The sequence below is a fragment of the Eptesicus fuscus genome, chromosome 13 (assembly GCF_027574615.1).
Source record: "Eptesicus fuscus isolate TK198812 chromosome 13, DD_ASM_mEF_20220401, whole genome shotgun sequence".
NCBI lineage: Eukaryota > Metazoa > Chordata > Mammalia > Chiroptera > Vespertilionidae > Eptesicus > Eptesicus fuscus.
This window is the reverse complement of record NC_072485.1, coordinates 17277857-17422035: the sequence shown is the minus strand read 5'-3', so window position 1 is coordinate 17422035 and position 144179 is coordinate 17277857. Positions and strand designations below refer to the sequence as shown.

At 40.8% G+C, this 144179-nt stretch overlaps 1 protein-coding gene across 2 annotated transcripts; it reads right to left on the bottom strand.

Annotated features, from left to right (window-relative positions):
- Positions 1-35454: 35454 nt before the first annotated feature.
- Positions 35455-141118, bottom strand: TRPC6 (transient receptor potential cation channel subfamily C member 6). 2 transcript variants are annotated; one of them, XM_028157008.2, is made up of 14 exons: positions 140949-141118; positions 82343-83117; positions 72802-72987; positions 70415-70579; positions 63811-64027; positions 60112-60345; positions 57374-57638; positions 55537-55732; positions 54354-54557; positions 52406-52480; positions 42971-42975; positions 38038-38098; positions 36319-36394; positions 35455-35776 (listed from the first exon to the last, which is right to left on the bottom strand). In XM_028157008.2, exons 1-14 carry the CDS (start codon positions 141116-141118, stop codon positions 35625-35627), a joined length of 2781 nt encoding a protein of 926 aa, XP_028012809.2. In that variant the 3' UTR covers positions 35455-35624. The 2 variants fall into 2 exon arrangements, with proteins under 2 accessions (XP_028012809.2, XP_008147418.2); XM_008149196.3 differs by lacking the exon at positions 42971-42975 and having other exon boundaries at positions 38038-38121.
- Between the last annotated feature and the right edge of the window lie 3061 nt (positions 141119-144179).

Here is a 144179-nt window from a genome sequence, read left to right as displayed (position 1 = left end):
TTCTCCCAGATTACCCCCAATCCCCTTAGATTTCCTTTAAATGCACCAAGCTTTTCTTCCTCTGTGGCTCCTCCACCTGGGTTGCTCTTTCTTTAGCCCTTTGTATGACTTGTTCTTTTTAGGCTGAAATCTCCTTTTTTCCTGATTGCCCCATTTAGAAAATGTCTCCCGCTTATTTTCTTTCTCAGCCCCCTTTTAATTATTTAAATGCCTTGAAGGAAATGATTCTAGGTTCTAATATTGTCTTGTTTATTCTCTGACCTCCTCTCACTAGAAGGTGACTACCTGTATGACAGGCTGTGTCTGGTTTATTTTTGTTTCTGTCACACCTATCACATGATGGAGTTTCTGCAAGCACAGAAAATGTGCTGGCTTCACAGAGTTAGGTGGTGTAGTCCTAAGCTCCGGAAGGGGCCAGACTACCACTAGGGTGTGGGAGGCTGAGAGCATGGTTGGTAGACTTCCCTGACAAAGGGCAGGGCATCCCACCACAGCATGAGGTGGAGGGAAGCTGGAAGCAGGAGGAGCCAGCCAGCATTGTCCTTGGGAAGGAGCTTCATCTCTTTGCCACCACCAGCACATTTGTTGGGGCTCCAGAATTTTGCACTCTGTGAAGTGAGAAACTGCAGTCTGAAAAATAGAAGAAAAGGTGGTTTGTTGATCCGATGCTATCTACTGAGTATTATGTCCGGGAGGAAAAACAAACAAACAAAAACAACCAAGAAAGTTTGTCCAGCCTGTGTCGAACCTGAAATTTTAAGAATTTCTATCTAAAGACTGCAATCTCCTTGAAGGAAGCCACTCTACCTCATTCATCTCTATAACATAAAGCCAGGGATCGGGGTGGTGGTGGTTGGGGGGCGAGAGGGGTGATCCACTGTTTAAAAAATACTAACTGCTCCTACATACTAAGTGCTATTACTAAATTAACTAAATATTAAAAGTAACTAAATGCTAATTCTTCCCTCCAGCATGAGAAGGCTGCCAAAAATACGTTGGAGTATTCCAGCTAACCCAAGAAAGAAGATACTGGTTAAAGTGGGGTATAACTGACACGACTATTCCTAAGGCAATAGCCATTTCTAGCTCCCTATTTTCCTTTCTTCTTCAGGCTCTCTGACATTGAAATTGAATAATTTGGGGGAACTAAAATGGAGTCAGGGGACCCGGGAACAATTTACTAAATGCTCCCTACATAGGAAGCCCAGAGCTACAGGCGTTCCCTTGAGTATGTTGTCAGAATTACATGAAATCATCTATGATGCAGTTATTGTTTTACTGTTACATAGAGGAACACAGTGAGATGCAGTGCCTATAGTCACAGACCTAGAAAGTGGCAAGGCTGAAATTTGAAAGGAAGCCAGCGATTTTGATTTAGAAACAATCTCTATTTCCATTACAAGACACTTTGAATAAAACAATCTGAGAAACAGAAAAAAAATCGCTATAAAGCTGGTAGAACCCTGGGACTCCCCTCTATAAGGACTTCTCTTTTAAAAGGGAAAGTCAGCCGAAACCGGTTTGGCTCAGTGGATAGAGCATCGGCCTGCAGACTCAAGGGTCCCAGGTTCGATTCCGGTCAAGGGCATGTACCTTGGTGGCGGGCACATCCCCAGTAGGGGGTGTGCAAGAGGCAGCTGATCGATGTTGCTAACTCTCTATCCCTCTCTCTTCCTCTCTGTAAAAAAAGCAATAAAATATATTAAAAAAATAAATAAATAAAATAAAAGGGAAAGTCAGTAAGGAAGTTATGTTTAGACCAAGGAAGTGCTCGCAGGAGAATCTCAGGCACTGTAATAACTGCACTGGTCACTTTTGGAGGGGCCGCTCTCTCTGTGCCTATGAAATGGCACTCAATGTGATCTTAACATTGGCCTTCACCATTGCTTTTCAAGCATTCTTGTTTTAAATCTTATTTCCCTTGGGCATTGGCCATGTGATATTTCCAGTGCAGAGTGGTTTCGAAGAATCACAGCAGCATTCAAAGCACATTAGTATCCACTTTCTTGAAATAATATGAAATAGCATTAGTTTAAGTTCTCTCTGCAAATACAGGCCTTGACGAGAGCTCCCGATTTGCTTTTGCTGAAAAACTGCCCGTGAGAAACAGGCCAGGTGTTGCTCCCACCTTTGTTGTTTCCTCTGCAAGAATCAGAGTGACAAACTGACCGTGAATCCGGGCTGCCGAAGCCTGTGTCGAGGTGTTTTGTCTAAAACTCAGCTCGACCACAAAATAACATGTGACCGAAATCGAAGCACAAAGCTAGAAGACACACTCTTAAGTTCTGTTATGAAAAGCATCTCTTGGAACCCACTCCACGGCATCACCATAAACTCGACACTGCAGCACAAGCACATCCTGTCCTCACAGTAATAATGTATCTGCAAACCTGAGTATTTTCCCTTCCACGTCCCTTACCTCTCTGGTTTCCACAAAAGTCTTCTTTTGGGAAGTGTTGCCACATATCGTTTAAATGAGTGAAGAAACTGAGGCAAGGAAAAGTGAAGTAACAGCTAAATTCCAGAAGGTGGACTGGTATGAACCTTGGTAGCCTGGAGCCGGAGAACCTACGGGGACAGAACACAGACACTGAAATCAGACAGAGCTCCGTTTTCATCATGCCTCCATCACGTGGTAGTTCTCAGACACTGGGCAAGTCTCTTCACTGCTTTATGCTTTGGTTAAAATAGGGATAATAGTTACACCTATTTTAAAAGATTATGTGAAAATTAAAAAGACATTATCGAAGGAGTTGTTGTATTGCTAGTCTGACTCTGGGTTTTCATTCTTTCCAGTTCGTTGCAACTGTGAGCGAACAGTCCTGCAGCAGTAATCCTGCTGCTGGCAAGATAACATCTGGCCATCTCCAGGGTGCCCGGTGAAGACATCTGTATTGTCACAACAGAAAACATTACCAGAAACAGCACTGTTTCTCTCCAAAATGACATCTTAAATGAGAATGGTATTTGGTTCTTTCTTTAAGCTTAGATCAGAGTGAATACAGCTTCTAGCAGATGACTATAAAAGCAAGGTATTCGATTCTTACTGACTGTGAAGGAAGATATACGTCTTAAGCATGCCAAGCTCCCATACATATCACAGCTCTTCAAATACCCTTTTCAAAGGGGCACATTTTCAAGCACAGACAACTGTGGTCCCTGTTCAGACAGAAAAAAAGGAACCAGGCTTCTGTATGAGGGCTTCCAGGAGAAGCAAGAAGTCACACGCCGGGGGCGGGCAGATAGCAGGGACCAGGTGGAGGTGGTGTCTGGCAGTGGTGGGACTTGGAAGAGGGCGAGCTGGCAGAAGGTCCCTGAGGCAGCCACAGGGTAGGAAGCAGGAGACATTTGTGTAAGGCATCTGCATCTAGGCCAGCGGGGGGAAGGCTGGCCAAAGGCGGGTGGCGAGTCAAAACCTGAACTTGTGCAGGAGTGAGGAGCTGCCTTTTAGCCTGTGCATAGCTCCTATCTCAAATATGATCTTAAATGCTTCTCAGACTCAGAAAAGTCCCAGGGCGGTAATGTTTCCAGGATTCTGTGTGGGCTGCTTCTACAACCAGGAAAAAAATGCAGCAGGCTTGCCAAGAGAGGAGCTGCCCTGTCTGAAAGCGAGGGAGAAGAGTTGCTTTTTCTCTCTTTCTCCCACAGCAGGCGCAAGTACGCCCAAGGCCGTGGAGACCTGCTCTGCAGGACAGCGTGACCTCTCCTGTCCACGCCTGGGCCAGGAAATGGGCAGAATCTGCCACTTCAGCTGTATAGCCAGTTTGAAAAATTATTTCACATTCAGGTTTCTAGAAAAATTCCACATTGCACACTTGTAGATATTTTAAAATCTCTCCTTGTTTTAGATTTGATCAATGCAAACATTTGGAGATGAGAGAGATTTTTGAAAGATGAAATTTAAAGGACAGTATTTCTTTATTTAACAATTCACTATCTTCTTCAATGACTTGTCCACAAGCATAGGTTTAACTACTCTCCCTAATTCCCTTTTCATATCAAAGTCAAAACTAAAGATGGCTAAAGCATTCTAGAAAATATAATACATTTAGGTTCGTGTACACTTTGTCAAATGTTGAATTGGGTAATAATGAAGCTCCACTTACGTCAAAATAAATTTTAATAAGGCAGTGCCTAAATTAAGATTTGACCAAAGAAAACAATTCCACTAAAAATAGTTAAGGCTATCATCCTATTTGTTCTAAATGGTATCACAAGATAAAGAAGTGAGAGAATCCACGCACTAAAAACAGGCCATTTTATGCTTTCCTTCCGCGTTGCCAGAAAACTTCTGTGTTGATATAAATAATATAACCCTTCCTTTGGAAATTGTTCTAAAGATGCAGTCACTTAAGGTCTTATTTCCAAGAGGAAACTTAGAAAGTGTTCGTCATGTGGTAACACAGCCATCTGATGGCAGACATGAGCTGTAATGAAATGCTGACATTACTAACAGGAATCTCTTCCCCACTGTACGCAGGGGTCCACCCAGGCACACTGATGGACGTGCTGTGATTTCTGCATGGGCCGTGTGTAGCGACTGGATACTGGAGAAAAGATTCAGAGGATGGAAACTAGAAATATTGGAATATGAACACTACCACAAAAGCAGCTGAACATGCTAAAAGCATTGCTTGTGCTGCCAGTTCGTTTTTCGCAAATGTACACATCCTTCCAAAGACATCCTACATCAGCCTGCAGATTCCACAAGTGTTTCCCAAGAGCCATATGGGACCAGAACTATACCAGATATTCTTACTTATTTCACCACATGTAATTCCCACCACAAATGTTTAGAGTTAGCTTTATTCCCATTGTCACCCACCCAAGGATTGGGCTCTGGCTCTCTCTCACTCTCACTTCTGAGTCTTGTGCATGTCTGTTGACCTGTCTTAGACAGGGTTGGTTTTGTTTTCTTTATTTTGTTTTCCTTACTACTTTGTACCATAAAATCCCAGGCAGACATAAGCAATGGTTCTCAACCTGGGATGATTTTACCCCATAGGGGACATTGGCAATGTCTGGAGACTTTTTTTTTTAATCTTTTTATTGATTTCAGAGAGAGAAAAGGAGAGGGAGAGAGGGAATCATTGATCAGCTGCCTCCTGCATGCCCCCTACTGGGGATGGAGCCCACAACCTGGGCATATGTCCTGACTGGGAATCCAACCATGACCTCCTGGTTCATAGCTTGACTCTCAACCACGGAGCCATGCCAGCCAGGCTGGAGACATTTTTGATTGTCACAACCAGAGGGTGCTATTGATGTTTAGTGGGCGAGGCCAAGGATGCTACTAAACAACCTATAAACTGGCCAGGTGGCTCAGTTGGTTGGAGCATCCTCTCATAGTACACCATAAGGTTGCAGGTTCAATTCCCAGTCAGGGTACATACCTAGATTGCAGTTTTGATTTTCGGTCGGGGTGCTATAGGAGGAAACTGATTGATGTTTCTCTCACATTGATCTCTCTCTTTCTCTCCCCGTTCTTCTCTCTCTACAATCAATAAAAAAACGTATCCTAGCCCTAGCTGGTTTGTCTCAGTGGGTAGAGCGTTGGCCTGCGAACTGAAGGGTCCTAGGTTCGATTCCAGTCAAGGGCACATGCCCTGGGTTGCAGGCTTGATCCCCAGTAGGGGGCATGCAGGAGGCAGCCAATCAATGACTCTCTCTCATCATTGATGTTTCTATCTCTCTCCCTCTCCCTTCCTCTCTGAAATCAATAAAAATATATATTTTTTAAAAAACACATATCCTAGGGTAAGGATTAAAAAAAAAAGAATTATCCAGCCCAAAATGTTTATGGTGCTGAGATTGAGAAACCCTAGACAAAAATGAAGAAATTAAGTGGCTAAATCATAAAAGAGTAAGCTTTAAATTGGCAGTAGCTCATGATAAAAACAACAGAGGCATGTTTAAACTGTATATCTCTCTCAATTCACCCCATTCTTCTGACAACCCAAAGATATTGGTGGGGGGAGGGGGGAGCAGTGAACACTGAGTTCCATTTATTCAAAATTTATTAAACATTGCTTGTGTGCCAAATACTATCCATGAGGACATAAAAATAAATAATACATGGTTGCTGTCCTTAGGAAGTTCAAATTCGAATGAAGGGAAGCTGACTAAAAATCCAGTCATTTTTATGTATTGTGTAAGTGCCCTGACAGTGGACTGCTCACAGGGAAGGTCAAGGAACCCTGGCTGGGCAGCAGACAAGGCTTTCAGTTACAAACATTAGAAAACAACAACAAAGTTTATGAATTTTGAGTACAATTTGAGATTTTATTGTATCCTGGTAGAATCTCAGTCTATGCTTCCATTATGCACTTTCTAATATGCTTTTAAAACCCCAGAAATCATTTCAAATTCATTCATATGGGCTTATGCTTTTACCCAGCATGGGCACGCTAACAGATGTTTTCTACTGACTTTGTGAATAGGATCAGCCATCTGAGGTAATAGCCTTTTTCTGTGGAAAATGGCCATCCCCATGTCACCCACCCCATGCAAGTTCTTAGAATTCGGATAATGCACTCACCTCAGTCCTTCTCAATGAAAACTCAAGAGTTGTGGTCTGTTTATTCAAGCCTCTTTATTTCCTTGGCCATTTTTACATTTAGATAATTTTTATAACCTTTACTGTCTAAGTAGTAACACCCAGAAAATAAATCAGCATCTCTACATTGTTATTTGAGAATCAACACAGGGTGAGGGGAAAGTAGGTTTACAATTGTGAGTGTGGGAAACATGTAGTTTATTCTTGTATTATTAATTATCAGTTATTATATTATTTTCCATACGAACAACTGTAAACCTCCTTTTGCCCCACCCTGTATGTGTTGCATGAAATAATGAACAGTTCACCGAATATCTATTATACAAGAAATGTTATGCTAGGTAGTGGGGCTATGAAGAAAATTAAGTGCAAGAGATAAGTGAAGAAATGAATATACGAAGTTTGCTGTGGCCCTGGCCAGGTAGCACAATTGGTTAGAGCATCATCCCACAATGCCAAGGTTATAGGTTCAATTCCTGGTCAGGGTACATAAGAAACAATCAATGAATGCATAAATAAGTGAAACAACAAATCTCTCTCTCTCTCTCTCTCTCTCTCTCTCTCTCTCTCTCTCTCTCTCTCTCTCTCTCTCACTTTCCTCTGTCTCTCAAATCAATAATTTTTTAAAAAAAAGTTTGCTGTGTGCAATCCCAACCCTTCCCTTCATCCACTCAATCACCAGTCATGTTGATTTTGCTTAATGCCTTTTAAATCTGTGCACATCTCTTTAATTTCACTGCCACTACCCAAGTCAAAGCCACCAACATCCTTCTTTTGTGTCTTGCAATAACTTTAACTGTCTGCCAACATGAATGGTCATTTCACTCCTCCACTTAAAACCCTTTAATGGCTATGTAGGCCTTTTATGAGGAACTCACTCTTTAAAAACCTAAACAGATCAATGACTACAAGAAATAAAAAACTTATTAAAATAACCTATTTATTTTATTTAATTTTGGTCAATTTTCCTGGAATGTTTCATGGGCATTAACCATCAGTCTGATGAAAAGGTCTATACTGTTAAGAGATTTTAAATCATCTTGGTGAAGAGGAGCTATACTAGTTGTAAGGTTATGAGGGAATTGCAAAAATCATTGCTGCATCAGAGGATTATTCAAGGTTTAAAATTTGTGGGTAGAACAATCTCAGTTGGGACCAAATTCTGCCACATAACCATGGGAGTGGTTAATGATAGACAAGATGATGAGAAGATACTATGGTTAGATGTGTGAGCCTCAAACGGTAATGGAATTATAGCATGAAATGATCATTGGAGAATTAAGAGGATGCTGGCTACACCTCTGACCTCTTATATACAGTGTAAGAGAATAAGCAGTGCTTGTAAAAGAGGCCTTCAGAGAAAGTTGCCATGATTTAGTTAGATCAAAGAGGTTTAGGGAAATTTCTTTTAAAACAGTGAGTATATAATTAGGATTGACCCTGTATTTCTGTTTATCCAGGACAAACCCAGTCCAAAGTGTCCTAGCTTGGAAGAAAAATATGGTCACCCTAGAAAAAATAGATATTGTTTTAAAAATCCACATGGAATCATAAAGGATTCAATATAAATATTGGGGAAGGGCGAAAAATGGAAGTAATGATCAAGGGGTAGGAGCTACAGAATGGGTTGGTTATAAAAACGTTCCCTTGTCTCCAACTTCAAAGAGGAAATTAAAGCCAGCAGATGCTAATTTTTTAAATACTCTCCCATCAGAACCACACAGTCATGTAATCCACACTTGTATTCTTCCTTTTCCTTGCCCATTAAATAAAGAGGCATCACCTTCTGACTAAGGATAGCTCTCCATCTGTATTCCTGTTTGTCCTCTTATTTCCACAGGTAACTTACTTTCTACTTTATTCATCTCTCACATTTCAACTTGTGTATCATTAGCATTTAAACATACTTAAATTTCTCCTATCTTAAAAATAATAACCTCTCTTCAAAATAATAATCTTCCAGGTACTATCTTGTGGTTTCCTACACTTATTATCACTACTTCTTCACTTTCCATTCACTCATCAACCCTCTGTAATCTGGTCCCAGCTTCTTCAGCTCCATTGAAACTATAATCTTAAAGATCATCAATGCGTTCCTCTTTGGCTAAATCTAAAGTCACTTGTACGTTCAAATGTTATGTGATCATATACTGACAGTGTCATATACCACTCCTTTCCCATCTTGAAACCATCTCTTCTTTTAGGAACAGCATATTCCCTGTGTCCTTCCTAATTCTCTCAAACTCCTCATTAGAGTTTCATTTGCAGCTTCTTTTTCATTGTCTACCTTTTCAATATTGGCATTCGTCGGGGGTTCTGTCCAGGTACCTTTAGCTTTCTCACTCCTCTTGGTTATTCTTATTCATGCTCAATGTTTTAATTGAAGTCTCTATCCCACCCAATCCTGCTCTTCCCTCCTGAAGTCTATCAGTATAGATAGCTGGTAACTGAACATCGCCTTTCAAGTGACTTTCCCACAAATACTTCAAGTCAGCATGTTTACAACTAAAATCATTACCTTTTCCTCAAACGTGCCGTTCCCCGTGTTCCTCATCTAGGTAAATGGCACTGCCATCTCACAGGTGCTCAAACTGGAAACACTGAAGTTATTGCACTTCCCCTCTCCCCAATCACATTAATTTAATTCACATTTCAAAATGCATCTACTTATTTCTATTGAAACTACTGCACTTACAACCCATTTTCCATAGTGTACCAAATGAACAGACTCCCTAAATGTGAATATGATCGAACTACCCTCTTCTTTAAAAGAGTTCAATGTCGCCCTGACTTGTGTGTGTCAGTTGGGTGAAGTGTTGTTCGGTACACCAAAAGGTGGTGGGTTTGATTCCTGGTCAGAACACATACCTAGAATGCAGGTTCAATACTCAATGTTTCTTCTCTCTCTCTCTCTCTCTCATCAAGCATGTCCTCAAGTGAGGATAATAAATAAATCTATACTAATAAAAGGGTAATATGCTAATTAGACCGGGAGACCTTTCGAACGAAGACATGGTGGCGGGGCCGAGGCAGAGGAGGTTAGGGGCAATCAGGCCAGGAGGGGAGGGCAGTTGGGGATAATCAGGCTGTTGGGGGGGCAGTTGAGGGTGAGCAGGCCAGCAGGGGGGGGGGCAGTTGGGGGCGAGTAGGCTGGCAGGGGGGGGCAGGTGGGGGTTATCAGGTCGGCAGGGGGGGAAGTTGGGGGGGATCAGGCTGGCAGTTGGGGTGAACAGGCTGGTGGTAGGACAGTTGGGGACAATCAGGCCTGCAGGGGGGGCAGTTGGGGACAAGCAGGTTGGCAGGCAGAGTGGTTAGGGGCAATCAGGCAGGCAGACAGGTGAGCAGTTAAGAGCCAGCGGTCCTGGATTGCGAGAGGGATCAGGCCTAAACCAGTAGTCAAGGAGTCCCGGATTGGAGAGGTGCAGGCTGGGCTGCACCAGGTCACTAGTAAATAAATAAATCTCTATATATAAAAGCTTAAGCAACCATCCGACCATTCGACCAGTAGCTATGATGCGCACTGACCACCAGGGGGCAGGTGCTCAATGCAGGAGCTGCCTAGCTGCGGTGACTCAGCAGCTGCGGTTCTTGGGTGACGCACCCAGATCCAGAGAGGAGGAAGCACGATTCCAGGATGCATCACCTGAGAACCACCCTCTCACAATTTGAGACCCCTCTCGGGATGTCTGAGAGCCGGTTTTGGCCCAATCTCTGCAGGCCAGGCCAGGGGGCCCCACCTGCTGGAGGGATCTCTGCTTACTCCGCAGACACCCTTCGAGCCCTGTTGCTGCCCCAGGTGCAGCTGGCCAGGGAGGGACCGAGAGAGGTTGGCTCCAGGGCATGTCTGGCCTGGCTCGCCCAGTCCCACCCCGCCAGCCACCTTCTAATTAATTTTCTTTCAAAGTGCATGTATCCATGCACTGGGTCTCAAATAAAAAAAATAATAAATACATTAATTAATTAATTAATTTCAATATCACCTCATTGTCCTGAGAAAAACTTCAAATTCTTATAACTAGTTCTTGAATTGTTTTAATTTGATGGGGTATAACCTTGAAATGGTTTTAATTTTCTCCATTCACTGCTGGTAGTCCATTTTGACTCTCTCTTTCCTGCTGGAAGTAGGATTCTTCATGACATATTGGGCAGATTCTTTAACATTCAGGTCATTTTTGTCTATTAAAAGCCTATTGAGTTTAAAAGTTCAGTCTCCTCAGAGAAGCATCGAACAAATGGTCAAACTTCAGAGGGAAGACAGGGTGGGGTGGGGGAGGGGGAGAGAGATCAACCAAAGGACTTGTATGCATGCATATACTAGTAAGTATAACCAATGGACACAGACACAAGGCGGGTGAGGGCCATATGCTTGGGGGTGGGGGTGGCCAGGGAGAGGTCAATGGGCAGAAAAGAAGACATATGTAATACTCTACGTAATACTTTAAACAATAAAGAATTTTAAAAAATAAATAAACTGATTAATAGAACCAGATGCATGGAAACATGGAACAGACTGATAGATCTCAAAGAGAAAGAAAGAGAAAGGCGGGGGGGGGGGGGGCGGAGATGCAGGAAGAGATTCACCAAAGAACTGATATGGATTTATGAAATACCCATGGACACAGTAGTGTGGTGAAGGTCACAGTGGGGTGGGATCTGGGTGGAGGAGTATAATGGGGGGAAAAAGAGGGGGACCTCTGCAATACTCTCAACAATAAAGATTTTTTTAAAGACCAATAAAAAATTAAATTTAGCCAAAACTGGTTTGGCTCAGTGGATAGAGCGTCGGCCTGCGAACTCAAGGGACCCAGGTTCGATTCCGGTCAAGGGCATGTACCTTGGTTGCGGGCACATCCCCAGTAGGGGGTGTGCAAGAGGCAGCTGATTGATGTTTCTCTCTCATCGATGTTTCTAACTCTCTATCCCTCTCTCTTCCTCTCTGTAAAAAATCAATAAAATATATATTTTTAAAAATTAAATTTAAAAAAAAAATCAATAAATATTTTTTACCAAAAAAACTTCAGTCTCCTACTAGGGATGAATCTAACCTCCTCCTGGGTTTTTCTTGCTAGTCGGTGGGTGGAGCCTCTTCCTTGCCCTGTCAGCTCGGGTTGGAGAAGAAGCATGATCTGCCTCCGAGAAAAGTACTCTCTTCGGAGCAATACCAAAGCAGAATAAAAGTGGGCAGCATTTGCCCTTCCCTAACCTGGGCTGGTGGCTATCACAGTCCTCTCTCTGCTGGCTATTGCTACTTCTCTGGCTAACTCTGAATAAGCCGTTTTTCATATTCTGGCTTCCATGTTGCCTTTGGATGTTCACTTTGACAGAGCAGAGGCACTGCTCCATCCTTCTGTTTTGAAGTCCTGCGTCTTTTTCCACTTTATCCTACATTCCCTGTGTGCCTCTTGGTTCCCTCCCATCAGTTATTTGGAGAGTCATTGGCAGGAACCAGTCATAGGGGTAATTTGTTGTTTATAGAATAGGCCTCTTCAAGGTGTACACAGACTTCTCCAGAAAGCCACTTCAATGTCAGGCAGGTCTTAAGGACAGCTACACAGGACCAGAGAGGATGTGATGCCATGAAAATGTGCCACTCAGATCTCCTGCTGTGGGGAAGATAATTGACTAGTGGCAACAGCTGCTGCATGCTAGGACCACGCTTCCCATGGGTTCCTCCCAGCTAACAGATGAGCATGGTCAGAGAACTGAACAGGACTATTCCTACAAAACGTGTCTCCTTTAATAGGTGGCTTTGCTTGAGAACTTCCAATTGGCTGAAATTCTCTTAGAACTGTGTGCAGTCTGAGACTCTTACAACTCAATTCCATCTACTTCTCTTTTATTTGTGATTTTGTGTGTGTATGTGTGTGTGCCTTCTCTTTTTCTTGATCAGTCTGGTTAAAGGCTCATCAATCTTGTTTATCTTTTCAAAGAACCAGCTCTTGTTTTCATCGATCTTTTGCATGTTTTTAGTCTATATGTCATTATAATCTTTATTAATTCCTTCCTTCTACTTAGTGTGGGCTTTGTTTGTTGTTATTTTCTAGTTCTTTTAGGTATAAGATTAGATTGTTTATTTGAGACTTTTTTGCTTCTTGAGGTAGGCCTGTATTTTTTTTTTTTTTTTTTTGCTTTCATTTAATTTGCCAGTCTGACCTCTACAGAAAGAAGATGGATCTTGGAAATAGAGTGCAGAGTGCCAGAAGCTCAGCTGAGTGGCAGACCTCATTACACTGATCCATTACAACAATGACATCAGGCTGCTCCGCAGGACAAGAAAGAGGCAGCTAGTAAGTGGAGACACATGCAATTCAGAGGGTGGGAGATAAACCCTGTGAAGATTCAGGGACCTGCCACTGCAGTGACATTTCTAAGAGACCAGGGGTATACTGAAATATCCCTCCCAAAGCACAAGACAAACTGCGTCTTGCTGCTCCTACCACAGAGAAGGCAGCACGGAGCTCGATAGGTCTTTTGGGATCTAGAGGCAATGCATTCCACCCATAGGAGTGCTGATTCTGCCCAGGTGCCAGCTGACATGCAGACTACCAGCCTTGAGAGACGCTTAGAGCCATACGTCCAGGCTACCGTGCAAACAACCATGCGTGCCCATCAGGCAACACAGTCTATCCGACTCTGTGGGTCATACAATCCAGCCAGTGGTAGGACAATGGTACATTTTGAAGCTTGTGGTAAACCCAGTGGGAGAATTGCAATTCAGACCCTTGGTATTCTGGAGCAAGGTTATGGCTTGTACAGCAGAGAATTCATTCCACAGCTTTTGAGAATCAACTCCCGAATGGAACACTTGACCATGGGACACCAAATGACCACACAGCCCAAATCTCCCCTTATGACTTGGGCCTACCAGAGCCACCAATAGCAGAGTTGGACAGGACACACTTGTGTAAGGCTGTGCCACTCAAGAACAGCGGGGCTAACCTGCAGGCCCATTCTTGTGAGAAACGGGACTCCTTTAACAGGCAACTTCGGCTGGAATGCTGCCCATTGGCCTGGCTGGAACCTTGCTTAGGGCTGTCCTGCAGTTTCCTGTGGGCCAGTGGTCGGCAAACTGCGGCTCGCAAGCCACATGCAGCTCTTTGGCCCCTTGAGTGTGGCTCTTTCACAAAATATCACAGCCTGGGCGAGTCTATTTTGAAGAAGTGGCATTAGAAGAAGTTTAAGTTAAAAAATTTGGCTCTCAAAAGAAATTTCAATCGTTGTACTGTTGATATTTGGCTCTGTTGACTAATGAGTTTGCTGACCACTGCTGTGGGCAGAATCTCTTCCCACCCAGGGGTCCTTCTTCCCCCTTTCCCTCAAGGATGCTAGTCTCTGCCCACTTTCTCAGCTCCCCCTTCCTTTTACCCTTACAGGCATTTCCTCCAATGAATCTCTTGAGCAACTAAGCCCATCTGAAGTCCGTTTTTTAGAGGGTCCAAACTAACACAGAGGAGCCTTTTGGTGTTAGTTTATCAGGGAAAAAGCCAGAAAGAGTAAGAAACTCCGTAAGGACTTGTTTTTCTGGAAGATTTCCCCCGCTGGATATTTTCACCGAATCTCGGTAAACACTTCAAGTAATGAGTTGTTTGTCCCCAAGCTACCCCTATACTCTCAGACTCAGAACTCTATTTCCCAAGGCTATTCCCCTCCACAGCAGTCTTATAAATTATAACTCTGACTAAGGCAGGGATTGAAGAATGTAAGCTCCAATTCAGGCCTCCCAGGCCAGAGGGCTCTCATTTTATCCTCAGGCCTCCCATTCCAAATCAGCTTTAATTGGTGATCATTAAAACAAAAGCTGATCTTAGTCTTGTGTGGTCTCTCCCTTCCTCTTTCCCTCCCTCCCTTACTTTTATTCTTAATAGTGTTGTAGGTGGCCCATTAGGGAGCCACAAGGCCTGCGCCCACAGATGGCCACACTAGGCGAATGATTGTGTGGTTCTGATAAGGTTTCAGGATCCATCCTGCCCGGGGCTTTTGTGATCTGACAGGAAGAGCCCACTTAGGGTTTGATGGACACATCTGGAGGTGAGAGCAGCGCTGTGCCAGTCATCTTCCATTTGAGCCAAAATTAGCAATGACTTCCACCAAGTACACCCTCACTTGTAAGCAAGGAATCACCTGGCCAGTAGGGACTGCCTTCATCGCAGCAATCCCTGACTCTCTTAAGAGCAACGTTTTATGCAAATATTCTATAGCCCCCTTCTCACCCAGGAGTAGTTGTATGTGTTAATTTGCTGTGCCTTTTCCAAAATATGTACTGTTGAACACTAATGCCTTGAGATAGTAACAATTGTTCTGCAAAAAATGGTTCCATGGGGTTCAGATAATTAAACAAGGAAGCCATTAGACTGAAGTGGTTCTAATGCCATAGGGGACTAAATAAGCAAACCAAAATCCAAGCCTGTAAATGCCTCAAGATTAAGAAATAGAAACCTAAGGACAGCCAATCACAAACAGCCAGCTAGGATTTAAGCTGGCTTATAGCCAATCAGATAATTCCTCCTTTATTCTTTCTCACTTTGTCTAGTTAAGTCTTTCCCCTGGCTCCTGTTAGAGTGCTCCTTAACCACTTGAGTTTCTCAGTGCCTGATTCAAATTGATTTTTGCTCAAATAAACTCAACATTTTTAATATGCCTCAGTTTATCTTTTAACAATGGTTAAATTTTTTAAAATGCTGGACTAAAGAAATTATGTAATGGAATACAAAAAAACCCCACCATTTTGACTTCAGGTCTTCTCATTGTCTTTAAGATGACAAAGAGCATTGTGTATCGTCAAGAGGAAGACAGAGTATATAACATTCGCCAAGATTATTTGCCACAAAACTCACTGAATCTGCCCTGATTTCTGCAGGGTAACTTCCCACAAGTAATGCTTCAGGGACTGGCATTTGGGAATGTAAGCTGAGTGGTGAAGAGAATGGAAGGTGCCGTCTCCTGTCTAAGGAGTCTCAGCTGGAATAAGGCTGGTCCCTGTCCATGGAGCTTCCTGCAGCAGAGCCAGCAAGATTGGGAACAGCCTGATTGCAAAGCCTTGGATGCTTCTCTGGCAACAGATGTGTTTAACTGAATCCCTGTCTTCGACCTTACACATTGCCAGCTCCAGTCTGGGCGGGTGGACAGTTCATTATTTTAGTTCCATTTTTTCCAGATACAATTGGGTCCCATCAAAACACAAAACTCATGGTGGTTGAGAAAAACAGGTCACAGTTTGAATTTATTTGGCAATGGTGGGTAACAGATTATGGCCCTGAATATTCCCTTTGGTAACATTAAAACTTCCAAGCTTTTGCTAAATAAGCTGTGTGACACGCTGTAACAGCCAAGAGTCCAGACTGCCCTTCTGCTGGAGGGCCTCCTACGCGGTGGTTTGTATACAAACCTACTTACTGCACATCATAACGGCTGCGGCTGCGTGGCAAACCTCCGCCAGGATGCATCTACATTCGGAAGCTTCCTGGGGTGTGCTGCTGTCTAAACGTAACCTGGGTTGCTTGTGAGTGAACAGCTTCGCCAGCTCCTCTCTGGAGCTGGGGGCTCATTTTCACATAGATCAGTGGCGACCCTTTAATACAGTTCCTCATGCTGTGGTGACCCCCAACCATAAAATTATTTTCGTCGCTACTTCATAACTGTAATTTTGCTACTGTTAATGAATCGTAATGTAAATATCTGTGTTTTCCGATGGTCTTAGGCGACCCTGCTAGTGGTTCTCAACGTGTCGCAGCCCACAGGTTGAGAACTGCTGCTGTAGAGCCTAAGACCATCGGAAAGCACAGATATTTACATTACGATTCATAAGAGTAGCAAAATTACAGTTATGAAGTAGCGACGAAAATAATTTTATGGTTGGGGGTCACCACAACATGAGGAACTGTATTAAAGGGTCGTGGCATTACAAAGGTTGAGAACCACTGACATAGATGATCATGAAGGTCCAAGGAGGGAAGGCAGACTGAAACAAATGGAAAGACTTAAGTGCTTGGCTGATACTCAAAGCGAATTCCAGGGATCTAGGCTCTGGAAGGAGTACCCTTGCAGGAGCATGTGTTGTTGGGTTTCTTACAGGGTTGAGGCCCAGTCTGACAGTTGGACATAATTCCATTTTTAAATACTCCATGTCCAGCCTGGGAGTACTGGCTTCCGGGGACTGTCCAGGATTGTATAGGGAACTGCTGCCACACCGTGGAATAGTCACTGGTTACGTGCAATTTCTTTTACTTCAATATTTTTTGTGTTTGCGTATTTATCACTTGCTTCTTTTCACTAGGATCTGAGAGTATGGATTTATCCCACACATAGGAGATTTTTCCAGACACACGAATTTGTTTTCCACCTTCTGTTGCTTATTGTGCATCGGTGCCCCAAAGTGAACTACCTTGTCTCTCCTATAGCGATAGGACATCGCAACTTTCCTCTTTGCCATTTTTCTTTCTGTCATGGTCTTGATAAAGTTTGGGACCCATGCAACGGAGGCCGCCCCCATGGTCCGGCCCATGTCGCAAATCTACACCTAAATCTGCCGGGATTTTTGAGAAATGCCTCGGTGTCAAGGAAACATAACAAACACCAGTCGCAATCCCACATCTCGGCTGTGGTTAGCTCACCTTGCCCTGGAAAACAGGACCTGCTGGCCTTATAAGGAAACCGCGGCCTCCTAGCCAACCCTGCCCTGCTTCTGCTCTGCTTCTAAGGCTTCCAGAACTTGCTCTTGCCTCAGTCCCTCAGGAGGAATGCTCCGCTGCTTCTCAGCACTGCACTCCCCCAACCGCTGGATTCTTTTCCCTTGAATAATGGACATCAAGCTCATTACTAAATTGTTTTAGTTTTGTCATTTGACAGCTTACGGGAGGAGGCAGGCGGGCAGGGACCGGGCCTATAAACCAGCGCCGGTGGAAGGTGCAGTTAAGAGAGGGTCAGGGGAAATGAGGACAGAATTAATGAGCGTGTAAACAACAACTGGACGATGTCAGGAAATCTTGTGCGTTGGACCATCTGAAGGGCCCCATTTAATCACTCCCTTATCTGTACAGCATCTTGTGGCTTTCGTGCGCTCGCCTGGTGGGTTAACTATGTGGACCTTTGACAATGGCCTTTTCCTAAGGGAAATGTTGGCACTTCTGGCACAAGATAAGAATGCTGCATATTTTCCAGGATCTTTTTTTTTTTTTTTTTTTTTAATGTCTAAAGGAAATAAAATGAAAATCACAAACAATTTGGTGGGAGGAAAAAAAGAATGAAGTAAAATGAAGTTGGGTGCACAGACCTTACTGGTACCCTTGGGGGGCAGGGGGGAAGCAGCTGCAAGGGGGGGCTGTCAAAGCTGGGAGGTTATACCTTGGTGAGGGGTGGGGCGCGCCAGGGGCATACTGGAAGGAGCCTACACCGAGTAGATGAGACGGTCCTTTCACCCGTCAGCTATTTTCTAACCAATTTACAGGAGGGGAAAATCTGAATTATGTGCTGGAAAGCCATTTGCATTTCTTAGAGATTGCTGTTCACATTTCCACAAACTGAGAGGTTTCCTACAATTCTCCGTAGTCTACAGTAATATAATAAATTGTTTCCTTATCTGCATCTTGTAGCTTAGTGCATAGATCTACTATCACGATTGCCACCCTATCTGATTACTTGTCTGCCTGCCGTATTAACGAATCCTGGAGGCTCAGCCAGCACGCACATTTATCTCACTTCCTCGGTGCCTAGCACACTGCCAGGCACTTAATAACGGCTCAGTGATGTTTGTTAGACTTCATTGAACTGAAGGTGGCCACAGTGGGAATGGAGAGGGGAAAGACAGAGGTGTAAAACCTACTTTCTTTTTATACTCAGAGGAAATTAATGACACAGTTCTTAGAATCTTGGTTTTCCCACCTGCAGCCAGGAACCCGCTAACTCCAGTTATGTTTCTGCAGATGTGCAAGCATTAACCACACATCCCACCTCCTTCCTAGCCCAGCCTGAAAACCGAGGCTCTGTCTCCATAGTTCACAGCCTGAGCTAGCCAATCTGAGGCTGTATCGGCTCCCAGCTGCTCCCTGTCCTCGTCCGGCAGAAAAATAGATACATGACCTATAGCTGTCGCAAATTACAGTGCTCAAGCTAACCGAAGAGTACAAACTGTTCTTCCTTTCCTCAACAGTCAATCAACCTCGATGTGAAAAACGCATTAGGGCTTCTTTGCTGTGTTCCCTTTGCCTCTCTCTTCCGCTCATCGCATCCCTGCGAGAAGGCCTCTCGGCCTCACTGCTTCTTTTTCTAAGTTAATTGATGTTGGGGATAGCCACTGCTACTGATGGGAGGTGATTACACACACAAGCAGATTTTGTTATTAATCGCTCCCCGTTAAAAGGCTTTATGCTCAATTTCCCATGGCTTGGTTTCACCCATTACTCCTAATTAGAGCCAGTTCCTACTCCTCAACTCATCAGGTGTCTATAAAGCATCTCAGTGCAGGGCTGTGTCTGTAACCACAGGCAACAAAAGGACAAATCCAAATGTCATCTATGCTTGATCTTCAACATGATCACTACGGATGCACACAAGTGGGACAGCTCAAGACCATGGCAGGAGGGGTAGCTCCGGAAGGTGGTGGTGACTTATTAACTCTTGAGGGTATTTAAGCCGAGATTTCACTCACTCATCCGCTCACTCATTCATTCATCCTACCAGTCGTTGTTAAGTGCTCACTGTAGACAGAAATCCCTATCTTGTCCACTGCCTGACTCCCACATCTAGTAAGGTGGCTGGGTGAGAATTATGAACTGGTGGTAGTGGTGGCAGTGGTTGGCAGTTTGGATTAGAGCTCATTCTATGTCAAAGTTTAAACTCTCTGACAAAACCAGAAAAGAACTGATTATTCACACACTAATCCTCTCTGTCTAAAAAAGAAAATTAAACCTATTCCAATAAAGCCATCATGAGCTATTGTTTTCCCTCCTGGATCTTATTTATTCATTTTTATATATTTTCTAGTGAGAGAAAAAAAAATCCTTCAAAGACAGTTTTAAAGGTATCAAATTACCTGTATCCATAGATCCCTATTTTCTTAGATGTAAATTTCCTTACAGACCCCCCCCTGAATTTAATGGAAAGCTGATTCAGGGGCTTTATGTCCTCAGAAATTTGGGAACCTCTCTCCTGGACCTTTCTCTTCCTTTGGGCAAGCCGGGCATTACCAAACTACAGAGAGGGGAAATGGCACCCCCTTGTGGCTGATTTTGTCAAGATCCTTTTTGCTGCTGTCCTTGCCTGGTACACGGAAAGACTGTTTGTTCTTTACCCAACTTCACCGCAGATCATCGACAGGAGCAACTTGACCGGAGGATGATTACTTCAGCACTCTTCTTCTTGGAGATAGTGTCTTCTTTCACTATTATGTACTTGCACACATAAAAAGCTGGCCTTGGCATTGACAAAAAAAGAAAAAAATAGATTAGAATCCTGGTCTCAAGCAAGAATAATGGTTACGTTAAACCTCAATATGGGGACTGCTGTCAGGATTTAAATAAGCAAATGTGTTAAGAAAGCTCAGGAAGCACACAGAAAAATCGCACATTAAACAAGTGTTCTCCCGGGGACTGCTCACCTACGTTTTTCTTCCTCTGGGTAACAGAAATTCAACTTTAATAGTCAAATGGCATCCAAATATGAACACTAGAGGCCTGGTGCATGAAATTCAGGCATGGGGGGTGGGGGGGGGGGGCGGGACCCCTGTGGGATCAGGCCTAAAACGGCAGTCAGACATCCATCTTGCAATCAGGACTGCTGGCTCCTATCCACTCGCCTGCCTGCCTGCCTGATTGCCCCTAACCACTCTGCCTGCCTGTCTGATGCCCCTAAATGCTCGCCTGCCTGCCTGATTGCCCCTAACCACTCTGCCTGCCTGTCTGATTCCCCTAAATGCTCGCCTGCCTGCCTGATTGCCCCTAACCACCTCTGCCTCGGCCCCCGCACCCAGGACTCAGGCTTCCTTCCTCCGGCTGGCCACAGGCACCCTGGACCTGGCCTTCCCTCCATCCAGCCGGCTGCAGGCACCCGGGATCACAGGCAGCTTCCCCTGGGCTGGGCCCTGGCTTTGCCAGCAAAGACATCCCAAAGACGTGCAATCTATCTGGTCTAATTAGCATATCACCCTTTTATTAGTATAGATAATCAGAAGACACAGTGATTCTTAACAAATATTTTAGTTATTTTTATGAAGTATCGAGTAATTAAACACAACTTGCTCTACACACTTATGAGAACCTTCTGTGTATATCTTGGATCAATGGTAGAGCTCAGGTTCCAAATTCTTTCTACTAAGGAGCTGGGGCTTGTTTTAACCCCTGTGATAAGAAAATGGAGGAGAATTCAAATTGGATCATCAGGAAAAGTAAGCATCTAGTCTGAACAGGCTATTCTTTGTATATTAGTTTCCTGTCTTGGCTCTCTCTGTGTCCTGGGCTTCTGCAGGCTCTGCCGTCACAGCCTCCCCGAGGAACCAGTGTTCTCCGTGTGCGGTGACAGTGTGCAGGGTGACAACTGAAGTGGGAGTTCGAATTCTTTCTGAGGAGCACTGTGACATCCTGTGCAACACCATTAAACAGGTGCCAACCACCCCCACCCACACAGGAGGCCACAGCTATGCGAATTAAAGGCATTTTAACTCCAACACCTGCACTCTTTCCACTTCGCGGTAGCTTTCAAACAGACCTGTGTTAAATCCCTGACTCTACCACATAGTAGCTGTATGGCTTTGGGCAAATCATTTGATCTAATAGAGACCTAGAGACATTTATGCATTGAAGAGATGATCACTATTGGTCATTAATATTACTGTCTTGTATAAGAAATAAAGATTTTTAAATAATAAGAAATTTAAATAATAAAGTTTAAAAATTATCATTAAAAATCTTTTTAATCTTAGATGTATTTTATGTTATAATTGAACACCGTTACTTGCAAAATCCAACATCACAGCACAGCCTCATTCATTGTTGGAGAAGATCATGTGATGTAAAAACTTGTGCTTGGCCGTAATGGCATTCACTCTTCAGACAACCTCCAGGGCCCTGTCTCAAATGCCATGGTTATGAGCCGAGTTAGCAGCGTCTACCAGTGCCCGCATAAAAGCCATCAGGTCAGCCCATGTCAGAGTGCTCCGGCCTCCCAAGCCTCTGGGCAGGCTGCTCCTGATGCTGGAACACATGCTGCTCCTGGGACCCAGCCAGCCAACGCGAGAAATGCATGCAGAGCCCCTTCTCCGCCACAGGGTGGCACTAGACAGTGACTGGGGGCTGGGGGCTCATAATGGGCCAGGCATGCTTCAGAGTTACAAAGTGCTTTTCCTTTGCCCTGAAATGCTGGCTCCAGTCAGAATTTGAAGAAGAAAAAATACGAGATTTTTTGTTTCTTCTTCTTTTTTTTTAATCAATTCTCTGTTTGGCTTATAATTACTAAGGGAAGCACTATGCTGCTTTTATTGTCATGATAGAAACGGGCAGAGAGGAGGGCACAGGATCATCCCATTAATCACCAGGCACTTTGGTATCTGTCACAAACGTGAAGCTGTGCCAGTTTCAGGACAGGTTAGGGGCAAAATAGTCCATTTCCAGAGAATTGTGGGAAAAGGATGGAGGAAAGAGGAGAAAGAAAGATTCAGCTAGAAGCTTACAGGAATGAGGCAGAGTGGAGGGAGTGTAGCTATGACCAGAGAAATTATAAATGGGTGTGATTGATCCAGTTCTGTTCCTGCAGAGAGGTCAAGAGCAAAGGTTTGCAGAGAACATGACCTTGCGGGTCTTTGACCAGATGTTCTGATGCTCCCAACAATTGCGCAGCAAACTGCCATGCAGGGGATGGCGGTAAGGCTAAGATCGGAAAGAAAGGGCTCAGCTGCGGGGAAATGAGGAGAAGAAGCAGGCCACTGCAGAACAGTCTTGCTTCCACTAACCTCAAGATCCTGCTATGAGGTCCAGCCAGTGTGGCTCAGTGGTTGAGTGTCGACCTATGAACTAGGAGGTCGAAGTTCAATTCCTGGTCAGGGCACAGCCCCGGGTTGCAGGCTCCATCCCCAGGAAGGGTCCTGCAGGAGGCAGCCGTCAATGCTTCTCTCTCATCATTGATATTTCTCTCTCGCGCTCGCTCCCTCTCCCTTTCTCTCTGAAATCAATAAGAACATTTAAGAAAGGATCCTGCTATGACTTCCAGTTTTTGTTTTTGTTTTATATATTTTTATTGATTTTTTACAGAGAGGAAAGGAGGGGGATAGAGAGCTAGAAACATCAATGAGAGAGAAACATCGATCAGCTGCCTCCTGCACGCCCCCCACCGGGGATGTGCCCGCAACCAAGGCACATGCCCTTGACCGGAATCGAACCTGGGACCTTTCAGTCCGCAGGCCAATGCTCTGTCCACTGAGCCAAACCGGTTTCGGCATGACTTCCAGTTTTACTCCGAGTAAAAGCCGCAGCCTTCCGTTGCCTTCAAGGCCCTCCACCACAGGCCCAGCGCTGGCTTCCTGTCTGATCTCCTCTCCTCTTGCTCTCCCCCGCCCTCCCCCTGTCCCAAGCCCACTCTCCTCCTCTTCTCCTCAAGCACACCAGACATGCTCCCTCCTCAGCGTCTTTGTACTCAGGCTCGCCCTGCCTAGAACATTCTCCCCACACATCTGCTTAGCCCCCTCCCTCACCTCCATAAGGGCTTTTTTTTTTTTTTCTTTCTGTGAGGCCTTTTCTGACCACTCTATTTGAAATTGCACCTCCCTCGCCTCTTTATTTTCATTCGTAGCACATTTCACCTTCTGACACACCACTTGCTTATTTGGCTTAGTCTGCTTTCCCTTCCTGGTGCAAGGCCCAGGAGGAGGCAGGCGTCCCTGTGCTCATCGCCCACACAGAGCCCAGCACAACTGGGCCCTCGGTGCAGATTTGTTGTACAACAATGTGTTGTGTTGGGCTTGTGTTCTCAGCACCATCTCTGTGGGCATAGAAGCTCCAGGAGCTGATCAGTCCTGAACACAAGGGCTCACACATTAAGGCTGAGGTTCTAGTCTAGCCGGCTTTCGGAGTGCCAATGCGTCTAAGACTTAGCAATAGAATCTTTCCTATCTGTGGGGTGGTCACCCAACTGACTTTGAGGAATAGCATAATATTGGGAGCACAGTGACTAGGCCCTCCCACCAGGACCTAAGGGTGTAAGAAAATAAAGGCCAGCATGAGGCTCTGGCCCCATGAGAGAGCAGCCAAACGTTGAAGGCAACATATATGTGGAGTTTGAAGGCAAAGTTTGGGATGCTGATTTCCCAAGGGCTATGGACAAGATTTGGGGTATAAGTATCTTGATGTAGCTCTAGACCACTCCCCAACCCCCTGGCAAAAGTCAGCCCACACCTCAGCCTGGTCTTTATTGGCCCAGATGCACATCCTGGGGCTTGTTCTGAGATTATCTGCAGGCATGGATGGCCTCTCAAAATTGGGTTAGGTGTCTGGGCGGACAAGAGGTGAAAGATGTCTGAGGAACCCAATTCGTGACAGAGATGCTCAACTGTAAGACCCCCAAAGGCCAAGTGCTTCTTGTACATGTTCTCACGGATCCTCAGTTGACCGCATGAGAGAGGGATTTTGAACAGCTGAGGAAAATGGGCTACAGAAAGGGTCAACGTTGCTCCAAGCTCAAACGGGAGGAAGCAAGTGGCAGTGTGTGGGGCCTCCTCCAGGCCTGTCTCTGAGGCCTTCTACGTGCATTTGTCTGAGCCACGTGGCCACGTGATGTCAGCACCAGCAGACTGGGCCCTCCGGCCTGGCTCCTTGCAGGCCCTGTCATCAGCCTGCCTGGACTGGGTCAGTGCGACCTCCCAGGTCCAGTTAGAACACCGTGTGGTTTGACCAGCAGCCAGGCATAATGGGAACAGAAGGAGCCCATTTTAATGTATAGCATGATGATTATAGTTAACAATGCTGCATTGTATATTTGAAAATTGCTAAGGGAAGACTTTAAAAGTTCCCATAAGAAATAAAAAACTGTTACTATATATGGTGACAGAGGTTAATTAGACTTATTGTGCGATCATTTCACAATATATACAAATATGGAATCGTTATGTTCTACACCTGAAGCTAATATAATGTCATTTGTCAATTATATCACCATTTTTAAAAGAGAATGAAGGAGGAATAAGGAGTGGAAAAAGCTAAAGTGGGCAAAGGACCCACAGAATATCCCTTTCCAGGAAACCAGTCAAAGGCTGGGTTGCTATTTGCTCTCTTCCCATTAGTTGTAAATGAGATTTTGGTAGAGGATATACCAAAATATGACTAGGTCATAATAGTCTTAATGATTCCTAGCTCAGGACAACCCTTAAGGGGTAGAACTCCACCACTGGAATTCCATCACTGGGTTTGGATGCCCTGCTCTGTGGAGCAACTTAAAAAAAATTTTTTTTTATTAATTTCAGAGAGGAAGGGAGAAATAGAAACACCAATGATGAGAGAGAATCCATTGATCGGCTGCCTCCTGCATGCACCCCCACTGGGGATCAAGCCCACAACTGGGGCATGTGCCCCAACAGGTATCAAACCATGACCTCCTGGTTCATAGCTCAATGTTCAACCACTGAGTCACACGGGCCATGCTGTGGAGCAACTTTGTAACGCTTTAGAGACATCACTTTTGCACCTCACCTTAGTCTCAGGATGTTCCGTGAACAGGGAGGATGACTCCCCTTCTCTCATGATGGAAGGGACCCAGGGAACAGAGACAAAGGCTGCTTCCCGCTGCCTCTTTCTTCCCAGATATTCTGATGATGCTATGTCACCCAGGCTGACCTCGTCTCATCTCTAACCTGTCTTCCAGTGAGGCTAAAAAGTGATACTCCGATGACGGGGACCAAAATAAAGTCCCCACAAAGTGAAAAAAGGAGCAAAAATCAAGCAAATCTGTGTGCTCCTTCTGTCCATCTGTAGGTAGATCCTAAGGTAGCCAGACAGGGATAGCTTCTGCAAGTGTTAGAGATCCCTGCCCTTCGCGAGGTCTCAATGCTGACTGAGCCCGGAGAAGGCTCCTGAGACGCCCCTGTCAGAGGGGTTTGGCCGGCGAGACTGGAAATGGTTCCCCTGGGGAGTTTCTCTGCCTGAGACCGGTCCCGTTTTTTCTTCTCCTGGGTCGTGGCTGCAAGCCCTACTGAGGTAGCAAGTGGCATCAAACACAGAATGCATCCAACAAATGTATTCATTCAGCAAATATTTTTTTGAGCATTCAGTATGTTCTGGGAACTCTGAAAATGCAAGTGAAATAAATCTCTAGGGCCTCTAGTGGTCGGCAAACTCATTAGTCAACAGAGCCAAATATCAACAGTACAACGATTGAAGTTTCTTTTGAGAGCCAAATTTTTTAAACTTAAACTTCTTCTAAAGCCACTTCTTCAAAATAGATTCGCCCAGGCCATGGTATTTTGTGGAAGAGCCACACTCAAGGGGCCAAAGAGCTGCATGTGGTTCGCGAGCCGCAGTTTGCCGACCACGGCTCTAGGCTATGGGTCTCCATGGGTCATGCAAAATCTTTTTTTGGTGGTGAACAGAACTTGAAGATTGTGAAATAGGCCATATAAGGAAAAATTAGTCATTGGTGCTCCTTGATGCATTTTATGAAGGCTGTCCTTGGCTCTTGCCGTCTATCTATTATATTTCTCCTGTGCCTACGCCAGGACTCTGCTATGGTGTTCTTGGTTATAAGGAAGCCTAGTTGAATGGCTCCATATTCTGGATGTTTTCTTAGACGCATCTCATCCAAAGCTAGCAATTCTGGGTCTCATTATTTAGAGGTCCAGATAAATCCATTCAAGTTAATATTCATAACTGGTTACTATATCGCCCTTTATTAAAATTACATTTTAAAGCAGCATATTATACCTCCACTTAAAGAAATGGCAACTGGTAAGCACTTGCAGGGCCTAGCTGCCTCACGAGGCATGTTGGTCCAGGATGTATGTGTAACTCCCAGCGCCTATCATTGAATGGAGTGAGCAGCCTCCTGTGGAGACAGCCCGGTTTCTGGAGGGTACAGACATCACCTGGTTTAACCCCTAGCATCCCAGATCCTGATTGATTTTAAGAGGATCCCACCCATCTCCTCAGCAGGCTCTAAAACAGTTACTATTTCTCAAATTGTCTCTGAAATGTTATTGGAAAACCAAATGGCATTTTTGACATTCTGATGCAGTCTGTGGTTACCATGAGCACTTGTCCTGGGTTGGCACTGCACTCAGAGTGTGTGGCATCTGCGGACGCCAGCAACCCCTCCACAGCGTGTCCCTCCCTGAGGTCAGCGTGCTTTTGCTTCTAAGTGCCTGCGTCGGCTGCTCTCTCTGGAGAGTGCCCTTGGGCTGCTGGAGCCTTTTCTGAAAGGGCCGGGGCGGTTAACCTTGCCCCGGGGCAGCCCTTAGCCAAGGACCGATGGGCAGTGGGCATGAAGGTCCAGCTCAGGGGCAGAACTTCAGAATTCCTCGGCAGGACCAGGTTGAAGTTACCCTTAGCAAGATTTTGCCCGAATGACACAGTTTGTTGGCATTCTCTTCCCTGTTCTGCTTCCCCTAGCTCTTTATCTGTTTTTTCCTGGGCCTGGGAGCACTTGCTTCATACTCACCTCATTCCAGGTCTCCTTCTGAGGAACTTTATTTATTTATTTTTAAACTAGAGGTCTGATGCATGAAATTCATGCAAGAGTAGGCCTTCCTTCCCCCGGCTGCCGGCACAGGCTTCCCTCTGGCACCCAGGCTTCCCTTGCAGCCCCAGCTTTGTCAGGAAGGAGGTCCGGTCTAATTATCATACTACGCTTTTATTATTATAGATAATTATTTTTTAAAAATATATTTTTATTTATTTCAGAGAAGAAGGGAGAGGGAGAAAGAGACAGAAACATCATGATGAGAGAGGATCATTGATTGGCTGCCTCTTGCACGACCCTTACTGGGGACGGAGCCTGAAACCCAGGCATGTGCCCTGACTGGGAATCAAACTGTGACTTCCTAGTTCATAGGTTGATGCTCAAGCACTGAGCCACACCAGCTGGGCATGAGGAACTTTATTTAAGACAGTGCCATGAAGCCCTACCCAGTCTGGCTTAGTGGATAGAGCATAGGCCTGCAGACTGAAGGGTCGTGGGTTCAATTCGGGTCAAGGGCATGTACTTCAGTTGCAGGCTCGATCCCCAGCCCAGGTCAGGGTGTGTGGGGGAGGTAACCAATCAATGTGTCTCTTCACATTGATATTTCTTTCTCTGTCTCTCCCCTCCTTCCCACTGTCTCTAAAAATCAATGGAAATAATATCCTCAGGTGAGGATGAACAGAAACAAACAAAACAAACAAGAAGACAGTGACATGAAGACAAGCTGCCTGCCACATTGTTGTCGGGGTCGGAGGTGGGGAGTAACAATGCTTCAGCAGGTTTCTCCAAATGCATGTTACTTCCAACCAGAAGCCTCTCTGACCTGAAATACATGTGCACCCAGCCCCACTTTGGTGCTCCTTCTGGGGCTTTTACAGCACTGACAGGCTACATGACTAACTCCTGTGTCTGGCTGAAAGCTCTTTGAGGGTAGGAACTGTGTTCTGATTGTAGTTGCATTTTAAGAGAATGATTGAATAAATCCTGTACTGCTCGGCAGCCATAAAGTCCCAAGAGCTCCCTTGGGCATGGAGATGCATAAAAGCCATTGGGATGAAAGTCACATGGACTACTGCTCTTATAAAGCACAGGTCTGAGCACTGCATTAACTTTCTGATAATCCACTTGATATGACTATTTTTGCAATTTTGATGACATGTTGTAAAATACCAGCAGGCTGCAGGCCTGGTCTCTGCGTGGTGGAGGAATGAGATGATGCAGATTGTCTCCTTGGTTGCAGCCAGTTAAAGTCTGGATTCTTTCCCTAACACTGGGCGTGAGTGAATCGCTGGAAGAAATCTTTTCTTTCCCACAATGTCACAACCTCAGCACTCCGGTGCTTAGGGGAGAGAGTTTGCAAAAAATATTTTCTGATTCTGTGACACAGTAAATGCTTTTATCAACCACAACCAACATTTCAGGACTTCTGAGTTGTCCTGAGGGATGGTCATTCAAAAGGCTATCGAGTGCCTTAACTGCTCCTCTCACAAAAGCCTCTCTGAGCTCTTAAGTCAGAAGTCATTGGTTTAAGAGAGAAAAGCTTATACGCATCTCGGGGTCAAACCCAACTGAGTTGGGGATTTATGACGAAAGGGAATTAGGTCTCAGAATGGACAGCATCAGGAAGAAGCAACACACTGGACAGTCTGCCTGTGTCTTCCTCATTAATGAGGCTAAATGAACTCCTGCCACCAGCCAAGGGGTTAACTGTCCTATTAGCCAATCATGAAAGATGGCTGATCATGTCTGTGAGGAAACTTGATAGGCTAGACTCGATATTGAATTAATAAAGAAAAACTGGCATGTGGTTAATTCATTACTTACTTTAACTTCTTGAGTCAAAGGATAAATTTCTTATTAAACAAAAGTATGGCCCGCCAGTGTGGCTCCATGGTTGAGCATCAACCTATGAACCAGGAGGTCACAGTTTGGCTCCTGGTCAGGGCACATGCTCAATCCCCCCGGGAGGGGGCGTGCAGCTGATCAATGATTCTCTCTCATCTTTGATGTTTCTCTGTCTCCCTTCCTCTCTGAAATCAATAAAAATATATTTTTTAAAAGTATGAAATGAATGAGTCAAGTTACTCACCCTCTAAAACATCAATTAGAAACTACCCAGTGACTAGGCAGTACCCAAACTTTCTTACACAGGTTTGGTACATCCTCTAAAAAAATAAGATAAAAACCACAAATTGTAGCAGGCAAATTAACCTAACAAGTTAGTCCAGACTTCACTTGCCCCCTTGTGGATGTTGAAGAATCTCTTCTCAAGCATTGGATAGCTATCTGGAGCGACTAAATGAAAACAGGCCTTATGGACCCAGCTTGTCTGAATTAGGTCTGTGGCTTATAAATCAACGACTTATATTCTGTTTCTAGTACTGCTACTGGCATTGAAATAACTACAATAGGTATTAAATACAAATTTTATGAGTGGGGTCTAATATAGTCCCTGCCCCAAATCATCTTATGATACAATTATAAAGTGATATAAGAATATTACAATCAAAAGTAATAAATGTCTTGAAAATTTCCCAAATAGCATTCAAAGGTGATTCATTTTCTTCAAGGATGATGGCAAGTATATGGCCCAAGAAGCAACTTTCCATGTCTGTGGCAAGCATTGTTAATTGTCTCAATGTCATTCTGTCCCACTGACCCTTTGAGGACCCTGGAATCCTTCTTAAAACAGTGTTCCAAACACTATGTATCAATTAACCAGAGAAACACGAGTTGAAACCCAAATCTCACTATATTTTATGAGGTTAAGACAGAGCGGAAAAGGGAATTTGAGAGTCACATTCTTTCTCTACAATTGCTAACATTCGTTGGATGCTGACATATACTGAGCACTATTTTCTGACCCTAAGGTGTATTAACTCATTTCATCCTCACAAAAACTCTACATTGGAGATGATGCTGGTTTTTTACCTGTAGAATAATGAGGCATAGAAAGTTAAGAAACTTAGTGAAGATTGTGCAGCTGATAATTGCTAGAGCTTGAATTCAAGCCCACATGTTCTGGCTCCAGATTCTAGACTGCTAGGCTTTAAAGAACTTGGCAGAAGAGGTAGATACTATACAGAGACTAGAAAGAAGTTGAAATCATTAAAATTAAAAAAGAAAGGACAAGTGAAAAAAGAAACAAAAAATATATATTTGCAGCATAATGTTTTCCCCTGGGATTATAACAATGCTTTGAAGAATATCTTTGCTTTTATATATTTTTAACATGTATATATTATATATTCTACATCCTGACAAACTATATATGTATATATTTGTGTATATGTTCTTTTACATGTCAACAGATAGTAGCAGCAATATGACATTAACATTTTTTGAAATACAAGGCAACACTAAAATTTGACCTTTTCCAATGATTCTCAGGGATAGTCCATTTTCCGAGAGAGAGTGGAGGGTAAATGTCAGATGGCTGACTCACAGCATACTGGAAAGGTTAACACGAAAGCACAGCACTACCCATCGCTTCTCAGGATGAGACACGATGATACCTGAACTGACTTTGGTCTGAGATTGTTCTTATGGTGACATGAAAGTCTATTTTCATGGACAATGATCGGGACAAAATGCAGGGCAGTGAAGCGCAAGACTCACTTCCTGAATGTCATCACCAAGGTTTTCTCGAATGATTTAGGAAAGCAAAATTCACGCTGTCCTGAGCCTGTGCTAGAGGACATGACTGTCTGTCCACCCATCACACACTGTTCCGACAGTTCATCAGTGGGAAAAGCCTATGCTTACAGCATGGATACTGGAAGCAGAAGAAAGGATAAATTCTTAGAGTCTATACATACCAATTTTTCTCTGATTTTTACTGCAATGCCCTAGATAACATTATACTTGGGGAATACTATGACTATTATGAATATACTAGAGGCCCGATGCACGAAGATTCGTGCAAGAATAGGTCTTCCTTCCCCTGACTGCCGGCACCACCTTCGCTCTGGCTGAAGCCGCCTTTCCGCCTCTCGCTTTGTTGTGTCAATTTGCATATTCCCTCCTTATTGGCTATAGGCACCACCATCTTTGTTGCGGAGTTACCGTCAATTTGCACATTCCAACTTTATTAGATAGGACTAGAGGCCCAGTGCATGAAAATTCATGCACTGGAAAGGGGGGGTGGTCCCTCAGCCTGGCCTGCCCCCTCTCACAGTCCGGGAACCCTCAGGGGCAGGAGGTGATCCAGTGATCAGGGGAAGGCGATGCCCCCATCACACCTCTGCTGCTGCCACTGTCGGCAGCGCAAGCCTCGGCCCGCCCTGATTACCTGAACCTTGGGCAGCCCTGGGTAGCTGGGCGACTGAGGGGACTGGGGGACTCTGGAGGCAGGTGCTCCGAGTGGCCAGACCCACCTCAGGGTGGGCCTGGCTGTTTCACACCTGCTGTCCTGGGGAGGCTGAGGGGACTGGGCGCCACCATCTTTGTGAGGGTATGATAGTCAATTAGCATATTCCCTCTTTATTACATAGGATGACCTCTTGAGTAGGTATAATACCCCTTACCATTGAACAATGTGGCAACTCAATACATCATTTTCATAAAGTATGAAAACCATGAATCACCATCCCTATAATTCACTTAACTGCATAAATTGATTATCCATCAAATGATACTAATATGAGAACAAAACTATCCCATAGCTGGTCAGTTTCTCTAGCTATTTACTCGGTTGTATAAACATCCCTGCAAAAACTTATTCCAAATGAAAGCATTTTGTGACTTCTGAATAGGTGTTATCATCAAATTCCTCTGGGAAAATGTTTTAAAAAGTGTCTTCAGAAAGTTTTATGGCTGTTGCTGTAAATACAGAATAAAGAAGAAAAATCAAGCAGTCATTCTAATGACTCAAGGAAAAAAATAACATTTTCCTGGTCTTTCAGAGAATTCACGGTATATCTCTCACCTCAGCCAGTCACATACAATAGTAAGGACTCAGATTATGAGTCAATGTTTTGTATGATAACAGATGTTTAACTGAATCTTCAACTACCATCCACGGTAGGATGCTGGACTCCACTCTTCCCAACCTTTGATGAATCTGCTCACTGGGAAATCTAATTGGATGTTTCCTGAGTATAACACACAGTCTGGGTCAGGAATTCGTATACTTTTCTGCTCCTCTGGCGATTCAGTCTGCACACTCTACACCAAAGGGTAGAGACTCTAACGACAGCATCGGAATTCATATCAAGCACCATTCAACCGAGCGGCAGGGACAGCCGGTGTGACTCTCATAAACCCCCCTGGAACTTGATGACACAGGAAGGTTTCAGAGCAGAGAAGGAGGCTGTGTCTGCCTGTCAGAGTCAGAGCAGATGGGGACCATCCTTCGAATGTGGCATGTGGAGGATCATCTCTTCCATGTCCTGAAGCTTGTCTGTCAGTCTCTGTGGTTGGCAAATACTATCATACAGACCCTGCATTTTAATGGAATGGATGGTTTGCTTTTACTATTTACATGGTGATAAAATTATTTCCTACTGGAATAAGCTTGGATGGGTGGGATAGACTTCCCAAATAGTTGATCTGTTCTCCTCAATGAGTCACAGTCATTGAACACACACACACACACACACACTCTCTCTCTCTCTCTGAAAAGCTTCCGAGTGTCCCACTCAGGCCTAACTCTTGGCCTGGCTCACACTATCTCCACCCACTCACTGTACATCTTCATTTTCATTCTTCTTTTTTTTTTTTTTTTATAACTACAATCCTTTTGAAGCCAAATCTTCTCTTTCCCCAAAGCCTGGATTAATGCTTTTATCTGTCTCTGGGCTGGGTATGTAATGGAACTTGGGGTTTTCAGGTACAGCCCATGTGTCCTCACCCAGGGATTAAAATGTAAGTGTCACAATGAGACAACCACACTCCATTATAGTCAGCCAAGACCCCAGGTAAGTGTGAGGTGTCTGCTGCGAGGTAGGCTTGGGTTTTGTTCCTGGTGTGACACTCTTGTGTGAGTTACTTAACCTCTAAAAATCTCAGTTTTCTCAATTTATGGAGGTAAATAGAATTTACCTCATTCGGTTGTTGTAAGCATGGAGTTAGATTAAATCATGTATGGAAAGCATTTACCACAATAACTGGGCCAGGGTAGCTGCTCAGTCAACATTTCTTGCAGTTGTATTAACTCTCATTTCTTTACTTGGTGGCGAGTTCATTGAGGTCAGACACTGATTTTCTATTCCTTTCAATCCCTGGAAAAAGTTTTAAGCAGACAAGGTTCTGGTAATTCATTTTATATGCCTAGAAAAAATCATATCAAATTTGTGTTACTTCTCAGTTTCAGACCAATGAGAATGGCAGAGAGTGAAACTAGGCATCGAGGTACAAACACAGGGTGGCTTTGCTCACTGGTGGTGGGTCTGCCCTGAGGAGGGGCCATGGCGTGCCCACCAGAAGGCAGCTGGGTAGTCAGTGCCAGGCAGCATGCTCCATCCTGACAGCCAAACCTCCAGAAAAGCACGTCTGAGAGGAGAAATACGAAAGAAAGACAGCAGTTTGCATACCTACATCTCCGCTTCCTAATCACTTTATTTCCAAAGGTTGAGCTGGCTGCCATGTGAATACAGGATATAAAACTGGGGGTCTTGAGACATATGAGGGACAGTTGTGTTCATGACGATCCATTGACACTGTGCCTTCAGTTAAGCTCTCTAAAACCTTTCCTAAAATATGGTGGGGTGCTCTATTCATCTTGCAATGAAAGAGAAATGAGAAGAGGTGCCAATCCAGCTGCCCTCTGAAGAAAATCTGCTGACTCCGGGCACGGAGACCCATCTCGCGCATGCACAACACAAGCTTTGTGGATGGATTATTTTAATTAGCTGATAATGCATTTGGTATGAGGTTGATTTTTTGCAACTTCTGATTCCAATATTGTCACGAAACATTTGAAAACAGACCTTTCCTGTGTCAGTAAATAACTTAATAAATAATACCCACAAATACAAAACCACTGAATACAAGATTGCAGCTATATTTTCTGCTGGTTACATAAAAGTCCTTTGATTTAAATTCCGTCAAATTTGGGGCGGAACAGATTTTCTGTGACATTTTAGTTTTAAAATGAAGTTGCATTTTTGCATTTGAAGCCCTTCCTTATTGAGTTTAAAGCTGCACTTTCAGCGAATGCCCAGCATCATCTAAATATTGACAGCCTTTGCGAAGTTGAATGGATGACCCTTCAGTTCTCTTTTCCTTGTTTTAGCTGCTGCCTCACATCACCCGTCAGTAAAAACCTTCTGGTGAATGCTCACGAATGCAAACTTCTGTGTCATATATTTTGAGAGGAGGGTAGAACATAATGACAATAAGAGATAAGTATTTGCAAGTTCCTTCAGCACTTTTTTTTTTCTTTCTATTTGATGCCAAATCTGGGAATTCCCCTGCAAAGGCCCTCAGAAATGGCCCAAAATTGTGTTATAACTGGACTAAATGACCACAATTGCTTAGTCACAACAAAAAATGATAATGTAAAGAGCTTTAGAGGGTTTATATCGACTGCAAAAGAAAATAGGGTGAGCATTTCCTACACACACACACACACACACACACACACACACTCACACACACACACACCCCTGAGGCATGTTTCTTGGGTTCAGTGGAGGAAGTACTTTTTCACTGGTAAATATAATGTTTTCAAAGAGATGAATCAAAAAGTACAGGAAAGATTTAACCCCATTTTGCACAGACATTATCAATCTTATTCTGTAGGGGCTAAGCAGGACAGGTGATTAAACAGCATTCTCTAATGGTCACAGATGGTTTTTCCTTTAGATTACAGGGGATCCGCAGAGCAGGCCAGGAGGTGCCTGAAACCACCATCAGGGGAAATGCCTCTGCCAGTTGCGATGATCCCCGGGCAGACACTATGCAGCAATCACACCATCACAAGTTACACCCAAGAAAGCAGTTTAGCGGAGACCAGTTTGGCTCAGTGGATAGAGCATCAGCCTGCGGACTGAAAGGTCCCAGGTTCGATTCCGGTCAAGGGCACGTACCTTGGTTGCAGGCACATCCCCAGTAGGAGGTGTGCAGGAGGCAACTGATCGATGTTTCTCTCGCATCGATGTTTCTAGCTCTCTATCCCTCTCCCTTCCTCTCTGTAAAAAATCAATAAAATATATTAAAAAAAGAAAAAAAAAGCAGTTTATAAAACAAGCACCAAACGACTGGCAGAATTCCCACCGTAATCTGCACTCTTTAGCCCGAATGGTGACATTTACCCATGAAAAATATTAAATGATCGGGAACTAGATGACAGCAGGACCCAAGTTATCTTTGAACATTTTCTTGTTTAAAAGGTGGTCACATTGGCACTTAAAAAAATAAATCAGAAAATAATATGGTTTCAAGTGGACAAATAAATATGGATTTTAGGGAAGTCTTTGCATTATCTCTTGCTTTCCTCTTGCTTTGGTTCCAATGGTAATTTCTCCCCAAGTTTTCTAATAAGTTCTGCTAGATCTTCTGAATTCTGAGTTTTTTCTTCCAGGAGTTCATAGCGGAGACTTGAGATGTCCTGTTTAATTTCCTTCAGTTCCCCTTTGAAAAAAAAACAGAAAACACAAGAGTGACAAGTGTACTGTCACTACGTAATGCAGAGTAACTAGCAACTCTGGGGTTGAGTGAAATCAGTCTCCACTCCGGGCACATCTGTATGTTGAATCCTTCTGAAGGAAGTAACTTCCTAACCAGCGACTTCCTAACCTTTCTATTTTGTCAGCTACATATTTCAGGTAATGAAAAGATTATAGAAAAAAAAAATCATAGCAACATTATAATTTACTGTACTCTGCGAGTAAATTAAAGGAAAACACTGGTGGCAAGTGTTTTGGGGTTTGGGAGAAACAGCCCCTCACCTTTCCTAACCAGTTCCTCCTTCCTCCAAGCCCCCCATAAAAACAATCCTTACTTACCTAACTAGCGGCATCTGCCCTGAACTGCGCAGAAACAGCCTGCTGCCTGAGACCTTACTGGTATCAACAAATGGTGAGAACCCGTATTCTCTTCTTGAAGCTCACTCTTCCCAGGCCCTTCCCTCCTGCCCTCCCTCGGCTCTGCATCAAGCCCACATCCTGGCTCACCTTCATTCACTTCGTCACTTTCCTTATCGATCTGGGCTTTCAGAACATATCTTTTAATGAGCCTCTTCATTATTTTCTAGAAAGAGAAAAAAAAAATCCATCCCAGTTTTATGTTGATGACAAATCTCTCATTTGGAATCAATTTGAGTCATTGTCTCTTTACCAAGCACTTTAGAAGTGATTGCTATCAAAGATGAAGATGATTTACCTGCCAGAGAAAGCATACATCCCCTGAATTAATGACTCAAAAATTAATTCTGCAGAAAAGAGCAAGTTCCGAACAAACATCTAGTCCTTGATTCATTGCTTGTATTTTATTTGAAAAGTATTAGGGCAAGACACAGCCTTTCAGTGGACAGATTAAAGGTATGCAGCATTGCATTGCAGGTGGAAATGGAAAATTAAGCAAATTGGGGAAAACTCATATGTTTTTTCCCCCCCCTTACCAAAAGACATAGCCAGCTCTGATTTTGTGCTTTCTAATTTATGAATGGCCAGTTTCAATGTAATAGTTCCTCCAGTACCAGGGCTTATTCCATAAGGATGTGTGTTTACTACATACTTTTCATGAAAAGTAGGAGGCTCAGCACAAGTGCAGGAAGTCCTGAGTGAAGATACAGCTAGATTGCCTAAGCCCAAAAGGAAATGGTAGACAGGAAAATTCCACTTTCAAGAACTTATTCCAATGGTGTAATTGGGTCCATGGATAAATATATTCATATTAATGCTACATAATAGTAGCAAAATAAACCCTTACATGTCCATCAATAAGGGATTATTCTAAATTTATTTTAAAATATATTTAAATATATTTATTGATATTTTAGAGAGAATGAAAGAGGAAGAGAGAGAAACATTGATGTGAGAGTGAAACATCACAGGGTGCCTCCTGCATGCCAACCCCTCCCCGCCCCCCACTGGTGATGGAGCCCAGAACTCAGGCATGTGCCCTGACCAGGTATTGAAGCAGCAACCTTTCGGTATATGGGATGATGCCCAATCCACTGACCCATACCAGCCAGGATTGTTGTTTTTTAAATTGATGAGAGAGAGAGAGAGAGAGAAATTGATGTGAGAGAGAAACATCAATGGGTTACCTTCTGCATGCACCCCTATCAGGGATTGAACTCATCACCTTTTGGTGTTTGGGACAATGCTCCAACCAAGTGAGCCACACAGGCCAGGGCAGGGATTATTTTAATAAATTATCATATATTTGTATAAATGAATATTTATACATACATTAAAATTATGAATATATGTTTTATGAAATGAAAAACTATTGCTCATCACATAAGTATTATTAATTCATTTATATATTATATATACATTTATATAATATTAATAAATATAAAATTATACTCATGTACATAATCATCTGGCAAAATATTCAGCAAAAGTAAGTAATGTTTATTCCTCAGTGGTAGGGTTTGAGGTGGATTTTACTCTCCTCTTTATGATTTTAATAAGGGTAGACTTTTTACAATGAGCATGAAGACTCTAAGCTCCATGATGCCAAGGCATCATCTATTTTGTTTACCCTTGTATTTCCAGTACTTAGTAAGTACCTGACACAGGGTAGTTACTCAGTAAATACTTGTTGAATGAATACATTATTTTGATATTGAGAATAACATACTTTTCATTTAAAGAATTGCATAGTTTGAGATTCTATATTTTATAAATTAATAATCTTATTCTTTAAAAATTCATGCTTACCTGATACTGCCTTGGAGGATTACTGAAACTATTTAACTGGAAATCTTCTGAACTTCTTAAACTTGATTCTTTACTATGCTCAAGCTGCAATTTCAAAAAAAAATTAGAAATTGATTCTTATCTAAGTTTTTAAAAATGTGATTAGATTTATTAGTCATATAAATGAACTAAGTTTTATATATTACATATAAATAAATTTATCCATCTCTATCAATATATAGATATGTAGATATATATAGTACCATTTTAACTTCACTTGCTTATTGTTCTATCTGCCAAGACAAACACAGACACTTAAGGTGTGTTCAGTCTCTCAATGGCTATTGGAGGTCATCCAAGGAGTCGTTTAGACTTTGTGCATCAATCATGTTGCCATGAGAACCATGTTTTAACCTTCCCACAGACACATCTGTGACAGAGGAAGAGGCAAACAAGTTGGAGAAATAATGGTGATGACCTCAGAAATCCTGATTGACTAAAACATCCATGCTGCAGTGGGACGTGCTGGGGCTCCTGAGAAATGCCAGGAAGCGACTGTTGTGGGACAGAATTCAGGTGCCAAAAAAAAATTAATTAATCCATTTAAATTTTAGGATCTGTATAGTATCCAATTTGGGAAGCACTTTTCAAGTAATATACTTGCTTGAATGGGCAAATAACAAAGAAAGCAATCTACAATAAAGATTTTAACATACCATGTTAACATGCTAAGAGGAAGATTAAAAAACTTTTCAAGTCACTTTATACAGAGAAAAAAAATGATTTTACAAAAAACAAGGATAACCAAAGTTGAACAGAGTAGCTCCAAATTTGTATGTTTTGGCTACACAACTGTTTACAGGGGATGAGAAACTTTAAGACTATCTTCAAAGATATTTCTCAATGACATCTAAGTTGCTATATGTACAGCTCAAAGAGACTCAATTAAAATCCTTGATTTCAATACTTTAATCTTTATTTTTTAAAATTCACCTTTATTGCTGAAAGTATTACAGCTTTGATCTTTAAATGTCTGCATACTGAATTAAAACAGCTATGTACACATTCATCCATCGAACAAGCATGTATTACATGTCTTCTATATGTAAGGTACTGTGCTACATTATGGGTGCTAATGAAGAATGTAAACAATTATGGTCCAGCTGAATTATAGTAATAAGAAAATATCACAAGGTTGACAAAATTTATGAAAAACAATTTGTAATTTTTATAGTACAGATAGCATTTTTTTTCACAAAGCTATTTTCTTTTTTCTTCACCCTCTAAAAATATCAGTAAAGTGTATCATTATTTTATATTTACTTTGAAAACCATTAAGGTAAAATTATACAATTGACCAAATTGATTAAAGAGAGGCAGCTTAGATTCTTAAGAGCACTTGACCGAGACCTCAAGACGCAAATCTGAATCTGCTACGAGTTAGCTGTGGAATACTAGGCAAGGTGCTGAAACTCTCTTCTCACAATGAAGGGGTGATCTAGTAACCTCTGTAGTCCTTCAAGTTCTTCTAATGAATGAACGTGTAAAATTTATGCAAGCTTAAGCCTATTTTAATAATATAATTTTAATATATAATTTATTTTTCAGTAATATAATTATTCATTTCTTTTTATAATGCCATAATTATTTCTGGCTTTCAAACTGTAATTTACACCTTAAGGACATCATTAAATGTGATGGCTAGGTTAAAGCTCACTTTCATCCCTGTTTTTATGATGAAACATTGAGAGTAAGGACAGGTTCATAACCAGAGGGAAAAGATCCAGACAAATGGAATCTTTGCACATCCTTTACCATCTATTCATAAATTCACAACCTCTGAAAATCATTAATTTGATGCTCATTTTTTTTTATTTTTTCTAATCAGCAAACAAGCAGGCAATTTTTAAAATATATTTTATTAATTTTTTACAGAGAGGAAGGAAGAGGGATAGAGAGTTAGAAACATTGATGAGAGAGAAACAAACATCAATCAGCTGCCTCCTGCACCCCCCTCCCCGCACTGGGGATGTGCCCGTAACCAAGGTACATGCCCTTGACCAGAATCGAACCTGGGACCCTTCAGTCCACAGGCCGACGCTCTATCCACTGAGCCAAACCGGTTAGGGCTGATGCTTATTTTTTTATTAGAGGCTACCAGTACATCCATACGTGTTCAAAGAAATTGGAAAGTAAAAAAATTTGCTTCCTATAGATTTTTTGAAGGCAAATGTGTGGTCCTTGATACTTGATATGCCAAATCATCCCCAATTAAGGCGGCTCCATGATACACCATGCCCTTGGAGATAATCCTTTTTAAAAACAAAACACAAAACTTATTATCTTATTATAGTAATGTCACACAGGATTTCTTTCATTTGCTCTTTTCTAACTTATGGCTTTTGTGTTTGCTGTTTCCAAATCCTAAAACCCTCTTTTCCTGGCTCTTTGCCTTGATGACTAGCTCTCTCTCTCACCTTTGGATTTTAAAAAAAAATCTTTTTATTGATTTTTAGAGTAAGAGGAAGGGAGAGGGAGAGAGAAAGAAAACCATCAATGTGAGAGCAGAATATCTACCAGCTGCCTCTTGCATGCCCCCTACCGGGGATCGAGCCTGCAACCTGAGCATGTGCCCTGGCTGGTAATTGAACCACAAACCCTATGGTGCACAGGACAACGCCCAACCATCTGAGCCACACTGGCCATGGCTCACCCTTCGGATTTTTGCTTAAAACATAAGCTTATCAGAAGGCTTCTCTTGCCCACCCCATGAAAAATAGTTCTTGACTGTTTCCTTCGTAACACACTTCACGACTTACAATTCTATTCACTGGCTTAGTCCCATGTATTGTCTGCATTCTCTAGGCTGTATAGAAGGATGGACTTTTTAGTTCATCCCAACGTCCCTCGTGCCAGCACTGCCCAGCAGGTGGCAAGTGCTCAACATTGCTGGTTGGTGAAATAAGTGAAAGAAGACGTGTTATTGGGTCACTAATGGACCTCACATGGTTTCTGGACACCTTGCTATCCACGGCACATACAAAACTATCTGGGTTCATGAACCAGTAGGTTGCAGTTCAACTACATGATAAAGATACATGTGAAACACAGTGAATTCGTTTTAAGCCATAGGACAGATGCCTTACTAAGTAACACACTGGGTGATACAGAGGAAGTAACAGTACCAGGGAAACAGAAAACAGTACTCTGTTCACTTAAAAATGTGTACGATTGTAGATTTCCCAGAGGATAGATCTTGAAGAGCCAATGACTGGAGTTACAGGGTGTTCATACAGTTTTGGCCTAACAGCTCTCCCAGGTGTGGAGGCAGTGGACTGAGTTCCAGGTTTCTCAATCGAGACATTTTTAACACTTTGGGTTAGAAAATTCTTTATTGTGGGGGCTTTCGGTGTACTGCAGAATGTTCAGCAGCATCCATGTCCTCTAACCCACTCTAGGCCGGGAACAGTCACCCTCTCTGGTTGTGACAGCCAAAATGTCTCTATTACAAATGCACCCTGGGGATGCCAGTGGGGGTTGGGGAGGGCAAAACCACCCCTGGTTGGGAACCACAGGTATAGTGAAATGGTATATGACTAAACATTTATAAAGTTATTTGGACCATTTTTATGTGACTAGTTCTGCTCTAAATCCGAGACATGAATTTAAATACAAATAAACATTTTTAAGAAAAATTTCTAATCTGTTTCTAAATACATAGCAGGTATGCAATAAACACGTGTTAAAATGGAATAATACAAAAAATAGTATGTAAGGAGGAACTTATCCAATGTGCAAAGAAGCATTATCACCACTTGGTGGCAGAAAATTCTAACATATAATTGTTTCTATGTACACTAATGAAATAAACGGGAAAGTCAAGAGAGTTCAATTTTCAGTATGAATAATATTCAAACCTTAGAGATCTGGATAAGTATAGATCATATTAATAAGTACAATGTGATGGGAGTGGGGAGGGGAAGCTGGTGGACACTGCACACTCCAATTCTTTTTAAAAATATATTTTCATTGATTACAGAGAGGAAGAGAGAAGGAGAGTTAGAAACATCAATTATGAAAGAGAATCATTGACGTGCTGCCTCCCACACACGCCACACTGGGGATCGAGTCTGCAACTTGGGTATGTGCCCTAACGGGGAATTGAACTGTGTGTGACCGCCTGGTTCATAGGTCGATGCTCAACCACTAAGCCACACCAGCCGGGTTACACTCCAATTCTGAATGATTCATTGCCTCTCCTTTTTAAAATACTTTCTACCACATTCCCTGTATTCCTTATGTTTTCTCTCTGTTTCATTTTCTAATAATTCATTTATTAACATTTCTCAACTCCTTGTACTATCAGAGTGAGGAACACTCAATACCTTGTTTGTTATTTATTAAGAGGAACAAGTAAGCTTCATTCAGTCATTGGAAATTATTATGTGGTTGGACATAGAAACAGCTCTAAGAGTCTCCCATTCCCCACAGCTGAAACCCCTGAGGCCAGGAGCAAAACCATGAATTTAAAGGTACAGGCAATATATGAGTCAGCAGGAAATGCAGATCTGAAATGAAGCCATGGGGTACAGAGCCTGGAAGCCTCTTGCTTTGGAATCAAGTAGATGTGAATTTGCTTTCTGGCTTTGCCACTTGTCTGAAATGGGACTTTGGGCAAGTCAGTTCACCTCTGTTAATCCTCACATTCTTCATGTATAAAATAGGGAAAATAGTATCACCAACCTCCTAGAGCTAATGTGAGGATTATAGAGATAAGATTCGTAGACTATGTAGCTTGACATACAGTAGGTGTTCTACAAGTGTCAGTAGCTGTTATTATTATACAAAAGTCACAAATATCAGCTCTGTGGCTTTGGGCCTATTTCATGGTTAGTTTTAATCTAGTTAATTTATTCTGGAGATACTTTACAAATACTGCTTTTTACTGACATGCCCAAGCTCACGACTAAGTTATTCAGGGAATGAAATACTCAGTGATTCCCACACCCAGATGAGCATCCAAATCTCCTGAGGTCTTATTAAAATACCAGTTTCCAGGCCTCAGTGCCAGAGACTGTAACTCCACAGGCCTGAAGAGGGCTGGGAACCTGTACAAACTCACCCAGAGACGTGGTCCTGGCGAAAGTGACAAATCAAAACCACTCCTTTCTGTGATTGTTTCACCACAGGATTAGAAAGATAGCCTCTGCCCTGGCCGGTGGCTCGGTAGTTAGTGCCGGCCCCTCACACCCAAGGGTCATGAGTTCAATTCCCGTTTGAGGCCACATACCTGGCTTGCAGGTTCGATCTCCAGTCCCAGTGCAGGAGACAATCAATCAATGTGTCTCTCTATCATTGATCTCTCTCTTTCTCTCTTCCTCCCTTCCACTCTCTCTAAAAATCAATGGGGAAAAAATCCTCAGGTGAGGATTAAAAAAAAAAAAAAAAGATAGCCTCTGACTTGATTAAAAGTTCAAGGATAGAGTTCCTGGATATGTAACTGATTTTTTAGAATTGCCACCTCTGACTCCACTCAGCATAAACAGATCAATAATATGTCTGTGCTACATGTGGACTGATGCACAAGGTGTAAATACCTGCATGTCTGCTCCATGTTGCTGACTGCACAGGGTGTACACACCTGCAGGTCTGCTCCGTGTTGCTGACTACACACGGTGTACACACCTGCATGTCTGCTCCGTGTTGCTGACTACACACGGTGTACACACCTGCATGTCTACTCTGTGTTGCTGACTGTACAAGGTGTACACACCTGCATGTCTGCTCCATGTTGCTGACTGTACAAGGTGTACACACCTGCATGTCTGCTCCGTGTTGCTGACTACACACGGTGTACACACCTGCATGTCTACTCTGTGTTGCTGACTGTACAAGGTGTACACACCTGCATGTCTGCTCCGTGTTGCTGACTACACACGGTGTACACACCTGCATGTCTACTCCGTGTTGCTGACTATACAAGGTGTACACACCTGCAGGGCTGCTCCATGTTTCTGACTGCACACGGTGTACACACCTGACCTAAAACTGACAACTGGAAAGTGACCTGCTCTGGAGCTGAAGCATAGCAGTTATTCAAGAAGCTTCTTGGCATTTCAGACTTATACATGTAACACTGCGTGGCAGGGATCAACTTTTAATTTATGGTATCCTTTCAGAATGCATATCTGAAATCCTCATGCCAGCAACCACAGACGTCAGTGACCTTCAGAAGGATATGGTCGAAAATAATTAATAGGTCTGCTTACTTTATTTCAAAAAGTATATAGTGAGATCTGGATTCTGGAAGGCTGTTCGAGAAGTGATTTGTTTGAAAACCGAATCATTTTTTGCCCATTAGAAATAATATAAATTGAATTAATCCATTCCAGACCTTCAAATGATTTCCTGTTTTAACCTTTCTTTTATACACTACATATCTAATGTACTGTTTAATCTATAAATAAACACCTATTTTCTTAAATTTATCAAAACCATCCCCTAGGCGGCGGTGTGGTCATCCCTGAGGAATACCAGGGGGAAGGAGAGGAGAAAGAATGAGAGAGGATGCGAGAGGGAGTTAGAAACATCAATGAGGGGAAAACCAAGATGGCGGCATAGGTTAAACACCTAACCTGCAGCCGGGCACAACAATTTCAAAAATACAACTAGAGGTCAGAACGGACATCGTCCAGAACCACAGGAAAGTTGGTGGACTGAAATGCCCACAGCTGGGGGGAAGGAGAAGGCCACGGGGACAGTCGGGGAAGCCCTAAAAGCCTGAGGTATGGAGAAACGGGCGGAGACAGGAGCACACGCGCCTGCGGGGAGGATGGAACCGGAGAGGAGGGGGCGGCTGATGACCTGGCCGGAGTTCACTGGCAGGAAGGAGATAAAGGCTCCGGAGTGCGCTGAGCGCCGGCTCCGATTGCACTGAACCCCATTCCGGGCGAAACCCTGGGAAACTCACTCACTTTCGCAACTCCGCCGCCCCCGCAGGCCGCCCGGCCCGGGACGCTGGGAACGCCGCCGCCGCGGCAGCGCCCGGAGCCCGGCGGCCTCCCAGCACCCGTCCCCGCCGCGCAGCCCCCGCGCGCCTGGTGCCGCGGGCCGCGCGCCCCGCACACCGGACAGAGGCCCGGGCGCCCTCTGCGTGCACCTCCCGGCGGCGCTAGACTTCAGTAGAGTTGACTGAATTCAAGGGACTAAAAAGTACAAATTGGGGGGACGCTGCGGCGGCGACGTCCGGAACGCGGCGATGGCGGTGCCTGGAGCTCGGCGGCCGCCCAGCGCCCGTCCCAGCCGCGCGGCCCTCGCGCGCCTGGTTCCGCGGGACGCGCGCACCGCGCACCGGACGGAGGCCCGGGCGCCCTTTCCGTGCACCTCCCGGCGGCGCTAGACTTCAGTAGAGTTGACTGAAATGAAGGGATTAAGAAGAACAAATTGAGAAGTTTGAAAAAGATGGCGGCGGAGGTTAAAGGCTGTTCTGTTGCCTCGCACCCAGCGAAATCGGAGGGGATGAGGTGTGGAGGTGCGTGGGTCTGGCTGGTGGTGGGGGAAAGGGGCTTTTGTTCCAAACCTAAGGGAGATTAGCTCTCCATCACCCTGAAACCCATCTTCTGGCGAACCCCGGGAGACCCAGATGCCTGCGGGGAGAGGCGGGACTCTTGCGGAGGTGCGCCCAGCAATCAGTGTTTGCTGCGCTGGAGTGCGGAACGAGGGGACTTAGATACGTGGAAGGCAGAAGGACCAGACTCACAGCCATCGCGGCTCGCCGCACCATGGCCTGTTGGCGCCCTGAGACCCCGCCCCGCCCTGGGACCCGCCCCGCACGTTTTGAAGACCTGCCCCGCAAGTCTTGCAGGCACACCTGCGCCCCAAGCAACGGCTTATGCATGTGGGTGGCCTGCCCTCTGGCAGCGGACCAGATGATCTGCTGTTCTAGTCGGACTGCTCCAGGGCCACTCAGACAGGAGGAAGAAACTACAGTTTTTGCTGTAATCCTTGCTGAGTGCCTAAGGCAGTAGCTGATCTACACCCCATTGGAAACCCAGAAACGAGGGCATCTAGTGGTCTGTGGGAGATGACACCAGATTTCAACCACGTGCATAAGGGACACATTCAACGGGAATATTCAGTGAGCGCCAAAGCTTTGCTGCACCAAGACCCGGCCCATAAACGTGTCTCCTGCACAGCAACTCTTCCTTTATAGACAAAGAGAGCCCTCCCAGTGACACCAACAACAATCAAGACTTAACTATACAAAGGAGGACCAAGATGGAGGCATAGGGCGGAAGCCTGATTGTTGCCTACCACAACAACTTTGAGACTACGACAAGAGAGCAGAGCAGACACCATCCAAGACCACCATAGGGCTGGCTGAGTAGATGCTCTACAACTAGAATAAAAGAGGGGTATGTGGGATGATGCTGATGCCGGTGACCCAAAGACCACACTTTAAGAACTACGGCTCAGGCGACACAAAAGAACTATGGCTCAGGCGATACAACAGCGGCCTGGAACGTGCTCAGCGCAGTTCCCCCGGCGGTCTCCGGCTGAGGGGACGGCTCCACTGGCAGCCAAGCACGGACAGACGAGCCCCTATGAGATATGGGGTGGGAGACTCCGCGCTTGCTGACCTCTGAGTCCGTCAAGAATCTCAACGCCCCGGAAGCGGCCAGGTGCACATGCTCGGCGACCGGCCACCAATGCAGACCCAAGGGCCGACGCAGCGACGCCAGACTGGCCCACCGCCATGCACCGGGTGCACCGGAGCTTCGCCGAGCTGCCGCCCGACGAGTTCTGCAGCAGCCATACTGGAGCTCTGGAAGGATGGCCAGGGGAATTGCTGAGGGGGGATTGACCGGCAGGAATTGGGATCGGGAAGACAGGGCCCTGCTGAGACCCGGGTGCGGGCGGGGTTGCGCGCCTCTGGGCTCGGGTGTGGTCACACGCCTCTGGGTATAAGTGAGGCCTCACGTCCCTCGGTCTAGGTGAGGCCACATGCCCCTGGGTCCAGGTGAGGCCGGACTCCGGGTCCGGGTGAGGCCAAGTGCCCCTGGACCCGGATGACGCTGGATCCCGTGCCCAGGCGAGGCCAAGCGCCCCTGGGTCTGGGAGAGCCCACACACCCCTGGGTCCAGGCGAGACTATGTGTCCCTGGATCCGGGTGAGGCCGCGTGCACCTAGGCCCGGGAGAGCCCAAGTGGCCCTGGGTCTGGGAGAGGCCAAGCGTCCCTGGGTCCGGGTGAGACCATGTGTCCCTGGATCCGGATGAGGCCTCGTGCACCTAGGCCCGGGTGAGGCCACGTGCCCCTGGGTCTGGGAGAGGCCAAGCGTCCCTGGGTACGGGTGAAGCCAGATCCTGGGTCCGGGTGAGGCCGTGCGCCCCTGGATCCATCCGGGTGAGGCTGGGTCCCAGGCCCGGGTGAGACCACGCGCCCCTTGGGTATGGGTGAGGCCACGTGCCCCTTAGTCCGGGTGACGCCGTGCCCCTGGGTTCGGCCGAGACCAAACCAGAGGGAGTCGGACCTCCATTACCACCATTTGTCCACCATCCAGAGCTGAGAGGTCAGTGCTGACATGTACACATAAGGAACTACTGGACATCGAAATTGGGTCTCAAAAGAACTGTTGGTCCAGGGGGAAGCTCGCTACAGATTGATTCATTTGCCTGTCAGCATAAATATTATTGCTCGTCTCACATTCAGTTCTTATTAGTATATATCTAGTGACATATGATCTCGTTCATCTAGAGGAAATGATGAACAACATAGACTGAGGAACAAGAACAGAACCAGAAGCAAGGAGGCATCGATCGGACTATCGGGCCTCAGAGGGAGGATAGGGGAGGGTGGGGGGAGGGGGAGAGTTCAACCAAAGGACCTGTATGCATGCATATAAGCCTATCCAACGGTTAAGTTCAACAGGGGATTGGGGCATGCGTGGGGAGAGGGGTGGGATGGGAATGGGGGGATGAGGACAAATATGTGACACCTTAATCAATAAAGAAATTAAAAAAAAAAAAACCATCCCCTACTAGCCTTAAACAATTTTTTCATATATCACTATCTCCAAAATGCTATTACTGGCTAACTGCTTTTCATTTATCCAATCAACAACAGTTTTTCTGCCTATTCAATTGCCTGTGTTTGTTATTTTGTGAGCACTTTCACACCCTTAGCAATATTAATGCTCTTTTGTTTTAAAATTGTGCTAATCTTTGGATTTCACCAGCAACAAAAGCCGTCTCTCCTTTGTTTGTTGCCTGAGAGATGCTTTTTGTCCTGCTGAGGTGTCAGCATGAAAGGGTTGTCAGGTTGAAAACTGAAGTTTTGGTCAACAACTGAGACATTTTTTCTGTGAACGACTTGGTGGAGAACTGAATTGTTTGAGATGGGAGATGTTCGAGAAACGAGGTTTGACTGAATTTATAGGGCTCATCCTACTGATGTCCATGGTGTACTCGAAGCAGATGTGAAGGGCGCGTTTGAGCAACCCAATCACCTTCACCTTCAAGGAGTCAAAAAGAAGAACCGAGTGAAATACAAACTCTGTCGTTTTAGATGTAGACTTCATGATAAAAAAAAATAAGCAAAAGCCACGTGAACTGAGTAAGGAAGAAAGAACCATGAGAGTTTTTCTCAGCATATATCAGGGCCCAACTCAGTAACAATAGGCAAAAATGTTTGGAACTATACATAGTTGCTTTAAAAAAAAACATTTTCTCAGGAAGATGTAATAGTTCATGTAGCACAAAAAAGCAAGCTATGGAAAATGTGCCTCAACTTGAGTTCATCACAAGCTTACATGGAAAGGGAAAATAAATTACACACTGTGTTGATTTGGTCCCCCAGGAGTCAAACTTGAAGACCACGTTAGAAGGGTGAGATGTTTTAGAATTATGCCTGTGAGAGATCATGGGGAGTGGGAGCAGGACAAGGCAGAAACGCTTCCAGGCTGTGAGGCTCAGCTCCCCTGGGGAAGAGGGACGGTAAACAGATTGTCTGGGCAAGTCAGCCAGCCCAACACAGAGCGCAGTTCTGAGACTGCTCCCAAAGGCGCCCTGTGATGACCACAGATGCCCAGGACCGGAAGAGCATGGCCTCTCGGGAAAGCTCAGGGGGGTCCCAAAGAGGCTGCACTGAAGGCTGTCAGCTGACCACACTGAAGCAGCTCTCTCCTGCAAGAAGGATGAATGGCACATCTCCATGGCTGCCACAATAAACAGTTACACAAAAGGGTCTCTAGATGACTAACTGATATTGGAATCAACATGTTGTTAATCCACACCAGGGTCAGATACCACATGCTTAGCGTTGCTCTTAAAGATTAAAATATGTGCTATTGGAAAGTGTAAGGTGACCCAAGCCTTCTTTAAAAGACATAAAATGTTCAGAGCAGCATTATTTACAATAGCTGAGATCTGGAAACAGCCTAAGTACCCATCAGTAGATGAATGAATAAACAACAACGAAAAACAACAACAACTATGATACATAAACACAATAGAATACTATGCAACTGTAAAAAAGAAGGATCTCTTACCCTTTGAGACAGCATGGAGGAACCTAGATTTCACTATGCTAAGTGAAATAAGCCAGTTATAGAAAGACAAGTATCACATGATCTCACTTATATATGGAATCTAATGAGCAAACTAAACTGATGAACAAAATAGAACCAGAGATATTGAAGCATTCAACAGACTGACATATTTCAGAGGAAAAGGCAGGGGAGGTTTGGAAAGAGAGTAACCAAAGAATTTTATATGCATACCAGAGGCCCAATGCACAAAATCCCACCCACCACCACTGCGGCCCCCTCCTGCTGCGGCTTTGCCTGGAAGGAAGGACGTCTAGAAGGACATCCGGTCTAATTAGCATATTACACTTTTATTATTATAGATAGACATAACCCATGAATATAGGCAATAGTGAGGTGAAGGCCTGGGGAGACGGTGGGAGCAGGATGAAGGGGGTCAATGGGGAAATTAAAGGGGACATCTGTAATACTTTCAACAATAAAGATAATAAAAATAAAAATACACATCTTTAAATGTATATAAAATGTATTTTCAGGTGATTAAAATGAAATTTAATTTTCTAGATTTTTGGAGATACTAAAGAAAAGAATATTATTTGATTTGAGAGATACTATAATTTCTATCATTATCAAAGGCATTTGATTCCCCTTGAATTTCTCTCATATGTGTCTGACGGTTTGGGGTGTCATGTATTCATCCTAATTTTAGCACAGGTAGTTTCTTATAGGAAAACTGTAAAATCAAACTTACACTGACCTGGTTTGGCAAAATTTTTATTGAATTATTTATACCCAAATAAACAAAAGAGCCGCTTCTCTATGACAAGTACTTCACACTTGCATAGTGTTTGTAATTTACGAAGTACCATTGTAATCTTCCTAATAGGCTTGTGTGATGGGTTTGTGTGACCTGATCATCCCTATTTTATAGATGAGGAAAGTGAAGTGCATAGAAGTTAAATGAATTGCTAAAAAGGTGGAGATGTGATGAGATCCCAATCTTCTAAGTACTTAGTTCCATGTTCTTACTATATCAATACTAATGAATATTCTTACTGTGTTGGCGGAGAAAACCTAGTGTTAAAAACAAAACAAAATAGCCTCCCTCTTCGGCATTTGTGTCCCCTGGAAAGACACTGTAGCATAGTTCTGGCAAGTGAGATATAACAACAGGAATTACTGGGAGCACTTCTGAGAGTGGTGGCAGTCAGCTGGCATGCCCCACTTTTCCTTTGCCTTTATTCCTTCTTCATGTCTAAAAGTGGGTGTGATGGCTGGAAGTGAAACTGGCATCGTGCATCTCACTACCACAAAAAAATCCAAGAAAATCACTGAGACCCTCCCCGGCAACAGCCCTGTAGTGCCCACCTCTGGAGAGTTAAGTGGGAGGGGGAAAACAACTATCTTGTAAAAATACCGTGATTTGGTTTTTTACATCCAACTGAATGCAAATCCTTCTGATACATTGGCCTTCCCCTAATTAACTCATGTATAATTTCCCTGTATCAATAAGCATTTCTTGCACCTCTACATGCACGCGACAAGAAGGAAGCAAATGTTCCCATCATTGGGGGTTCTGCCACTCCAAATTAGGGAGCACGTTTCTGAGGCACATGGCTCACTGTGAACTGGGCCAACAACAACAGCCATTGAATTCTCATGGTACCTTTTCTGACAGCTTCTTGATTACTGACAAACAAGGAGGCTCTTCTGGCTGTGCATCCTCTCCACCTGAGCTGCCGCTCGTTTAATCCCATCTCCATCAGTCCCTGATGGCTTCCTCTATGTTTCTCCTTTCTCCTCTTTTACATCATTCCTATATCCCATCATCCATAAAAAATATGTGTCTAATATATCTTAAATAAACACACATAATTCCTTTTGTTGATTATTTGAACACTAGGGGCCTGGTGCACGAAATTCGTGCACTGGGGAGGGGTCCCTAAGCCCAGACTGCCCCGTCACATACTGGGAGCCATCAGGGGATGTCCTATGGATGGCTTAAGCCCATTCCCCATTGGGAGCGGACCTAAGCCGCAGTCTGGCTTCCCTTTGCTTGAGGCGACCGGGCTGATCAGGGGAAGGCGCCCGCCCCATCACCCCTCTGCTGCAGCCACTGCCAGTCACCGCAGCTGCCCAGGTATTTTCATCAACACAGATCGCAGTCCCTTCACCATGAAAAATGACAACTTTCTTTAAGCATTTTCAAGATGTGTTTTCATAGAATATGACATTTCTTTATTTTTCTTTTTATCCTCACCTGAGGATATGTTTCCATTGATTTTTTTCCCTTCCCTCTGATCCCAAGCTCAGCCCCTTCCCAAGCCAAAAGCCTCCTCCCCAGGTTTAGGCTTGGGAAGGGGTCCCCCCCCCACCTCTGATCTCAGGCTCTGCCCCTTCTTAAGCCTAAAGCCTCTGCCCCAGGCTTTAGGCTTGGGAAGGGGACCCCCGCCCCTCTGATGGCAGGCTCGGCCCCTTCCCAAGCCTAAAGCTTCTGCCTGCTGGCCGGCTGGGAGTGACCTGGGTGCCAAGGTGGTTCCCCGGACCCAGGTATGTATGCAAATTAACCGCCATCTTGGTTGGGTTAATTTGCATACTCACCCTGATTGGCTGGTGGGCGTGGTTTGGGCGTAGCAAAGATGTGGTCAATTTGCATATTACTCTTTTATTAGGTAGGATAGCTTTATTTCCAACTCTCGGTGACAGATTCTTTGGGCATTGTTAAAATAGTTAAATTTCTTTAATGTGCCTAATTTCTGTTTCTTAAAATTGCTTCTAAACATTTATTCTTTTCTCTGAAAAGATAAGCCTATGCATGACTTCATATTTTTAAAGATGATCTTACCTGTTTTCTGTCAAGTGATAATTTTGGAAGGTCTTCATGACTTCCCAAAATCCCAAATTTCTTTTCTTCATTTCTCTTTTAAAGATAGATAATAAAGTGAGCATAATTGCTAATTGCACATTTGGGATTACAAAGCCAGTTTTACTTTTTCTTTATTCCATATTTTAAAGGCCATCTGGTCTAACCCTCTAGCAAATTTCAATAGGAGAAAAATACTCTTATTGGGGTCTTCCCTTTGGTAAGTGCTTAGACATTTCCTTTGCACATTGAATTCTCTCAGATTGCAGTTCTAATCACAATGTTATTAAGTAAGGAAAATTTTTGCTACTCAACCCACTATGTTCTATGTTATATATCTGGAAAAATGGCATAAATGGCATATTTTTCCAAAATTCTAACACAAAATAATAGTAAAAGTAATGATATTTAAAGAGGGTTTTGGCATTCTCAAAGCACTTTTGCATGATGATTTGATTTGATCTTTGTAATATAAAGGAAGAGTTCTTCCCTCCTCATAGTGCAGTTGAGAAAACTAGAACTCAGAGAGTTTATTATTCACTTGAGAACCCCAAGTAGCAAATGGAGCAGGAATTAGAATTTCTTTTTATTCAATGATAAAATCTTATAATTGCAAGGAACTTTTACACATTTGGCTTAACTGACCACCCAGTGTAGGAAGATCTCCTATATGTATTGTAATGTTGGTCATCCAGCATATTGATTGCTTCCAATGATAGGAGGCTTATTACTTCATAAGACAGCCCACCACCTGTTGGGCAGATTTTGTTACAAGTTTGTTTTTACATAGACCTAAAATTGAACTATTTGCAACTTTCATCTATGGCCTCTCTTCCTATTTTTGAAGGGACAGAAATAAAACAATTGTACTTCCTAGTCAAAAGTGAGAATTCAAAAGATATTCATGTTCCCTTCCAGTCCTCCTTCTTCCAGTGAAATAGCCAGTTCCTTGAATTCGCCATCATCTGACACCCTATCCACACCTGTCCCCATCCAGGTACTCCTCCTCTGGATGCATCTAGTCCTCCCGGATGTAGAGTTCTGCACCCGGCAGGGGTTTTTGTGTAGAGTAAGCACCCCCCCACACACACACACACACAATTATATACAACATTCCACATGTGCTCTAAACATTTCTGAACATACTGTGATCTTCCTAGCCCTTCATCTAAACAATATACCTCTTTTATGGTTTCTTGAGATTGCATTGCCTTGCGGGATTATTGTTTTCAATGAGTACCCTTACATCTTCCTTTCCTGAACTACTTACTGCAAGCCTAGTCTCCCACAGTGCAGGTGAGCAGTTGATTTCTGAACTTTCCAATGTAGAAGTTACTTAAGAGTCAAATTCCCCCAAGTCATAATCAGCTCCTGATACTCTGCCTCGCTGTATAAATTGAAGGTGAGTGAGAGACATATGGCCACAAGTGCAAAAATGGGTCCCAGAAAAGCTCTCCCTTTCAGTATCTGCTCCAAATAATGTATTACATTATTTTAGTTACATTTCATAAAATTTTCTTATATTCCTTTTAAGCAAGACATGTCCAATGTGCTCCTGTTACACAGACATAAGCCAAAGGAACATGATTAGCTAACCGACTACATAAGGAATAAATGGGCATGTTATAATGGACTGTTTCTTTTTACAGTAGTTGTAACAGCCATAGTATTTGCCCGGGCCATTGTGGCTAATTTGGTTGAGCATCAACCTATGCATCAGGCAGTCACTGGTTCGATTCCCAGTCAGGGAACATGCCCAGGTTGTGGGCTTGATCCCCTGTAGGGGGTGTGAAGGAGGCAGCCATCAATTTTTCTCTCTCTCTCTCCCTTCCTCTCTCTCTAAAAGAATAAACAAAACATATTTCAAAAAAATAAAATAAAATAGCTGCAGCATTTTAAAATACAATAAACAATTATCAAGTCAAATTACCTTGTTCATCTCAGTATCCTCCTGGAAACCCTTTTTATGACACCGGAACAGCTCAGATATCCATTTCTTAAGCTTCAGTAAGAGATAAAACAGGGACTTCGGACTTGGCACCAGGTTGAAGGGAACAGGAAGAGTTCTTCCCTCCTCAAAGTAGGAAAACCAAAGTTTGGCCCTTGCAAATTTCCATTCCACATCGGCATCATCCTATACAAATACACATGACAGTTCAGCAAGGAGATGCATAAACAAATTTACTGGGCTATTTCCAACACTCTGTGCCTCACTAAAGTAATGACGCCTGCACACCTCCCATGCCCCAAAGACTGCTCCAACACTTTTTCAAAAGGTTGGTTCTACTCACACACTCTTCTAAATATGCCTAAAATTTTATCAGGCTAACAGGACTACAGGTTTCAAAACTTGCATGTATTTACAAATACATTGAAATGTATAAATGTATTTTCTAAAAAGCATTATAAAAATTAGTCACTCTTTTATTCTACAACAAATGACTTATTTGATTAACTCTCAGGCCGAGGTTTCTGGAATAAAAATTTATAATCACTCTAAATTTGAGAAAAGTTCAATTATGAACCTCACTCAAAAAGATTTGGAGGCCCTGGCCTGTGTATACCCGTGGTTAGAGCAACAGTCCACACACTGAAGGGTCCCGGGTTTGATTCTCAGTCAAGGTCACATACTTGGTCAGGGCAGGAGGCCACCAATTGGTGTGTCTCTCTCACATTGATGTCTCTCTCTCTCTCTCTCTCTCTCTCTCTCTCTCTCTTTCTCTCTTTCACTCTCTCTGAAATCAATGGAAAACATATACTTGAGTGAGGATTTAAAAAAACATACAAAAAGATTTGGATAGAAATGGTATTCATAGCAATATATTTTTGAATAAAATATAAATTAAAACTGATATAGCAGTTCTAAAATTTTTAACAATGAAGAATCAGACAGTATTTCTCCTCCTCATGTCTTACTCCCCCAATACATCCACTGATGTTACATTTGGAAGCAAAGAGTTAAAAGTCTCTAGCTTACTGGTCAAACAATTATATAAAACAGGGAAAGAACAAAGGAGGGAAAGAAGTCTGGATTTTCATCACCACTGCTGAGTTGATCCCTAGAATAGTTAAAACGTGTAGGCACAGAATACACAAAGGTATACAGATTATACCTCAATCTCCTGGAATGAACTGTTGATCATTGCAATTAACATGTTTAGCAAAACAATGACCATTGTAACGTTATAGACGCCATAAAGAACATAACCGATGTTTTCAATGAATTTGTGATTATAGTTGATGACTACTGATTTCACTTCAGAAAGTCCAAATATAGCCCAGAACAGTGTCTTAAAACTCTCCTCGACTCTGGGGGGAAAAATGGAGAAAGGAAATAATGAAGTATATAAATAACTGACAGTGGTACCATAATAAAAGTGAGTTAACTTAATGTCTTTGCAAATTATTAGGTATTCATGAAAAAACGCTTTACTTCCCTAAACCTTTTTTTTCCATAAAATGGGAACAATAACTTTTATTTCCAGGATTGTTGCAAGAATGAGATAATATTGTGCATACAAAGCATATAGCACAATATCTGGCACATAATAAGTACTCAATAAATGTTATTAACATAACTTCATAACTACAAATGTTAACATTTAAATAATCCATAGCTTTGGCAATGGAAGTATTAAATGTATTACTTAATAATAACAGTTCAATTTGTTAGAGCCCCTTTAAGTTTCCTGCTCATCTATACTTCCACTTATGTGCAATAAATAGTAGATAACAATATAATGTGTCTTAAGGAAAATATGACAATATAAACATTGACTATTATATATATACTAGAGGCCTGGTGCATGAAATTCGTGCACTCAGGGAGGTCCTTCAGCCCGGCCTGTGCCCTCTCACAGTCCTACGTCAGCAGTCAGACATCCTTAGCATTGCTATGGAGGCGGGAGAGGCTCTTGCCACTGCCACTGTCCTCACCAGCTGTGAGCCCAGCTTCTGGCTGAGCAGCACTCCCCCTGTTGGGAGTGCACTGACCACTAGGGGGCAGTTCCTGCATTGAGTGTCTGCTCCCTGATGGTCAGTGCGCATCATAGCAACTGGTCATTCTGCCGTTTGGTCAATTTGCATATATAGGATATTATTTTATTATATAGGATACACTGTTACCAAAATCACTGACATGTCTTGGTAGGTATTTCAATGCTTTAGGCCTAATTATTGAGCAAAGCTAAGCCTGTTTGTTTAACCAAGGTGGTTTCATTTCTCTGATAAAATGCACTTCACAAAAATACAGGTAACAATAGGTAATGCTCCAGTTGATATTCCAATTGTGACACTGAGAACCTAATATTTGTGTAATCAATTCCAAACATACTTTATTAAAATAAAAAAATAAAAAACGTGTGTCTATGGTGAACATAAGCCAAAAAAACTCTTGTCACTGTCGATAACTCAGATCTCAATATGATCTGAGAAATTAAATTAGGAAAGCAGCTGGGCTCACAGTCAGCACCCCAGCAGTTAAGAGCACAGATGCTGAAGTCAGTGGACAAAGGGTTACGTCCCAGCTTTTCCAAATGCTGGCAGCTGTGCAACAACATTCAGCAAGGTATTTAACTTTTCTGAACCTTAGTTTCCTCTTTTTGTGAAATGGAGGTAATAAAATCATATTACAGCACCTGGCTCTAAATGTGTTAGCTATTATTCCTTTATATTAGGAAGGTGCTTATATTTTTTAGTTCTTTCAACTCATTTACAAATCTCATTTCGCTGAAGAGGAAAATCAAAGTACTATTTATCCCATAAACATATACAAACTCTGTTAAGCCAACATTAATTTAATCTGCAATCTTCACCATCAAAACATTTGAGAACATATACATCGTGAGGGTCTCATTTTGTTTTACACAACATTTATTAAATCTGTAATCATTTAAGCTCATGTTTATTTAATCTATAATCACCATCATCAAAACATCTGAGATCACATACGTTGTAAAGGCTTCATTCTGTTTTGCACCAATGTAGTAGGAGTAGAGGTTGAACATTCCAATCATGAAGGCCACAAACACCATGATGAAGATGACCATGAACTTGAAGATGTCTTTTACTGTCCTTCCAAGTGATATCTGCAGAGGTCCAAAGCTTTCATTTGCTGGTAAGATATAAGCTATTCTGGAGAAACTTAAAACCACAGCAATTGCATAAAGACCTTCAGATATAATTTGAGGATCAGAGGGGTCCCACTTTATCCTGGCTAGGAAAAAAGAAGACATGAGTTATGGTGAGTTTCTTTAAGCTGTTTACTTAAGTTCCCGATGGAATTCTCTGTTCTTAGAGGGCTTCTTTAAGCATCAGGTATATTTGAGATTGTGAATTTATTGAGAAAATGACCCTCCTAGTTGGTTTGTTGGCAATTTTCCATAAGAGAATAGCATAATGATTAAGAGCTCAAACTACAGACTCAGTATATATAAAAATTCCAGTAGATAGACTAGAAAAGCTGGGAAAATTATTTAACTTCTCTTAGTCTTTATTTTCCCATCCTTGAAAATGAGATAATACCACTTCTATCACTCTCATCTGTTGTGAGAATTCAATACATCAACATACATTCCCCGTTTATAAAGTAGTTGACATTAAATAAATGGTAGCATTTATTATTTAATCTTAAACTATAATAAAACTAGAGGCCCGGTGCATGAAAATTCATGCACTGGCGGGGGGGGGGTGTCCCTCAGCCCAGCCTGACACCTCTCACAGGGAGCCCTCCAGATATGTCCTACTGATCACTAAGGCCCTGCTGTAGTCTGGCCTCCCTCTACGGGAGGCGACCAGTCTGATCAGGGGAAGGTGCTGCCCCCATCACCCCACTGCTGCTGCCACTGCTGGCTGCGGTGGCTGCAAGGCCTGAGCCCCAGGCCTCACAGCTGCTGGGGCTTTGTCCTGATGGACGTTGCCCTAATTAGCATATTACCCTTTTATTAGTATAGACTATTCTGTGATTTGGGGCTGGTGGAATACTTGTAGTTATTTAAACTTACTAAAGTAATTTTATGGGTCACTCAAGTCTATTTTTATCATAAAAATGAGCAATTATTCATTTATTAATTTTGATGACCTGATAAAATTACTATATATTACTATGCTAGGTCATCAAAAACCCAATTAATAAAGCATCATAAGAAAAATTCAAAAACAATGTGTAATAAAAAGGAAAAAATGTTATTATAAATGTGTCTTTGTTTACTTGCTGAGAAGTGGATTAGTTTCCTTTTTGAGAACATATACATAGTGCTTTGAATATAAGTACTACATATAAACAGATAGATCATTTTACCTTTATAAAATTCTGTATATTAAAAACTGTAGTTAAATGGTAAAAGAAATACTACAAGTTAATAATAAAAGATAAATCCTTATGTGATATAGCCAATAACTGGTAGAGATGTCAATGAGCGTGTTAACTGATTACTTATCAGAGGGTTAAAGTAAGTATATAGAGAAAGTCCATTTTTCCCACTCCATGTTTCTACAAGAAGGGATTTTCCCTAGGCAAATAACTGGACCTATTTCCATCCTTAGTCACTTTCCTCCTGGGGAGGTGGAATAGTCCTATTTCCATCCTTAGTCACTTTCCTCCTGGGGAGGTGGAATGACTTATCAGATAGTTGACTTGGGATGGATTACTGAGCATACCTGGATCAGCTCTGTCCTCCTTTTCTTGTGAATTCTCCTCTGAATTCACATGGAGGAATCTCACATGGTCAGGCACGTGCTGCCATACCCCTCTTAGGGGAGAACTGTCCTGACCATTATTGTTTGGAAATTTGAAGATATGTCTGCCTAATTCTGGGGGTTCAATATTGCTGAGCCCATTGGTTAATGACTCAAAACCATGTCATCAACCCTGAACTTTATCAGTATTAGAGGTGATGATCTGACCTCCATATTAACTTTTTGTTTTTATTTCTCAGCTAGTTCAAAGCCTGGGTGGGAAACAGTAGTGTCATTTATTGAGGGCCCTTTCAGAGATTCCAACAATTCCCTTGCTTTCAAATAATCTATATGTCTTAAATGGAAATGGTACTCAAATGTATACTGGAGTTTATTTGTGTGTTTTTTATGCAATCCCATTGTTTATTATAGCATTGTTCACAACAGCCAAGATATGCAGACAACCTAAATGCCACCAATGGATGAATGGACAAAAGAAGATGTGATATACACACAATGAAATATTCAATCATGAGAAAGAAGGAAATCCTGTCATATGTGAGACAAGGATGGACCTTGAGGACATTATGCTGAGGTGAGACAGAGAAAGACAAAAACACTGTATGATATCCCTTATATGTGGAATCTGAAAACAAAACAACAAAAACAAACAAACCAGACTTGAAAAACAAGGAGTAGTGTTTTTAATAGAGATGAGAAAAGAAATAAATATAAGACACAAGCAAGCATTCTCAATGGAGTCTGAAAGTTAGCCAACTGATCCAAAAGATCAATGAGATCATTCCTGTGACTAAGAGCTGTTTCCAAGCAAAAGAAAAATAGAAGGAAGAAGCAAAAAACATGCTTCTTCAGATACAGATACTCTGGAGAAGCTGGAAACTAACCAAAAATTCAGTGAGAATGGGTGATAACCAAACTACTATTGTCATGTACTTTTATAAGAAGATTCTATATTTTTATTAACTTATATTGACTGTATACTGTAAACTCACCCAAATTGTAGTATTTCACATTGTCTCCCAATGTGACTTTTGTTAAGTCTTTCAAAGTATCATTTGCATCAATGATGCTCTGAGCTTTGGAAGCGTGCCAAAATGCCATGAATCTTGCAATGAATGATGCTGCAAAGATCGCTAACATACCAAAATCAAGCATATTCCACAACTCAAACAAATATTCCTTGGGGCCTTGAGTCCAAATTTCTTTACATTCAGCCCATATCATGCCTGCATTAGAAAGGGGTTAAATTATCAATTCAATTTCATTCCAGCCTAAGCTCTTCAATAAAACAAAATAAATTTGAAAGACCTCAACCTGATATTCAAAACCCTTCAGCATTTGGCCTCAAACCAACCATTCATCCATAATTCCCATGTCTCCCCAAATCGCACAGTCCAGCAATATCAGAGCCTTATCTGAAAGCAATATATCAAAGTTCATCAAGATGCTTTAAAAAAACATTCTTTGATCCATTAATGCTATACATAAAAATATATTAAAAAGATCTTCACTGTAGGATTCTTTATAACCAAGACACACACATGGCCATTTGGTATGATATTTTCATTGCCATGGGGTAGTGACCATGAGAATGTACCTCATAGATCTTACAGAACAAGAATTTAATTGGCCTTGGGCCTCAGCGACGGCATTCTGAAGTCTACTGCCATTTTTGTCCCACAATGATGCTTCCCATGGGCTGCTCCCAGCCAAAGAGTGAGAGCACCCATTCTTGGGAGACATGCATGGGAATACTCTGATGGCTGATTTTGGCTCAAGGATTTCCTGACAGCCTTACTGAACTTCCCTTTGACTGCATGGAGATCTAGGATGCTTCTTCCCAACTTCCCTTCCCTCTCTCTCCCTCCCTCAGAATCAGGCTCACATCCCTGTCTGACAGCCCTTGCACCTTTCCTCAGCTCCCTCCTCATTTTCTCCCACATGAAATTTCCCTTAATAGAATTTCAATCTTTCTAATAAAACTGTTATATATTCAATCCTGTCTTTGCACATCCTTCTTGGAAGACCTGGACTAACACGGTGGAAAATGTTTGTCATAAGCATTTAAACATGTTAAGTAAAATATGCTATATATTCCATGACTTTATGTTTAGAGCAAGCACAACAAAAGACTAGAAAGAATTCAGGATCTTATTCATAGCAGTGGTCTCTTGCTGGTAGAATTATTAATAAGATTGCACATTCTCTCTAAAATTTAGTGTAGTACTTAGGAACATAGGTTTTGGGATCAAATCTCCAGGGATTTGACCTTGTCCCTCCACTTATTAGCCCTGTAATCTTTGGAAAATTACTTAAACTTTATAAAACTCAATCTGTAAAATGAGTATGATAGTAGTTTGCACCTAATTCATAGAATTGCTGTGAGACAAAACAACTCATGTGAACTGCATGTCACTGTGTCTGGCACTTGGGGAAAATAACAAGTAAAATTTATTGAGCACTTACTATTTTTAAATTTGTATGATTGGCACATATTTTCTTCCTTAACTTGAAGAATCTTGCTTTATTAAAAAGGAGGGACTTTACCCCTCTTACCTAGAGCCCTGTGAAGGAATATAATCTTTGGATTCCAACAATCAGTCAAACCTGCCTCCATCAAGAAGTCTTTCATAGTCCCCTAGTTGAAATTAATCTCCTCTTCCTCCCAGCAACCACTTGCCCCATATTCTCCCATTTGTCATGAACCTCTAACCAAGAACCTGCCATGTGTGTGGTCTCTGCCTGCTAACAATTTACTATGCGCTTTTCTCAAAACTAGAATTCAGTGCATCACAGAGTATGTGCTTTGATGAGAAGATAACTTCATTACTTTATTTTGAATTTTTCCACATTAAGAGGTGACTAGGAATAAGTTCATACATATTTTAGTGGATCAAATTTAAAACAGAATATACTGCATGTATACAATTAACCACGCACACACCTCCTCCCCAACCCCAAAACTATGAGCAGCGATGAGAAAAATCTGAAGGCAGCTTTCCTTTTGTGGTCCCTGGGTTCCTGCCAGCCTCCTTAATAGCAGATGCGGGAGAACTGAAACATAGGGATTAATGGGACATTTAAACTCATGTGGTCTAGTTGTTTTCAAAGCTTCCTCTCCTTCCTCCCATTTTTCCATCTTATTTCTCTTTCTCTCCCCCCCCTCACTCTCTCAGAAGTATAATTATTGGTAAAAATATCTTACCAAAGCTTAAAAAACAAAACAAACACAGTGAACTAATCCACCTGAAGAAAGATTCCCTGTCTTATTTGCCCTGCGAGGCCGCGGGAGCTGCCAAGCATAATTTGAAACCCACGTCTCCGCGGGGACCAAGCCTTGCTTGAACTTGTCTGGAGATGAGGTGCTTACTATTCTGAAGGCTGCTCATCCCCCTGTTGAATGTGCAGGAAGTATCCCCTCCGTGTGGACTGGCTGGTGCTCATTCTGCCTCTAGGGCAGTAGAGAGAAAGCCTGCTCCCTCGCTTTGCATTTCTTAAAATAAAATAAAACAGAAACACCTGTGTGTTTCAATCAATCTTCTCCACAAAGGCAGGTTTACTCATTGACCTGCCCCTAGACTTCAGTGTAAGGACTGCGTCTCATTCACCTCAGTATCCTCACTACCTAACAAAGGCACTTAATAGCTACTGAATTTATTCATTCATAAATAGCCAATTGAAATATCTTTCCTATTTGCATTATATTAGCAACAAGTCATATGTATGATTGATTGACAAATGGTGTGGTAGTTAACACTGCATTCCCTCTGTTTCCCTTACCACCTGGGAGCTCCACAGGTCACAAAATGCTGTAAGGTAGATGTATTATTATGCTACAGATTAGAAAATGGAGGCAGAAAGATTGTGTAATTTGATGTATATAAAGTGCTTTGAAACCTGGCTGGGTGGCTCAGTTGGTTAGAGCCGTGGTCGGCAAATTGCGGCTCGCGAGCCACATGCGGCTCTTTGGCCCCTTGAGTGTGGTTCTTCCACAAAATACCACGGCCTGGGCGAGTCTATTTTGAAGAAGTGGCATTGGAAGAAGTTTAAGTTTAAAAAATTTGGCTCTCAAAAGAAATTTCAATCGTTATACTGTTGATATTTGGCTCTGTTGACTAATGAGTTTGCCGACCACTGGGTTAGAGCATCATCCTGATACACCAATGTTGTGGGTTTGATTCCCAGTCAGGGCACAAACAAAGAAGCAACCAATGAATGCATCAATAAGTGGAACAACAAATGGATCTCTCTCAAAAAAAAATCAATAAATAAAATAAAGTATCATCTGAACAGTCTCTGATAAGTAATGTTCCAAAAATGCAAAAATAAGTGGATATTAGCTTCAGTTCCTATTAAATCTCAATCTAAAATCATGTGGTTGTTTTTAAGCTTTATGTCACAGCTCTCCCAAAATATGAATAGTGGTTTTTCATCGCAGATGGGGTTTGATTAATATTATCCTATTTATTTTCTTCCTGGGGGTCTTGGGGGGCATGTGAGAAGACTATGACACTGATAATGAACCCAAACTAACTCTGCTTTAAAAACACAAAGAAAATCATGGTGTGGGGGTGCATTGTGTCATGTTGCATATATTTACTAGTATATAACTGATGTGTGAAGAAATCGGTGTCATTCAGTCCAACTGCTAAGGCTGCAAAAATAAATGATGACGGAAACGCAGTCTTTACCTATTACCCAGGATATGATGAGCATCTCCATCCATGAGAAGCAGGATGTTTTCATCCTGAACAGCTGTTTTGCATTATCTGTGCTGGTTTCATTAGGAAGGAGTTTGGTGCCTTCAAATCTGTCAGCTGCATTCATGACTAGCAGTCCCAGAAAAATGGTAAAGGAGGCTGCGTGTGCTACAAACTTCATGAATGGTCCACGCATGATCTTCCCCATCTGCCACAACATATACCAAAAGAAAATCTTAGCTTTGTTTTGTACATTGTGCAAAACACACATGCATAGACACAGGAATCACCAACTACCTGTGTAATCCCATGTTCCCCTAAAGTGATGATGTATATTTATAAAACGAATGATGGAATAATTCTTAATGCTGCTATAAAATTTTGGTGACATTCCTCATCTACATATGTTGATGATCTGGGTGGATAATTAAATAGGTGAACTTTTCTATTAAATGATATGTAAATTCTTAAAACTATATAGCACTGATAAAATAATATTTTTAATATAATAATGACAAAAGGCAGAGCATAGTATCATTATTATTCATAAAAAGTAAATTAATTTAGTGGGCATGAAGTATTAAGGAAGCAGCAATAAAAATATCAAACTGAGTCTACTGGGCAATGTTGTCCTCATGCATATTTCACTGACGTGGGTACGTACAGTCAGGCCTCACGTGATGTCGCTATTTTGGTGATGTTGTAAATGGAGTAGAAGTCACAAGTACCAGGGAAAGAACTTCCAACGGAGGAGAGAACAGCAGGGCCGTTCCCATAATTTACTGGGACACTGTCCTGGAATGACACTGGCTTTAAAGGCCCATATTTTAGGTTCAAGTTCCAGTTTCATTCCTTCATTAGCTAAGTGGCAATAAGTGGATTTCCTAAATTACGTGAAAATCAAATTCTTCTTATGAGGTATGGAGACAATAAAAGCTCTCGAACCTCTACAGTACAGGATTCATTTCCATCTGAGATGCACAAACTCTAGCTGGGGCAGATGGCGGAACGTGGCCAGGATGTGTCTCAGGGGCTCTCTGCATCCCCTGACGTGGTCAGCAAAACTCAGTGTGTGTGTGCAGTTGTTTTCTTAGAAGAGAGCCCATAGCTTCCAACAGCCTTTCAAATAAGTTTATTATTACAGAAAAATTCCTAAGTTAATAATACCAACAACACAGCCAGTATTTGTTATGTGCCAAGTACTGTTTTAAGTGCTTTACTCTGTTAACTCATATAATCAGTACAATCCAAAGAGGTAGGTGATACCAAAATACCTATTTTATAGATAAAAAATGACTGAGGAAGTGAGGTCCAGAAATGTGCTTAAAGGTCACACAACTCCTAAATGGCAGAGCTGGAATTTGAACCCAGGCATTCTTGTTTCAAAGTTAATTTGGTTTGCAAAGTAATTTCTTATATATATGATAAAATAAGAAATTACTTTGCAAACCAAATATATATATATATGATAAAATAAGAAATTACTTTGCAAACCAAATATATATATATATATATATATATATATATATATATATTTTTTTTTATAAATTCTTAGAGAAAACAAAGAAGGTTCTTTTTTTTTTTTTTCTTGGTCTTTGCTATTTATTAGCACTTATCTTGGACAAGTTATTTAACCACTCTAATCTTCATTTTTCCTCCTATAAAATGAAGAGGGTTTGATTTAGATAATTTCTAAGGTTTTTTTGTTTTATCCAAAGTTCTGTTTTATTTGCTGATAGGCATTTCTTCGGTTGGGATGCAAATGCCACCACGGTGCCATTTGCTTCTTGAAATGATCAGTTGCCATGGTGTCTTGTGCATACTAAGTAAGATGTTAGTATTTGGACTTTGAATTGGATGTTTGGCCTTTTCAGAATCTTTTTTTTTTTTTTTAATATTTTTATTGAGGTATTATATGTGTACATATCTTACTATTACCCCCCCACCCCACACCCGCACATGCCCTCCCCCCCCAGAGTTTTGCGTCCATTGTTTATGCTTATATGCATGCATACAAGTCCTTCGTTTGATATCATAACTCCCCCACCTTTCCCAAACTTTCCCCCTGTCAAAGAAGGTTCTTTTTAGGTCAGTAATATGTATGGTGCCAGGTGGGTACTAGACTTATTGGGGGGATCACTTCGTAAGTTATATAAATGTCGAACCACTATGCTATCCACCTGAAACTAATATAATATGCAGTTGAAAAATTAAAAGTCAAAAAATTTTAAAAAGACTTTAAAAAGCTAAATGCTGTATGGAAGAAATGAAATCAATGTACTCTGTTTCTGCAAGTTGTGTTTGAATATATGGTTTTCAAAATCTTAAAAGTTAAGGCTAGAATACATCATATAGTTCAGTTGCTTGTCTCTTGAATTTAGGCCAGACCGGACATCAGGATATTTGCATGAGAGTGTGTGCATATGTGTGTGTGTGTGTGTATGTATGTGTCCATATCTTTCTATAGTTTTAAACCAATGGATCCATCTAGCTAGATATATTGTAGAGCCAATCCAAAATCACTGTGAAAATCTGCTATGAAAATCATCTCTGAAAACCATACTTCCATAAAAATGCTCATTATTTGACTCAGAGTATTTTTTGGTATTTTTTTAAATAGAACTCTCAAATAATCAAATGAGGGCAGGTTAAAACACATGGGAAACAAAATGAACTTCATTTTCTGTTGCATGTTGTCCTTAGCTGTATTTTTAAAAAATATAAACTGTTAACAAATGACCATAAATGTGTCTTTAATTTCTTTTTCCATGGTGTACCATGTGCATCATTTTAATTCTACAATGTTTTACATGTGATTTATTTTAATCATGTATTATAGCAAATAAAAATGTAGCACACGATTTAATAAGTTCCTCATGGAAAAAGCTATTATAAATCTTAAACCAATTTTTAAAAATTTTCAATTTATTTCTCTGCTGTGGAAAACTGGGATAAGGCAATAACTGTTAGTAGTGAAATCCATGGAATATGTATTTATATTCTGCCTTGTTCCAGAAAGAATCAGAGGCAGCCTTCAAAATATAAAGTTACCCCAAACACAAGAGAGCACACATTAAAATAGGAGAAGGAGAAGGCAAAGGAGGAGAAGGAGAAGAGCCAAGTCTGCAGCGTAGAACAGGGTTGAGAATAAAGCTGTCTATGTTAGAGTGGGCCGCCGTCTGAAAACTCTGGAACCTGGGTTATGCTGTCCTAGACACACCCAGAGTCAGTGTTCGCTTATTCAGGGCAGGGTGTCTGCTCTGTGCCTCACCCCTGACCTGGCTGGCCTACCTTCTTCATAGCGTTACTGGCCTTTATGTAACATTACACCTTTATTTTATTCAGAAGGGAGAGAGGAGAATCAAACCAGGTGTTTTTGCTGCTTATTAAATGTTCTAGTTCAAAGAAAACAAATTTAAAAAACCCTAAAAATTGGTTGGCAGGAAACGAAAATGGTGTGTTTGGATATTCCTATCCTCCATCTCCTATTACAAACTGTAGCAGGCAGCTAGGTAGCATGAGCAGGGCAGGAAGGATGGGCCAGGTGCAGAAGGTCAGCAGGCCAGAGCGCTCCAGGTGCCTAGTAACAGGGCAAAACTACAAGCCCTGCAGGACCACTTCCGTAAGCACTGACCCCTGGGGATGACATCTAGGCCTCAGCTGTATTTCAGCTCCAGGGCAGAAACCAGCAAAAGCAGGGGGAGTGGCACCGAGGCAGACATCAGGACCAGCTGCACTGACTAATGAATCAGTGGAGACCATGGCCCTGAGGAGACACACCAGGAGAGCTGATGAGTGTTCCATTGAGCTCTTCCCCTGAGACCTCAGATAAAATCCCTCAACATGGAGGACCCAGGATGGAGCATGCCTGTGCTTTTCCGCACCCTCTTCTTTCCCCAGGGTTCCTCTCTCCTCTCTCTCTCTCTCTCTCTCTCTCTCTCTCTCTCTCTCTCTCTCATTCTCTCTCTCTCTCTCTCTCTCTCTCTCTCTCTTTCTCTCTCTCTCTCTCCCTTCCTCTCTCTCTCTCTCGTCTTGTTCTATCTTGTTTTCTGAGCCCATTTCTTTCTAAATAAACCTTTTTGTTATAATCTGTCTTGGTTCTGAATTCTTTCTCAGCCAGAACGAAGGTTGCTGGTTAACATCTGGTGCTGTTTTCCCACCACCAACAAAATCACTGAGAGTTGTGTTTTTCTTTAAACTAAGGCAGATTTTGGTACCATTTCATGGACTTTAGGAGTTTAAGTGATTTTCCATTTTAGTAAAATTTGTCATTTGTATCTCCTGAGATGTAAACAAATTTCTGGAAAAAAACCCAAAACTGTAAAGTGAGGGACTCATCAATGAGGTAAACAATTGATGTACCTGGAAAATTATTGAGTGGAAGCACTGAAAGAAATACTCGCTTTTAAATATTATAGATCATACTCTTTTCAAGTATTTATTGATGACCAAACACCTAACTCCCAAATACCAATAGAAATAGAAAAGTTGACACCAACTTAAACTAAAATAATTTGAAACCACAGCATGACCTATTTTTATGGTAATGAGCATAAAGCCATTGATATTTAGATTATAGTGGAAAAACAGAATAAGTAAGGACCAAGAAAAAGTTTCTGGAAGGAGAAGAGAGCCAATCTGAAAAAAGAAAAACAACTTCAAACAGAAATGGGACTCTGTCAAGGTGCACAGGCCTACAGTACAATCTGGCTTAACTTGCGTGGATGTATTGGAAAATAGTACTTTAAATAAAAGCATCAGTGTAGCTTAAGCAATCTTCCCCCATAAAAAATCAATTCTGTAACCTGCAAATAATGTTTATGTTCATTGCTAAATGGAAAAATTGTAAAATGGACTTGACCATCATGATTCAAAGGCTAAATAACAGTCAGTAAAAGAGGTTTTAATATGAGAAGAAAATACCTTGACAGTGTCCTTTTAATTTGATTATTTGCCTCAGTGTTCATAAACGAGGATGGAAAACAGATGCCAGACAGAAACATGGCCAGGGAAGAAGAAATAGTGAAGGAAATAAGGTTAATTAGGATTCAATCAAAATTTAGGTAATGTGTAACTCTAAGGACTGCCAAAAATATTCGCTGTCAAAACACCAAACTCTCTGGAACACATTACGCTTTTGAACTCACTGGATAGGGGGAAGGACAATTATTCAGCTTAGAAAAGTTATTATGTTTTAACTGATCACAGGATATATAATTCAAAAACTCCTCCCCTTTAAATTCATCTTAAATCTCTGAAGACTCAGGAAATGTGAGTAGAAGCAGAACAGAGACTATATACATTGATATGACCTTTGTTCTACTAAGAACAATTCAGATTTTTTTTTTCCGAAGTGCAATCTGTATTCCCATGAAAGAGGGAAGACAAAAAATCATAACTTTCTAGAAGAAAATCTGCTATAAATTCCTAATTCTTGTAAATCTCATTCTTTTCAACCTTTATATTTTAGAGATAAATTTGGGGCCGTATGCATTGTAAGGGCGATAGATTTTGCACTCATAAGGAAGTGCCTCATTTCCAGCAGTTCCTATCGTCATCACCAGATGTAATTATGAAGTTCACATCATATTTAAAAAGGAAAAGGCTTTGCATCGGGTTTCTACCAAAAGCTGCTGAGAAAAGCACCTCGCATGTGCCCAAGTAATAAAACAATATGTTGGTAGTGGTGGTATTGGTGCGCACCCCCACATTTACAAATGTTTGAAAATGAGTCATGCCGCTGTTTAAGACCAGCAAGTGATTCAGCTGGCATTTCTGCAGAGCACATAAATAGATGGCCCCGCAGACATGTTGCCATGTAGCGGTAGAATTATTTCAGTCTGTCAGAGTTGTAACTTAAACAGTTCCAGAAATGCGGCTTCCAAAGCATGAAAAATAAGATAGCTGGCAACGCAGGACAGACAAATGTCTGTGCCTGTTAACAGAATTCAAACATCTGAATATTTTTCAGGCTTGTTCTGTCACCAATGAAAGGCCAGGTCCATCTGAACATATTTTCAGCAAAGCCTGGGCAGATAGATTTGGCTTAAAAAAAAAAGGTTATCCAGGCTGTCCTTAAAATAAATATTCTTCACTGAATCTACATTATATTAGTGTGTTTTATTTTATATGATTGTCCTTTGTTTAAATGAAGATGTATTGGGCCATATTAGCTAAAATAAATTTGTAAAAATTTCATGTCAAATTTGCCAGAGGAAAAATAGAGGAAACACATTTATCTTTTATCATGTTTTTTGAAATACCTTGTCAATGTATGCTATGTAACCTCATTTAAAACTATAAAAAGATATACATAGACATGACTATATATTGCCATAGTAACTGAGGCTTTCTTTGGCATATTAACAGTGATGATATTACAGGTGAATGTTCCCTTCGTTGCATTTCTTTTTCTATTTCCTAGCTAATATATGTTATTTTTGCAACATTAAAAATAATAAGATTATTTAAGCCCAACTATGACCTTCCTAAAATGTTCATTTAGGAAGTGAATTTTCCATGCATAACCGCCTCTGATATATTCAACTAGACATGCTTCTAGGAGACGATAGAGGTCCAGGTTTCACAGACATACCTTGCTGCACGGAGCAAACCAGTAAATGAGAGCCAGGAAGGGCAGTCCCACGGCAACAGCAAGGACCACGAGGAACTTGACTGCCATCGTCTGCTGCCTCAGGCCAGAAAGGTTCTCATACCATATGGAGAGAAGCTGCTGCTGACAATTTGGATGGGCTACAAACTAGCAGGAAATTGACAAAACATTTAACAGCTTGATTAAAGAACAGTTCAGCATAAACTATTTTCTTTTGTTCTAATACCTTGTTCTGTTCTTTCCCATGAAAAATATTGTTAGAATTAAGGAACAAACATAAAGCATCTAGTTGACAGCAAGCAAGATGGCAGGATGTTCTAGTATGTATTAGACAAATTAGGAGATTCCAATTTATCAAACATTCCCTCCATAACAAATGGGCTTTCTTTCAAAGCATAAAAAATTTTTTAAAAAATTTAATATTGCGGAAAGATCCATCAGTGTTTTACACAAGGATGTTTAAAATTATACTAGAGGCCCAGTGCACAGATTCGTGCACAGGTGGGGTCCCTTGGCCTGGACTGTGGAGATCGGGCTGAAACCGGCTCTCTGACATCCCCCGAAGGGTCCCAGATTGTGAGAGGGTGATTCTCGGGTGACGCACCCCAGAATTGGGCTCCCTCCTCTCTGGTTCTGGGTGCGTCACCCAAGAACCACAGCTGCCAAGTCACCGCAGCTCAGCAGTTCCTGCATTGAGTGTCTGCCCCCTCACGGTCAGTGTGTGTCACAGCTACTGGTCAGAGTGTCTGCCCCCTGGTGGTCATTGTGCATCATAGCTACCGGTTGGCTGGTCGGGTGGTCGCTTAGGCTTTTATATATATAGACTAGAGGCCCAGTGCATGATTGAAACATGCACGTGTAGGGTCCCCTACACGCTTTCGCTTTTCGCGGTGGAGCTGGGTGCCTGTCTGCTGGTGCACCAGGCCTTTCAGAAGCCTCCGCCAAGCCTTGGCGGAGGCTTCTGAAAGGCCTGGTGCCGGAGCAGACAGGCACCCAGCTCCCACACTTTTGATGGTCTGTGGCCACTGAGGGGGCTACCCTGCTGTTGAGAGGCGCAGGGGGCGGGACTCCCACCCCCTGCACCTCTCAACGGCCCCTGAGGGGGCTGCTGCGGACACCTAGCTACCCTGCCGTTGAGAGGCGCAGCCGTGTCTGTGGCAGGCCCCCTCAGCGGCCGCGGATCTGGCCGTTGAGAGGCGCAGGGGGCGGGAGTCCCGCCCCCTATGCCTCTCAACAGCAGGGTAGCCCTCCTCAGTGGCAGCGGATCCGTGCCTCTCAATGGCCGGATAGGCCACCCCAAGTCCCGCCCCCCAGCCCCCCGCCGCCCAATCGTGGGCGTAGCGGAGTGATGGTAATTTACATGTTACTCTATTATTAGATAGGATGGTTTTTTCAACTAGAAGGAACAATGGAAAAACCCTGCAAGTCCAGATATTTAAATACTTTTTTTTGAAAAAGTATACCATCTTTTCTATATTGGCCTAAAACACTAAACTTATTTTATACTAAATTCTCATTTACATATACGGGTCAGTTTATGGACTGCCTATTCTATTTTCTGTGTCATAAACTCTTTCAATTAAAAAAGCTTATTTTTCAGATTTTTTTTATTCTCACATTAAATTTAGTAAATTAAATTTATTGAGGTAGCATTAGTTAATAGCATTATATAAGTTTCAGTTGTAAATTCTCTAATACATAATCTGTATACTGCATTTGATCTCCTCTATCCTCTTCATCCTCTCCCCACCCCTTCCCTCTGGTAAGGAGAGAAATAGAATGTTGATTCCTACTTTCTATACGAATTGGGAAGACAGAAAGGGGGTACATCTGTGCTGTTTGAAAACTTACCATAAGCATGTATTATACAACATTTATTATACAACTTAGCTTTAAAAACTTTTTAAAAAAGATATCACACATAACCTAAGAAAGCAGTCAAGAATTCTGTTGGGGAGGGGTAAACCACATAAAAACAGGGAGTAAACATATTCCACAAATAAAGACACAGTTGGAGGAGATTCAAATGCGCTCAAGAAGGAAGTGGAGCATAACAACAAACGGGACCTGGAGTTGGTTAAACAATGATGCCTGTGATTTGGGCACACAAAAGTCATGGTTATGTCCTTAGTGAAGTACAGGAAAGTGGAATCACCCATAAGGAAGCCTAGATTGTTAAAGACTGTCGTTCAGGGTAGGTTAGATGCCTCATAAACAGGCTCTCAGCATTTATTAGAGAATCTGCCTAAAGCAATTGTTCCTTAGGAAAACCCAGCTTAACTGAAGGATGCCAACCAACCCTTCCTTCATCCTTGTTCAGCACCAATACAAACAGAAATAATAGCAATAGGCTTCATGCCTGACCTTACTTTTTTTACTTCATATTTAATGGCAAGCTTTAAACGGCTGAGATTTGGACGACTGTGGTCTCGGCCACTGTGGTGTATTTCAACATCCCCGTTCAGAATGGCCTCCACTTCTTCGGTATTTCTGCACAGATCAAGGAGTCCAACAACAAAATCTTTGCACTGCATCGACAGTTTTTTATAGTCATTCTAGGAAAGACAAAACAAACAACAGCAGAAAACAATAATGTAGAAGTAGCATATTTTACTATGATATTCAGTGGAGAAAACCGTGTTCAGTTTACTGTTCTTCTAACACTCCTTCATCGCTGTTCTGCTGAGTGATCTCTGAAATATCTTAGCACCGTAAAGACTTTCTTCAGGTCCTAAAAAAGGAAATGTGTCTAAAGCATAATCGAAGTTATCACAAAGTAGTGTACCGTGCCAAGCTCACGGGCTGATTCAGGAGAAATACAAAATAAGCAACTTTCCCCACTACTCTGCATACATCGTATCTCTTATGTTCACAACTTCATCAGCCAGGCACATAACAGGCACTTGGTAGGTCTTTGGAAGACTGTAAACTCCGTTGTTTAACTTGAGGAATGGGACTTTGGAGAGATTCCGGGGAAAAGCAAACACATGCCACTTACATATTTAATAAATGGTTACTGAGGAACTTTGTGTACCAAACACAGGGTCAAAAGGCAAGTTTAATATAAAATCTACAAATTGTGGTTCTTTTCTTTGGAGAAAAGAAAATTTAATGAAAAAGCTTTCATTGTAATTTATCACTGATGACCTCGTATTATGCTGGCAAGGTTTAGAGAATGCAGATCTTATTTAAACGCCAAAACTCCTGTCCAACATATACAGCATGAATTCACATGTTCATTCGGGTCTTTTCTAGTATTTCCTTCCTCTCTACTCTATTACATTGAAATAAGACCATTCATAACCCAACGTTAATCAAGAAACCTACTAGCTAGAGCTTGTTGCATTGTGATTGGATGATATTATCTCATTTAATCGTCACAGTCTCCTGCTCCGTTAGGTTAACTAACGTGTCCAACTACCCTGCAGCCACTAAGTGTCAAAATCAGCCTTTAAACCGAATGCTGTTTGGCCCCCAATTCTTTGCCTTTAAGAATTAGCTTACTTTATCTCATCTTTGTATGTTGCTTTCTAGTTTCATCTTGAAGAACTGGGAGACAGGCAGGGCAAATACTACTCCCATATTGCACATGGAAAACTAAGATCCCTGGAGGTTATACAACTTCAGTGGTAGAGTATCCCCCTTAACGCCAGCTTTGCAGATTCAAAGGTAGCTGTCTCCCCCGTCCTGAAGCCACCAATATGCTTTGGAATGAAAAGATCCCTTGGAAAGATCCAGAGAGAACTATGTCGGAAAATATGACTGCCTCTGGGTGTCAGTCAGTAAGTAATATTTCGGGGAAGTCTATAGGAAAAGAGCCGATACTGGGCATGTGGGAAACACCTCCTAGTGCACCTCTCTGCAGAGCATGCCAAGTGGCCTTTCAGTTTAGTAACTCATACACGGGCGGCACATCGCTAAACCGCACGTGCAGACAGTTTATATAAAAGGAAATTGCTGAAACAAATTATATCTTAGCTGAGCATGGTTTAAACCAGTTCTGAAAAGATACCTCGTCGGATAGTATAAACAGAGGTACAAGGAAACAGCTCTACCCTTTCCATGAAGCAGTCAATCAGGGTCGTGGGGCCAGACACTGAGGTGTGGACATGCAGAGGTTGCACATACTCGTTCACTGTACTCTAATTAGAAACTTGGACTTTCAGGGATAAATATTCCTTTCATCATATCTCAGGTCTTCTGTTTTTTTTTAGCCACATGATCTTAAAACCACTCTATGAGGCAGGTGCTATGATTGCTCTCATTTTACGATTGAGGTTTAGTGAAATTAAGTGTTAAAGAGATCACACGTGCAAAGTTCATCACAGGGTGATGAGCAGGTAGCAAGCATCCCACAAAACACAATTATCTTACTTTATATCATCAGAGGCAAGATCTGAAAACAGGCCATTTCCTGACATTTGTTAACAGCCCATGGAGCTCTGACAAAATCTGATGCACCTAACCTCTCCTCTTGGCAGCGCTCAGTGTGGGTGTAGCCATAGTCATTTCAAAGGCAAAGTGTAGTCGTCAAAATCAGTCCTCTGTAAAATTCTAAGAAGGCTCATGGTGAAATTAGACATTTAAAAAGAGAGTATGTGCCCTGGCCGGTTTGGCTCTGTGGATAGAGCGTCGGCCTGCGGACTGAATGGTCCCGGGTTCTATCTGGTCAAGGGCATGTTACCTCGGTTGCAGGCTCGATCCCCAGTAGGGGACATGCAGGAAGCAGCTGATCGATGTTTCTCTCTCATCAAAGTTTCTAACTCTATCCCTCTCCCGTCCTCTCTGTAAAATCAATAAAATAAAATGAAATAATAAAATAAAATAAAGTAAATAAAAAAGTATGACCCATCGACCGTAGGTGACGCTTCTGCAGAGAATCCATATGGACAAAAAGTAAAGCGCAGGAGCTTGGCGCTGTTTCACACCTTGTTTCCAACTTGCTGCTGATTCTCAACACATATTCTCAAGCGGGGGGGGGGGGGGGAGGAAACAAAATCCCATTTAAAAAAAATAATAAATAAGACTGCTTTTAGAAATCTATGCTCTTTCTTTCACCTTGGGGACCCATTTACAAATGTTTTCATATTTCAAGGTCTCACAAATTGACGTGAAAACTCGGAAGGAAATGCTGGCAGCAGTTCATCAGCAGATGCAGCGGGGAATTTGGTTCCTTGAAAAGAAAAGGGAAGCCGGCGGGTTGATTTAATTCTGGGTCAGGTCTTTGTGTCACACCCGCACCACACACTATGAATCAGAAGTGGGTGCTCGCCTATTAACCTTTGAGTTGAAAAGAGATGACTGATAATGGGCTCACAGAACAGAGTTTAAGAGATTATAAGACATAAAAATGTCCCTGTTAAAAATTATCTTTCCAGAGGGTCATCTTAGTTGCATATGACACAGTAGAAGAGATGTTAAGGTCTGTAATTTTAATGTCTGGCTTTCCTTTCTGTATAAAGATTGAAGTTTGCTTGGTAGACATTAACAGGGAAAGGGCATGCCTTAATTCTCACTGATCAACTGCCTGGGCTTTGGAGACTGGCAGACCTGGGTTTGAAACTAGCAGCAACCACTTTGAAACTAGCTGCATGGCTTTGGGCAAATGACTTAATCCCTTAAAGCCTCAAAATTCTCAAGTGTAAAATGAGGATAATACAGTACCCACTTTCAGGGTTGCTAGGAAGATTATACCAAATATGAATGCCAACTTCCTGGTAATTATTAAGATTACTAGAGGCCCGGTGCATAAATTCATGCACCGGTGGGTTCCCTCGGCCTGGCCTGCAGGATTGGGCTGAGACCGGCTCTCCGACATCTCCTGAGGGGTCCCGGATTGCGAGAGGGCACAGGCCAGGCCCAGGGACCCCACCGGTGTGTGATCGGAGCTGGGGAGAGATGTGGGAGGTTGGCCAGCCAGGGAGAGACCCCAGAAGGGCTCCAGGGTGTATCCTGCCCGTCTTGCTCAGTCCCAATCGGCTGGACCCCAGCAGCAAGCTAACCTACTGGTAGGAGTGCGGAGCGCCTGCCCTCTGGAGGTCAGTGCATATCATAGTGACTGGTGGACTGGTTGACTGTCTGCCCCCTGGTGGTCAGTGCACATCATAGCGAGCGGTTGAGCAGCCTTAGCATATCATTACCATATTACGCTTTGATTGGTTGAATGGCTGACCAGTTGACTGGACATTAGCATATTAGGCTTTTATTATATAGGATTATTGTTTTCATTATTTTATAAACAATATTCAGGTGTTCTCATTCCCTCGTCACAAAGCTGTGCTAACAAATATAAAAGCATGTTAGGATTCCCGAGCAGCATCTTCATGCATTCTTTAACAAATATTATAAGCACCAGTTGTGCGACAGGTGCCATAGTCTTACTAAGACAGGTGTTTTGTAAAATGACACTATGTACTTGAACATTAAGGTAAGTACAGAATATTATTATCTATTAGCCAGCCATGCGTCTTGGGACCACATGCAATATCAGATCGTCCCTGTTCTTCAGAATAACTGTCACTGAATGTCACATTGATCACTGAGCTCTGTTACAGCAGGTGTAGGATTAGCAAGCATGTATTACGGTACCACTGGGTGGGATTGTGAGGGGTATAAAAGCTACACTACTCTAGCCAAAACCGGTTTGGCTCAGTGGATAGAGCGTCGGCCTGCGGACTGAAAGGTCCCAGGTTCAATTCCAGTCAAGGGCATGTACCTTGGTTGCGGGCACATCCCCAGTAGGGGGTGTGCAGGAGGCAGCTGATCGATGTTTCTCTCTCATCGATGTTTCTAACTCTCTATCCCTCTCCCTTTCTCTCTGTAAAAAATCAATAAAATATATATTTTTTAAAAAGTTACACTACTCTAAAGAAAAGAGAAAGCCCTGGCCGGTTTGGCTCAGTGGTTGGAGCATGGGCCTGCAGACTGAGGGTCGTGGATTTGATTCTGGGTCAAGGGCATGTGACTCACTTGCGGGCTCCATCCCTGGCCCAGTAGGAGCCCATGCAACCGATCATGTGTCTCTTTCATTTCTCTCTCTCTCTCTCTCTTCGCTCTCTCGCTCTCTCGCTCTCTCCTCTCCTCTCCACTCTCTCTAAAACAATCAATGAAAAAATATCCTCAGGGGAGGATTAAAAAAAGAAAGAAAGAAAAGGGAAAGAGATGAGATACAATTTCAAATGTGAATTAAAGATTTTTGTCAGATATAGCAGATGTTACTGATTTTCACATTGATGGTTGCCATCATGAGCGGCTCCATATTTAACTTAACACGGTGTTTGATAACCAGCCTTTATTGTTCCCTTCATGTAGAAATCCTCAGGTCCCCCGCAGCCGGAGAGCGGCAGGGAAGCGAACCCATGGCTGTGGGCACTGCGGCCTCTTCCCATGCAAACTGCTACACACACTTCCCTCCTCACGGCTGACTTGCCTTAGATCTAAAATTCTGCCTGAATTGAGGGTCTCTCTCCATCTACTTCAGATTAGGGTAGGAAAGGCAAAGGCAAGAACATACACACTCGTACATTAGTGCGTTTATGTAGTTTATGTATCTGCCTCTCTCAAGTAGGTTCAAACATCCTTCAGAGCAATGACTATTACAGATCTTACTCATGTTTGCGTCCTCACATCCTAGTGCAGCGTGTGGCACACAGGAGGTAATCCAAAATTTTGCAGAGTGAGGTAAAGAAAGGAACATGGCTGGGTACAAAACATACCTGGGTTTTTATTCTTGCTCTACTACTTAATAGCTATATAATCTTAGGTTACTTTATTTTCTGGCCCTCTGTGGATTTCCCTAATTATGGAGAATGCAATTGCTGCTATATCATAAAGTTATAGTGTAAATCACTTAGAATAACTCAAAAAGCTCAAAAAAGGTACTTTGCCTCCTTCCTCTTTGGCCTGGATCCCAGCCCTGTGCTTCTGATGCTGTGATTCTGCATTGTAGGCTACTGAGTACTTTAGCGACACTCTTTGTCGCCCTGCTAAGGTCTGATAACAGTTACACTGGATTTCTGCTAACAAAAACTACTTTTCATCCCTGTCAGATTCTTAGAAGATATTTCTCTTTCAAACAATGCCAGACATTTTGCACATCTGCACACCAGAACATAGCAACGGTTTAAAAACAGATGAAGCAGGAGTTTCTCTACCTTCCTGGTTCTCAAAGTCAACAAGCAGAGGCAGCTGGAGGGCCATGTGCATGTGTGGGCACAGATCCCTGGGGAGACATGAAGGAGCTGCAAAAGCTCCAGAAAGCTACTTATCCAGAATGACAGGGACGATGACAATCCCTGGAGCATAAAGAGGTGATAATAGGGTAACACTGTCTGTTACCACCAACGACCTAACGTATCCATTAGTTCAAAACGGGTGTAAAGACATAAGTCATAGGTACATATTGAGAGGCTAAAAGAAAATTAGAAATTTAGGAGAATGAAATTTCTGACAAAACCACCCCTGGTATTGATTTCCTTGTCTGTAAGATTATTCTACCTTATCTGAGCTTAGTGTTGAGTCAAGGAGAAAAGCCAGGAGTCATGCTCTCTTTGGTATCAAAAAGGTAAGTTGTGGGTATTCCTTTTTATTACTATTACTAGAGGCCCGGTGCATGAAAATTTATGCATTAGAGGGGAGTCCCTCAGCCTGGCCTGCCCCTTCTCACAGTCCAGGAGCCCTCAAGGGCAGGAGGCAACCCGGCGATCAGGGGAAGGCAATGCCCCATCACACCTCTGCTGCTGCCACTGCCAACAGCACAAGCCTCAGGCGGCCCTGGGTGGCTGGGCAGCCACCATCCAAGGCTTGCCTGAGCCTTGGGCCGGCCCTGGGTGGCTGGGCAGCCACCATCCGAGGCTTGCCTGAGCCTTGGGCAGTCCTGGGCGGCTGGGCAGCCACCATCTGAGGCTTGCCTGCACCTCGGGCCGGCCCTGGGTGGCTGGGGGGCTGAGGGGACTTGGGGATTCCGGAGGCAGGTGCATGGAGCAGCCAGACCCGCCTGGGGGCCAGCCCGGCAGTGCTGCGTGCCTGCCGCCCCGGCAGGGCTGAGGGGACTGGGTCCTGCCATCCTGTGGCTATAGGTGCTGCCATCTTTGAGGGCGTGGCAGTCAATTAGCATATTCCCTCCTTATTGGCTGTGGGTGCCGCCATCTTTGTGAGGGTGTGATGGTCAATTAGCATATTCCCTCTTTATTAGATAGGATTTATTTGGTATTTGCTACAAAATTTAGACTTAGCCCAAGTTTAAGGTGGCTGAGGTCTCATGTGCCCAAAGCAAAAATTTATTGTTAAAAATTTAATATGAAAGTTGAATTTGAATGGGTAAAAAACTTTTGAATTTAATTTCTCTCCATTCTCTTTAAAGACATGTAATTCCTCTGGCCTATTAGTTTTCTTCTTATTCCTGTGGCTTCATCTAATTGTTAGATTTCTGTGTTGTGGCCTGGTTGTACCTCTGCATGGAGCCAGCTACAGACCTGGTGATATGGGTAAAAAATTCAATTTGTTCAGTTTAGGAGATTCAAGGTGCAGGACTAAAATTGCCCGTGAAACTCAATAGTAACTCCTCTGGCCTCTTTTATTAATGGACTATAGCAAGCATGTCAAATTCCTGGCCTGTGGGCCACATGCAGCCCACAATGAATATTTTTGTGGCCCAACCAATATAACAGTATGTAAGAAACGTTTTAATAAAAATTTCATAACTTTTTACAATACCCTGTTATACATAATTATTAATAATGAATTACAACATTCGCTAATGACTGATTACTATAATCATGTTGCATTCATTTCCCTTACGCGCCTTACATGCAGGCACACCATTTCTCTCCGCTAATACTAGCAGCGAATATTTTAGCAGCCGATTGCCACGTCATTAGTCTTGGACTGACTTGTTTGGTGTGCGCATCAGGAAATATTTTGCTTTCAGAGAACAAGAAAAATAGGTTTATTTGCATTGCGCTTATTAATTTGTGCAGTTCTTCAGTGTCTGGTAAGTTAATGTTCAGGAAAAAATATTAATTTTTATTAAAATGTTCTTTTATTTTATGTTAACAATCACTCATTTCTTTCAGCCCTTTGTATTCAGCATCTCTATAGAAATAAACCTACGTTTCTATGAAAATTGAAGCTTTTGTTTTTTTGTAGCCCACGTAAACTTAAACCTTGTTTATTCGGCCCATGTTAGCCTTTGAGTTTGACATGCTTGGACTAGAGGCTATTATGGAGGGGAGAGTCTGGGAGAAGCTTAGGAAGTTATATGTTAGAGCTTACAAAAATCTTTGTGAAAGGTCATATACTCTGACTCACAAAATAGATTAGTTGCCTTCAAACTGCGAAGACTTTCCAGGGACCATAGAACATTGATAGCTTTAAGAGAATCAATTTCCAGATCCTCAACTTTCCTCAAACTAATTTCCTTAAAAATATATATTTTGCCTTTTTACAAAATAATTCTCCACTCTTACCCACCCATGTATCCAGCAATAAGGAATCCCCCTTTAATGATTAATCCATGTCCCATAGACCCTGAGGGGTCCCTGAAATTCCCTGTCCTAATACACATGTCTGTTGAACTTAATGCTTAGTGATAGAAACACAATGTGCTGGTTCATGTTAGGATGTTCTGAATTTAGAAGCATGATACTGTGCAGTGACAGGAACAATGATAACTTTTGTTTAATATATTTGCCCCTTCATTCTCCAACAATTGTCAAAAAACACATCCCTCTTGAATGAGAGTCTAGGGAGAAGATGGCAGAGAAGGCTTCAAGGATAGGGAATACTGAATATAAAAATAAATTTTTCATGTACTTAAAAGTAAGTGTGATTCTTTTAAACAAGTATTAATACTCATTGTTAGGAGTGTATCATTAGCTAGAATGAAAGGCATCTCAAATGGCCAAGGTAGAAAAAGATTAGTGACGATGATTCTTTTTAACGTGACTCGGAATGGTTTCCAGGACTCAGAATTTTCCTAGGACATTGGCTAACACATACGGATAAAACTTTTATATGATTTCTTTCCGATCCATTGTGTGTAATTTAGAAAGGTAGTTACTGAATCATATCAAGAAATATTTATTCTACCTACAGTCAACGCTTTTTAAATTTTATTTCATAAAATCTTTAATAATTTATATAGCTTATTAACAAAAACTAAAGTAACATGCTAGCTGCCTCACCAAGATATTCTTAGCAGGATATACCTTTTAATCTCATTAAATATATAACAAAAGTGTGAACACAATTAATCCCACTAAAAATTCATTTCCAATAAGAGTTGTGCCATATATTCAACATTTACTTTTCAAATTTTGTATATATTTGTTATATTAAACAATGGTGTTTAATGTATGTAGTTTTGTTCAAATGCACAAATAATAGATGTAAAGTTAATTCTCTCCAGAATATTTTTAATAGCCAGAGCCTTATGTCTCTGAAGTCAAACTGTGACCTCCTGCAGCTTGTTCATCTTTCTGACCTCAGCAGCACTGATCACCATGCTCTGAACACAGAAACAGAGTTTTATAGGAGAAGGAACCTAGGTTTTAGAGTACAGCACAGCTGGATTCCGATCTAGCTGTCATTTACCGGTTGTGGATCTTGGGCCTTACTTAACCTTTCTATATCTCCATTTATCCATCTAAAAAGGAAGTAATGCTTCTCAAGGTTGTGGTAAAGATTAGACATAATAACTGTAAAATGTCTAGTGTATAGCAGAATATCTCTAAATGCTTGCCATCACCACTTTTACCACATATAATTATAACAAAGAGCTTGTTGAAAAAAATAATATAAAATTGCCTACTGTCCACAGTAACTAGCACAATGCTGAGCCCACAGTGGAAGCTTGTAAATATACCTTGACTTTGACCTGTGGAGTGTGAAGTCCTTATTGTTAAGACCCACCTTGAACTCTTTCTCAATGTTGGCCAGCACTGCCAGCTCGTTGCTAAGCTCTAAAGCCGTCATGACCGGATCTTCGCTAGACAAAGACAGGTAAGCTGGACTTGCCAGGCCTTTGTAGGCATTAATCCTAGATCTGGAGTGGCTAAAGGAGTCATGTTTCTGTTTCTGGTTGCATTCGCTGCACTTGCAGAAATAGTCGTGAGGCCGTTCAATCCGAGCACCCTTCCGCAGGAGGGTGTGCACAATTTCATATTCCTGGCAGTGGGCGGCCAGAATGACTGGAGTCACGTCGTGGGAGAAGCGGGTGCCGTCCTCATCATAGGCATAGAAGTCATCTTGCTGGAGTTCAGACTGGCTGGGGCTGGTTGCTAACCTCTTTCCTTCAGCAAAAGCGGGATGACTGAGAATGGCCTCCACGATCCGCACATAACCTTTGCTGATAGCTAGAAGCAAGGCGTCCCCAACACGAGAGAGGTTTTCTTTCTTGAGTAGAAGTTCTGTAATTTCCAGATGCTCGTTGGCCACTGCCAACTGCAGGGCATTCTGGCCCATGTAATCCACACAGTTGACATTGAGTGAGAGGCATTCTTCCAGCATCTTTCTCACCACTGGGATGTTGCCATATTCAGCTGCATCTAAAAAGCGTTCCTCCTCCACAGATAGGCTTGTGGAGCGATCATTAAACATGTATGCTGGTCCTCGGTTAGCTAACCTTCTCCCCTTCTCCCGGAGAATTGTCTGCCGCCGGTGGGCCAGTCTGTTGTCGGTGCCTCGGCTGTAATAAAATAGAAAAATTGTGAACAAATCATATTAAGAGCAATTTAGTGTGCCAAATGACTTGCCATCTAATGCAATCCTCAAGTATATTAGATGTTGTCTCATTGTCTCTGGACCGACTATAATATAAAATGAAGATGCATTTGCCGGGGCTGACCAGCAGACCCTGAGCGACGGATGAATGATCACTCTGACACAGGTTTCTGTGCTTCCCCATAGGCATTTATTTGTTAATGGATTCCAAGAACTTCTCCTTTAAGAAAGCCAAGCACTTTGCATATTTTAACATTCCAATTTGGGGTGAAGACTGGTGATTCCCATAATCTCTCTGGGTCATTCACATAGATATTAAAACATGTTTTTTAATCACAGACAGTATAGGCATAAAAAGACCCATAAGCAGTCACCATTATGATATAGAGTATGAAAATATTTTTTAAAAAGTAGAAAAATATTCCTAGAAGTGGGGTCACTGGGTCAAATGGGAGTTCCATTTTTAGTTTTTTGAGGAAACTCCATACTGTTCTCCACAGTGGCTGCACCAGTCTGCATTCCCACCAGCAGTGCACAAGGGTTCCTTTTTCTCCGCATCTCTCGGATGATTAGTGACTTTGAGCATGTTTTCATATGTCTCTTGGCCTTCCTTATGTACTCTTTCGAAAAGTGTCTATTTAGGTCCATTGCCCATTTTTTTTTATTGGGTTGTTTATCTTCCTTTTGTTAAGTTGTATGAGTTCCCTGTAAATGTTGGCGATTAAACCTTTATTGGAGATAACATTGGCAAATATGTTCTCCCATGCAGTGGGCTTTCTTGTTGTTTTGTTGATGGTTTCTTTTGCTGTGCAGAAGCTTTTTATTTTGATGTAGTCCCATTGTGATTCCACTTCTAGGAATATATCCCAAGAAACTAGAAACACCAATCAGAAAGGATATATGCACCCCTATGTTCATAGCAGCACAATTTACAATAGCTAAGATTTGGAAACAACCTAAGTGCCCATCAGCAGATGAGTGGATTAGAAAGCTGTGGTATATCTACACAATAGAATACTATGCTGCTGTAAAAAGGAAGGAATTCCTACCATTTGCAACAGCATGGATGGAGCTGGAGAGCATTATGCTAAGTGAAATAAGTCAGTCAGAGAAAGATAAATATCACATGATCTCACTCATTTGAAGATTATAATGAACAACATAAACTGATGAACAAAAACAGAGTCAGAGACAGAGAAGCATCGATCAGATGCTCAAACCTCAGAGGGAAGGTAGGGGAGGGTGGGGGTAAGGAGGAGAGATCAACCAAAAGACTTGTATGCATGCATATAAGCATAACCAATGGACAGGGACAGCAGGGGGGGTGAGGGCATGTATGGAAGTGTGTGGGGGGGCAATGGGGGGATATGGACACATATGTAATACCTTAATCAATAAAAAAAATGGGAAAAAAAAGAAAATGAAGATACAAGCTACAGAATGGGAGAAAATAGTTGTAAATCACATATCTTATAAATACTTGAATCCAGACTATTATAAAGTATTCTCAAAACTCAATAATAAGAAAATAAACAATCTGAATTTTTTTTAAAAAGTAGAAAAATAGCAAATCCATTCAAATCAACATATCCTTATTGAGTCCCTCCTATGTCAGGGCCCGACATTGTATAAGGCCCAGACAAATCAATGTGAAAAAAAAAAAAGGGAAACATTTCTACCCTTATAACTCTTGTATTCTAATGGGAAAATGGGCAGTTAGCACAATACCTTGTTATCAGCTGTTTAATTTTCATGATAAACCTAAATAGCAGGGTCATCTGACCAGGCTTATAGGAGAAAGTGAGTTGCAAAATTTAGGAGGATGAGTAGGAGTCAGGTGACAGTGTGTTTGGGAAGGTGAGACAGGGGTCAGGTTCTGGTGAAGAGTTTTCTCCAGGAGAGGGACCACTCTAATGTTGATTTAGCACAAGGTGGTCCTTGGAGGTGAGTTTCTAGGACAGCAGCATTATTTCCGGGTTAACAGATGGATGTGGTCATCAAAGAATTGTTGTATGAGCAACCATCCATCATCTTCCTTCTGAAGTTCTGAGCTCTCTTCCTTTCTCTCTGACATTTTTCTGGCTTCTAATAACCTCTTTAGCCTTTCATTTCCCCTCTTGTCTTCTATATATTCTACGTTCTATAATTTCTGTTGTATACAAGAGGAAGTTCAATAATTAGGGGGAGGAGAGGTGTCTGCTGAACATAGATAATGCTTTAGGGAAAAAACTATTTAAAAATAAGGGAAAAAAGAGCAAGGATTGTGAGATTTATAAAAGTGAGATGAAAGTATTGAAATTAGAGAAGAAAAGTTCTCATGTAACTAAAAAAAAAGACATAAAATTGACACAAAATAGTACCAAGTACCAAAATACCAAGAACCAAGCCTCTTTGCTCTCTTTCTTCCTAAAAATGGGAGAAATAATTATTCTAGCCTATGTTACAGGATTATTTCCAGGGTCAAATGAAATTATAAATTGGAAAATGCTTAAATTGGGATTTCATTGTTTTTCATGGCTATGGAAATGTGCATTTATATAAACAAGAAGAGACTGACGTTGTCATTTTTCAGCTGTTATTCAATTAGAAGACCCACAAAAAGGCAAGAACTGCAAGGGTAATTGATGTGAATGTTTTTTTGTCTTTTTATAGAAAGAACAAATATAATCAGTAGCCTTACTCATATCTCAATTTTTAATATGGTTTCCAAAGTTTTACTTGTTCCTATAACACCTCTAAATTTACACTAAGGTGGAATATGCCTGAGTTGTCTTTAACTCTAAAATCTTAAAATAATTATTTATGATTTAAATGCCTATTTATTTGAATAATAGCAAGTTCTATTTTAGCAAACCACTAATCTTAAACCTATTTCCTATTTTGTTCTAAACTGTCATGGCTTTCACACCTATATAACTTCCATCCTTCCAAAAGACAGCAAAGACATTTCCACACTAAGCATTATCTTCGATTTTAAAGCATCTCCTATCTCTTTCATTGGGACCACAAATATTAAGCTTATGAAGTGACACCGTGATTTTTTTTAAAAGACCCAGATTATCATTATCTCTTTAACACTCTGTCAACAGAAAAGCCAGCTGTAGCACGTTTGTGGAGGCATGTACACTTGCGTTAGGAGGATGACTACTCGCACAAGGTAGGCAGTACTCCTTGCCTGGGTCGTGAGAGAACGGGAGAGCTGCTTGCACGTTGACTGAACAAAATGCACGCTCTGCTGCCTCCGTGTCCTCCCTAAGAAGAGCAAAAGGCTCTATGTGTATTGTTTTGTCACAAATGCTGTTGCTTAATCCCTGACTTTTGGACACAAAAGCAAAAATAAAAGCAAATCTAGAGATGCGAGGTTATAGCACCTGTCTGAGAATGGATTTTTAAAGGCTATATAGTATAGAATTCTACATTAATTGCATATGTAACCTAGAAAAAAATATCTGCTAGGAAAAGAAACAGCCTTTTCTATGTCAAAGCACTATGTCAACAAAAGAGAGAGTTTCATTCCAGGTAAAGGGCACACTTTTGCAAAGTCGGCTCTTCTATTGAAGGAAAACATTTATTAAGAATGTTTCCTCATCCATTTAGTCATATTCAGCATAGTTGAATATTTAGTTTTCTACATTTTCATTCTGTATTTTTAAAATCTGTTTAATCCCACACAATATACATGTAAATACCAGTTCTAGAACACAGCGTAGCTAGATGCTGCCCCCGTGGTAGTCAAATATTGATTCGATCATGAAAATCAACAGTTTTTGCATACCTCATTGTCCTGAATCTCTCTGCTGGTGAAATAGTGTCCGTTGCCCTGGACAGTGAGAGATGGAATAATCCATCTCTATTGAAAATGCCAGCAACACAAATTAGCCTCTGAGTCGAATGGACTGTGTGCTTGAGTCCAGAGCATGTGCAGTAATTTCCTGTACTTCCTGTTCAAATCTGATGCACTTTCACCAGATGGAACGCCTACAGACTAAGCACTATAGGAAGTATCTAGCTTAACTTTTATTCTTTGCTTCAAGGATACTTTAAAATATTTGAATTAAAGTACAATTCCATTAAAGCAGAAGTGTTAGGAATGTAAATGATACCAAACTATTCCAGGCAGCATGGAAGAGCCAGAAGAGTAGATTTTAAATTCAGCCCAGGAAAGTGAATATAAAGGAAACCCCAGAATATGCATTTTATTATCTACACACTTACCCCTGGGGAAAAAAACTTGGACTGGGATATTTAGAAATTAACAATCAACACAACTAGTAATTTTGTAGACTACTTCTAGGGGGATGAATGATAAAAAGAGTTTCATTCTAATTTTATAAAAATGAGACTGTTATTACTGCCTACTGAATCTCTGGTCACATACCCATCTCCTTTCCTCAGGGTTGAAGGAGTACTAACCAATTAAAGTGGTTTTCCTTCGCCTCGTGAGAGCAAAGACTGCTTTGCCTCATTCACCACTGGATCCCCAGTGCTCAGCAGAAAGGCACATTGCAAACACTTTCAACATAACTGTCAAATGCATGAATCCCTCTTGTCAAAGGAATAAAGTTCAAAGCCTGTTTGTTCCCTATGAAGCCGACATCAAATCACTACGATGTACAACCCTACAAATAAAAAAGAAACAAAACGTAAAGGCTGAACCACAGCGTTACCCCATGTATACATAGTATTTTATATTCATTTCAAATAAGCAGCAAGTTCTTCAGAGAACAAAGGAAGTTGAAAGGCATCTTTTTTAATGACATCCTTGACGATTTGTTCTTAATCCAGAAATGGAGATTTTCTTGTCCTTAAAGGCAGGACTAATATTCTCTCATCTCTTCTGCTCTCTCTGCCTATCCTTGACATTGCATATAGCATAACCACCCATCTTCACAACGCATAACTAAACCCCCTTAACCTCCAGATAGTTTTCTTTATAGGAATTATTTTAATTCAAGCAGCTCTGATTTTCCCCATGGACTCCTCTCATTTCATCAAATACTAACTTCCCATTTGATCAGTCGCACATCACACCGTGGCCTTACTGCTTCGTAAGCAAAGTAGCCTGAACTGTTGTTGGTCACTTTCAGTTGGGAGCAAGAGTATGACTGAAAAATGTCTTGTGCATATTGCATGTTTTTACTTGTTAATTTTTATCACCAATTTGTGTATAAATTAGAAACCTAACTGTGCCAGAGAATAAAAACACGAGTAAATAATGGAACCGTTACAGAAACTTGACATTTTGTAAAACAACTAAGTCCGAAACATCACTGTTTCTTTTCAGCCTGCTGTTGTGGTTTATTTCATGTGTCACATCTTCCTTCTTTGAGATGCTCTTTAGTAGATTTCTGGGTGCATGCTTTTATTTTGATCTATTTTAATAGAGTACTCTTGGGAATATTAAAAAGTTTATATATAATGCAAGCAAAATATATCCCAATTATCTTATCAAATAAAAAGGTTTAGACCCTTTGCTTCTATTATCAACAGCTGTCATAACGGTTATTTTCCCATTCCACAAATAACTTCTGTGTAAGACAGAGTCCAGGCAGGAAAAAGAGAGTATACTTAACCTGAGTAATCTGAGGGGTTTACTGAAGAGATTCTGGGAATGTGTGGGCAGGAGTTAGGGAAACTCAACATGGTGGCCTGCAATACCCAGGTCTAGGCCAGTGTAAGCTTACACCTAAAGGGGCATAAGGAGGGAGCCATTACTAGAAGTTAAAAAGGGTGATTGTAAGGCAAGGGCTGCTTGATAGAGTGTCTGACATTTAATAGAGGGCAACAGCCAACCCTCAAGGAGAGAGCCAGGGGAACTGGTACCCTGACCACACTCTCCTGCTCTCTGCTATTCCACAGTAGCCTCCCATGCTCTGTACCGAACCACATGCCTGGGGCCACACAGGACCGCTATGCCCGGAGGCAGAGGGCAGTCTGCAGATGGTGGAGAGTGGACCAGGAAGCCAAGAAAACAACACCCAGCACACACTCTATAAGGGAACTTGACTGCCATGATTAACTCCATCAGAAATCACTGATGAAAACATTTGCACAAAGAAAATGGTAAGTGTATAATTGTTTTATGATGAGTCACAGATGCATCATCGGTTCTCACCTTTCTGAGCTTATTTTTCCCTTCTATAAGCTGTCAGGAAAGACACCCACATTCAATTTCAGGCAGTTCCTTATCTTTAAAAACGAGCCAATCCATCTGCATTGTAGGTTGATGCTCAGATGAGAATGAACAACTCTGATTCTGAGGGTGAGAAGGAGGGTGTGATGGCATAGAAACACTCAGAATTACTAAAATTGTGCATACAGCACAAGCCAAAGCTGCTGACTGTCGGAGACAATGGTGCTGAGGAAATGGACTTAAAGCTCTGCAACATACTCTCAACCTCTATCACAGGGCTAGCTCCACTGTTCACAGGGCGGATTCAAGTCTATATGAGCCCACATGTTTAAGAGAGTTCAAATGTGGAGAGAGAGGAGGTTGGACAATGCAGTGCACTGTTCAATTTATTTAGGAATATGATTTGTGAAATGTCTTCCTTTGCTAATGAAGTATGATTTTAGATACCACTATCAAATCTCAGATCCACACCAGAATCTTAACAGTTTGTTCATTCATTCATTCATGTATTTATTCTTTCATTTATTAGTTCAAATATTTACAGTTCCAGGCATTGTGCTAGGTACGTGAGGGATACACCAGGAAAAGACACTTACGTATGGCAGAAAAGAGAGGTGTAAACAAAAGATTACAGGGCAATAAGTGTTATCAAAGGTATGCTGTCCTATATAAATGAATAACAAATACTTTTCAACTCAGTCTATGGGTCAGGAAAAGCCTTCTGAAGAGATATCTCTTATTCCAAGAATGAGGGAGAAGTTAGCAGAGGGGAAAGGACAGAAGAAGCCCTCCTTGCAGAGAGAACCACACTTGTATAAGTCAGTAGTCCAGAGAAAGCAGAAAGATGTCCATTATAGCAGGAATTCCCTCCTCCATGAGATTTCTGATTCTTGGCTCAGTTTAATTGGAGGTTGAGGGCTTGAGGGCTCTAACCTTGAGGGCTCAAGGTTAAAGCTGGAGTCTGGCTTCCATTGCTCTCCTCAGTTTGGCACTTAGGACTTACACCTTCGGGCTGAAAAGTAAAAGTTTAGGTAACTCTCAAATAGCTAAAGACTCCAATTTAGGAGAGTCAGGCTTCAGAACTCAAGTATTGGGTCTTTGGCTCCGGGAGTTTTGTTTTGAAGCTTTTGGAGCTACATAATTCAAGCTCCCAAGTTCAGAAAAATTAAGAATAAATCTAGGGCTGCTAAGAACTGAGTCCTGAGGGATCTGGACTTGAGGCAACTCCGGGGAGCCATGGGAAATATTGGGAAGAACATAGCTTCGAAGAAAGATGGGCTTTATTGGGGATCCTGGCTCTGCCACTTACTAATCGTGTGATCTCTCTGAGCCTCAGATTTCTTAGCTATACAATGGATGTGTGAGGCAGGGAAGGGGAAGTAGTTCCTTTACATGGTTATGGTGAAATTGGTGATTTGTGAAATTCAACTTAAAGTAATTCCATCTCTCACCTATTATGGATTTCAAATCCTTCTTAATCATAATTGTTCAATGCTTTCCAGTTTTAAGATGTTCTGCTTAATAAGCAAAATGAAAGCTAAGTAGCTATTAAATAGCTTCTCTTTCCCCAAGGCCATCTCTTGCATTTGTACCATGTGCCCAAACTACCGATTGACCCTCCCTTTTTTGTTGTTGTTTTTGTTGTTGTTCTTTTTCTTCCCCTTGCTCTGTACATCAATATGGCTAAAATGGCATTTTCATTGCCTTAGTGCAAGCATGTCAAACTCGTAGGAGGCGGGCCGCATGCGAGTTTGACATGTTTGTGTGTGTGTGTGTGTGTGTGTGTGTGTGTGTGTGTGTGTGTGTAACTTTCAGCATATTTAGTGTTTCCACCTTGCTAGCACTGTTCTTAAACTTTATTCCATTCTTTTCTCTCTCCTCTTCATTCCTTGATTGTGTATTTCCCTGATGCATTTGTATACATGGGCTCTTAAAACCTGAACTCATGTTCATATTCTAGTACCAAGTCCAAGGCCAGGCACAAAATGTCTTATGAATCTGCAAATGATCAATAAGTAATAGAAATAAAAGAGTATGAAAACAAAAACGAATGGAGAGCATCTTGTTTTGCTACATTTTTTAGGAGTTTCCCAACTATTTCATTCCGTATCAAGAACCTATTTTTTTTTTTTTACTGTACAGTTAGAAGGTCACTTGCAATCAATAACCAAATGTGTACCGACCACACTACACAAACCACCTCTGCCGTCAGAGAGTTATTTTTTTTGAAATAAGTGTATCCTGTATTTATGAAGTGTGGGGGTTCAGAACAAGTTACCCCAAGATGTGCCTCAGTGGTATGTGGATTGTTTTGAGCTAAAGGTAACTGGGACACTGCAGGCTCAAGAGAAACTTCTGCCCCCCCTCCCCCCGCCTCAACCATCTAGAAGAATTTAAATTAGAAGCCTGGCCCATGACAAGAGTTACCACCAGAAATGACTTTTTAAACTATCTGTATGGCAGGGAAAACTAATTCCTGAACATGTGCTTTTTCTGCTGGGAGCTTCTGAAGGCCCCTTACCTCATCCCTAACTCAGCAAGTCTTACCAACCCATGTTCCCTTTCTGCCTCTGGGCCTCACGTGCACGTGGGGTCTTTGGCTCTCTCACGTATGTGGAGTTCCCATACAGATGTATGGGTTACATTTGGTTATTTTCTATTTGATTATATGACCGGACGTAAGAGCCTTGAGGGGAGAGGAGAGTTTGTTTGGCCCCCACAGAAGTAAACATAACTCTTCCTAATGTCCCTACATCATTCAGGCAGCGGCGGGGAATGGAGACAGACCACTCTGTAGATGTAACCCCATGTGCTTCACTTTCCACCAACTAACAGTCTATGCATTTAGAGTTTCTCCTATCAGAGGGATGCAATCTCATTAACACACCCGTTTTTAGATCATGGGAATAAAAGAATTTTATATTTCAATATGAAAATGGTCACAAGACTGAATCACCCGATTTTTACATACTAACTTGATACAACTAAAATATTTCAGTAATTCACAAGGCCCGCTTTTAAATGGGCTGATGAAACAAAGGGCAACGTATCATAAGTAGTAAATGTTGCCCAATGACTTTTCAAAACTCATCTGTATTCTATAAAGTTGACCTTTAAACCATTCCTAGCATCATAAATGTTAGATATTTTTAAACTATACAACTTTTTTTCCTCATCCAGTGCCCAAATTCATAAATTTCTACCAAATACCCCAGATTCAGAATGGTTAAAAACACAGATGCTGGAGTAACAATACGTGATTCCAGTTCTGGCCATTTGCTGACTCTCTGGCTTCATCCAAATAAGGAATATAATGCTTCTACTTCACAGGATTGGTGGGAGGGTTACAATATTGTGTGTATATTTTTTTTAAGTATTGTTTATAACCCTGGTGTAATACTTAGTGCTTAATTAAATTATTTTCTTAACAACCTTATGCAGTATGTACCTCTTATTATTCTTATTGTGGTAAAGATAATGTAAAGCATTTAGTACTTGACAATAGTTAAGTATTCAGTAAATAGTCATAATAGTTATTATGCTATTATTTAATTTTCACTGTAGTTGGTAAAGTTGGCTTCTTACTTCCACTTCACATATGAAAAAAAAAAAATGTTTGGGGATTGACTCGAAATAGGGATGGTATACATAAACAAAGGTGTTGTTATTTTTCTAATATAGCTGAAAAAAAGCTAATATTCAATACTTTAAAAAATGAACTCTCTACAATGCCTAGGACTAGTTATGGTATATAGAAAATTCTTAAGTTCATACTTGTATCGAATGGCAGAACAAGATTGTAAACTTAGAACTGCAGTTGTCATATTTCATTTTTAAATCTTGTGTTTATTGTTGTGAAGCACATATGCTGAAGAGAGCTACACATCTAAGTTCAGTAATAAAATTAACACCATCTGCTTCCCCCCAACCCCCCAAGCCCCACTCCCACCCCACAACCCATCTAAGACCACGTTAGACCACCTGCTAACTGAAGGCCTCTGTGTCCCATTGTGAATTACTATCTCCCCCTGCAGGTCAACAAGAGACCACTACACCACTATCTGCCTTTTGTGTTAAACCGTCTTTTAACTTTATTCTTAGAGCTTCTCCATCTCTGTATACCCTGAACAATATAGATTCGTTTGGAAAGAGTAAGTAATTAGCACAAACCTGGCATGATAAGGAAAGGGAAACCTTGCCACTGCTGCGCTATGGAAGGGAAGCTCCGATAATAAGACACACGGGGTGTGTGTGGTCCACTGTCCGGCTCCAGCTTCCCCGGGAGTTTACAAGGGCCCCTGAGGACTAGGCAGAGGCACCTCCTCTGTCAGAATTGCGCAGTGGAGATACTTCAGTGGACTGCTGGCTGTTTTGCTGGTGGGAGAAGGGGTTTCCCCTCCAATTTGGGGGTCATCTACTGTCTTCCAGGACGAAGACTTTCCCCCTTGGGCTTCTTTTCTCTTTCACTACCTAACACTTTTCACACCACTTTTGCCTTTCCCCCCAGAAGATATACATTTTGAAGGTGGCTCTTTCACACTGTGCATTCTTTGAAGTCCTTCCCCTGTGGTTCATGGTCTGATCTACCAGAACCCCTTTGTGAACTATTTTTCAGACCTAGGGGAGGTGCAGTGTCTCTGGCAGTAGTTTTAGGTCAACCTGAGGCTCTAGACTAGCTTTCTCCCATCTTCCCTGCAGTGCTCCTTGGTACGGACTTGGCTCCAGGCCAGGCTGGAGGAGGCGGGCAGGAGGCTGAGAGATCCCGCAGGAGGATTGTTAAAGAGAAAACCGCAGGCCCAAAATAATTCTTTTTGCTCATTTCCTGCAACATATTTATTTCCCCCTGAAGTTTGCACTTCCCCTGAAAGTGCCAAATGGGGTTTCTGAGTTTTACAAGGCTCTGTTGAATTACTACCTCTAAGTCTTGGTTAAACATGTTTTCACCAATTACTCTAAAGTCTGAAAAACAACACTTAAAACTGCTACATTCAATTAAGCAGAAGCCTCTAGGACACTCAGAAAAATTTAAGAAGCAAAGTCTTTTTTTTTATCATTTCATGTTCATAATAATTGGATTAAGAAAGCAAGTGTTCTAAAAAACATTGAGGGAAAATATGGATTTCACAATTTACATTTTTTTCACGACAGAGTCCCAGTGCTGCATACTAGGTTAAGAGGAGACCATATGTATGTGTGAAGTCGGGTGTGTATACGTATGAGTATGCATGCAATACCTTATTTAATTATTTTTTTTGTGGACACTTTGCAGCTTTTGTAAGAATAATGGTGTACAATTTCAAGTTTACTAATTAACCAACTTGATAAAATTATTTATTTGCAATAGGACATGTTTTACAATGAAGTAACTAAATAGCTATTCCTTCCAAGTTGTTTTTCGTTCTTTGTACAAGTTACTGGCACCCCTTTCTTAAATGCTATGAAATATAGAATATTTTTATCTATGTCTGTCTGTATATCTATAGCCAGGTTTATATCTATTAGAATAACTAAATTTATGTTACATTTGTGTATTCTTTTTTATTTTAAGCATGTTTGATAGAAAAGGTAAAAGACAGATGAATGAAGTAGAACCCAAATGTTAGGTCCTGAGAGACTGACATGCAAAGATGTCTACCATTTATGACCTGCAAACACAATGCAGATCATAGAGCAGCACAGGCAATATGACCTTACTCACCAATGTGAACTGACTATGAAATACTTTGGTTAAAAAGTATATTTAAAATTCATTATTACCTTAGAGTGTTGTTGTTCTCTATATACAAATAACACATCATAAAGAGCTGCTTAGCTTGGCACTTGGCACACATTAAGTACTCAATGCTGTTATAATTATTTTACAATTGTTATTAACTCTTATATGTAGCCTGCTTTCTCTTATCATGGAAATCTATGGGATGCAGGCCCACTGCCTTTGCCTCATGGTGCCTTCTTCACCTGTGCATATTAGAAAACATAAACATGCTTAGGAGTGTGAGGTTATAAGTAAATGTGTCAATAAAAATTATGTGAGTCAAACAGAATTTTGACAGACAAAAAAGTTTCTTAGATGGTTTCTGAAAGGCTAAGTTGACCTAAGAATGTGTATGAAACAATAATTTATAAAATAATGCCACAGGTCAATTGGTCTCTAGAATTATTAAAATATTAAATATTCCTTTCAAGGCACACATCTTAGAATTTCCAACAATTGAGTGAACAGCCCTTTTAGCCAGCAGGAGGCATGAACCATGGAAGGCACCGTTTTCCTCCATTTAACTATGAAAGAACTGAATTTCAGTTGAAAGTAAGGAAAAATAAGTACATTTTCTAAGGAATTCGCTTATATTTTAAACACCAGACTTACAGATCCACAAAACTTCATTTTGTGTCTTTTCATGGCTCACCCACTTTTATTATGTTCTAGGCCAGTGATGGCGAACCTATGACACGCGTGTCAACACTGACACGCATAGCCATTTCTGATGACACGCGGCCGCATGCCGAGGATGAAACATTTGCTGCTCCTGAGGATGAAACATTTGCGACTAGAGTCTTGGAGTTAGTTTTTTCCTTAAAGTGACACACTACCCGAGTTATGCTCAGTTTTTTGGCGAAGTTTGACACACCAAGCTCAAAAGGTTGCCCATCACTGTTCTAGGCTATCCATTGTATGAATTCAGGGAGTTTGTAAAGTGAGGCCACCTGTATTATACAGACTAGGTGCATCAATGCTGGGAAATGAGCAGGTGGTGAAGCAACAGCCCTTCTGAATCAATCATGGATCAATTTCAGTAAGATCTTTTTTCTTCCTGTGATTAATTATAGAAAATATAGAAAACTGGACTGATTCTGAAATACGAATGAGTAGTTCTGCTTACATTTTAGTAATATCCATGCTAATATACTTTTTCTCCAATGTGGTTTGACTAGTCTGTTCAAAGCAGAGCATAAAAGTATTATTACTTGGGGATACAAGTTAATCAACTTTTATTATATTTGTAAATTAAGATAAAAAGAACAAAATATTTTGCAGAAAAATTAAATGACCTGGAAAAGTTTTAATTAAATAAGGTGGTGAGGCAACAGCCCTTCTGAATTAATCATGGATCAATTTCAGTAAGATCTTTTCTTTCTGTGATTAATTATAGATTTGAAATACGAAATCACATTTTAGTCTCTCAGTTATGTCAAAATATAGCAAGGAATTGAGTAATATAAGAAGATGAAAAAGTTATTTAAAACTCTTTCAGTCCCTCTTAGCACTGAGCAGTCCATGCCTGTAAAACTCTATTTCCTAGGAATGCTAAAACAACGCTCAGCAGTGGAAATGAGGTGACACCACCAGGGTAGACACATCAGAGACTGCCTAAGGCTTCTGCTAAACAGCCACAGTGGGAAGGGTATCAGTGGATCAAGAGCAGATGAGGAAACAGAAAACAAGGCAGGGTCTAAGGAATAATTTGAGAACTAAGAAGACCTAGGCATTCCAAGCAGTTATCTTTTTAATTTTTATTATCCTTAAAGACATGAAAGAAAGGGTGGTATTTTTCACAGTACATATATTTAAAATTTTTATAAAATTTTTATTATATACATTTTCATGCTTGGAGTATATTGAAATTCATTCTTGTTTAGATGAGTTGCCATATATAAAAACGACTGTATTTCTCACAGTTTCTATGAGACAGAAGGCTTAGGCCAGGGGCAGGCTGAATGGTTGGCATATGATGAAGGAATTCTTCATGCACAATTTCTGATTAGGGCTTCCACTCATGTCTACTATGTCAAGGACTGGAAACCGCCTTGAAGGATGTTAGACTATAGGATAGTTTTCCCAGTGCTGAAGAAATCAGCACTGCCCTATTAGTATTCTCAGTAATTTAAGAACTAAATCTCAGAATAGTGTCTACTAAAAAGTAAAAATATTTTGCTGTTGAAGTAAAATAAATTTTTTGAACAAGTCTTTATAGCTAAATTTGTATAAGCAACCATTATGCTTAGTGAATGTGATATAGGTATAATACTAAATGATAAAAAAATAAAAATGAAAGGTGAATCTAAATAGATTAACATGCTATGGATATTAGACTCAAGTGTAAGGGTTAAAATTTTATAAGCAAACTTATGAGAAAATCTTTATAACATTAGATTAGACAAAATTTCTTAAATAGCTTAAAACCATTAAAAATTGACAAGCTATACTTCAAAATTAAAAAAAAAACTTTTACACCTTGATAGACACTCAGAAAATAAAGAGATGCTCAACATCACTAATCATCAGAGAAATGAAAATTAAAACCATAATGAGATATCACCTCACACCTGTCAGAATGGCTATCATCAATAAATCTACAAATGACAAGTGCTGGTGAGGATGTGGAGAAAAGGGGACCCTCATGCACTATTGGTGGGAATGCAGACTGGCGCAGCCACTGTGGAAACAGTATGGCATTACTTCAGAATTTAAAAATGGAACTTCCTTATGACCCAACAATTCCTCTTCTGGGAATATATCCAAAGAAAACCAAAATACTAATTCGAAAGAATATATGTACCCCTATGTTCAATGCAGTGTTATTTACAATAGCCAAGATTTGGAAGCAGCCCAAGTGTCCATCAATAGATGAGTTGATTAAAAAAGTTGAGATTCCCGGCCAGGGTGGCTCAATGGTTGAACGTCGACCCAGGAACTAAGAGGTCACCTGTTCAATTCCCAGACAGGATGCATGCCCAGGTTGTGGGCTGGATCCCCAATAGGGGACATGCAGAAGGCAGCTGATTTATGATGTTTCTCTCTCATGGACATTTCCATCTCTCTCTCCCTCTCCCTTTCTCTCTCTCTAAAAAAGTCAATAAAAACATATTTAAGAAAATAAAAATTAAATTAAAAAGCTGTGGTATATTTACACAATGAAAAAAGAAGGAAATCTTACCTTGTGCAACAGTATGGGTGGACCTGAAGAATATTATGCTAATTGAAATAAGCCAATTAGAGAAAGAAAAGTACCATGTGATTTCACTTATATGTGGAATCTAATGAACAAAATAAACTAACAAAGTAGGGAAAATTCATATATACAGAGTACAGACTGACAGCTGTCAGAGGGGAGGGGGCTGGAGGCTAGGTGAGAAGGGTAAAAGAATTAAGAAAACAAAAAAAAAGGAAGAAAGACTCATGGACACCAAAAACAGTATGATGATTGCCAGAGGGAAGGGGGAATAAATGGTGATGAAAGGAGACTTGAATTGGGGTGGTAAATACAAAATACAATATACAGATGATGTTTGGTAGAATTGTATACCTGAAACCTGTATAATTTTATTAACCAATGTCATACCAATAAGTTCAGTTTAAAAAATAGAAAGACAAACTGCAGACAGGTAGAAATATTTACAAAACACATATGTGATAAAGGCCTTGTATCCAGACTATACATACATACTCATTCAGCCCCAATGCATTTCTTACAATTTAGCTAACACATTAGAAGTTTTGCACCATTGCTTAAAATAATGTTCAAGCATATGATGGAGGCCTTTATCATTTTTCTTCCTTTAACTACCACATCTATCCATTTGCCTTATTCTACTGAGATAAACTTTATTTTTCACATCAGCTGTTAAACATAGGCATCAATTTTACCCGACCCATTTCTCATTGTAGCAACTCAGTAAGACGATCCAAAAACAAAAGGGCAAAAGATTTAAAAGACACCGCACCAAAAAAATACATACAAATGGCCAATAAGCACATAAAAAGAAGCTGAACTTAATCATCAAATCAATACTTAGAAAGACTGACGATATCAAGCTTGTCAAGGGTGTGGAGGACGTGGAACTCATACGCTGTTCTTGGGAATAAAAAATTGTACAGCCCCTTTGAAAAGCACATTGGCAGTTTCTTATAATGTTAACCTACATGTACTCTATGATTCCAAGATAAATGAAAACATATCTGTATGCAATGTTTATAGCAACTTTACTCACAATCAAAAAACCTGGGGAAAATCCAAATGTCCATTAACTTGTGAGTGAATAAACAAATGATGGTACATCCATCCAGTGAAATACTACTCATCAATAAAAATGAATGAGCTAGTGAGACATGCAATAACATGGATATACCTCAAAAACATTCCGTTGAACTAAAGAAGCCGGAAAGAAAAAGCATGTGTAATTCCATCTGTATGACATTCTAGAAAGGGCGAAATTATAGGGACAAAAAAAATAGGTCGGTGATTGCAGGGGCCTGGGATCAAGAGAAGAAAATTTGAGGGTGATAAAACGTTGCATATTTTTATTTTAGTGGTGGTTTTCATGACTGCATATATTTGCCAAAACTCGTTCAACTGTATGCTTAAGAAGAGTAGATTTTATTGTACGTAATTTAGAGCTCAGCAGAAGTTTTTCAAAAATGCTTCATGCCAACTGGTTCATTGAGATTCTTTAAAATGCTGTGGGAATTTACTTTGTTCAAATCTTGCTGTAAATTAACACATATCCAATGATCCATACACAGTTATTTTCAATAAATGACATGTTCAGACTTAAGAAGAGCAATGTTTGAAGTAAAGTCAAATTACTAGCTTGTCTGGATCTCACACATCAATGCCCAGTGCCATAAAATACCATTGAAGGCAGACATTTGCCTAGTGGTCTTCAAGTGACTGGATACCTTGTGAACTTTTCAAGGAACGGAGTGAGAGCACCAGCAATATTCTGTGTGAGAAACTCTGCCCTATCGGTATTTTAGGAATTTATTGGGTTAGATTCATGAAGATCACATTTAAACCCTTTATGTATGTGACTCCTGTAAGACTTGTGCTTCTGAATGAGAAATAGGTCTGTACTAGTCTTTATACACATCCATATCATGTATATGTACCCATAACATTGCGACCAGATTTGACAGAAAACAAAATCAATATGTTTACAAAGCACACTGGCCTCTATCACCATAAAATATTTTGCTTGGGTTTTTAGACTAGTAATCCAACACTGTTAACCATCACAGTTTCTTGATGAAAAGCAAACAGTTGGATAAAGCGTTCATCTAGCTTTATGTATTCAGCACTCATTCAGCACCCAATGCATTTCTTATAGTTTGGCTAACACATTAGAAGTTTTGCAACATTGCTTAAAATAATGTTTAAGCATATGATGGAGGCCTTTATCATTTTTCTTCCTTTAATTACTACATCTATCCATTTGCCTTATTCTACTGAGATAAACTTTATTTTTCACATCAGCTATTAAACATAGGCATCAATTTTACCCGACCCATTTGTCATTGTAGCATCTGCAGTGCCATCTAGTTTCCACATAGAAGAGACCCCATTTATCTGTTTTATCTGGGACTATTAGCTTGTTCCATTCTATGAATAGAGCAATAAAGAAGAGGAGAAAGTGAAGATAAATTGAGGTCACAGAGAATAGAAAAGTGATGAATTTAGGATCACATTTAAAGCTGATAAAGAGAGAAAGATTTCAAGAGAACATAAGGGTTTCTCCATAATACCTTATTGAATAAATACATGCAAAAATTAATGGGTGAGTGAATGAAGTGGCCAGAAACCTGAGTTTGAATCCTAGCCCTTCTCCTGGAGTATCCAAAAAATTTTGGCAAGCTACTTAGCCTTTCTGAGCTTTGCTTTTTTCATTTACAAGATGGAAATAATAACACTTACTTTGCAATACTGATTTGAAGATTAGACATGATGTATATAAAGCATCTAGCTCATCATTTGGGAAATAGGGAATTTTCAAAAAAGTACAGTGCAGCTGCAGGAAAAATGTTTGATAAATTTCAACTTCTATTTATGATTTATAAAAAGAAATCTCTTAGCAAACCCGGAATAGAAGGGAACTTAGTCTGACAAAACATAGCTATAAAAAACTAGGAAATGCATGGAGCCAATTGTAGCTGAGAAACTCTTGAAGAACAAGAACAAGTAAGAAAGACTTGCCCTATAAGACTTACTGCAAGGCACTGGAAATAAAGTATAATACCAGCACAGTGGTAGGTAAACAGAACAAAATTTTAAAATAAGGAGCATAGACAAACCTATGGACACCTTCTTATATAGCAGGGATGACATTATAGATTTTTGAAGAAAGAATAAAAATTTCAATAAAATTGATTTTCTTTATTGGAAAAAACAACAACATGTTTCACCCCTACCTAACATAAACAAAAAACAATCCGAAGTAGAAAAATGAACTAAGCGAGAAAAACAAAACTACAAGGCTATTGGAAAACAATATAGAAAAAATCTTCATACCCTCAGGATAAGGAAGGATTTCTTCACAAAACACAAAAAGTACCAATCATAAAGAGAATGTTTGTTAAATCAGATATATTAAATATAAGAGCTATCAATAAAAAAAAACAAGTAAAAGGAAAACCACAAAAGAGAACATGATTGTGTTGTAGTGTACCCCCATCTTACAAAGGATGCCTCTAGAAGTCGAATTATGGAGTCATTTATTAAAGGCCAGCGGCATACGAGGGGCTAAAGCTCCAAATCTCGCAGCCCCGAACAGCTTGCCACATCTGGCTTATATTGGCAGAATATCACAAAGGTATCGATTACATCTTTGGGTCTGGAATGAGGAACCTGTTTCGTGCAAAGCTTTTACAGAAGCGAAATTGAGCAAATTGGTTACCTAAAGTATCTAAGAATCACTGAATCAACAGAAACACATTATCTGGGACCACCTGGGCAATTTAGAATAATTGTGCTGTCCAGATTCCGGGACCACTATGCATTATCTGTAGCTACTGAAGCAACTTAGGGTCTGTTCTGATTCCAGGACCACTGAGTCAACCAAAACACGTTATCTGTAGCTACTGAGACAATTTAGGATAATTGAGCTGATCTGGTTCTCAGAAGAATGTGCTTCGATGACCAGTGAGATCACAATCAATGGGATATTCAAACCATCATCAATGGAGTATTGGGATAGCATACATAAGTTCAGAAAATCAAAATAACTTTCTATTGTTTTAGCAAACAAATAAGTACAGAAGCCAAACAGCAGTTTCTACCTGAGATGATTGCTACCATACTTCAATTGTAACACCTATAATAAAAAAAGCACCACTGTCTAGAATAGTAAAAGAACCCCTACAAAGCAATATAAAAAAGTAGGCAACCTAATAGGAAAAGAAAAAGGTAAAAAAAACTTGACAAATCTCTTAAAAAAAAAAAAAAAAAAAGAGGACTACCAAATGGGAAATAAATACCTGAAAAATGTATTCATCCTCTTTAGTAATTAAGGGAAATAAAATTAAAATTACAACGGAACACCATTATATTTCTATGGATTTGCAAATATTAAAGCACCTAAAATATCTGTTGTTGGCTGAATTACACCCCTCCCTTCCAAATTCCTATGCTGAGGTTCCAAACCCCAGTATCTCAGAACGTGGCCTTCTTTGGAGATAGGATTTTTACAAAGGTAAAAATGATGGCATTAGTGTGGGCTCTAATCTGATAGGATGATGAACTGATAAAAAGGGAAAACGTGGACCCAAAACACATACAAAGGGAAGACAATGTGAAGACACGGGGAGAAGACGGCCACGGACAAACCCGGGGAGAAGCCTGGAACAGCACCTTCCTTCGCAATCTGCGAAGGAACTGAGCCTGCTGACAGCCTTGTCTCAGATGTCCAGCTCCCAGAACTCTGAAACAATGAGTCTACTGTTTCCGCAGCCCAGTTTGCGGTACTTTGGAATAGCAGCCCTAGCTAACTAATGTAATATCTAAGCCAAGTGTTGTTGAGGATATAGACGAGTTAGGAGAGAGCTTCTCACGTACTGTTGAGTGGAACATGAACTAGCCCAACCACTTTGAAAACTAGAGTCGTCTTAATCTGGTAGGATTGAAGATGTGTCCCAGGTCCTAACAATTCCACTCTTAGGTATGTACCCTAGAGCAGGGCTTTCAGTAGAACTGCCTGCAGTGATGGAAATGTTCTATAATTGGTGCTGTCCAATACTATGGCTACAGTCACATGTGGCTACTGAACCCTTGAAATGAGGCTAACACAACTGAGGAGCTGAATTATTAATTTATTTAATTTAACTAATTTTAATTTAAATAGTCACTGTCTAGGTCCTGCAATGGTTGCTAGTACAGCCTTACAGTAACTCAAATAAACATACACTAAGACATACATAAGAAAGTTTAGCCCTGGCCAGTGTTGCTCAGTGGCTAGAGTGTCGGTCCGAACACTAGAGGGTCACGGGTTCGAATCCTGAACAAAAACATGTACCTGGGTTGCAGGTTTGATCCCCAGCCCCTGGTCAGGGCTCATACAGGAGGCAACCAATAGATGTGTCTCTCTCACAATGATGTCTCTCTCTCTCCCTCTCAGCCTCCCTCTCTCCTATCCACTTTCTCTAAAATCAATGGAAAAAATATCCTCTGGTGAGAGTTACAAAAAAAAAAAAAAAAGAATGTTTATAGTAGCACCAAGAAACAACACAAATATCTATCAATAATATAATGCTAAAATAATTATGATATATTTATACAATGAGATACTGTACAGTAATGAAAATGACTGAATGATCTAGAACTACACACTACATTGATGAATCTCAAAATTATATGATTAAATAAAGCAAGAAATAAAAGAATACAAACGATATAATCCATTTACATAAAGTTTCCACAGTATGTTGTTTAAGGATAAATACATAGATGGTAAACAACGAAGAAAAAAACAATCATTATAAAAGTCAGGTTGGAAAGAGACCCATGGGAGTCTTCTGGGTTTTGCAGATGTGTTTGCTGACCTTGGCACTGGTTACACAGAGTTCATTTTCCAATTATTAGTTAAGTTGTATGTGTATGTTTTATTTATTTTTCTGTATATGTGATATGTCTCTCAATAAAGAATGAAAACAGAATTATAGTTACCATTATTCTTAGACATTGTTTTTAATTAATGTTGCTTTTCTTTCACAAACATATTTAATCTATGTACACGAAACCATAGTCAGAGATTTCCAGTAGAAATTCAGATCCCTAAGTTATTTAATATATCTGAATTCTTCAATTTAAAGGCACAATATAATGGCCATATACAACACACTTTCTTAACTTACCTCCTCTTATCTACCCCTAGATTAACCAATCTTATATATTTGAAAAACGAACTCCTTGATGCTCTTACCACACTGAATGCTTACGGCTAATGTACATGACAATAATGCTCTTACAGCTCCAACAAAAATCAGTTACATATTTTAATTAATAGAGTAGGAATGTATGAGATTTGTCAATTCTATGAAGAATAATTTGCATTCTTTGGGAAGGCTTGATAAGAGAGAGTCTATTCAGCGGGGGGGGGGGGGGAAGCCCTATAATTAGATTGAGCAAAGCAATGATAAAGTTAGAATCTTAAAAATACTATACTACGGGGGGGTGGGCATTGTAATACTTTCAACAATAATTAAAAAAACAACTATACTACAATGGTTTTGGAGGAGTTTTTACCTTCTTATGCTACATTAAGAAAGTGATACCATAAATCAAATTTATGCAGTTTATTGTGGTTGACAGGAGACAGACATGAAGCACCAATCAGTGGCCCTTAGACTTGAATAAGCTCAAGGAAAAACCTTGGCACTACATTAAAATATTGCTGACTGTACAATCCTAATGTAAGTTTGACCTTAAAGTATTGAGCTACGAATAAAGCAATATTCATAATTCTCTGCTTCAATTCATTCTAATTAAACTATTAACTACTGGTCCCAATAGGGTCAGATAAGAGGGCATTTGTATTGTATTTTCAACAGGTTGGTGTATGAAAAAGGGGCAAGAGGAGGGCACTGAAAGTTTGGCTTAAAAAAACTCCCCCCAGAGAGCAAGTTTTCAAAATTCTTGTCAGACACATTGTCTCCATCTTCTTAACCCCTATATTCTCCTCACCTTATTGCCATCAGGATTTTATATCCAGTGTTCTCCATATCCCCAAAGTATCTTTATACCTAGGAGCTAGGTGGGCCCTAAGACCCCCAGGTGCTTACAAATATTCATATAGTAATTTTTTATGGGAAATAACAAAGCAGCTCAAGTTCTCTGAAGTGTGTATAGGATGAGTAGCATAGAACAAAACACTTCTGCTGCCAAGAACATTTTCCAGGATTCTAGTACGTGACTAAGTGATCCCCAAAGCCTCCTTGGTTCAAACTAAGAACTTACGACCCCTGTGGGTTGTGCCAAGCATACCCCCAGGGACCCATCAGTCTTCTGCTGTCTCTCCCATCTGTAATTTAGAAAGGAGTGAGTTTGTACTGAAAGTTTGCACAGAAAACAGACTATCCTAACAGGAATCAAGATGGTAACCTTTCTGTGAGTGTTTCAGACTTGGGTCCTAAGAGACTGTCCAAAGACCAGAAATACACTAACAAAGGGACATGGAGAATGGTCATATTTCCTTTGGTCTCAGTAGGCATTATATGGTCCTAGCCTGCTGCCTCTCTTCTCCTACTCATTAATTTCCAATAATCTGGATTACAAGCAAACTAAGGGACACTAAAATGAGACTACTAGCCTATTCCAACACCAAAATGTAACTGTTGTGTCAAATAAATAAGCTACATTCAGATACGTATATACACATATATTTCTCACAAATAAACTGTCTTTAAGATATGCCAGTTATGACTTTAAGATTCCTTAAAGCTGTTAGGACCATGAAAGTCTTGCCATATACATTGGAGCTATTATTTCAATAATGGGACTAAAATAGTATTTCTATTAAACCAATCATAATCCAAGTAAATTTCAACAAATAGGCTTTCTGTAATATATAGCTCTCTCCTTTCTTGTACTATATTCCAGACATTTAAAATTTACCACCTCATTTAATCTTCCCAATAACCTAAAAAATAGGTGTTATACTTATATCACAGGTGAGAAAAGTGAAATTTAAATAGGTTAAGTAACTTGTCTCAGGATGGGACAAGCCATTTAATCAAAGTTAGACCTCAAAAGCAATACCCTTTCTATTGCAAGAGTTGCTGCATCCATAATAATTATGCTTATTTATAAAAATAAGCTGAGATGAAATAACTATTCAAACATCTTAGAAATTATTTCCATACAATGGAATATAATGCATCTACTAGAAAGAATGGAATAAATCTATAGTTGCTAAAATACAAGGTTCTACAAAATACACATACACTTAAGTAAAAGGAAATATGGTATGGAAAAGTATGAAGTTTATGATATTGCTTTGTAAAAAAAGCAGTCAATACTTATAAGATCTTGTATTAGTAATCATAAACTTTGATGAGATAGAAGAGACCATAATGAAAAGAAAGTCTGAAAAGTTTATAATAAAATAATTTCAAAAAGAGAAAGTGGCAGAGAGAAAAACACAATATTAATAAGAGAGCAAAGGATTAGTTACTATATTATGAAAAAAGCTTATATAATATTTTGAGAAAAATGTTATAGCACTAATAGATAGTCAAAGTTCATGGAAATATAATTCACACAATATAAAATATAATTAGCAAAGTAACACTTGGAAAAATAGTCAATCAACTAATAAAGAAATGCAAATTAAACTAATATGAGATATCACTTTTCATATACTTAGCAATATAAAGACTATCACCAAAGTTATACAAGACTGAAGTGAAATTTGTATCTTCCCTTTTTACTAATGACACAGAAATTGCAACAGCCTTTTTAGAAAGTAATTTAATAATATGATCTAAGAATTATAAAAATACATTGTTTTTGTATTTCAGAAATTCTTCTTTTTGGAATTTAGTAAAAAATCTAAAGGAAAACAATACATATGTAACATATTTTTGGCAACATTATGTATAAGAACAGAAGTTTAAAATCAGCTTACACATGTTCAACAATAAAGAAATCATTACTCACAAAATAATTAATTCCTTTATTAAAAGTTCTTCAATAGGATTCTATGTGGATTTTAACATGGTTATTATAAAAATACATATCACATATAAAAAACAGGTATAATATTTTATAACATTTAAAAAGTACAGAGATATATGTTATGATGTAGAATCATGCATATATTTGGATGGGTAACAGAAAATCAATTTCATTGGTTGAGTTCAAGTGTATTGATACTTATTAATTTTAATTGAATTTCTGTTAATGCTCTTATGAAAATACTTCTGCAAGTAATAACAATTTTTATAACTTCAAAACACATTGTAGTGTGTTTAAGCAACAAAGGGAAAAGAGAAAATTTAATTTCCACTGAATTTTTTATATTTATCATAAGCATGAATATATAGGGACAAAGGGCAGTTGAATAACTACATTATTGTTTATATGCAAATGTCTTTTAGAGGCTTTCTAAGGCATTATATCATAAAGCACCAACAGATTAAGTAAAAATATATGTGATATTGCAGACCAGGTGATGTAACTACTGTACATTTGAAAAAATGTAGTATTTTTTTAATATTGCACACAGCTGTATTTCATTTTTATTTAGAAAATAATATACATGCTTAATTATGTTTATTAGGTTCACTTAATATTGTGGGATGAGAGATGATTCCTATATTTTATTCAATTGTAATATTTAAAAGAAATTGAACCATATGATTTAAAAATAAAACGTTTTATTTGGGTACTGCACTAACCAAACTTAAAACAATCATTCCCATTAAGAGCAGCTATATGACTACACATGCATAAGTGTTTCGGACAAAGTCAGCACCTATAGTTTAGTTTGGATGAAAATGCTTCTGGACTTTAGTAATCAGAAAATAGTTTCTCCGTATAGGAACAAATTTTCATGTCAACATACTTCTGTAAAAAAAAATATATAGTTTCATTTTAAACTTCCTGGAAATGAGTATTTAGCATTTAATCAGTAAATACATTCATTGAAACTACTAAATGAATTAAAAGGACTGAGTGAATATCATAAATTGGCACTCATTAAGCATGACATACTTTAACCCTTTGCACTCGCTTGCTTTTTTCATAGAGCTGCTACTGATGCTAACCATGTCGAGTGACACTCGACATCCGAGTGCAAAAGGTTAAAGCACTAAAGAGTAAACTGTATTTATGCCATTTAAAGTGACAAGTTTAATAAAATAATACTTTTATAAATAGTTTATCAAAAAGAAAGCAAAAATATGTTAGGTTTGACCATTTAAACTACTTTTCTTTCTTGGCTTCTCTTTTTTTAAAAAAAGTCATGTTATTCAAATTACTCTCCTAAGAAGTAACATTTACCATTTTCAAACTTAAGTTAAATTGCTTTTCATTACTTCTTCATACAGTCATAGTCTGCAATTTTTCTGTAGTTATTAAGAATTTTTAAATCAACTTTTCCTTCAAAATAGCGTCTCTGCCAATTACAAACTCAGAAAGACTTCTAAAATCCCATCATTCACAGATGGGCCTAGAGTTTCTTGTGTACAAGGCAATGACTGTCCTGTGTTCCAAACTACAATTTCAAGGATGTTGGTAGAGCAAGCAGCCTTGGAAGACAGAGATAGTGTCTCTTTCCAGAGCACAGGGGCAGTCATGGTTGTTGCCCGTCACAAAAGATTTAGGTTCCCTAAACTCAGAGTTCCTCCCCTGTAAACACAATTCACTGTGTGTGCAGGGCCATCGTGTCCTCTCATGTCTTTGTGCAAATGGTGGCTTGGGGAACTGATAAAAAAAAATAATGAGAATACAGCCTGGCCAGTGTGGCTCAGTGGTTGAGCATTGACCTATTAACCAGGAGGTCACAATTTGATTCCCGGTCAGGGCACATGCCTGGGTTGTGGGCTTGATCCCCAGTGTGGAATATGCAGGAGGCAGCCGATGAATGATTCTCTCTCATCAATGATGTTTCTATCTCTCTCTCCCTCTCCCTTCTTCTCATAAATCAATATATATATACTGGCTGCTGTTACTGGTAGGGTAATAAACTGTCCTTTATCTCTGACCCAGGAGGTTTGTGTCTTCTACCAGCACCCATGAAATTGACAGGCTATCTTGTAAGTCTGCAAATGAAATAAAATCTCAGACCCTTCACAGTTCTGGACATCAATAAGAACTTGTAATTTATTTACAATTTATAAATTATTTCCAGGACATAAAGGCCATGATTTTCTTTAAGTGAAGCCAGGGCCACTGAGTGCACATTTTCCATTGTGCAGCCTGTCACCCTTAGCTGTAAGAGACAGGAGAAACAGACAATGAAGAGAAATCCACATAACCCACATTTGAAAAAAGAAGAAGAAGAAAGCCACATGAGGCAGAATTTTATAACTATCCAAAATTACTTGGCTCTAAATGTTTTTATCACATTCTGTCTCCATGGTTTATATATCAAGAACCAATAAGTATTTGGACCAAATAATAAAACTTTAGTCAATCCATTCTGGCACAAAACAGAAACTAAAGAGTTGAGCCAGAAACACCAAGTTTTGCTTTTGAAATATCTCTTCTTTCTATTTAGGTTTGTTCATTTGTTGTCCCAAGCAAAAAAGAGTGGTGGTCGATAACCCAAAAACAAATTCTAAAAGAAATTCAGTCTTAGCTATCAGATTACCTTATTTTTAAAAATCTGTCTGGTTCAGATTATAAATGTTTCAAGCTCTGCATATTTTTCTACGATTCCTGCATTATTGTTTTTCTATTAGTGACCCATGCACAGATTCGTGCACATTGAAAGGAAATTAATTAGAAGGTAGCCGGCGGGGTGGGACTGGGCGAGACAGGCTGGACACACCCTGGAGCCAACCTCCCACGGTCCCTCCCTGGCCAGCCGCACCTGGGGCAGCGCCCCGGCTTGAACGACATCTGCGAAGTGAGCGGGGTCCCTCCAGCAGGTGGGGTCCGTCGGCCTGGCCTGTGGGAATGGGGCTGAAACCAGCTCTCCAACATCCCCCGAAGGGTCCCAGATTGCGAGAGCGTGGTTCTCGGGTGATGCTCCCTGGAATCAGGCTCCCTCCTCTCTGGTTCTGGGTTGCGTCACCCAAGAACCACTGCTGCCAAGTCACCGCAGCTCAGTAACTCCTGCGTTGAGCGTCTGCCCCCTGGTGGTCAGTGCATGTCATAGCTACTGGTCAGAGTGTCTGCCCCCTGGTGGTCATTGTGCATCATAGCTACCGGTCGTACGGTGAGATAGTTGCTTAGCCTTTTATATATATAGATTAGTGAATGAGGATCAGGTCAAATTCTGGGTTCTGGGCAGTGCCTAGAAAAACATATATGTAAATGCTATGGTGTGAACAGAAGTGATAGTTACAAATACTGTTGGACTCTACCCAGTGTGGTTATTTCTGATTTGAGTAACAAGACTAAAATGAAAATATCAGGACTGAGAAATTACTCTTTTCTCCAAGAAAATGGCAAATAAACTAAGTGATATTCAGTTGATGTGAAAAGAGAAGTCTGGGTTTGCAGAAATTCAGGAAGTAGGATATTAATGGGAAGTAAGATAAGGGTTATAGGGTTCAGCATAATCAAAAAGAGGCAGCCAGTCCCTTCTTCCCGTGCCTGATTCAGCCGCTGGTGCTCAAGACCAAGAACATAAGCTCAGCTCGATCAATGCAAATATGCTAGCCTGGGAAGTTTCGAACTGAAACAGGCCTAGCGCAGAAACCAAATCCACCCCGAGCTGTACTCTTCTCTATAGCCTATCTCACAACTGACAAATCTGAGACAAGCCTTTTTTTTTTTTTTTTTTTGCTTTTGTTTCTCCCTGACTAGGCTTTGTAATCCCCTCTCTGAATCTTTATTATAGCTGGTATCATCTTTAAAACTCAATTAATAAAAAATAATTCAGATGACACCATAGGATGAATCCCAGAACCAGTTCATTCCTGCTGTCTTGCCAGCCATTAGAGCAGACCTTTTGTATGGCAATAGTAAGCCAAGTAATATTAGTCTCATGCCTTTGGACATTATCATCTGGACTGCTGATCAATACTTTAGAATCAACCCCAGATCAAGTTCGTAATAGTTTCCACCTTCCATCCCTTCTCAACCAGCTCAACTGCTAAGATCTCAGCTTACAGTGTATCAGGTACACTAAGAATTATCTAATAGTCTACCACATATGTATGAAAAGGCTCCTTTATTTGATCATATCTCCTTTGGTTCCCGTAGTGAGTTCTAGTAGAGTAAATGCATCCGTACATCATTCTCTCCATAAAAATTTACTTAACATCCAGATGCCAAGCCCATAACAAGAGGATGTATACAAAGGAAAATTAGACCCTTGCAAAAAGAAGCATTTTGTAAACCCCTGCCCTGTACTAGATGCTGTTGTAAGTATTCATAGTTTGGCAAGAGAAACTTGGAACACTTTGCACACTTGATTTAAATGCTATACTAGAGATATGTACAATGCACTTGAAAATATAGAAACAGCCCTGGCCGGTTTGGCTCAGTGGATAGAGCATCGGCCTGCGGACTCAAGGGTCCCGGGTTTGATTCTAGTCAAGGGCATGTACCTTGGTTGTGGGCACATCCCCAGTAGGGGGTGTGCAGGAGGCAGCTGATTGATGTTTCTTTCTCATTGATGTTTCTAACTCTCTCTCCCTCTCCCTTCCTCTCTGTAAAAAATCAATAAAATATATTTTTAAAAAAAGAAAATCTAGAAACAGACACACTGAACTGGGTCTAAGTTGGATCTGATTCCACAGGGAGGTGACTTTTAAGTGCTTTGATAGGAGGCAAAGAGGTCCTGTAATTGAAGAGGAAGGAAGATGCTGCATTCCAGGCAAACAGACCAGTATGTGCAATGAAAGGGTGCATGAGACTATAGACTGTCATTTCAATACGAAGAACTGAAAGTGGAAACTGTTCCTTTTTATTTATTTATTTATTTATTTTTTATTTACTAGAGGCCCGATGCACGAAATTCGTGCAAGAGCAGGCCTCCGCAGCCACAGCGGCTGCCTGGATCCCTCATTCCCATGACTGCAGCCCCAGCTTCATCCGGAAGGTCATCTAGAAGGATGTCTGGTCTAATTAGCATATTATGCTTTTATTATTATAGATTAAGGGGCCAGTTTCAGAGATGCCATACAGAAAAGTTTTTATTTTCATATATTCATGTTTTGTTATGATTGTTGTATTAACTAGGCACTTAATCATATTCAAAAGTTGAGCAATGAAACAATAAAAAATTAACCTATTAAGAGAATGAGCAATAGCCAGAGTACGCTGGCATCCTTCATGTTCCCCACGCCTGTGTGACTCTGTACAAAACATATATGGACTGGGAATATGGTGGACTTCCTGGCTCCCAGGAGAGACCTTGACCTCTACAGTACCCCTCCGAGTCCTGGCCAGTTTCAGCTCGTGGAGCCCAGGGCCAGGCAATGAGAGACAAGTTATCCAACTCACTGAATCCTTTTTTCTGCTTCACCCAGACAGTGTGTGTGTGGGGGGGTGGGGGGGAATTAAAAACAAAAATGAAATACAACCTAATCAACAAAAGTCTTGATTAACCAAAAAAGAGAGTTATCCTATTTTCCAAGCTCAGACAGACAGCAGCAGATCCAGCTGTCATAGCTGGATGCTCCCTTCATAAATCGCAGGCCCATTTCCTCACCCCAGGTGTGGGCGCTAGCCCCCCTGCTCCCTCCCCTCACTGTCTTTCCTAAGATTGCCATGTTCTCTGTACTTCAGTCTTAAAACAGACCACAAAGATTCCAGTCTACAGGTTCAGATTGCTCCAGGCTGTATTTAGTGTTTACCTCCTCTCTCGTTTCTGGCTGTTTATGATTTTTATTGGCAGGACAGTGAGGCCTGATACCAGTGTTCACTGAGCCCTCACTCTGAGCTCACCGCTGTGCTAGGCCATGGAGACACTGTCGAGTTCAGGCTTTGGAGCTTACTCTCTGTGACTTGTTAGGGCTGTGAAGTGTGCATTCACTGGGTGATACAACTGACTCTCTTTTTTGTGAAATCAGCTTTCTTCACCTGTTTATTCAAAGGCTTGGTGTCAACTGGTCATGGAACAGGTGTGTGTGTGGGGAGGGGGGGAGGGGAGGCTCCATCTTATTTCTTCCGTTTCAAATACCTCTGTTTTCAACATCGCCACATGGCATCCTACTCTTTCACCATGCTGAAAGGAACCTTCCTTTAGTCCATTGTTTAAACGTATCTTCCTCTTGCCTCCCCTAACTACCTTTTCCTGTCTAGGAAGGACCCATATGCTCTGTGTATTTGCTTGTGATCAGAGTGTGAGGAGTGGTTGAGTTGATATTTCCTGCTCATAATCATGGATGGGAATCACTGACTTTTCCCCTTCCTGTTATGAGTACCCCTAAGAATGTGGTGAGACCTGATGGCATACAAAGCTATGAGTAAACATATTACGTATCTTTGGAAAAATGGGTGGTGGGAAACTATTTTCCTTTTAGACAAACATGGGAACATTATGGAATAGGATGCAAACTTTTAATGTAAAATATGTCACAGAATATTTGTGTCTACAGTGAGCTGTAGCAGATTTCTGTGAGAACCAGTCATATTGTTTCCTGTGGTCAGAATATGAAATGCTGAAAGTTTTATATAAATAAAACCTTATTTATAAAACTTTGACAAGCACTATCCCAGTTTCTTATTCCCTAGAAAGTCATCTGTATAGATTTTTAACAGAGTACATAGTTTAAACCTTAATAATCATGATATATCATGGACATATCTATAAATAAAGGTGAACTATTTTCTAAGAGACAATTAACTGAGTTTTAAGATCATTTGAAAAGATTTTAATGCAATTATTTTTTTCAAGATTTATTTCTTTATAAACATTAAAATATATAGTTTCAATTCAATATCTTTTACTGTTCTTTTGTAAAGCAATGGCTGGCCATCTTGTGGAAAAGTAATATATGACAGGCCAAGTTGAGAATCAAAATTAATACCTTTATGACAAAAATGATAACATTCTCTTTCTCTTTTTTTGGATTAATAGAGTGGTAAGTTTCATTATAACAGAAAAGTAGTGAGCAAATCTGTTCCACTTGCAGTTAGGGTTTCAGAGAAACTGATCTTTTTGTGCATTGTAAATCTTTAAAAACTAGTGGCCCTGTGCACGAAATTCGTGCACATTAAAAGGGAATTGATTAGAGGAAGTATTTTAATATTGCTATTTGCCCTTTCTCTATAATAGAAATGTCAGACATGAAAGAAAATTAGTAAAATGTATATGAAAATCTCTCTCCTGTCAGAATCTGGGGTGCACCGCGAGACCTAGAGTCAAGTCCCCACCCACCACCCACACACACTTCGGAAATGTAGGAGACTCAGACCCAGCCGGCCCCACCCCCATTGGGTGAGACCCAGACCTGGTCAGTCGCGTCAAGCCCCTCTGGGTGGGGGGCACAGCCTGAGGCCCCCAGCCCAGTGCTGGGTTGGGGGATGTGACATGAGGTCTCCCGACCCAGCACCAGGGCGGGGGACACAGCCTGAGGTCCCCTGTCAAGCCCTGCTGGGTGGGGAATGTGGCCTGAGGCCCCCTGTCAAGTCCCGCCAGGCAGGGGGTGCAGCCTGAGGTCCCCTGGCCCAGCACTTGTCTTTAGTCAAGCCCTGCCAGGTGAGGGGCATGGCCTGAGGTTCCCCGTCAAGGCCCACTGGGCAGGGGAGTGCGACCTGAGATCTCTCACCTGGTCAGAGGTCATACAGCCTCAGATCCCTGCTGTTCGGTCGTGACATTATGGCGTCCCAGCTAATTTGCATATTCCTCTATTATATAGATAGATCATCAGCCTGAGACTTAGCTCTGGCTTATAGTCCTTTTAGACCATTTTGTGTTTTAAAAGTCAGAACATTCCACATGTAAAATATTTCTTCTGGCTTATCTTTAAAAACTAAAGGATTTAGAAACACAGGCCTCTAGTTCCTCCTGATAATAATTGACCAGGGCTGAGTGGAGACTGTCATTTTTCGGTAGGACAATCTCTCAAAGTCACTACATCCCCAGCTTGCCCTGCCTTTACATCAGACTTGCTTTACCCGTTTTTATTACTAGCCCAGGCATTTGAGTTGGCAAGATTGATTCGTTCAGCCATCCTTCCACGCAGCAGATATTTTTAGATATTGTGTATGACACACTGTTCTGCAACTAACGAGTATATTATTAAGCCCTAGCCCTTGCCCTGAAACACCTGAAAGCCCCACATACACAGACATAGAAATAAATCACTGAATAATGGTGTCATTAAAAGCAATGAGAGAAATCTGCTCAGAACATAGTGAGAGCTCTAAGCTACTCCAGCCTGCAATGGTGGGGAGGGTCCAGGGAAGGATCCTCTGAATGGGTGTGCCCAATAAAAAAGAAGCAAGGCTAACCTAGGCCAAGTGAATACAGAAAGGCACAGCAGTCAAAAGCATCAGTATGTTTATTGTGAGAACACAAAGATCAAGACAAACGTGAGGAGAGTTGATATTGGAGAAAGAAGGATGTCAGGTTGTAGAAGCCATTTTACTGAGTTGTCCCACAATAAGGTCTCAGATTATAATTGACTAGAGGCCTGGTGCACGAAATTCATGCACTCGGGGGGCGGGGGGCGGGGGGAGAGGGGTCCCTCAGCCCGGCCTGAACCCTCTCACAGTCCGGGATCCCACGGGGGATGTCTGACTGATGGCTTAGGTCTGCTCCCCGCACCCAATTTCAGCAGGCCTAAGCCATCAGTCGGAGATCCTTAGCACTGCCACAGAAGTGGGAGAGGCTCCTACCACCGCCACTGCGCTCACCAGCCATGAGCCTGGCTCAGGGCTTCTGGCTGAGTGGCGCTCCCCCTGTGGGAGTGCACTGACCACCAGGGGCAGCTCCTGCATTGAACATCTGCCCCATGGTGGTCAGTGCGCATCATAGCGACCAGTCATTCTGTCATTCGATCAATTTGCATATTAGCCTTTTATTATGAAGGATTGTCAATGAGCTAATCCACATAAAGAAACATTCCAGTTTACTATCATGCCTTACAGCATGAACATTTTTGTTAACTATATTGGATTTAAAATATTTCTAAAATGCAATGTATAAATCTCTTTTGATGACTCCAGGGCACCATAATGTCAATCCTCATACCACGTTGCCAATTAAATACCAATACTATAAGTGGGTTTGAAGGTTATTGAACTTTTCCTCTTCCTAGCTAATAAAAGAGTAATATGCAAATCGACCGTACCTCAGCTATATCCACAAGCCATGCCCGCCAGCCAATCAGGAGTGAGTATGCAAATTAACCCAACCAAGATGGCTGTGGCCATGGAGTGAGCAGGAGGCTTGGGTTTCCCTGGCAATGGAGGAAGCCAAGCTTCCTGCACACCCTAGCTGGCCCAGGAATCCGCTGAAGGCTACAAAGTTTCAATTATAGAAGATAAATAAATCCCAACAAAAATGGCTGTGGCCACGGAGTGAGCAGGAGGCTTGGGTTTCCCTGGCGATGAAGGAAGCCATTTTCTTGGCCTGCCCTGGCCTCCGCTGAAAGCTACAAAGTTTCAACTATAGAAGATAAATAAATCCCAGATACCAAGGCCTCCACTTGGGTCGCCACGGGTCATGGCCAGCCTACAAACCACCACAGGCCCCTCACCCAGGCCACCTCATGCCCCAAGGGAACCCCCACCCTGATCCAGGACACCCTTCAGGGCAAACCAGCTAGCCCACTCCTATGCACCAGGCCTCTATCCTATCTAATAAAAGAGTAATATGCAAATTGACCATCATTCCAATACACAAGATGGCTGCCCCCATGTGGACACAAGATGGTTACCACAAGATGGCCAGCGGGGGAGGGCAGTTGTGAGCGATCAGGCCAGCAGGGGAGGGCAGTTGGGAGGGACCAGGCCTGCAAGGGAGGGCAGTTGTGAGCGATCAGGCCATCAGGGAGGGCAGTTGCGGGGGACCAGGCCTGCAGGGGAGGGCAGTTGGGGGTGACCAGGCCTGCAGGGGAGGGCAGTTAGGGGCAATCAGGCCGGCAGGGGAGCAGTTAGGCATCAATCAGGCTGGCAGGGGAATGGTTAGGGGTGATCAGGCTGGCAGGCAGAAGCGGTTAGGGGCAATTAGGAAGGCAGGCAGGCGAGCAGTTGGGAGCCAGCAGTCCTGGATTGTGAGAGGGGTCCCAGATTGGAGAGGGTGCAGGCTGGGCTGAGGGACATACCCCCAACCCCCGTGCATGAATTTCGTGCATCAGGCCTCTAGTATAATAATAATATTCTACTTGAACAACTCCTTTTTTTATATAAAGCTATTAGGTAAATTGACAGAAAAGTAAAACACCTTGAGTATTGTCTGCCACTTCTCATTTGTTGTTTCTGTTACACTTAAAAGTAGAGGCTCAAGCTCATTCAAAATATACACAGTAGTCCTGGCTGGTATAGCTCAGTTAGTTGAGTATAGTCCCATGCACCGAAAGGTTGCTGGTTCAATGCCCAGGTTGTGGGCTCAATTCAGGAGGCAACCAATTGATGTTCAATGTTCCTCTCTTTCTCCCTTTCTCTCACTCTAAAAATGAAAAAAATAAAATACTTAAGAAATATACACAGTAATTCTTTTATTTAGGTTGAGATGAGCACTCATAAATTGTATTCATGCCAACTCAGAAGGCCCCACACACACATTTTTTGTTAAATTCATATGAAGACTTGAGTACTTTCGAGAACATTGAGTGGCTCTCATCCTTTTTATCCTTCTACTCTGCAACTGATTTGGTGGATGACAAAAGGGAGAGAAGTTCCCTTAGGCTCTATATAGATGGGCTACATACAAGCCCCACTCCTCTCTCTCTACTCAGGAAAACATATAAAATGGTATGTCAATATCATGGGATTCTAAGGATTATATTAAAAATTCCCTAAAATTTAATTTTTTAAAAAAAGCAAATTCCTTTGAAAATGTGGTCCTTTAAGTCTAGTTATTAATGAATTGCTTGGGGCCCACACCTCACAATGCCTAAGACACAACACAGCATCATCAAAAGATGGTCTCAGTTGAGTGAGTGAAGTAAGTCTGTAGTAAAATAAATATTTGATATACTAAAAATCCAAACTTGCTTTGACTATGGGTAGTTCCTAATTCTGATTTCTATGCCACCTCTTGCCCTCCGAAAAATGGGTTGGCCAGGTCATAAAAGGGAAGAGAAAGAAACATAAAGGATTTAAAAATAAAGATTATAACTGACGAAAGAAGGAGGTGTACAGAGGAAGGAAAATAGGGGAAATCACCCAAATTAAATGGCACTTTCAAGAATTTGAATGAGCAGTTATATATTTAGTACCTATCAATTTGGGGCAGTCCCGAAATTCAAGAAGTTCCTGATTTCATCCTGAGTCCCCAAATACTGCAGGGTGAATCCATTTGCAAATCAGATTTTTAAAATTCCTTTTCTATTCTCCTTCCTTTTCACTCTTTTCATTATGTAAGACACTTCTTTCTGTACAATCTGAAATTTTAGAATAAGTAACTTAAATTTGGTCCTAGATAGTCTTACCAAATATCCTAGTTTGCATGATAAAATAAGATTGGTACTAATATGTAGTAGCCATCTACTGTTGTGAGTTGGAATATAACAGAAAAGGTTCCTTTGTCTTTGTTTCTGTCCCTTTGGAATATGATACTGGGGGTGAGTATTAATAATGCCTTACCTAAGAGGGTGTAGAGTAGGGGTTTAGAACATAGACTCTGGAGTCCAACTGCTTGGGTTTGAATCCCAGCCCTGCCAATTACCTATGTGACTTTGGGACAAAGTTACTTTAGATGCCAGGCTTACATTTTCTAATGTGTAAAATGAAGATAACATCCATGTGGGTGTAGTGCAGGGTTTCCCAGGAAGTCACAGTGGAGCCTGCAGGGTATGCTATGTGACAGGGTGAGGTGGAAGAGTAGGAGGGTGTCCTCATGGAAGAGCAGAGAGAGGAGGAGCTGGAATGGTGCTGAGCAAAGAAAGAAAATAATAAAAATAAAAATAGGCTGTCCTTGCTGAGAATTTTGTTTCAATATTAGAAACAATGGTATTTTGAACATTCCTACATGTATATCTTGGGGCATATGGGTAAGAATTTCTCTTAGGCAGTGACTCTCAAATTTTAGCATGTATTAGAATCACCTGGAGAGCTTTTTAAAACACAGGTTGCTGCAATTTTAAGTGAAATAAAAAATTACATAATAAATACATTGAACTTATAGATAAGGAGAACAGATTTGGTAGTTTCCAGAAGCAGGGAAGGTAGTCAAAAGGTACACATAGTTATAAAATAAATAAGCCATGGGGATGTAATGTACAACACGATGACCACAGTCAGTAATACTGTATTGTATATTTGAAAGTTGCTAAGAGAGTAAATCTTAAAAGTTCTCAGTACAAGAAAAAAATAATTATGTGTGATGATGAATGTTAACTAAACTTATTGTGGTGATCATTTTTAAACTTATACAAATCAAATCATTATGTTGTACACATGAAACTAATATATGTAAATTATAACTCAATAAAAATAAATAAATAATTTTAAAAATAAAAGCTTGAGAAATCATAAGATTTAAATTTTGCAACTTAATGTAAGTGGGTAAGATTAAGACATCAATTATTGTAAATAATTTTTCACACACAAAAACCCTTCTAAGCTTTAGTAAACCTCAGTTGACACATTTATGCAATTGTTTATTCACAACATATTTATTTATTAACTGCTATGAGCCAGGTGCTAGATACTTGAAATAGAGTGGAAAATGACTCCCAGTCCCTTCCTTCATTAAGATTATACAGTAATGAGAATACAAGGGGAAAAAGTCAGATAAACAAACAATATGATTTCGGATAATGGAGACACAAATACCAATCAAAGAGTATTCCTTATCTCCTGACTAATCCCAACTTTCTCACAGTCAAGGACACTCTGTCCCCTCTCTCATTGTCCAAAAATAGAAGCAGTAACTATTACCTTTTTTCCATAGTTCAAGATACCGCCAAACTCTCCAATTCCTACCTGATTTTAATTCCTAATACCAGCCTCCAACTCCATAAATAATCAGTCAATGAATCCACAATTGTTTATTGAGCATCAAATATTTCCTCAGGATAAGGCTTTGTCAGGGCAAAGAAGGGAACAGAAGATGAAAAACCCAGAGAACACACAATATACAAAGCAGCCCAATGGTGATGTGCACTCAGCAAATACTTACTCAATACCTTGCCCAGCTAGCACTGAAAGGTGAGAAGAACACGGTGGCAATGAAGCCAGTACCCTTAACAATCTTGTAGGCAAGGCAAGACCATATTCATTCAATGGAAAACAACCATTTATTTTTTACATTTAAAAATATTTAAAACTGGACTTTCTCTTACAATGGTGATGCCTTTGACTGGATAAATTATAGTAACCGTAGCACAAAGTAGCATCATGCTTTGAGGGCTGTGTAGAACCAATTGCAGTGGTCCAAGTCAAGCTGCACATTTAAAAAAAAGAAAACAGGTCGCTGGACTCCACCCTCAGAGTTTCTGATTCAGTAAGTCTGGAGTGGGGTCCAATGAGTTGAATTCCTAACAAGTTCCCAGATGATGCTGGGCACACACCTTGAGAAGTCCTACTCTAGGGCAGCTTCTTTAAACTGGGGGATCCATGCCCTTGAGGCACACATCTTTGCAAAAAGTACATGGACAGAAATAGTTTTGCTGAAATCTGTTTTCAAGTCCTCCATATCCATATGTATTCTTTCCTAAAACTTCCCTTAGGTTTGCCTTAGAACACCCAGGTAGTCAATTAGTCACACTGGTTCTCCTTTCCCACTTTCCATTTCACAACCTCCTTTCCTCACTTTACAAAGGAAAAGTATGACCCTCACCCATTCCTGGCATTGATCTAATGTGTGAAGGCCTCTTGAACGTTAAATAAATGTCACAGAACAGACTAAGGAGTATCAGAGGGAAGTGGGGTTGGGGGCAGGAAGAGATTAACCAAAGAACTTATTTGCATACTAGAGGCCCGGTGCATGAAATTTGTGCACAGGGGGGAGGGGGAGCGTGGGGTGTCCCTCAACCCAGCCTGCACCCTCTTCGATCTGGGACCCCTTGGGGGATGTCCGACTGCCAGTTTAGGCCCAATCATGCAGGGATCAGGCCTAAACCGGCAGTCGGACATCCCTCTCACAATCCGGGAATGCTGGTTCCTAACCACTCGCCTGCCTGCCTGCCTGCCTAATGGCCCCTAACTGCTTCTGCCTGCCAGCCTGATCACCCTCTAACCACTCCCCTGCCGGCCTGATCACCCCCAACTGCCCTCCCCTGCCGCGACCTGCCTCCTCCATGCTGCGCAGAGCCGCAGGACCCCCAGGCCTCACTGCGCGGAGTGGCCATGGGGCCCTGCCTCCACTGTGCGTGTGATGACGTTGCATGAGGGCATCACACAAGGAGGTGACACCACCTAGGCTTTTATTATATAAGATATGCATAACCCATGGACAAGACAATAGTATGGTGAAGGCCTGGAGGGGAGGGGGAGTGGGAGCAGAATAGAGGAGGTCAATGGGGGGAAAAGGGGAAACATCTGTAATACTTTCAACAATAAAGATAAATTTTGGAAAAACAAAAAAATCACAGAGTTCAAACTAAGCTTCCTTTAACCAAGACACCAAGTCTCCCCATCCATTTTTTAAGAAATGCATTTCTAATAAATATTAAACAAAAAATAAACTATAACTGATTAAAATGTATGAGATTTTCATCCAAAAAATCTAAAACCTGGAGCCAATATGTCTAGGATCCAATCTTGAAACCACTACTTACTATCTATGAAATCTTAAGAAAGTTAATCTCCCTGTGCCTCAAATTTCTCATCTGTAAAATTCACATAATAATATTAAGTTCCTTTAGGATTCTTGCTAGCATTAAATGAGCTAATATATGTAATGTACTTCGAATTGTGCCTGGCACATAGGAAATGCGCTGTGTGTTAGGTATTATTGTTATTTTTGTATTGTTGCAACCGCATTAATTATATTAATTTAATAATAATCAGAATACTTTTTAAATTTTTATATATGCTTTCTTTTGTTTCAGGAAATTTTATAGGGTCATCAATAAAAATATTTCAAGAAAAAATATTGTGTAACGATATTTATGTTATGTGAAAGTAATTTCAACTAAAATATATTAAAGAAGAGTTTGTATATTTTTAAATTAATGGTAATGAATATTACATTGCTAGCATTTAGACTTAATAAAATATGATTTTTAAAGTGATGGATCGATTTTATTTAAAAATGTTAATTTTCACAATATATTGGCATCCTTTACAACTGTTTAAACTTATGACGAAAAATTTTAGATGTTAAGTTAAAGATGTATGGTGGTAGGTATTTGATGAGAATTTTCTGAATTAAAATACACTATTTCCCAATTTATCTGTAATATCTGATTATTGAATCTTTAAAAAATGAGGTTCTTAATCTCATATTTTTACTCTTGGATGAATACACAGTAATGGTTTTCTTTATTGAAATTAGATTTAGTTCCTAAGTCTGGTTTTTATAGTGAATCCAAAGTATCTGAAACAACAGGTTTCCCAAAGTGGCTACATATTAAAATCAACTGGGGAATTTTTTTAGTGTTATACCCCCCCCCCAACTCTGATTTATTTAAACTCTTATAGTTCTTAGTGAATCTATATTTTTAAAAAATCATCCTGTTGATTTTGAAATACAGGGTGGGGCAAAAGTAAGTTTACATTGTTCATATGGAAAATAATACAATAATTAGTAAATAATAATACAAGAATAAAGCCTGTTTCATGTACTCACAACTGTAAACCTCCCTTTGCCCCATCCTGTATAGGCAGATTTGCAAACGACTGATTAAAACCTTCTGTAATCCACCAGTGTACATGTTTAGACAAAAGGCTGCTAATATTTTCCCTGTGCTTACATCACTTAATGGGCAACAGTTTTTCTTTAGTAATATCGCTCACTATAATGCATGTAAGAAGAGGGATAAGCATCATTTCTAAACCTTTCTGGGTATAAGGGAAGTTGTAATCCAATTTGAAAATAATAAATTTCTGGAAGCTAGATTATAATGAAGGTCAACTTTGTAAGTTTTGCCCAGGCACAACATGGTCCAAATCACATTTACATAAGCAACATAACATAATAGACCATTTTCACTTAACATTCTTTTCTCACTTTCTTGACTTTAAGCTGAATTATTTCATTTAAGCATTTAAAACTTATTTAAGTATTAATTATTTCATTAAAGTATTTAAGCAATGAGTTTTGGTCTCAGAAAATTCAGTTTGCACAAAATCTTCCAACTTATTAAATAAAAATTCAAGTCCCTTTCTTCTTGCTATTTAAGTAAAAACAAACAAGCAAAAGATAAATCCCCATGCGTGTTCTGTCAATACAATGTAAAGAAAGAATTTATGTTCATATATTCTTGTTTGTAGGATTATTTAAGAATACTTAACAAACACCATTTTAGGGATCAAGCATATATTACAAAGCTCTTAGAATTCACTAAATGACCTAAGTTGCAAGAATATAAAACTCCAATATTGTAGTGTTTTAGAGAAGGCTATGATGAAAACACATTGTAAAGTCTAGCAATGCCAAATGATACCCAGAGAGGAAAGCATTTTAGAGATAAGGCCAATCTACTGAAATCACTTTTTATAAGGGAGACATCGATTCGTTCACCCAACACACATTTACTGAATCCCACCACATGCTAGTCACTGTTTTACACACTAGACCCCTGCCCTCCTGGAGCCACCTTTCCACGGGAGGGGAACAAGCACAGACAGTGAGGTCCAAAACCAAACAGTCAAATGTGTTCAAGTCCTGGCTCAGATGCTTGAGAGCCATAAATTCTTTGGTAAGTTACTTTGCTTTTCTCAACTTCTGCTGCCTCATTTATAAGAGAACATGTTACCGAATGTGCAGGTTTGCTGTGAGGATCAAAGCAGCTAATATAAATAAAGCAAGGGACTGTCAGAGTGTTATTTGTGTTTTAACATCAGCCAGAGAATGAAGTTTAAACCTCTTAAATTCTGGACAGATCACAAAGGAGATTGTGTGCCTTGTAACCTTTCATGTCACATCTTCTCTCTCATTCACCTTAACTAGCACACCAAACACCATATTTCCTTGGTTTTAAGACACTTATTTCTCCCATTTGAACTTGTCTGGGAAAGGACATGTCTTATCATCTAAGGCTTCTTGCAATCGCTGCCTTCAGGTGTCAGTCACGACCATGACATAGTTTTCATTGCAAGTCCATGTACAAGTATTAAAGGCAATGGCATCCAGAGTTTCAGAATGGATCACAGTGGCTGGAAAATAAATCCTGGAGATAGGAGCTAAGCATTCCTTTCAAGCCTAAGAAACAAATATGTGTGTGTAAGTCCATGTGTGTACTGGGGAGGGGGGACATACATGAGGAACAGCGGTGAGCTGTTTAGCGACGTTCGGGAACTGTTAATCAAAGAGTCTAGCTCTGTATAATTGCAAAGTCAGCTTAATTGCCCAGCACTAAAAGCTTTGGGTCTATCATGGGTCCTTCGGGTTCTTTAAAGAAATGTTGCATGACCATTGTCCTTTTTGGCAGAGGACAATGCTGTGTGGAAAACCACGGGCATGGAAGATTCTGAGTTGAAAAGTGATCGGGAAAGTCCATCTCTGAATGTGAAGGAGCTTTAGGAATACCTTACCCAAATTTATTTTGTCTAGATTTTCTTTCTTCCATATGTGCATAAGAGTTGTATAGGACCCAAATCTATATCTAAGTAACTAAAAGAGCTGCTTCAATTGTTGTAAAATAAAAATCTATGGTATAGATTGAATTGGCAGCACTTTTTTTTGCTTGTTTTTGAAGGAATATTTAATATCAGAGCATGTTATACTAGTAATTGATAGAACCTTAAACTTCATAAAGTATAGTGTTCATGGTTCCCCAAATATCAAAGGAGCTTAAATAAATATTGTTGAGAGCAATTACTGCATCCTTCAGGATGGCCCTGAGTGCCTCAAAGGAAAGGGGTCCTGAAGAAAACATTTTGCTGGGTAGGAGTGGGGATTCTCCTGCTCGGGGTCAGCTTCCCATAGTCACCACTGCCACCCTTCAGCCTATTCAATGCAAAATTCTGTTTCAAGGAGGTTAACACCGTAACAATAAAAACAAGTTTTACCTATAACAGTTTATCTGCCAAAAAGAATTTACCAAAGAGCTTAGAAATCAAGTTTTCCGATTCTTACTATAACTGTCAAGATAATCTTGTTGGTAATTCCCATGAAGAGAACTCTTCCCAGTCTCACGTGAGGGTTTTGTGCTGACCCACGATATGTCAGGCCAAAATGCACTTTGTGCTGCAAAACCAGAGCTGCTGCAACTGAAACAAAGTCTGCCTTGAATAGGCAATCATCTTAACTACCCATACTGTAATTGGTGTCTGGCAATATACACTTTCGGATAAATACCATGTAAAATGCTTTAAAAAATATGCAAGTCCTCCAGTTTCACACTACCATTCGAGTCTGGTCCATTTTTCTGATACAGCTACATTATAGCATAGAAGCCATTTCAGCCACATTGATAGAGAGAAGTCACCAGTAAGAGAAAGCTTCATCATTTGTAATCTTTAAAGAGTCATAAAAGTTTGTGGACAATTTGGTAAAATCATCTACAGATTACCTAGTTTGGGCACATTCATAATCTTCCTTTGGTGACAAAGATGGGCAGTTTTTCAAAACCTGTCTCTGTTTACCTAGATAAGTGATAAAACAGAATCTTCTGCTTCTTCCTTTCTTCCCATTTCTGTCAATTACTAGTCATATAATCTTTGGCAAGTCACTTAACCTCTTGTTGCTGTGGTATTTTTTTCTTTCTTTCCAGTAAAGTACATTAAATAAGTTAATATCTATAAAACATTTAGATGAAAGCCTGGTACATAGAAACCCCTAATAAATCGATTATTTTATTATTACTAGAATAATCATATATAAAAGATAAATGAACATATAGATTAACAAATTAGTGAAGCTGTGCAATATAAAGCTTGAACTTTAAAGACAGTTATGATTTCAATAAAAGAGAAGGTAGAAGCTAAACATACTTATTACTGTTATTCATAATGTTTCGTCCTGTCTTCTACCCTCACCTAGAATGTAAGTTAGATGCAATGAACACAAAACAAAAAACCTTGGTTCAGTAGGTCAGAGCCAACCTGTGGCTTCCCAAGTAGCTATGGAAAGAGAGAAACAGGAATGATGAATATGCTCTCCAGGAGCGCAGCTCACCAAGTATCCAGCTGTGCAGGGACAAGCATGAGTGCATGGATACTGAAATAGGGGACTGTGCAACCTGCCAGCCCTTCTGTCCACGTGCTCCAGTCTGCGCTATCTAAGATGCATTGGGTTTTTACCACTTGACAACAACTTACCGGCTGTGTAATTTTCTGAACATGGCTTAACGTCTCTAAATTTCAGTAATGTCACTTATAATATGGACGTTTAACATAGCCAAGTGGCTGCCCTGAAGACAAAATTACATTTGTATGATAACTACAAAAGGACCTGCTATAGAGTTGGTATTCAAAAGGTGTCAGTCCCCCCAAATATATGTAAAGATTTTAGATTAGTCCTCTATAGAAACAGCAACTTGCATTGGACTGTAGGTAACTCTCACTAATATCATTTCTACTCGTGGTCCTGGCTGAGTCATCTGAATTAGCGCGAGAACAGTTATACCACACTCATACATGTTGTATGAGTATCTGTACCATTCATTTCTATAGGCTGTTTCAAATGTGAGTCGATAAATTTCAATGGCTTAAGAGTCATGAACAGCATACCAAATTTTAGATGCTAAAGTTCAGTTGAAATTTGACATACAGATGAGCATTTTTTCGTGTACTAAGAGCAAGCAGAAGATGCCTAGACAAAGAGCAATCACAAATGGTAATTTTATCCAACTGGATCCACTTATATTTAGCATTTTTTTATGGAAGAGAGAAGAAAACAAGAATGGACTTAAAGAAAATGTTTTCCTTTTATGATTTACTTTCCAAAAAACAGAGATGAATTGCCTTATGAAGTTACTTCTTATAACTCAAGGAACAAAACTGCCTAGAGAAAAAATTATGCAAGGTCTTTCAAGAGGTAAACAAAATTTCTGTAACAAAATATATGTAGGCATTTCAGCACATCTGGCCATAACTCCACAACCTACAGTGTCTGCCCCCTGAAAAAAAAAAAGTTTCCTGATAATAATTTGTTATCAGCGGCTTAGGCTATGGATTACTTCAAGGCAGGGGAGGTGTGAAAACAAAATAGGTGGCTTCTGTCATATAGAACACAGACCCCAAAGTGGCCAATTAAAGGAGACCCACCATTAACCCAAGTGGCAGGGGGGGGGGCCGTAGGGGGCTGTTGATGCCTAAATGAAGACGGGGAAGCAGATCCAAAGGTAATTTGTGACACTTTTCCCCTGGGAGCAGCTTTGAAAATGCCAACTCTTAACCAAGGTCCACGCCTTTTCTTTATGGCTATAGATGTTGTTTCAGAGGACATGATATTAGGATTCTCTGTGAATTCTAAACCACTACATATGTATAAGAAATCATAGTAATCACACATGCTCCCTTTGATCAATTTTACTTAACTTCTGATAAGTATGTTGTTGTAAGGAAATGAGCTGCTTGATTTTATCCTTATACTGCTGCTGGGTGGTCATGTTTTGATATTTCTGCCCCTTTGTGGGTCAGACAGTGAACGATACCTCTGTGGGTAGGTGGTGGGATCTTTGCTTAAATGGGGGAACATACTTAATGTCAATGATTCAGGAAAAGGGGAAATCCTAGAAAAAGAAATGGAGTTTGAAAAGTATATCTTACACTGAATAAAAAGAGGGGGGTGGCTCTTCGTCTGTCTGGGCTAGGACTTATTAGGGACTAGACTGTGTGAGGATGGTCTCAGGAGAGGAGGGAAGAATGCTCTCACCAGCTGGATGAAGCTTAGTGGTAGGCAGGGGTCAGTCCTTAGAGACTCCGCATATGAGCTAGAACAGCAGTTACAGCCAGCGAAGAGGTCTTCTCTGCTCATTATTTCTCTTTGGTTATCCCTGAGCATTTGACAGGTCCTGACAAAGATACAGCCTCATCTCAGGTGCCCGGAAGGAACTTGAAGGGAAGAGCCTGAGGCTAGAGAGCTAAAAGGAGAGCAGCATGGCAGTGGCAGGAACCAGTTCCCCAGAAGAAGGTGAATTTCAGTGGATATGCAACTGGATATGTCTGGGTCTTAAGGATCTTATGGGTATCACCCTCTATGTGGACATTCATTCTTCTGCCTAACCTAGAGGACTCAGATGCTTTTTTTTATTAAAAGAGTTGTATCACTTCATTCCTTATTATGACAAACTAGAGGCCCCGTGCACAAAAATTCGTGCACTCAGAGGGGTCCCTCAGCCCAGCCTACACCCTCTCACAAACCGGGACCCCTCGGGAGATGTCCACCTGCCAGCTTAGGCCCACTCCCCGGGGAATCAGGCATAAGCTGCCAGTCAGACATCCCTCTGGCAGCCTGGGAGCTCTCGGGGGATGTCCAACTAATGGCTTAGGCCTGAGCATCTGCCCCCTGGTGGTCAGTGTGCATCATAGTGACCAGTCATTCCTCCATTAGGGTCAATTTGCATATTACCCTTTTATTATATAGGATACAGGGAAGGGCAAAATTAGATTTAGAGTGTTGAGTACAGGAAACACATTATTCTTGTATTATTATTTATCAATTATTGTATTTATTATTATTATTAACCTACTTTTGCCCACCTCTGCATTGAGGAAAGAACCATATCTTTGTTAAGGAATAAATTAATTTGTAGCTTTTCTTTGCTATACACTGTGTTAAATGTAGAGAGATGGAGGGTCGTCCACCTCTAGAAACTTACAGTGTAGTAGAAGGAAAGAGATATATAAACAAATAAGTATAAAAAATGTGCCCAGCCAGTGTAGATCAATGGTTGAATGTCAATCCATAAACCAGGAGGTCAGGGTTCAATTCCCAGTCAGGGCACTTGCCTGGGTTACAGGCTTGATCCCTAGTGAGGGGCATGTAAGAGGCAGCCAATCCAGGATTCTCTCTCATCATTGATGTTTCTCTCTCCCTTTCCCTTCCTCTCTGAAATCACTAAATATTTAGTTTTTAAATATGACAGATGTTTGAACAGACATATTTATTAGATATATGGAGGCAAAATGAGGAAGAAACATGAAAATTTAATATGATTCATAGGCCTGAGGTCATAGTCTCACTTTAATCTTAAACTTCTTCAAGAGAGTAGTGTGGTCCATTAGTAATTAACATAACAAAACATTCTCTAGCCTGCCATCTGAATTTCTTCATTAGCTTATTTATACATAACTGTGTTGAATAAATATTTTATTTTGCCTGGAGAAAAGAAGGCTGTGTCTGGGGATTTTATTTATCTGTGCTCTCTGACCTAAGGTTACTTTTCTTAAATCAGAAATTAAAAGTCTGGGTCTTAAAGATCATAGATAGGTTATCCAAAACCATCTTGGAGTCAACAAAAATTTTAAAGAATTCATAACCCATTTTAAAAAAAGTTACTTACACCTGTAATTGGAAAAAAATTTAAATATAATAAAAAGAAAGATAAAATCACATTTAATAAAGAAATTTTCCATGTACCTTTATTTAATAACAGATTCTCCATGATGTATAATTTTAAATAATATTATGGCCTATAAGTAAACATCATATAAACACTATTATGACAATGTCTGTAATTCAATATCATGCTTATGGCACATTATTCAAGTTCTTGATTTTGATCATTAATAATGTAAACTACTTTGAGTTTAAACAGCTATTATGCTTTAATCGTCTCTTTCTTCAGGATACTTTCTGTATTGCCTAACCATGCACCAGGAATAATTTTATTTGTACCCAAAAACAGTAAAAATAATCTTGAAGTCTTTGTTGAGAGAGTATCAAGCATTTTAACATTAAATAATCACAGTTTCTATTTAACTTAAACTATTTTATGAAACAGAAATGCTTCACGGAATGCATAGATCAAATAAAAAAATAAATATGTCTCCAAAAAAGTCAGTTTTGTTTTTATCATGTGAAATAAAGAACAGAATTAAGAATATTTTGGTGTTTCTCCAACAACTGTGATTCATTGATATCATCTTTAAATAGGAATCTCTTTTTGTCCATATCCTTGTTTAAAGAGATACTATCAGCAATGGAGGGAGCATCAACTTTGTATAAAACATTACAGTAATACCTAAAGACTAAACAGCACCTTTATATAAAAGAAAAAAACAGTTCTTACAAGCAACACATTATATATCATAGGTATCAAGATACATTAGGAGTGCATTTTCATTGTATATATTTTGAATTTTAAAACTTACTCAAATATGTTCTTTTCAAGTACACATGCAACATTTTCTAGAACAGACCACATGTTAGGACACAAAACAAGTCTCCATAATTTTTTAAGATTGAAATCATATCAAGCATCTTCTCTGACCATCAGGTCCGAAACTAAAATTCAATCAAAAAAAAAAAAAGAAAGAAAAACACACAAACACATGAAGGCTAAAAAGCATGTTACTAAACAATGAGTGCATTAACAATGAGATCAAGGAAGAAATCAAAAGATATCTTTTTTTAAATTTATTAAATCTTTATTGTTCAGATTATTACAATTGTTCCTCCTTTTTCCCCCATAGCTCCCTTCCACCCGGTTCCCACCCCAACCTCTGCTTTTACCGCCCCCCCAACTGTCCTCATCCATAGGTGTACAATTTTTGTCCAGTCTCTTCCCGCAACCCCCACACCCCTTTTCCCCCCGAGAATTGTCAGTCCACTCCCTTTCTATGCCCCTGATTCTATTATATTCACCAGTTTATTCTGTTCATCAGATTTTTTTATTCACTTGATTTTTAGATTCACTTGTTGACAGATATGTATTTGTTGTTCATAATTTTTATCTTTACCTTTTTCTTCTTCTTCCTCTTCTTAAAGAATACCTTTCAGCATTTCATATAATACTGCTTTGGTGGTGATGAACTCCTTTAGCTTTTTCTTATCTGTGAAGCTCTTTATCTGCCCTTCAATTCTGAATGATAACTTTGCTGGGTAGAGTAGTCTTGGTTGTAGGTTCTTGCTATTCATCACTTTGAATATTTCTTGCCAGTCCCGTCTGGCCTGCATAGTTTCTGTTGAGAAATCCACTGACAGTCGTATGAGTGCTCTCTTCTAAGTAACTAACTGTTTTTCTCTTGCTGCTTTTAATATTCTCTCTTTGTCTTTTGCTCTTGGCATTTTAATTATGATGTGTCTTGGTGTGGTCCTCTGTGGATTCCTTTTGTTTCGGGTTCTGTGCACTTCCTGGACTTGTAAGTCTATTTCTTTCACCAGGTGGGGGAAGTTTTTGGTCATTATTTCTTTAAATAGGTTTTCAGTATCTTGCTCTCTCTCTTCTTCTGGCACCCCCATAATTCTGATGTTGGTACGCTTGAAGTTGTCCCAGAGGCTCCTTACACTATCTTCATATTTTTGGATTCTTTTTTCTTTTTGCTTTTCCGGTTGAGTGTTTTTTGCTTCTTTGTATTTCAAATCTTTGACTTGATTCTTACGATCCTCTAGCCTGCTGTTAGATCTTTGTATAATATCTTTTATTTCAGTCAGTGTATGCTTAATTTTAGTTGGTCCTTTTTCATATCCTCGAGGGTCTCAGTAAATTTATTGGCCTTTTCTAGGAAATTCTTGAAAAACCTTATAACCGTGGTTTTGAACTCTATATCCAATCGTTTGCTTTCCTCCATTTCTTTCATTTGTGATCTGTTTTTTTGTCTCCGCATTTTTGCTGCTTCCCTGAGTTGATAGAGTGGCTTTGTGTGCTAGTTGTCCTATATGGGCCAGTGGCTCGGCCTCCCCAGTTACCTGAGATGGACATTCTTGGTGCACCCCTTTGTGGGTTGTGTGCACAGTCTTGTAGTTAAGCCTTGATTATTGTTGGTATCACTGGGAGGAACTGACCTCCAGGCCAATTGGCTGTGAGGATCAGCTGTGTCTATGCTAGGAGAACTTCTGTGCTGGAGACACCCTTATGGGAGAAGACTTTCAAAAGCCTCTGTGCTCAGCTTGAATGGGGCAGAGTCTCAGGGTGGAGCAGACAGCATTGGTTTCCCATCAGCCCTGCCCTGTGTCTCAGTGTCCCGTGGTAATTGTTGCAAGCACCTCTGAGAGAAAGCCGCCCTTGAGTTCCGCCCTCTGCCAGACAGTCCAGTTTCTCCCCAAATGAGTCTGGGTCCCCAGAGTCTCATCCAGAACTGGAGTTCAGTGCAGTCGGGAGCTTTTGTCTCCCTCCCGCTTGAGAAAGCCAGCCGCATACTCAGTTGCCTGCCCTCTCTGCGTGTGCGCGCCTTGGTACCTCTGCCTTCCGTAGTTCCTCTGAGTCTCAGTGTGCTTTTCTCTTTCCTGACAGTCCAGTTTCACCCCGTATGAGTCTGGGTCCCCAGAGTCTCGCCCGGAACTGCAGTTCAGTGCAGTTGGGAGCTTTTGTCTCCCTCCCGCTTGAGAAAGCCAGCCGTGTACTCAGTTGCCAGTCCTCTCTGCAAGCGCGTCTCAGTACCTCTGCCTCCTGCAGCTCCTCTGAGTCTCAGTGTGCTTTTCTCTTTCCTTCCAGGTGTAGAATTTCCACTCAGCCAGCCTTCCTGTGGTTCTGGATGATGTCCATTTTGTCTTTTTGTTGTAGTTTTGAAATCTTTGTGCAAGGCAGCAGTTTAGGTGTTTACCTATGCCACCATCTTGGTTTCTCCCTCAAAAGATATCTTGAAACAAATAAAAGTGAAAACACAACAACCCCAAATCTATGGGACACAGCAAAAGCAGTCCTACAAAGGAAATTCAGGCCTATCTTAAAAAACAAGAAAAATCTCAAATAAGCAATCTAACCTTACACTTAAAGAAACTAGAAAAGAAAAGTAAAGCCAAAAGTGAGTAGAAGAAAGGAAATAACAAAGATCAGAACACAAATAAACAAAATAAGAGCATAAAAGAAGATTTTAAAAGATCAGTGAAACCAAGAACTGGTTTTTGAAAAGATAAGCAAAATTGATAAACCCTTATCCAGACTTATCAAGAAAAAAAGAGAGGACCCAAATAAATAAAATCACAAATGAAAGAGGAGAAGTAACAACTGACACCACAGAAATGCAAAGAATTACAAGAAAGTATTACAACTATATTCCAACAAACTGGATAATTTGGAAGAAATAGATAAATTCCCAGAAAAATACAATAAACCAAAACTGAATCAAGAAGAAACAGAAAATCTGAACAGACAAATTACAACTAATGAAACTGAACCAGCCATTTTTTAAAAAACTTCCAACAAATAAAACTCCTGGACCAGATGGCTTCACAGGTGAATTTGACCAACCATTCAAAGATGAACTGACACCCACCCTTTTCAAACTATTTCAAAAAAATTCAAAAGGAAGAAAACTCGCAAGCTCATTTTATGAGGCCAATATTATCCTAATTCCAAAACCAGATAAAGAAACAACAAAGAAAGAAATTTATGTGCCAATATCCCTGATGAATATAGATGTTAAAATCCTCAACAAAATATTAGCAAACCAGATCCAGCAACCTATAATAAAAGTGTAATATGCTAATTAGACCGGATGTCCTTCCTTCCAGACAAAGCGTTGGTGGTGGGGGCCGAGGCCCTTGCACAAATTTCGTGCATCGGGCCTCTAGTACAGTATAAAGATCATATACCATGATCAAGTAGGATTTGTTCCTGGGATGCAAGGTTAGTAAATATCTGCAAATTTATTAACGTGATATACCACTTAAACAAAATAAAGAATAAAAATCATATGATCATATTAATAAATGCCAAAAAAGCTTTTGACAAAATCCAGTACCCATTTATGATAAAAACTCTCAGCAAAGTGGAAATGAAATACATCTCAACAAAATAAATGCCATATATGAAAAACATACTCACTGGGGGAAAAGTAAAAGCATTTCCCTTAAGATTAGGAGCAAGACAGGGATGTTCACTTTCACCACTCTTATTCAACATAGTACTGACAGTCCTAGCCACGGCAATCAGACAAGAACAAGAAATAAGAGGCATCCAAATTGGAAAGGAAGAAGTAAAACTGTCATTGTTTGCAGATGACATAATTAATACTGTATACAGAGAACCCTAGAGATTTCATTGTAAAAAAAAAAACAAACTACTGGAACTGATAAATGAATTCAGTAGAGTAGCAAGATACAAAATAAATACTCAGAAAACAGTTGCATTTTTATAAAGCAATAATGAACTATAAGAAAGGGAAACAGAAAATAATCCCACTTACAACTGCATCAAAAAAGGAAATGAAATACCTGGGAATAAACTTAACCAAGGAGTAAAAACCTGTACTCAAAGAATTATAAGGCACTGAAGGAAGAAACCGAAGAAGAAACAAATAAGTGGAAGCATATACTGTGCTTATGGATAGGAAAAGTAAAATGTCTATGCAATCAAAAGCAATCTATAGATCCAGTGAAATTCTTATCAAAATATCAATGGTCTGTTTCACAGACTAGAACAAATAAACCACAAACTTTATATGGAACCACTAAAGACCCCCAAATAGCCATAGCAATATTGAGAGAAAAACAAAGTTGGAGGTATCACATTACCTGATATCAAACTGTACTACAAGGCTATTGCAATCTAAAGAGTATGATACTGGCATAAAAACAGACATATAGATAAAAAGAAAAGAATAGAGAGCCCAGAAATAAACTCGCACATATTTGCTCAATTAATATTTGACAAAGAAGGCAAGAACATACAATGGGATAAAGATAGTCTATTCAACAAACGGTGTTGGGGAAAATTGGACAGATACATGCAAAAATATAAAACTACATTCTTACATCATATAGGAGAATAAACACAAAATAGATTAAAGACTTAAATATAAGGCTTGATAAAATAAAAATTCTTGAAGAAAACATAGATAGTAAAATCCCAGACATTTCTATTAGTAATATTTTTTTCTGATATATCTCCTTTGGCAAGAAAATCAAAGAAAAATAAATAAATGGGGCTATATCAAACTAAAAAGTTTTGTACAGCAAAGGAAACCATCAACAAAATGAAAAGACAACCCACTGAATGGGAGAACATTTTTTCCAATAATACATTTGATAAGGGGTTAATAGCCAAAATTTAAAAAGAACTCACACAACTCAACTCAACATCAAAAAAACAAACAATCTGATTAAAAACTGGACAAAGGACCTAAATAGACACTTCTCCAAAGACAACATGCAAATAGTCAGTAGACATATGAAAAGATGCTCAAGGTCACTAATCATCAAAGAAATGCAAATTAAAACCACCATGAGATATCACCTCACACCTGTCATAATGGCTATGGTCAATAAATCAACAAACAATAAGTATTAGCGAGGATGTGGAGAAAAGGGAATCCTCATGATTGTTGTTGGGAACGCAGAAGGTTCAGCCATTGTGGAAAACAGTGTGGAGTTTCCTCAAAAATTAAAAATGGAACTGCCTTTATGACCCACTGATTCCACTACTGGGTATATATTCTAGGAAACCCAAAATATTAATTTGAAAGAATATATTCACCCCTATGTTCAATGCAGCAATCTTTACAATGGCCAACCTATGGAGGCAACCCAAGTGCCATCAAAGTTGAGTGGATAAAAAAGCAGTGGAACATATATACAATATGACTTGGCCATAAAAAATAATAAGCTCTTATCATTTTTGACAGCATGAATGGACCTAGAGTGAAATAAGTCATTCAAAAGCAAATGCCACATGATGTCACTTATATGTGGACTCTTCAGAACAATATAAACAAACAAAACAGATTCATAGTTACAGAAAACAGACTGATAGTTGCCAGAGGGGAGGAGGCTAAAGGGATGGGGTGAAAAAGGTGAAGGGATTGAGAAGCACAGATTGGTAGTTACAAAATAGTAATAGGGATAGAAAGTATAGCATAGGAAATATAGTCAATACTACTGTAATTACTATGCATGGTGCTAGTTAGGTACTGGATATATCAGAGGGAACACTTTGTAAAGCATATGATTGTCTAACCACTATGCGATACACCTGAAACTAATACAAAACAACATTGACTATAAACTGTAATTGAAATTTTTTAAATTAAAAATAACTTACTCATTCAAATCCCTTGTATCTTGGTTCATTTTAATATTTCCTCTTGTCTTTAGTGTTCTGCAATCTCAGTATGATATGTTTAAATGGGTTTATTTTTATGTATTGCACTAATTTTGCTGTACTTCATACACATGAGAATTTATCATTTCTGGAAAATGATCGACCATTATCTATTCAAATGTTGCCTCTCCCCTATTCTCTGTATTTTCTCCTTTGGAACTCCTACCTTCTTATTCCATGACTTGCTAATGTTTATATTTACTGTTTCTTTATGTCTCTGCATGCTGGGTATTATCATCAATTATGCTATGGCTAATCTGCATTTTAATCCTTCCACAGAGTTTTTTTATTTCAAATTTGTACTTTCATTTATAGAGTTTCTATTTTTTAAGTAGCTCTTATTCTCTCCTTAGAGTTTGATTTCTCCTTATATATTACCAACAATTTTATTTTTATATTCTGTACTTTATATTCTCTTTCATGTTGCTGCATTATCTCAAGTTCCATTATAAGGATCCAATAAGGCTGTTGCATCTCATGCTGACTCTCCCTCGTGGATTGTATCATCTGCTCTCATTCTTGGTTGACTATTTCCTTGCATGTTTTGTCATGTATGATAGTGAGCATATGTTTAGCCATGCTCTTCTATCTTTTGCCATTTTCTTGAAAATCCTTGGCAGTTGAGATGGTTGGTACTATTCTTTCAAAAATGGTTTTCTATTTTACCCTTCCAGAAGTCCCAAGGGTATTTTTCAACTTGAAGATTTCCAGGTGAGCTCAGCAGTGTAAAAAACAAAAGCAAAAACCAAAACTCACATGACATGCAGGCCCAAGGAATGAAATTTTTAGGGGAAGATTTATTTTTCTTTTACTAATAAAGTTTCTTGTTTTCACTTTGTGCTGGTGGTGTATTTTTCTAGCCTAGCCTCTCATAAAAACAAGGATCCTGGATTTATGCAGGAACAGAGATGTCTCAGTCCCAACTCTCTGCCTCATCTAGAACCGAGGTCTTAGCTTCTCTCCATTTCATATGGACACTGGACTCGAAGCTCCTGGTCACTCAGATCCATAATCCCCCAGGCAGCCACAGCATCAGCTCACAGGCTATGCTCTGCCTTTTAATGTCTTTGCTTGTGACACGTGGTAATCTCTTTTACTTTTTGCAAAACTGCATACTGTTGTAAACTTATTTTAAATATTTTATCCAGTATTGCTAGGTATTAATAAGCATAATTTTTAAAAATTATCGCAGTCCACTGTATTGCCAGAGCTTTAGTTTACAAACAGCTTACTATGTCATTATGCTTAATTCTTTAGTCAGTCTTTTCCAGATAGAATGCTTAGTTGGACTGTGTTTCAGATCTTGAGAATTTAGAAACCCTTAACATTACTTTTTATGTCCAGAATTCTTCCTCATATTCAGAAGTGATGAACAAGAGACATACTTTTAAGTTCGAAATAATACACCTCCTAGGATTCTGGCAGAACATGGACCATTTCTTGCTAATCACCATTACAAATTGGCCAAAACAGAGCACATTAATTGACTACCAATTAAAAGTTGGAAAAAGGAAGAATTTGAATCTTTTTCTTCTAAACACCATGTCAAAATGTTACTACTTACACTATTAAGGCCTGAGAACTGCTCCCAAACAAAATAATTTGCCACCATTATCTGCTCTCATCTGCTGATATATGTAAAATATATGTAAAAATCTTTCTACGTAAAAGCATTATGAAACAGAATTTTTTTAGCCAGAGACACTGAATTTATCTCACAGAAAAGACAACTTGCAAAAAAAATAAATTGTGATTTTTATAAGAGAAAAATCTCAATGATTTCAGAAAATGCCCATGCCCATGTCTAAAGTGCACTAGTGATTGCCCTTTCACAAATAACACTCCTCCCACTCCGGGGAAATGTATGAAATTGTTTAAATAACATGTCAATAGCCGATGGAAGGGTTTATTTGTACTCTCTACCAAAGGGAAGTAGTTTCCTTTAGCTCTTTCTCTTACATCATAGGTGTGAAGTACTGCTGTTTATTGGTTAAAATATTTCAGTTCCTTGACTTTTTAACTGGGAAAAATAAAAACGTTGCCAGAGTAAACAGTAAGGAAAAGTAACTATAAAACCTTTTGGAAATAACAGATTTTAGACACGGCCAAACTCTAATTCTGGAACAAGGCTCACTCTTAAATTATTATAATAGCTCTGACATGACACGAGGGATGCTTCTTATGAACTGAAGCACATTCAAATATTTCTGCTCATCTCTCCGCTGCCCATGTCTAGCCATTAAGATTGATCTGGAATTCCTGAACTAAGGGAGAAAAATACTCTCTACATAGTAGGTAATGTAAGAACTGGATACTAGTAAATCAGTAAGGCAATGAACTACATTTGAAGAAAACATTGGGGAAAGTTTTCAGGACATATTATTACTTTACTTAGTCTCACTGCTACTATATTACACTAGTTTTTAAATAGAATTATTTTTCCCACTGAGAGTAACAAGTGATTATAGACTAATCAGGTGATAAAAAGAAAAGAAAAGATTTTGTTTATGGGACAGTCTAATTTTTAAAAAACAGTATAGCTATTTTAAGTTGCTTAACTTAGTGACAGATAATATTACCTTCTTAGTAGATCTCAAATCTAAGCCAATAAAAAAAAAGTTCACCTATGTTTTAAACATATACTCTCAAATCAAATTTGAAAATAGTTGTATTTACCATATCCAGGATTCATTCATTTTTCTTTCTATTTTTTTCTTGGCATATATCTCCTTGCTACTCAGAGTGTGGTCTGTGGACCAGCAGCCTCCACATTTCTCAGCAATTGTTAGAAAGTCAGTATCTTGGCCTGCACCTAGCGCCTACTGAATCAGAACCTGCATTTCAACAAGATCTGTAGGTAATTCATAGGTCCGCTAAAGTTTGAGAAGGGCTGCACTGTAAGAAATAAAAATATTCTGTCATTTAAAGTCAAACACAACATTTCTTCTGGGGATAAGGACAATGTCCTGGAATTAGATAGTGATGATGATTTCACAACTTTGTGGATATACTAAACACCACTGAACTGTACAACTTATTGTATGGTATGTAAAATATATCTTATTTAAAAAAAAAAAAACAGAAGAAAAAGACACGTACACATACAGAAAAAAGTATACTAGGCATTTCCTACAAGCCAATACCGTAAAATAAAATTTCACATCTTAAAAAAAGAGAAGTAACAGTAAATGATTTCAAATTGTACAGCACACAGATGCATGCAACCAGTTCTAACTTTTTTTTTTCTTCTTTTATCTTGGCAAGAAAATAGATGCTCCATTTCCTAGGGTTCACCTCTTACTGTGACAGGGAACCACAGCAGCCTTGTCTGTGGGCAGCCCTGGCCAAAGATTGGGGCGCGCTGCGCTATCCTGAGGGTCTGCCTGGGGCCGAGGGGGCGGATGCCCCCTCCCCCATAGACACCTCTAGAGCTGCCTACTGAACTGCCACTGAGACCTGCTTTCCTCCGGAGGAAAACCGCATGTGGATGGATGTGGCAAGTCAGGAAACCTGACTGCCCAGTCCAGTGAAGGAGCAACGAGGCAGAAACGCTATCTCCCAGCTGCACCAGTGGGCCCAGGCGGGTGGGGGAGGGGAGACTTCGCCTTCATTTCGCCCTCTGCCCGCCTGTGCCAATCTCCTCTCCACCACCACCCCTCCAAAAAAAAAAATTTATTAAATAAAGTCTTTTAATTACTGAGAATGCACTAGAACCCTCCCCCCGCCCGCCCGGCCGCTTCTCCAGTTTTCTCCTCGCCGGCCCGCATCCTAGCCGGCTCATCTCCCCGGACGCCTTTGGTAAAAGCTTCGGGTGGGGAAGCCTAGAAGTTCTATTTCCCACACTTAACCCGGTGACCCGGGTGGGGAAGAGGATGTCCCAGGGCACGCCCGCCCCCTCCCACGCACACCTGGGCGCTTCCCTGCCGTCTGGGGTCCGGGGGACCTGTGCGCGCCCCGGAAGGGCTGGGGCGGGCAGCGCGCGGAGACGCGCGCCGAGGCAGCGCCAGGACCCTCGTGTTCCACTCCTCTCCCCACCGAGGCCGAGCCGGAGGGGCGCCGCTTTGAATGAGTGCCCTGCCCAGTCCGTGCCACTTGGCGCAGGACCCGGGGTCTCCCTGAGGGGGCCAGCTGGCCTCCGCACCGGAGAAACGGACGAGACCCCTGATCACCCGCTGTGGTCTCGGGGGGCCTGCGGGCTCACGCTCACCGGCAGACCTCCCGCCCCGCGCCGGCTCCCCGGGAGCGATCAAGACCCCCACGCGCCCCTCCGCTCCCGGGGTCCCAGCCCGGGCTCGCGGGTCGGCTCGCACCCCGCAGAGCGCGCCCGGCCCCGCGGCGCTCGCACTTACACGTTGGGGTAGTAGCCGGAGGGCGGCAGCGGGGGCTGCGCGCAGCCGTCCTCTCCCAGCGCCGCGTCCAGCAGCAGGTAGTCCTGGCTCTCGTTGCGCCGCGCGCCCGCCCCGGCCGCGCCCCGGGGAGAGCCGCCCGTCCGGGCCCCGAACGGTGGGCTCGGGTTCATGGCGGGAAGCCGGACGGGCCCGGGCCCCGCGCCGCTCCGGGGGGGAGACGCCTGGGCAGTGGCCGGGGACGCGGTGCCTGCTCCGCGTCCCTCTCCGGACGGGCCCGGGGCGCACCGGTGCCCGGGGGACGAGGTTGAGGCGGGGGGTGCGGACGCCTGGTGGTCCGAGCTCCGAGAGCCGCTTTGCTGCTAGCAGGGGGCGAACTCGACCAGTCAGGGGGTCGGTCACAAAGGGGACCCCCGCAAGGAAGCGGCCCGGCTCCCGGGGGGAGTGAGTGCAGGCGGGGCGGCGGGTGGCAGCGGAGCCTGAGCGCCTGGAGCAGGGGAGACGGAGCTGAAGAGTTACTATGTCAACGGAGACTCTCCAGCCCTGGGCTCCCGCCTTCCTCCCCCACGTCCTCCGTCATGATCCCACCTTTAAAGGGATCAGAATGACGTTCTAGAAACAGCAGCTGAAGCCTGTCCGGCGGCCACAACTTTCTCGGCCAGGACGAACCTCAAGTAGGCGGGGCTACACACGCAAATTTATTTTTTTATGGCCCTAAGCGTCTGCTTATTTAGAAACCACACAAAATTAAGAACTTTCTAGGAAGCTTCCCTTAAGTAAGACTCCTGAAGAACCAAGGAAACCTGTATTTTTAAGAAGAGATACGATGTAATAACTGTGTGTGTACTGGTGCCAGGCGGGTATTTGAAATATCAGAGGACCACTTCGTAAAGTATGATTGTCTAACCACTATGCTGTGCATCTGAAACTAAGCTGTAATTGGAAAAAAAATTTTTTTAAAGTATTTTTAAATAAAAGAAACATGACCTTCTCCTTTCTCTAGACTGCTTTCATTTTCTTAAGGCACTTTCTCTTCCATTCCCAACCCCCAAAGTTCTTGCAACTCTTCACTTTAAAAATGAACAACTTCTGTGATCCCAGTGCCAGATGTTCCCAGCTCCTGAGCAAACCAACAAAAATAGGCAAGCATTTTCCGATGATAACGATAGGGGCCAACAGCCTGCTTACTTAAGAGAAAAATCTTTCCTTCCATCGCTGCAAATGCCAGAATCATTTCTCTGCCAGATGTTTCCCACGTTTCCAAAACTGCTTTTAATTTTAACACTTAGTTTTAAATTCTGATTTGATCTTCATAGACGTGAGAATTAAAAACTTCTCAACAAGGATGAATAAGTATCTGTAGCACCAGCTGTCGACAATTAGGAGCCCATTCATTCATTCAACAAATATTTAATCAATGCCAGCTGGGTGCCCAGCACCACTGTAGGATTCAGAGGCAAACTGCCCAGGTAAGGCTCCTGTCTGCCTCCACAGAGTCTTCATGGAAGAGAGGGAGACGGATTAAACAAGCAACTGAGAAAATATCAGAGACAAAGGCTACCATGAAAACAATAAGAGATTTATGTGATATAACTGGGGACTGAATACTTAAGATCAGGCGTTTAGAAGAGACCTGTCCAAGGAGGTGCCAGTTAAAGGATGGTTGGCAAAGAACCAGACATAAAGTGATCAGAAGCCCTTTGCAGATGGATTGAAGAAAGCCAGACTGCCTGAGATCCTGTCCCTAAAGGTTCCTTTGCTTGGGTGGACAATACAATAGATGTCGGAAATGTGAGCAACAGCAATCCACTAGATGGAGGGGGAAAGAATTTAGAGCTGTGACCTAGCCAGTGTGCTAAGAACTAAAGTTCAAAGAAGACAGAAACCATTGTATTCTGAGAACCTAGATCTATATTTGGCACAGGTATGTGGAAGGAATAAGTGGATGGAAGGATGGATGAAGTATTAAAAGAGAGAGAGAACATTCTTGGCCACTAAAAGAACATCCCTAAAAAACTAACGTTGATCATTCTGAAGCATGTTATTCCTGATTTAAGAATATACTTTTTTGATCTCTTAACATGTGGAGCCATAATTTTAAAAAAAAATTTTCTTAGCACTTATGCATAGCTATAAGATACTCTGCTTAAAATTTGTTTGTAGCAACTTCTCCCTGTCAGAACTCAACAGCTTTGATGCTTAAATTAGTTAGTTAATAAATATTTAATTTAAGTAGTGTCAAGATAATCATTTTGGTAAAATCAAGTATTGGAAACAATTTAGTGGAGAAAGTAACAATTCAGATCTTTTTTATCTGACTCAAATTCTATGAGTGAAAGTCGTTAGAAAGGACCTGTAGTGTTAGTTGAAGTGTTAGTCTTTAACTTAGAAACGAAAAATAGAGACAATTTATTTTGTTGTTATAGTTAATTGAACTGTTTGTGCCCTTTGTCATAGCACTTTTTTTCATTCCTAGGTAGCAACATTTACACCGAAAAGTTATTACAGCAAACTTATAGTGTGATATCAGTTTTTCATTTTGCAAGATAGGGCATGTTTTTCTCTATTATTTGAAATGTAGTTAGTACTGGACCAATAAATCCCAGGAATATTTTCCCCCCAGGAGAGAGAAGGTGGTATACAAATAATTAGAAGATTCAGAAAGCTTGTGACATGATGACGTGGAAAGAGCTTTAGGTCAAAAGTCTGAAAGCCTGAATTCTTGTTCTAACCACTAAGAGAGGACATTCCTTCTCCCTCTGCTTCACTTGTTCAGCAGTAAGTGGATATATAATTACCAGAAACCCTCAATTTTTAACTTTCTGAATTTTATGATTATGCAGTTTTATATTTTCAATTATGTTTAGAAAACACAGTGAAACAATAAGATGAGACAACTTTTCAACTGATTAACCTATTTTTAAGCCACGTACAGCAGTGTTGAGTAGATCTGGAGTAATGAAGAAACTGAGGTGAATGAAAAAATGATAGTTCTCAAAGTAAAACATAGTGAATGAGTGAAGAAATTATAATTTTCATAGAGTAAAAAATTGTTCCGTTCTTTTATGTTATCTGTGTTTATGTAGTATGTTTATAGTACTGAAATATAAAAGTGCACTCAGGTGTAACTGAGATGTGGGGATGAAGGTGGAGGGAATCTTTTTGGAAGGAGGAAGGGATTCCAATAAGAGAAGACTTGTCTCATATACTCACCTGATGTTTGATTGGTTTTAC

What these genes read in the sequence shown, in the direction of transcription:
- TRPC6 (XM_008149196.3), bottom strand. Translation starts at nt 141,118, where the DNA reads ATGAACCCGAGCCCACCGTTCGGGGCCCGGACGGGCGGCTCTCCCCGG. An exon ending in TCCGGCTACTACCCCAACGT is followed by an intron (nt 83,118 to 140,948) that starts GTAAGTGCGAGC and finishes ATTTTATTACAG; the next exon opens with CCGAGGCACCGACAACAGAC. An exon ending in CATCATATCCTGGGTAATAG is followed by an intron (nt 60,346 to 63,810) that starts GTAAAGACTGCG and finishes TTTCTAATGCAG; the next exon opens with GCATGATATGGGCTGAATGT.